The sequence below is a fragment of the Mirounga leonina genome, unplaced genomic scaffold (genome assembly GCF_011800145.1).
Source record: "Mirounga leonina isolate KUSES-001 unplaced genomic scaffold, KU_Mleo_1.0 Mir_418, whole genome shotgun sequence".
Taxonomy (NCBI): domain Eukaryota; kingdom Metazoa; phylum Chordata; class Mammalia; order Carnivora; family Phocidae; genus Mirounga; species Mirounga leonina.
The window spans coordinates 3,235,028-3,346,766 of NW_023270739.1; the positions used below are offsets into that span (position 1 = coordinate 3,235,028).

A 111,739-nucleotide genomic window follows, 5' to 3' on the forward strand; every position below is an offset into this window, starting at 1 on the left:
CAAGGGGAGGTGACCCAGACCCCCATCTCTCAATGAGTGGGATGTCAAAGAATGTTTTAAAACTGCCATAGGGCTGCTATGAGGATTAAGTCAAATCGGGTCATGAGTCTGAAAGGATCATCCCATAGATGACTTGTTTTTAAGATTTTTTATTTATTTGAGAGAGGCAGAGCGAGTGAGCACAAGCAGGGGGAGCGGCAGAGGGAGAGGGAGAAGCAGACTCTCCACTGAGCAGGGAGCCCAGTGCGGGGCTTGATCCCAGGCCCCCCGGGATCATGACCTGAGCTGAAGGTGACACTTAACCCACCGAGCCACCCAGGTGCCCCAGCCATAGAAGACTTATTCAATACAAAGACGGAAAGAAACTTTACAGGGAAAAGTCTGGCGGACATGACTGAGCCAAGTGATCGAAGCTAGCTAGCATCACAGAAATGAAATAAACCACCATTGTTGCTGCTTCTTAAAGAAGCCACACCTACTCCTGCCCCAGGGCCTTTGGACTGGCTGTTCTCACTGCCTGGAATACTCTTTCCCCAGTTATCCACAGGGCTTGCTTGCTGACTTCCTTCGGGTCTCTGCTTCAATGTCATCACCTCAGGAAGACCTCCTTGACCCCTACCTAAGATAGCTACACCCACTGCTACCTGTTTCCTGGCCCTGCTCTGCCTTTGCTTTTCCACCTGACATAATAGGTCTATTTTTTTTTTTCTCATTGTTTCTGGTTTATTCTGTTTTCCCCCATAGAATGTCAGCTCTTCAAAGCCATTTTTGTCTTGCTCACTGCTGGACCCCCAGCACCTAGAATGATGCCTGGAACACAGTAGGTGCTTGGTAAAGCTAGGAGGAATGAATAAGTGAATCCAGTGGTGGCAGGCCAGATGTCACCTCCTTCGTGAGGTCTTCCTTGATTTCACCCACAAGTGAAAGGCCTTGACCTGGGGTTCCTCCCCACTGTTTTCAGCTCGTTGCTTCTGTGTGTCTCTGGAGACTGAGTCACATTCATCTCTTAGTCCCCAGCCTGGCTTTTGGCATACCATAGACACGCAGGTAATCGTGCTCCTAGGTCTAATTTCCACCTGTGCACAGATCCAGCTTTGTAACGCAGGTTTATACTGCCATCTCGGTTAATCCCCAACATAGCCTTCTGAGAGATGTGTTGATCATCCCTGTGTACAGATGTGGCCCAGAGAGGAATGGTGGCTGGCTTAAGCTCGGACAGAGCCAAGCTTGGGGCAGAGCCAAGCCTAGACCCCTTGTCTCCTGGTTCCCAGGGAGCAAAGTGCGTGAGAATTATATCCTGTGTGGGCACTTTGGAAGAATCTTAGAATCAGCTTCACCAGAGGTTGCAAATCCAGGAACTGAAGGGCCCCCAGACCGGGAGCTGATCTAATGAGAGCCTTGGATTTGTCACAAGAAGCCAGAAATCCTAAGTTGGCAACTAATTCAAATGAAGCTAAACCCAGAACAGATTCTTCCGTGGGCTGGATGCCATCCTCGGCCAGCAGTTTTCAACTTTTGTTCCGTCAAGATTCTACCTAGCTTCTAGAGGATCCTGTATTTTATAGGCAAGGAAATAGGCCCAGAGAGGGGAGTGATTTGCCCAGGGTCACATGGCAAGAGCCAGGATTTGAAAATCTCTGGTCTAGAGAAGGCAGTATTTTAGGGGGAGTGACACAGAGTCCCCCACCCCAGACTCAGTCCCTGCCATTCACCATAAGGCAGCCCAGGCCACCAAGGAAGAGGAAAAAACAGATGCCTAATTCCAGGGCCAGGCGGTCATGGGGAGAGCTGAGTTTCAGAAGCAAATAGACCTGGGTTCAAACTCTAGCCCAAACCCCCTTCAGCTGCGTGACATGTGATTTCCGACAAGCTTCTTCCCTCTCTGAGCCACGCCTCTCCTCTATAAGGTGGGGATTGGTGCCCTGGGTAAGGGATGACTTGCTCTCAAGCTCAGCTGGCTCCTCGGACCACCCCATTCCACTGGCCACGTGGGTTTTGGGTCCCCCAGGCCAGGGCTGTCTTCGAATACTCCTCACGCGCTTACCACATAGAGGGCACGCCGCACCAGTTCCTGTGTCATCATCCTCCCTGTTGCCCACATGAAGATTGTGCCAGAGCGGGCTGCTTGGCTTCCAGAACAGGCCTGGTGACCCTGGAGCTGACCGCCTGTCCAGGTGCCCCCTCCCCATCGAAGCACCCGAGCGGGTGCCTAGATTCCACCAGTAACACTTCAGTCTCTGGCTGGGAAGCCACCCCAGTCCCAGTTGCTACTGCCACTGCTCCAACCCCCCCCCCCCCAAGTTCTCTCTTCAAATTGCAAATGCCTAAGGAGATTAATACATCAGCTCCCAACAAATCATTTCAGGGCCTCTCCAGATACTCAGCGAGGGGCGGGGGTAGACAGGTGGTCTGGCAGGCTTGGGCTCCGCCCCTGCCCTTTTGCAGGGCCCTGCAGTCCAGCTAGCTCCTCATAGGGCAGGAATGACCTGGGGGAAGTAATGTGGGTGAAGACGCCTCCCAGGACAGGGCTGCACAGCCCCCACCCCGCCCTAGCCCCGTGTCCCTCCTTCCCTGCCCAGGGCCACACTCTCCTTCTGGGGCCTGGCCCCTTCTGAACTACAGATGCTGGACCCCATTGCCTATCAGGCCTTCCCTGCCCGTCCCACAGCCCCCCAAACTCCCATGCCAGGCCAGAAGCCTCCTGCCCACCTTGAGCTGGTGGGCCTCAGGCCCCATAGGTCCTGCCTCCTGAATGTTCTTTTCATCCCCTGACCATTGGCCTGAACCTCCTGACATGTCACTGGCCCCTGCAGCTGTGCCCAGATTGCTCCTTGACCTTTAGCCTTGCTCACCTCTGCCCACACTCCCCGCCACCCCATAGCCAGAGGAGCTTTTTCTTTCTTTCTCTCTCTCTCTTTTTTTTTTATCTTTAAGTAAGCTCTACGCCCAATATAGGGCTTGAACTCATGACCCTGAGGTCAAGAATTGTGTGCTCTACCAACTGAGCCAGCCAGGTGCCCCAGAGGGAGATTTCTAGAACTGTCTGGCCATGGCTCTCTGAGCTTCAGTCCCTTCCTCCCAGGGCTGTCATCTACTCTCAGAAGGGCAACGCTCCTGGCATTCAAGGCCCCAACTTCACCTGCCTCACTTCTTGCATCTGACAACACCTGCCACATGTGTTTTCATTCCCTACATCGGAGTTTAAAAATTGTTTCCCTGAAATTGAAATTGACCTGGGTGTCCTGTATCTTAATTGGCAACCCTTGTGTCAGTTCAAACATCCCAGACATCATGAGGTTTTAGTGTAATTTTTAGTATAAGTGTGTTTTAAGTGCTTTATTTGGGACAGACTTCTACTAAAAAAGTATTCATTGTTTAGCTGAAATTCACATTTAACCAGGCATCCTAGATCTTTATTTGCTAAATCTGGCAACCTAGGTCCTACACAGGTCACAGGGACCAGGGGGACTGTCAGGGGTCAGAGAGCCCCAACCTGGACTCCTCATTCTGGGCCTCAGTTTCCTCTTCCATGAAATGAAACTAATGGTTTCTCCACCCAGTCTCTCAGCCTCTCCCCAGGAGCAAACACCTGAGTAGAGTAGGGGATTCTCAGCTGACAGCTCATGCCCAGAAGGCAAACAGGCCTGTGGGGAGTTTCTGTTCTTTGGCTTCCTCAAGGACGTTGAGAAATGATTAGGACAAAGGTCTTTTTTTTTTTTTTTCTTTCCCCAAAGCAACTAGTAAACCAGTTAAACCACCATAACGATAATTGATTCAGGCAAGGAGCGTCTGCAAATGCAAAAACCAATGTGGGGGATAAGGACCTTCAGATAGTATGAAGGTAACTTTTTGTAGGTGGACGTGGCAGCCAATCCCAGGCGAACGGTCCCTCACCTGCTCTTCTGATCCAAAGGAGACGAAAGAGATCTGTCAAGTAAATGCCACGCTTAACCTGGGATTAGAGCCTGAGCCAGAAAAAATAATAAAAAACATTATAGGGGCAGCTGGGGCAAGTGGAATGTGGACTGGGGACTAGGTCATGGTGTCCTGTCGATGTGAAAGTTCCTGAATTTGATCATCTAACTGTGGTATATAAAAGAATGGCCTTGTTCTTAGGAGAAATGCGAAGTGTTTAGAGGTGAGGGGTCACATATCTGCAACGAACTCTCCAAGGTGCAGCAAAAGAAAACAGGAAGGAAGGGGGAGAGAGAGAGAGGTCAAATGATAACAGTTGGTGAATCTGATAGTTCATCGTACTGTTCTTTTTTTGTAAAGATTTTATTTATTTGTGTGTTTGTTTGTTTAGAGAGCATGAGCAGGGGGAGGGGCAGGGAGAGGGAAAGAGAGAACCTCAAGCAGACTCCCTACAGAGCATAGAGCCTGACGGGGGGCTCCATCCCATGACCCCGAGATCATGACCTGAGCCGAAATGAAGAGTCAGACGCTTAACCGACTGAGCCACCCAGGTGTCCCTCGTGGTACTATTCTTGCGATTTCTCTGAACATTGGGTATTTTTCCAAGTCTGAGGGCACTCAGAAATAAAATATCAGAAGTGGAAGTGGTCTTGAAGACACTGTGCCCTCCCCAACACCCACAGCCATCCTTTCTCAGAGGGGGACCCTGAAAGGGGAAGGCCTGAGCCTGTCACACAATGAATGGCAGTGAAACCTACCCTCTTGGTTTGAGTCTCAAGAGCAGGAGAGGGCCACCTAATCAATGCCATCCCAGCTCTTTTCTCTGAGCCCCACATACTCCCCAACACTATGGCCACCCTATAGACCTGCAGGCGTAAGCAACTCCCATGGAGTCTGGGTAGGAATCTATCCCTCTCTCTCCAAAGAAACGGAGCCACAACTCCCTAAACCTGCATTCCCTACCACCCCTGAAGAGACATCCCACCTCCCAAGATGCACGCAGGATCAGACAGGAGGGAGAAGAGGGAAGCTCAGAGAAAAGGGGACAGGAATTGTAACGGTGTCCCCTGGAAAGCAACAGGCCTAGGGTCTCACTCGGCCATTGTAAGCAGATCCAAACCCCAGGAAGGACCTCTGTTGGGAGTTGAGGCCCAGATCAATAACTGGGCAAAATAAACACACCTGGACCAGTCCCTTTTCAGGGATGGGGGCAGCCAGAGGACAGGATTGCTGGGCCTGGGGTCCAAGCCAGCTGGATGGTGTGGCTGCAGGGGGTCTCTGGGGATGCTGGAGTTGGCACCATCCAGAGCTCATAGCAAATGTCCTGACCACATGCGAGCCTCAAGCAGACAAAATCTGCCCCCAGTTTTGGCTTCAGCTTCAATTTTTGTCCACTTGTGCGCCAGGTTTGGCCTCTCCAAGTTCATGTATAGCCATGGAATGTGGTCTCAGAAGCAAGCAGAAACCAACACCCGTGTGAGGCCAGGCTTGGCAGGTGGGTCACTTTCTAGGGAAGCTTCCAGAAGTAACGAGGAGTGAAATCTCCTTTTGTGCTTTACATACTGAGGTGTGTTAGTGGGTTGAGGTGTAAACACAGACAGGATTTATTACAGAGAGAGCAAAATGCTTCAACACTTTATGTTGATTATGAACAATGTTAATTTTATATACAGAAAAAATGAAGAGGTTCAAAGATAAAGTGGATAATTAACATAATCTTATGAGAGGCAGTAATAACGTGATAACTTTAGGAGGAAAGCCATTTCCTTTTTGAGTCTACAAATACATCTAATAATTTAAATAATAATACAATACAGAAAAATAGATTTCATCTTAATTCCGATTTTGTAGGATTGTTTGCTGGACTAGCATTTATAGCCTTAGTCTAAATGTTATTTAAGTTTTGTTTGTATATTTAATGCCATCTAAGGGATGAATGTTTCGAGGAAAAGCCCTATACGGGAATTCTTCATGGTTTGTGAGGAGGTATGATCAGAAGGAGAAAGCCAAGTTAGTCACCTCCAAATTTCACAAGGAGAACAAACGCCAACATCACATGTCCACATTTGTGATCATCATCATCATTAAAGAACATGAAGAAAACCAGACGTGACTGTGGAAAATGAGGAGGTCAGGGGTGAGCTTCTGCTCCCAGGCCTCAGTGGAAGGTGTTGTGGACAAGGGTGCTTGTCCAAAGAAGCACCTACTCATGGGAAGTTACTGGTTGCACACCCTGAACTCAAGCTTTCTGATTTCATTACTTCCTTTGTAATACTAAAATTGTGATCAATAGGGGCACGTGGGTGGCTCAGTCCATGGAGTATGCAACTCTTGAATTCGGGGTCCTGAGTTTGATTGAGCTCCATGTTGGGCATAGATTACTAAAAAAAAAAAAAAAGAGAGAGAGAGAAAAAGAAAAAGAAAAAAATTGTGATCAATAAAACTGAAATCATACCTAACTGATCTGCTGCCACATTTACCCTTATATTCTATGGTAGTAGATCCCTTTCTCTGTTCCTCCCTCTACGCTGTCCCCTGTTGCCTTTTAAAACCAGCCATTCACTCCCTCACATGCCTAAATCCTCCAGGGCTCCCCACATCCCAGTTCCCCCCACCCAGGTCCCCATACTGCCTCATCCTGACTTCACATCATCCCATTGTGCCTCCAGCTCCACCTGTATCAGCCTCTCCGGTTTTTGCAGCCCTGTGTCTGTCCACCTTGTTTCTACCTCCAGGTTCTGCCCAGCTCCTTCTGCCTGGAAGGCGCAGTTCCCTGCCTGGTCAGCATCACACTGCCGGGACACGACGCCTGGCAGCCTGAGCAGTCAGACTACCAGGAGCTCACATCTGGGTCTAAGACCATTCCTGAGGCCAAGGCCACAGAGCCTCCCTGGAGCCAGCATGGGCTTACACAGAGGCGCTACTATCTGTTAAACTCGCTCATTCAACAAGTATTTATTGAGCAACCACTATACCCTAGGCTCCAGGCATGCAGGGGACTTCAAAGCAAAGTTGGGGGGCTTGTGGGTGGCTCAGTGGGTTAAGCACGAGGCTCTGAATTTTGGCTCACGTCATGATCTCAGGGTCCTGGGATTGCACCCCATCAGGCTATACGCTCAGTATGTGTGTGGGGGGTCTGCTTGAGAATTCTCTCCCTCTGCCTCTCTCTCTCTAATAAATAATTCTTAAAAAAAAAAAGTCTTGCCCTCAGGGAGCCCACAGTCCGCTGGGATGCAGTGGGCCTGGAGGCAGACCACTCCCCCCGCCCCGCCCCGCCCCCAGGGGACGCAACGGGACGACTTCAGCTCCAGGCCAAGTGCTAGGAAGACCACAGGGGCGGGGCAGGCCTTGTCGAGGAGGGAACATTTGACCTGCAGCCAAACAGTAGGCCGGGGCTGGCTCTGAGGCAGTTGGGGACAGTGTCCCGGAGAGAGGGAACAGCGAGTTCAAAGGCCTGGAGGGGAACGCGCTAAGCAGTGTCAGGACCCGGGGCCCAGCACCGCGCTAGGTGCCTCCGTCGGAGTTCAGGCCAGGCGTGGCCTGGTGGTTTCCGGACTTTATGTTCCGGATCCCATCGGGGGGGGGGGCGCCATCTTCCCCCATTCTGCTGACAAACGGGACCCAGAGCCGGCCAACGTCCCACCCCAGGCGGCCCCGCGGGCCAGCCCGGCCGCGCGCTCGCACGGCGGGCCACGTGCCGTGCGCGGGGTCCCCCGGCGCCCCTTCCCCGCGGCGGCGTGCGGGGCGGGGCCGCCTGGGCCCGCTCGGCCCCGCCCCTCCCCGAGGGTGACGCGGCCCGGGGGCGGGGCCTGGGCGCGGCGGCCCGACTGTCTCGGGGACGGAGGAGCGAGCACCGTGCGGCGCCACCATGGGAGCCCAGCTGAGCACGGTAGGCGGGGAGGGGCGCGGGGGGCCGCGGGGACGGGGGCCGCGGAGACCCCACCCGGCCCGCCCGGCCCCGCGCGTGGGCCGCGGGAGCCGCGACTCACGTCCCGGCCCTCAGTCGCCGGGACCCAGCCCTCCTGCCCGGGGGACGTGCGGGCGGCGGGCCCCGGGGGGCGGGCCCTCGGCTGATGGGCACCGGGGCGCCCCGCCCGCCCGCCCGCCCGCATCCCCTCCCCGCCCGCACCTCACATCCCGCCCGGTCCCGCCCAGTGGAGGGAGGAGCGGGCTGCGCCCGTGAGCCGCGCGAGTGAGGGTGGGAGAGGGTGCGGCGGGGAAAGCTGGAGTGTGACTGAGTGTGCTGGTGAGCGAGTGGGAATGTGCAGGAGTCTGAGAGCGCCCGTGTGTGGCTGGGCGGGAATAAATGACACGACTAGGTGTAGTGCGAGGTGTGAGTGTGCACGAGAGTGCGTGTGAGTGTGAATGCGCACGAGTTTGTGATTGCAAGTACACGGCTGATCGAATATGTGAAGTGTGAGTGTGCACGAGAGTGTGCACGTGCGTGAGTTTGAGAGTGCAGATGTGCGGCTGAGTGTGAATCTACGAAGCAGGGGTGGTGGGCATCGTGAGTGTGGAGGTGTGAGGCTGAGACTGTGTGTGTGTGAGCGAGTGAGCAGGTGGGAGTGAATGTGTGTGAGAGCATCGGAGAGCCCGTGAATGTAGGCGTGGAGTCTATGTGTACTGTGGTCGGGTGGCAGGGTTTGTGGCTTCTCTGGGCCACAGTGACCGCGCTGCAGCCTTGTCTCCTGCCGGGAGGGGCCCTGGGGCGCAGCCAGGCCTGGCTCCGGCTCTCCCGTGAATGCTAGAAGCTGACAGACTTGTGAGCCCCATTGCACAGATGAAGAAATGCAGCTCACGCTTGGCCGCCTGCCTGTGCCTGGTGGGGCCCGAACTTGTGGGCTCCTAAGTCCGCCACCATGCTGTCACTTCTGGGTCGGCCCAGGGCCTCCCCACACACCTGCCTCTGCTCTTGGATTTCTCAAAAGCCCCAGTGGCCGGGCTGGGTGAAGGCTGTAGGCAGAGGGCAGCCTCCCATGCCCTTACACGTACTCTGGTCCCTGGTCACAGGCCTGGCACTGAGGACTAGGCCCAGAGCCACTTGCCTCCACCGCCACGGCCACCCCGGGTGCCTGGGCCTTGGAGGGTGCCTGCTTCCTCCCTCTGGCTCTGGGAGGCTCCTCCTCACCGTGAGGCAAAAGGCCTCTTGGCCTGGGTACTTGTCATGGAGTTGTGGCCCAGCCCAGGACTCTGGGGGACATTCAGACCAAGGAGCAGCCTTGCCCAGGGCGAACCTGTGGGTATTACTCAGCTTCGGAGTAACGTCCTGACCCTCCTCCTCCATTACTCAACCCCCTGACCCCCACCCCTGCTCTGTTTCCCAACGCTTCTCACCTTCTAGCTGGTGTTGGTAGGATTCGTCAGTGCGTCCCCAGCGTGTGGCCGCTCCATACATTTTTGCTGAAGAGCCAAGGCCTCTTGGCAACCCCCTTGTGAGGGGCAGAGCCCTGTTTGGGAGTCAGGAGACTCACCAACTCCCCGGCCTCCTCGGTCCAGGGGGCCCACTGAGGACTCACAGCTGTGCTGGGGGCAGGGGGGCCGCAGTCCCAGATGGCAGGCCAGTCGCCCAGTGTTCCCCCCAGGTGGCTGGGCAGGAATTGCCCCTTCCTTGTATGTGCCCTGCTGGGATCCCCGCTTAGCCCGAAATACCCACAGCAGACCCGAGCTAGGCCTCCTGGCACACGGTCTCCACAGGGTCTGCGGGAGGCTGGCTCGGGCCCCGGGCCCCAGACGTCTTATCGGAGATGTGCAGGCTCTGCAGGAGGCCTCCTCCCATACTCCAGGGGGCCCCCGCTGCAGGGGTGGCATTTGAGTCTGTCAGCCACCTGGGGGGGACACGGGGATTGGCCCGCCATCTAGGACAGTGGCTCCCCTGCCCCCAGCACGGCCGTGAGTGCTCAGTGGGCCCGGACAGGCTGCCATTACAGGTAGAGTCCCAGGCTTGCCCCTGCCCCCCGCCCTGGCTGCCCTGTGCCTCATCTGTGGCCCTCAGCCCTGGCCCCAGCAAAGCAGGGCTGTGTCTCCCCTGCTGAGAGCAGCATTGCTGTGCACCTGCCCCTCCGCCCCGGTTCCCCTCCCCCACAGTTCCGAGCCAGGAGCCCCCCTCTGCTGAACTTCCTCCCCTCCCTCCTACTTCCTTCCACTTCCTGAGAAGGGGACCAGGAGGGGGGTGGACACTCAGATCGCAGCAGAACAGCTGGTGGGCGACAGGCAGGTAAGGCTCAGCACGGGGAGCTGGCACCTGGGGGGGGCTCAGTCTGCCCACGCAGACCTAACCCGGGTAGAGTGGATGCCACGGTCCCAGTAGGGAATTCCGGGGGCTGAGCAGCAGGGCAGGGTGCCCCGTGGAGGGGAGCAGGCTTCCCAGCCCCTCAGCACTGGTGGGCGAGCTGGGGGCTCCCTGGAGACATCCTGGGACTCTGGCTGCCCCTTCTGTGTCAGCAGAGGTGAGGAAAGGCAGGTGCTGGGTTCCCTGGTGGGCAGAGCATGGCCTGGGGGGCATCGGGTCAAGGCTTGGGAGGCAGCTGTCTCCTAGACCCACCCCCCCAAAGGCTGTGGTGACGTGGGTCTGTGCGTGTGTGTGTACGTGTGTGTGTACATGTGTGTGTCTGTGTACGAGCAACTGCGCTGAGGAGGAGCTGGGGTGGGGCCTTGGCCTCAGCCGTCTGCCTCCTGTTTACTCTGCCCGTCGCGTGCAGGGCTGGCGGGGGCTGCAGAGTTGCCGGCACCCAAGTTGCGGGAACAGGGCATCCCTGCCCCTTGTGAATCTGGCAGAGCCTTCAGTTTTCGGGAGATGAAGCCACTGTACCCTTTCCCCTGACTGCGTCTGGCTTCCCCACTGGCTTGAGCTCCCCAGGGGCAGGGTGCCCTGGCTTGTGTCCCCCGAATCCAGCGTGAGCCCTGGTAGGTGTGCTCCCCGGGGGTTTCTGGCCTGAAGGACGAGCTGCCCACAGCGGCCTCCCCGGGTAGGAATGTTGCGCATGCCAAGTCCACCTCTGCTCTCTCGGGGGCCGCACGGTGCCCGCGGGCACACAGAGGCAGTGTTGTACGGTGACTCAGTGCATGGACTCGAGCCAGATGCCGGGGTTCAAATCCTGGCCCTTGGGCCAGGTCTGTCACCTGGGCCTCAGCTTTCTGGCCTGGAATGGGCTTCAGGATTATGGGAAATAATTACGCGCAAGGCGGCCGCCCAGTGCTCTGCAGAGCCCAGTCCCTGGCAGTGGGCGCTGGAAGGGAGGCAGCTGACCTGTACCACCTGCCCACGTGGGCGGCCCCTTCTGGCCTTGGCACTGATCCTACCATACCTCTGGAAGGTGGGTGCGCCTAACAGGATCGAAGCTAGGATCCTAGCCGCCTGGGCCTGTGCTCTGTGGAGGGCTGTGGGTTTTTTAAATCGACAGGGTAAGCTGGTAGGCCCGTGCCTTCCCGGGAGGGACCTGGCCTCTTGCCCTGGTTCCTGAAACTTCCAGACAAAATAAAAAGAGTCAGAGAAAGGCCTGGAGTGGGGGCGGGGGTGGGGCTTGTTGTTGTCCCTTCACGAATTTATCCACAAATATTTACGGAGTGTCTCTGCTCTGAGCTCTGGGGGTGCCGTGGTGATGAGACACCCAGATGCCCCCACCCTTCTGGGGCTTCTGCTCTGGGGTCTGCTGTTCCGTGTCAGCCGTGACCACATGTGGGCGCTGGCCCCGGCTGTTTGAGCCCAGGCTGGCATCCGGGGTCCCCGAGGCTGGGACCTGGCATCTGGAAGGTCTGTGCTAGGGCTGCAGCCCTTGTTCAGGACTTGCCTTCAGAGCTGTTGACTTAGGAATCGTTTTCACTGCCAGTGTTTGTGGGCTTGGGGCAGGTGAGAGATAAGGGACAGAAAATTGGGAACCCAAGCCCAGACTTCACCCTGGGCCTCCCTGAGCCTCAGTTTCCTCATTTGTCAAATGAATGCAATTGGCCTATCTCCCACTGCTGTGGGTCAGTGAGGAAATGCAAGGGAGCGAGCTGCAGGCCAAGGGGTCTTATGTTATTAAACTTGGCTGTGCACTCGGGAAAATAAAACTCCAGGGAGCACCAAACACAACTCCAGCTGGCTCTTACTGTCATTTCAATTCATCTCCAGGGCTCCCTACAATGGTGATTTCCTGCAAATGTAACTTCACTTCATTTCTCCCTCAGCAGTGTTCCCAACGGATATGGCTTCTCTGGGAGGGGCCTGCAGAATCTCTTCACTCCCACAGACTTTGCAGAGGGGAGCAGGGGCTGTGGAAGTCCTCTGAGGGCCTGATTAACTAAGGAGGGGCCAGTCAAGGAAGATTTGACATTTGAACTGGGCTCTGAAGAATGAATAGGAGTTTCCTGTTTGGATGAGGGAAGAAAAAGGGCATTTGGGGCAGAAAGAAGAGTATGCAAAGGCCTGAGGCAAGAAGGGCTTTTGGCCAGAGTTGTAGCCATACAGTAGGGGCCTTGAGTGTAGGCAATGGGGAGCCATCGTGGGTGTTTGAGGAGGGGGTGGGTGCCCTGTTGGCTTGGCAGCTGGGGCCTCATTGTGGGAGGCAGGATATCGGACTGTGGTGGAGCAGGTGGGATTCGGGCCTCGGGCTCTGTGGCCAGGGCACAGAGAGGGCATCCGTCCTGGGAGGTGGCCTAGGAAGAACTAGACAGGCCTGGCATTGAGTCCTGGCTCCACCCCTTGACTTGCTGCAGGACCACAGGCAAGTCACTTAACTGAGAAACAGGGACAGCAGTATCCCCTGTGAGTGTGGTCCCCTGAGGATTGACTTTGGTGCGATTGGGGCAAGATACTGGCCTTCCCGGTGTCTGTTTCCTTATCTGTAACCTGATGATAATCATGGCGCCTATGGCCTGAGGTCGAAAGGAGGATTCTCCCAGGTTTGCTCACATCCCATTTGCCGAGCATTGCCAGCTTGGAAACGTTTGCCGGCCTGGTCTGTGTGTGCCCTATTCCATCTCCGCCCCCCCCCCCCCTCCCCAGCCCTAGATGGGACCGTCCATTTGCACTTGGGGAGGGTGGGGCCTGGAGAGGCAGAGATTCTCTCCTGAGGTCCTGAGCTGGGGTTTCAGACCTGGGCCTTCTGACCCCCAGGTTCAGGGCTGCCAACCAGGCCCCTTAATGAGACCCAGGATGGGCGAAACGCCGTGTGGTGCCTGGGATACGGTGGGTGCTGGTTAAATGGGCAGTGGCCAGAGACCCCTGCCGCATGGCCCCAGCCCCTGCTGTGATGGGTGGGGTTGGAGAAGGGAGCCCTAGCTGGCTCCCATGGGCCTTTCCTTCAGACTCATTAGTCACAGACCAGGGGCTCTGTGGGGTGGGGCCTAGGCTGTACCCAGCCTGGAGGCCCTGCCCGGAAGAGAAGGCACATTGTTCTGAGCCCAAAAAAGGGCCTGAAACCACAGCTGCGACAAGGTAACTTGAAGCTGCTGGGCCAGTTTGGGGAGCAGGGGCCAGGCCTGCCATGGGATCTTGTGCTTCTGCCCTTCCTTCACCTGGGTGTTCCATCTCCCTGGTGGTAGAGGCCCATTGAGGACGGCAGGAAAAAGCTCCTGTGTGTGCACCCACATTCCTCTGTGACCTGGGCGCCCCCATCTCATCTCATATCTCGGCTCCCCCAGGAGGTGGGCAGAGCAGTAGCTCTTACCTACCTTCTACAGATGAGAACACTGAGGCTCAGAGAGGCCTCAGGTACTCAGCCAGAGCGCCTTCCCTGGGTTGATAGAAACTGGGGAATCCTGGCAAGGCTTCTAGGAAGCCAGGGAGCAGTGGGTTGGACCTTGAGAGGTGAGGGTCCTCTCACCCAGCCACTTCCAGGTCCATGCTCTGCAGAATATGCTATCTCCAGAAGCCCACAAAGGAAGCAAAGAGGCCTCCATGCAAGCAGAGAACTTGGCTCTGAGCTTCCTGGCCACCAAGGCAAAAAGGGGAACTTGTAGGATGATGATAAGGAGAACACATGGTCATTTGCTGAGAGAATTAAAGTCAGGGAGGTGTGCTAGTGATGCTTGGAGAACAAAACGTGAGCCAGCTTTCTGGAGAAGCAGTGTTCTGTGTGGACACACAGGAGCTTTTTCCTGCCGTCCTCAATGGGCCTCTACCACCGCACTGTTCAAACCACCAGTGTGGGCTCCTCCCCACCCCACCCCCACTTTTTATTTTGAAATAATTTCAGACTTACAGTAAAGTTGCAGTAATGTGCAAAGAACCATTGTATACTTTTTGCCCAGATGGACCCAGTGTTAACATTTACTATATTTGCTTTATTGTGGGTGTGTGTATATTTTATTTATTTTTTTAACTATTTAAGAATAAGTTACAGGTACGATGCCCCTTTACCCCCTAAGGACAAGGCCATTCTGTTGCCTAATTACAGGACAGTGATCAAATCAGGAAAGTAACGTTGATGCAATGCTCTTACCCTTTTTTTTTTTTTAAGATTTGTATTTATTTGACAGAAGAGAGAGAGAGTGAGAGAGCGCATGAGCGAGTGGCAGGCAAAGGGAGAAGCAGGCTCCCTGCTGGGCAGAGAGCCCGATGTGGGGCCAATCCCAGGACCCTGGGATCATGACCTGAGCCAAAGCCGACGCTTAACCGACTGAGCCACCCAGGCGCCCCTGCAATGCTCTTATCTAATCCATGGGTCTTAATTCAGATTTCACCCATTGTCTCAATATTGCCCTTTATAGGGGTGCCTGGGTGGCTCAGTCGGTTGAGCATCCGACTCTTGATTTCAGCTCTGGTCCTGGTTGTGAGATCAAGCCTGTTTCCGGCTCTGCGCTCAGCAGGGAGTCTGCTTGAGATTCTCCCCCTCCCTCTCTGCCCCTCCCCTGCTTGTGCTCACTCTCTCTGTCTCTTTTCTCTCAAATAATAAATAAATCTTTAAAAAAATATTGCCCTTTATAGCTGTTTTATTTCTGACGCAGGATTTAGTCCAAAGCCACTCATCGCATTCTGGTGCTCTGTCTGTTTGGCCTCTATATTGGTTTCCTAGGACTCTTTAACAGTCACCACAAACTACATAAAACAGCAGATGTTATTCTCTCACTCTTCTGGAGGCCAGAAGTCTGAAATCAGTGTGTTGGCAGGGCCACCCTCTCTGGAAGTGTAGGGAAGGGTCCTTCTTGTCTCTTCCTGCTTCCAGTGGCTGTCAACAATGTTTAGCTTCCTTGGCTTATGGCCACCTTGCTCGTCTTTGTCTCTGTCGTCATGTGGCCTCTGAGTCTTCTTTCTCTTATAAGGACACTTGTCATGGGGTTTAGGGCCCACCAGAATAATCCCAGATGATCTCATCTCAAGATCCTTAGCATGGTTGCATCGGCAAAGACCCTTTATCCAAGTCAGGTCACATTCCCAGGATCTGGGTGGATATATCTTTGGGCCACCATTCAACCCACCAGAGCTTCCTTTAATTGGGACCAGTTCTCTGACCTTTCTTTGTTTTTTTGTGCCGTTGACATTTTTGAGGAGTCTTGGCCAGTTGTCCTGGAGAATGGCCCTCACTGTTTTCCTCATGGTTAGAGGCAGATGAAACGATCCCATTTCACAGATGGAGAAACAGCTCAGAGGCGGCTGAGTGATTTGCCCCCGGGACAAAAACAGCTAGAAAGAACGGGTGACCACTTGTCTTCCTCCACAAGGTTGTTCTCCCCAAGTAAACCGAAGCAGTGAGCTATCTGGCCATGGGATTTGGGTTTTCTGTTTTTTAAAAATCTAAACACCGGTGCCTGGCTGGCGCAGTCAGTTGAGCATCTGACTCTTGGTTTCGGCTCGGATCGTGATCTCGGAGTTGTGGGATCAAGCCCCGCATCTGGCTCTATGCTCCGCACAGAGTCGGCTTGGGACTTTCCCTCTCCCTCTGCTGCTCCACCCCGTGCTCGTGTGCTCCGCCCCCTCCCATAAATAAATAAATCCTTAAAAAGAAGTCTACTTTAAAAAATAAATAAAAATCTAAACTAGCTCTTAGGGTCTTTGTGAGGTTGAGATATGGGGGGGCAGGGGGCTGGCAAGGAGGAGCCTCTCGGGGTCACGCAGGAGAGTGAGCATGGGCCCGCTGTTTGAGTGGGGTTGGGGAAGTGAGTGGACTCAGGTTCACATTGCAGCTCCCCACCCACCAGCTGCCGTGTGACTGTGGGCACGTTGCTTCACCTCTCTGAGCTGCTTGCTCATCTGTAAAGTGGTGATGACAACCCACTGAGGGTTGTCCTGAGATGAACGCCCGTGTGGGGCTCATCATGGTGCTGAGCAGTAGACTCTCTGAGTTTCAGGGGACCTTGCAGATCATCTGGTCCATTCATTTCAGAGAGGGGAAGGGACTTAGCCAGGATCCCACAGCCAGCAGGAGCAGAGCTCCCCAGTGCCCAGTTCAGTGCCTCAGCTGTCTCTCCCACCTTAAGGCAGAACTCTGGGCTCAGGGGTGTGTCTATGTAAATAGAGCTGGCGCTCAACATCACTTAATAGGACCAGGGAAATTGACTAAAGGAAGGGAAGGAGGGAGGGAGCACAGATACACAGTGCTCAAGATGAAGCACAATTACGTGTGAACTTTACTCTGAGCTTCCTGGCAGCCAAAGTGAAAAGGGACACATGCTCTGTTACATAGCTTTCTTTGTCCTGGTTCCTCTGGGAAATGGAGCTTTGCCAGTGACTTAGGAATACGGTGATAGGTTTCATGTGCCTGGGTTTTATAACTTTGCCCAGCCGGCACCAGAATGGATGCTGGGATTCCCTGGATGAGGATGGTGGGGAGAGGGTGCTCCTGGCAGAGGGGACAGCATGAGCAGAGGCCTGGAGGTGTGAACCAGCTGGTGTGTCTGCGGGAAGGGCAGGGGGCAGGCCCCTCCCCGTACCCACACTGACCTCGTGGGTCTGTCCCTGTCATTTCAGTTGGGCCACGTGGTCCTCTCCCCAGTCTGGTTCCTCTACAGCCTGCTCATGAAGCTGTTCCAGCGCTCCACCCCGGCCATCACCCTTGAGAGCCCGGACATCAAGTACCCATTGCGGCTCATCGACAAGGAGGTGAGTGCCTGACACCGTGGGGGTCTGGACCCATGGAGGCTCCTCGCCCTCTTTGCCAGCATCACAGTGTTTCTCAGCACCTGCTGTGTGTGCTCAGGGCCCCGGCCCCCGCTCCAAAGTAGGTCCTGTTGTTTGACCTTCTTATAGATGGGAAATTGAAGTGATGTTGCCTTCTAAAGTTACCTGTAAGCATGCAGAAGGATTCAAACCCAGGTCTCTGACCACAGAGCCTGCTCTCCGAACTACGCTCTCTATCCCACAGAAAGCCAGAACAAGAGGGATCCCTCAGGACTTTGGGGTCGAAGCGCCCATTTAACAGATGGGAAAACAGAGGGCAAGAGGGGAGCAGGGGGGCGTTGGAGGTCACATTGTGAGTTAGGGGTAGAACCAGAATTCAGGCCTACCCCCGCCTTGGTCCCAGGAGCTTCCCAGCCCAGTGCCCCTTTCCTTAAAGTGAATGACTGCTCCCTGCCCCCACGGTCATCTACTCCAGGCCTGGTACTTGTTGGACCCCGGTATCTCTTCCTCTGTGCAGATTCGTGATCCCGTTATCTCGCTATGGGGCTCCATCCACCCCTCTGGAAGGCTTACTCTTGCCCTCCTGTTTGACCCTTTTCCTTTTCAAACGTCTGATCATGATTTAAAACCATCCTCTCCCTCCTTTGACTTGCCTCCCTATAACAGCTGCTTTTCTCCCTACTCTCCCTCAGCAGAGCCCCTCCCTGCTGCTATTTCTGGCCCCCGGCAGCTGCCTTGGAAGGGTGTGACAGGGAGAACTGAGTCATGGAGCAGAGAAAGTCACCTGCCAGGCCCTGAGCCCTGGGCCCTGGCTCCACCCTGAGCTCCATGCGAGTCTGAGGTCCCCTGAGGCACAGGACCGGGAGGTCACAGACAACGTCAAAAACCAAAGATGGGGGAAAAAAAAATCGCTTCCCAGAGGCTTTTACCAGGCTTTATCTTTTCATTATGTTTTATATATATTTTAAAAAATTTTAATTCCAGAAGGAATGTGTGGCTTGTATGTGCTCACTATAAAAATTCTTTGTGAAGTATTAACGTCCCGTCCATCCCATCCCCTGCCACGCCTTCCCCGTGTGGAGGGTCCCAGTTCACGGGCCCGTGTGAGCCTTTTCTGGGCATCACATTCATATACGTGGATTTGCAGAGTTTTAGGCGTGTATATACTTACTCTCACTTTTTTAATAACCTGATTTTTTTAGCCAGCCATACAACATGGACACCTTATCACATCTCACCTAAAGCTGGTTCATTATTTTTGACGACTGTCTGGTATTTCCCTGTAGGGATGTTGCACAGTGGACCCACCAGTCCCTTTTGATTGAGCCGGAGGCTAATGTCTTAGCAGTTAAATCTGCCGCCTCCCCGTTGTAGCCTAGTGGTGGCTTTCCGGGGTCAGCAGGTGGGTCCGCTTTTTGATACTTTTGCTAAGCTCCCCCAGGGGCACAGGGAAGCCCCCACTGCTTGCCCTCCCCGTACCTGTTGACCCTCAAGGTCCCCCTGAAGCTCTGGGGGTCGACTGCTCGGCTCATCACGGCCAGCAGCCTCCTGAACGCCAGCACCGTGCTGAGCCCCACACAGATGTGCCCTGCCACTGTCATCCAGCCCAAGAATTATCAGTCTTTCCCTCGTTTCTCTTCTTCTTCCAAAAATTGTCTGGCATGTGGGTTTCTGACCTTGAGCCCCAGGACCAATGGATAATCCTGGAATCTGTTCCCAGGAGGCCTGGGGGCTCCGTTTGCGTGGAGTGCAAGGTTCCCGGGGGAGGCAGCCTCAGGCCTGGGCTGCTGGGGTGGAGAGACTGCTGCTTGCGTCCTGAGTGGTGGGTGGGCTCTGGCTTTCTGAGACTCGGGCCTCCTGGCTCTGCTCGGACGCTTCAGGGACACTCAGAATGATGCTCTGCTCCTCTGGAGGAGTCTGCTGTCCTCCCTCCAAGTGATGACACTGTGTCCATCCGTGACTTTGCCACGTCGCCTGGTCTCGTGTGGGCGCAGACCAGTGCTGGACAGCGGCCTGCCTTCTGTGCGGCCCCTCCACACCCCCCGTCCTGGCTGCCCCGGGTGCAGGAGAGACCCCACAGGGGCCTCAGGGGGCTGGGGTGCTGGGCTTGTTCCCGGCTCTGACTACAGCTTACTGTGGGAGGCTTGCCTCCCCTGGCCTTGGTTTAAGACTGCTTAATGGGGATTCAGGGGCTTGGGTTCCGGCTCCTTTTTCGGCCCAGCCTGGCCCTTAACCAGCCTCTGCCCTGCTCTGGAGGGGAAGTGGCTGTCACCTGCCCATCCTGCACAGGGTGGAGGCCTGGCTTAGGGCTCTTAGCCATGGCCATGACCTCGTGAGCAGTGGGGCAGGCACGCTTCCTGCCCTGTGCAGCCCTGCTGCAGTCACAGCCGTCCCACTTCTCAGGGGGCTTTTAGTGTAGTCTGGAGCCCCTCTCTTGTGTCCTCGGCCCGGGTACACGGGCCTTGTCTCAGCTCTGCCCCTAGCTTGCCAGCCCAGGGCCCGAGGTCTTCCTGCCACCCCAGGACACTGCCCAAGCTGATGGCAGGGTTGGATCCTCCCCCTTGCCGCCAGAATTCTCTGGGCCATCTGGCAGCCTCCCTCTGGGATCCTGCGTTTGTTCCCTACCCTGATCACCTCGCTGGGTGGCCCCGGGCGGGCCCCTGCCCTTCCCTGGGCCAGTGGGAGCAGACGCGGTATGCTTGCCTCCGGCGCCCGTGCACACGCGTGTGCAGGATGTGTGTCCGCAGTGGCAACAGCATCCCTTCCGGGTGGCACGGGGCACGAGCAGCTCTGAGGGCTGGGGGCGGGGTGCCGCCCAACGGCTCGGGTCTCTTTGCAGCTGATCAACCACGACACCCGGCGCTTCCGCTTCGCCCTGCCATCGCCCGAGCACATCCTGGGCCTCCCCGTCGGTGAGTGACGCCGGGGGCTGGGTCAGAGAGTGGGAGCTTTACACTTGAACTAGGGAGAGTGGGGAAGGCTTCAAGGTGACAGCCACACTGGGCCTCCAAAGATGAGTGTCTGAAAGAGAGGGGACATCCCCGCTGTCCCCGGCAGTGTCCCCGGCAGGAGCAGAGGTGTGGCAGCAGGAGGCTGGGGCGTGATGGGACTCCCCGGGGGGTGGGGGCGGGAAGGGGGCCCTGGAGCCCAGGCCAGGCTGGCCTCTGAGGACAGGGCGGAGCACGGGGCGATGGCTGACTCGACCCAGCACAGCCTGCAGAAGGTAGTCCGTGGCCCCTTCGGGACCGGCATCACCCCTCCTCATCCTGCAGGCCAGCACATCTACCTCTCAGCTCGGATCGATGGAAACCTGGTCATTCGGCCCTACACGCCCGTCTCCAGCGATGACGACAAGGGCTTTGTGGACCTGGTCATCAAGGTGAGGTCTTGGGGCCGCGGCCGTGTGGGGGCAGGAGGGACCACATCCCTTGTACTCTGGTCTCTGAAGGCCCAGTGCTCCCTCGTGCCTGGCTTCTGAATGAATAGCCAACTGGAGTTTCCCAGCACAAGCCAAATGTGGGGGCTTGGCAGAGGGCAGGATCTAAGGACAGATCGTCTGCAGGAGAGAAACCAGGAAGGTTGACCAGCTCGTGCAGAGCTCACTTGCCTGCTCTTGGACGGGCAGAGCCTAGGGCACTGGGTGTCCGGTTGTGGCCCCAGGGGGCCTGCCCCACCACACTCAGTCACACGGGCTCGGTGACCAGCCGGTCCTTTCCTGAGCACGTTTCCCTAAGAAACAGTCTAAAGCCCCCTCAAGAGTGGTGTGAGGAGCTCAGGTCGTTGTCTGGGGAGCTGAGATCCATCATGGGTGAGGGGTGGGTACACGCTGTGGAAGAGATGAAGCCATTAGATCAGAGACGCCCAGACAGCCGGCAAGGATCTTAAGAATCATCACGTTGAGGGGCACCCAGGTGGCTCAGTTGGTTAAGTGTCCGACTCTTGATTTTGGCTCAGGTCACGATTTCAGGGTTGTGAGATCGAGCCCCGTGGAGTCTGCTTGAAATTCTCTCTCCCTCTGCCCCTCCCCCCTACTTGCGCACTGTGCTCTCTCGCATGTGTGCTCTCTCTCTCTCTCTCTAAAAAAAAAGTCATCACATCAAGTGGAAAGAGAAATGACAACCATAGCACAGTATACTTTTGTGAAAATTAGAAGCACAAGCTTTACAGAACGATCCATGTACTCAGATTACACGTCCAACAAATGCAAACCAGCCCAGGCCAGTGGAGGTGGGGTGTGGAGACCCTCCCAGGAAAGGCCCAAACCCCCATGGCCACCCTGGCTCAGCACTCCTGGGGGCCAGGCTTACTGTCCTAACTCCACTGTGTGGGCCCCCTCACTGGGCCCCTCGTGGGCGGAAGGACAGAGGCAGAGGCCCCTGTGGGCCGCAGCTGAGGCCCTGGGTCTCACAGTGTCCTGGGGTGGCGCCAGGTCTGTGAGGACAGGAAAGGAGCTCGGCCTGGGTCCCTCCTTAGCTTAGTGTCATTTAGATTGTACTGGGTGCCCAGGCCCAGGCTCGGGAGCCTGTCTTTGCCTGGAGAGTGGATACCCTTGCTCCAGGGGAGAAGCACATGAGACTGAGCACCAGGAATGGCACAGAGTGGGGCAGGTGGGGTGATGGGAGCTGCTCCCCTGGGCAGGTAACAGAGGGCCAAGACGTGGAGGCCGAGGAGGCGTTGACCAGACGGAGAGGAAGGAGAAGGACCTTCCCGGTGCAAAGGTCCTGAAGTCAGAAGTAGGCTTAAAGACTGATGCAGCCTGGGGCACCTGGGTAGCTCAGTCGTTAAGCATCTGCCTTCGGCTCAGGTCATGATCCCAGGGTCCTGGCGTCAAACCCCGCATCGGGCTCCCTGCTCAGCGGGAAGCCTGCTTCTCCCTCTCCCACTCCCCCTGCTTGTGCTCTCTCTCTCGCTGTCTCTCTCTCTGTCAAATAAATAAATAAAATCTTTAAAAAAAAAAAAAAAAGACTGATGCAGCCAAAGGGCAGGGGCTTCAGAGGACTAGGGGGGATAGGGAGGCAGTAAGGTTTAGGGCTTTGTCCAGAAGGAAAGGGAATGTGTCGAGGGTTGGAGCATCTGTTCTTGTTGGAATCACTCTAGCCGGATGTGGAGAAGGTGTTGGGGGTGGGGCTGGGATCCAAGTAGAGGATGGGAAACTCAGGAAGACCAGGCCCCTTCTGGCTCAGAGACCTTGCTCCCTGCTCCCCACTGGCCCCGGACAAAGGTCAGAGTCCTGGCCTGCACATGGCTCTGGCTGCCTCTCCCTGTCCTTGCGCTTCCCCCATGCTGACACCCCCCTGTGCTGTGTTCTCCCCGAGGCCCAGGCCTTTTGGGCTGCCTGTCTCCCTCCCCAGCCGCCCCTCCCTGCCCATCACTGCTGCTGGCCCTCCCCCCGCCAGCCCAGCACCCTCAGCCCTGGGCAGGGTGAGCTGCATGCCCTCAGGCTCCCCGTCTCTGTCTTGTAGCACTTTTCTCTCAAAAGGGAAGTCTCACAGGGCACAGGGAGGGAAGTTGTTCCAGAAACGCTGTTTTTATGACAGCACAGAATGGAAAAAACCAAACATGCACAAGAGGGAGCTAAGCCCACTTCCCGGAGCCTTTTCTGTGCTGACAGCGTGGGAATCTCCCACCGGGAGGGGACACAGAGACCGTTCTTGGCCGAACGTTAATACATTAAGCCCTCGAGTTGGGAGCCTTGTTCACCAGGCTGACGCTTTGTTCAGAGGGAATGTTAGGGAAAAGCAGACTCCTGGGGGGCTGGCATGCAGATGGGTGAGTTTAGATGGGTGGACAGGGCCTTACGTGAGAGAGCCACGCACAGGCCGCAGAGAACCCTGGAAGAGGCGCTCCCTTCCCTCTGCGGCCCAGAGCTCAGCCCGGTGACCCTGGGAACGGGGCCTGAGGACTGGGTGTGTCTTGCAGGTTTACTTCAAAGACACCCATCCCAAGTTCCCTGCTGGAGGGAAGATGTCCCAGTACCTGGAAAGCCTGAAGATTGGAGACACCATTGAGTTCCGGGGCCCGAACGGGCTGCTGGTCTACCAGGGCAAAGGTGATTTTGGGTTGGAGTGCCCGGAGGCCCCGGTGGGCACAGTGCATGCTGGGTCTGCTGCTGCCTGGGTGGGTGGCCCTTGTTGGGCAGCCGGTCTCCTCTCTGGGGCCTCCGTTTCCCCGGCTGTATAGGAGGGAAGTTGGCCAGCACAGGGGTTGCAGACTGGCTGCCCACAGACCGGCTTTGTTTGACTGAAACCAGACAAGTGAAAGCATCGAGCCAGAGCATCTCTGGCTCCCCAGCCTCACCACTGCCCCCCACACTGTCTGTGGTGGGAATGAAGGGCCCATCTTCCTGCTCCTCTCTGCTGGCTTTGTCACTCTCTCATCCTGTCTTACCCCCAATGGTGGCTGCCCACACCTCAGACCCCCGAAGCGGGGGCCGGTGCTCCAGCCCATCTAGCCCCAAGCTTGGCATGTTTGAGAGCTGGGGTCTCCCCATCTCCTCCCTGCTCCTCTCCGCAGGAAAGTTTGCCATCCGTCCAGACAAGAAGTCCAACCCCGTCATCAAGATGGTGAAGTCTGTCGGCATGATTGCAGGAGGGACCGGTACGTGGACTCTGAGCCCCTTGCTGAGCCTCGGCAGGCAGATGTCATGGGTGGGGGTCAAGGTCAGGGTCAGACCATGGGACGAGGCACAGATTAGAAGCAGTTGTGAGCTCCCCGAGGTCAGGAGCCCAGGCCCAGTTGTCCTGACACGCCACCCCCTGCCTGGGCCTGGGCCTGTGTGCACGAATACAGCAGGGGCTCACTCAGCGTGTGGGGGGCTGCTGTTTTGCAGGCATCACCCCGATGCTGCAGGTGATCCGCGCCATCATGAAAGACCCACATGACCCTACCGTGTGCCACCTCCTGTTTGCCAACCAGGTCAGTGGGTGATCCCGAGACGTGCAAACCGGGCTCCTGCAGAGAGGGGGTGCAGGGCCCTGCGAGGCACCGCTCAGGGGGTCTGTGCGGCTCCGTGGCTGAAATATGAGGGTGCTCTGAGTGTCCTGGGCACGGGCAGCCTTCCTGCGGCTGGTGGGGGTCAGGCTTTTCAGTCTGGAGCCCAGTGTCTGACCCAAGTGGGGCTGCTTTGGGGGCCGAGGGGGTGAGGCACCTGGAGCACCCCCCACCCTGGGATTTGCTCCCTGGCTGCTTCCTCTGAACCTCAGCACTCGCCCCACAAACAGAGGTAGGAACCCGGCAGTGAAGTGGAAGAATGCTGGCCTGGGCTGGGGCTAGGGCTGGCCTGGAGCCGGAGGAGCCAATCCTTACAGAGGGGCCGAGAGCACAGCTGCAGGCCTGCCCTGAGCTGGGGGTCTCGGGGCCGGGTCTGGACCTGGTCTCTCTGACTCCCGAGTGCATGTCCTCCTCCCCACGCCTACCCTACCGCCTGTCTGCCCTGGCCTGTTGTGTGACCTTGGACAGACCACTTTCCCTCTCTGGGCTCTGCTCCCTCACTGTGGAATTAGCTGATGAAACAAGGTCACCCCAAGGGTCTTTCTAGGTTTAGTGTTTTATGACTGAGTATGTGGATTTTGCAAAGTGACACCCCTTTGGGGGAAGGCCGAGGTGAGATACCCCTCCCCCAACAGCGCGGGGCCCGCGCTCAGGCCTGCCGCGCCTCTAGATACGGTTCAGGTCAGCTTGTCCCAGGGCCTCTCTGGCCCAGGCTCTGTCCCGTCCATCTGTAAGGTCCTTGGACTCCCACAACTACAGGATACTGCCCTGGAGCCAACGGAGGTGGCTTTGATGAGGCCCCGGAGTGGGTGGGAAGAGCCAGTAATTCCAAGCTGGTGGGGGTGGGGTGGGGTGGGGGATGGCGGTTCCACTCGGTGCTGCTGGGCTAGTCTCTGGAAGCTGTCACTCTTTTTTTTTTTTTTTAAGATTTTATTTATTTATTTATTTGAGAGAGAGAGAGAGAAAGAGAAACAGCATGAGAGGGGATAGGGTCAGAGGGAGAAGCAGGCTCCCCGCCGAGCCGGGAGCCCGATGCGGGACTCGATCCCGGGACTCCAGGATCATGACCTGAGCCAAAGGCAGTCGCCCAACCAACTGAGCCACCCAGGCGCCCCGGAGGCTGTCACTCTTGTGTTGCCTGTACAGGGCATCCTCAGGCCTGTTGGCTCACTAGCCAGGGTGGTGGAATTGCTCACTTTATAGCTCTGAGCTCAGATACCCAGAGAGGTGCTTGACCGACCAGGCTCACAGGAAGTAGTGGGACCAGGACTTGAGCCAGAGCGTATTTTATGAAAAATAACTATTTTAGAAAATGTCGTCCCGTTTTATATGTTTGCAAACCTTTTTTTTTTTTTTTAAAGATTTTATTTATTTATTTGAGATAGAGAGAATGAGAGACAGAGAGCAGGAGAGGGAGGAGGGTCAGAGGGAGAAGCAGACTCCCTGCCAAGCAGGGAGCCCGATGCGGGACTCGATCCCGGGACTCCAGGATCATGACCTGAGCCTAAGGCAGTCGCTTAACCAACTGAGCCACCCAGGCGCCCCCTGTTTGCAAACCTTTCTAATGTCTGGCTTATTAGAAGCAGCTGGATTCCATACCTGTTTTTGCATTCGGTTGGGGCAGTGTGGCAAGTTACATAGCCTTTGGAAGTTGCAGTGTGCCCCCGTGGTGGCAGGAGAGTGGAAAAAAAGCAGAGAAGGTGTTAGTATTATGTGAGGACAAAGTGTCCGTGCACAACCAAGAAAGTTTTGAGAAGAAAGAATAAGAAGGAGGAATCCAGCCCGCTGGAGGGTGCTACTAAAGCATCAGTGTTGGGAACAGTGGTTCCTGAACCACATGTGACAGCCGGGCTTACTGGACTTAAAGCATTTCTGGTAACATAATGGAAAGTCTAGACTGTGCTGGAACATGCTAGAACATGTGCTGTTTATATTTAAGTTAATGAGGATTAACTAAAATTTACAACTCACTTTCCTGGTTTTACTAGCCGCGTTTTATGGGTTCTGTAGCCACCTGTGGCTTGTGGTTACTGTCTGGGATAAGAGATCTAGAACATTCCCATCCCCATCATTGCAGAAAGTTCCGCTGAGCAGCACTGGCCTAGAAACAGGCCCAAGTATATCCAAGGCTTTGCAGGTGGCATTTCAACCCGAGGAGAGGGACGAAAAGAGTGTCGGCTTAGTTGCTATGAATTTGGAAAATGTGGAGTAGATCCCTACTTTAACCTTCCAGTAAAATGAGGTTTAGGTTAAAAATATACATGTAGAGGGGCACCTGGGTGGCTCAGTTGGTTGGGCCTTCAGCTCAGGTCATGATCCCAGGGTCCTGGGATCGAGCCCCACATTGGGCTCCTGGCTCGGCGGGAGCCTGCTTCCCCCTCTCCCACTCCCCCTGCTTGTGTTTCCTCTCTCACTGTGTCTCTCTCTGTCAAATAAATAAAAATCTTTAAAAAAAAAAAATGTATACGTAGAAAAGTGAAGCTTTAGAGGGGCTAGGTGAGCATTTTTATGAGTACTGAATGAATGAATGAGGATGGGCAGTGTAAGCAAGACACGAAAGAAGAGCCCATTGGCTTACAAATGAGAAAACCTTATAAATAAGATTGATAAATAACTCCGGGAAAAATCCGTACCTCATCACCAATATAGAAAGAGTCTTTTCAAACTAGTAAGATACAACTAGAGCCAGTGACAAACTTACCTTTTTTTTTAAGTAATAAAAAATACAGGCACCTGGCTGGCTCGTTGGGAAGAGCACGCAACTCTTGATCTCGGGGTCATGGGTTCGAGCTCCACATTGGGCATAGAGATTACTTAAAAAAAAAAAAGAATGAATGAATAAACTTTAAAGTAAATACATAAGTAAATAAAACATGAGCTTTACTTTCCATCCATCTGATTGGCCAAGACTAAATGGTTATTACCCAGGGCCGGCAAAGGCGTAGGAAGAGGGACGGTGTTGGGCGCCCTGCTGGTGTGTGAATGACTGAAACCCACGTGTATCGAATGCCTTACCCGTGTGGAGTTTTCTGCCCCGAACTCCACTTTCTGAGATTTATCTAAGGAATTGGTAGGGCAGTGAGGATGGGCAGAGAGACATTGTTTATGAAGGAGGGTGTTCAAAACGATTTAAATGCCCTTCAGTGGAGAACAGGTGGTCCCTCTGTCTGGCGCAATCTGGGCAGCTGGTAAGGGAAGCGCAGGCACTCAGAGGCTGATGACACATGGAGGGTCTGTGACATGTTCTTACCTTGGAAGAGCAGGTGACAAGGTGGCATGCGTCCTCTGATCCCATTTTTGTTAAAAAGAAAGTATACGTACTTATTAGAAAGCGAAGCCTAAAAGACATACAAAAAATCCTAACACTTGTTATCTCTGAAGACTATCGGGATTTTTCTTTACTTCCATATTTTAGCATTTTTTACACAGAGCTTGTCCAGCCTGAGCCCTGGCCCTGTCCTCACTCGATCAGGGCAGGAGGGGCCCACTGCCCCCCTGAGAAATGGGAGAAACGAGGGGCACCTGGGCAGCTCAGTCGATGAAGTGTCTGACTCTTGATTTCAGCTCTGGTCTTGATCTCGGGGTTGCGAGTTCAAGCCCTGCATTGGGCTTCACGCTGGGCATGGAGCCTACTTCAAAAAAGAAAAGAAAAGAAAAGAAATGGAAGAAACAATCAACATCCTCCTCCCTGGGACCTGCAGAGACTCATGCCTCCTGCCTGCAGCCCATTTCCTGGAGGGGAATACTGAGAAACCAGACCTTCAGGGTCCTTGTGAGAATAAGTGCACCTGGAGCTGGGTCAGTCCCTCCTGTCAGCAAGACCCCCTCCACGCAGTGGTTACTCAGGAAATATTAATTGCTGTGGCTTCGAATCATCCGTCCTTTCCTGCTCAGTCCCTGCTGTGAATAGACCCCCAGTAGCCCCTTTCGCTGAGCATGTAGAGGTGCCATTGGTCCTGTGGGAGCAGAGAAAATGCATCCCCACCTCTCCCAGGTCTGCCTCCCTGGGGAGGGCCATGCTGCCCCAGCTCAGGGGCTCAGTAGTGGTTTGTGAGTAGGTGATCCCCTCTGGTTGACAGAGCCCTTTGGCCCCCAGTTTATAACAGTCCCATGAAGTCAGTCACGCCGCCCACTGGCTCGAGGAGCCCCTTCTATCTGGGAGTGACCTGGAGACTCGTGAGGCAGAGAGGCCTGTGGTCAGAGGGGTCATGTGAGGAACAGGTCACTGATGCCCCTGGGGAGTCTAGGAAGGCTTCCTGGAGGACGTGACACCAAGCTGAAGGACTGGCCACATGGTGCCAACTGGATGAAGCCGGTGGGAGCAGAGAGTGGGGAGCTGTAGGCCACAGCGTAGGTGAGACTGTGGAAGGAGCAGGTGTGATTTGGGGACTAGTTGTCTGCATTTCCCGATTTAAGGATGTGCAACCCAAGATACCAGAACGTAAGGAGGCTTATCTGAGGGATGGGGCACCTGTCACCAGAACCAACTACTATTTTATTTTATTTTATTTTATTTTTTTAAAGATTTTATTTATTTATTTGAGACAGAGAGAATGAGCTACAGAGAGCATGAGAGGGAGGAGGATCAGAGGGAGAAGCAGACTCCCTGCCGAGCAGGGAGCCCGATGCGGGACTCGATCCCGGGACTCCAGGATCATGACCTGAGCCGAAGGCAGTTGCCTAACCAACTGAGCCACCCAGGCACCCCCACCAACTGCTATTTTAAGTGGGACAGACACTGCGCAGGTTTTGGCCTGTTTGCTTCGGTCTTTCCTTGTTCTGTAGTTGACTGCACCTGTGTTCAGCTCTTCGCTTCCTCCACCCCATTATGTGGGGGCACGTGTCCCCACAGCGGTAGAAACCATCTGCAAACGCCATTTGTAATGAACGTCATCCGCAGCTTCGAGCCGCGCCTCGGGCGAGATGGGCAGAACGGGGCGCACGTTTCTGGGAGTCTGGGTCAGCTCCGCCGGGCTGCTGTCCTGCAAGCTTTGCCAAGTGTGTGGCCCACGGTGGGCGGGATGATGAGCCATTTGGGCGACGAGTGTCTCCAAGGGCAGTCCCTCCTGACCTCCGGGCCCTGCGTCCCCCCCTTCCCCCCCCACCCCCCAGACTGAGAAGGACATCCTGCTGCGGCCCGAGCTGGAGGAACTGAGGAACGAACATTCTGCTCGCTTCAAGCTCTGGTACACTGTGGACAAGGCCCCTGAAGGTGAGACAGAAGCGCTGGGTGGGCTGGGCTGGGTGAGGGTGCTGGGCCTTCGACTCGCTTGGTCTCCGATGGTGCTCAGGGTGGTTCTGGGAGAGGGAGGTGGTGTGACCCCACCTCACAGATGAAGGAGGGGTCAGAGAGGGGAACCCCCAGCTAGAAAACAGCGGAGCCGAGGCTTGAACTCCCATCCTCCTCCAGAGCCCAAGGCCTTCCGCCCTTGCTGGACAAAGCAAGCTGGCCTTCTGCCCTTGGGGGGGGGGGCTCACTCTGGGGCAGGTCAGCAGGGTCACTGCGGGGGTTGGGGGCAACTGCGCCCCCTGTGCGGTTTGTACCCTGTAAGGCATGTTACACCGCTTTCTCCCTGGGCCTTGGGGGCTGGGCTGACCTACAGTGACCCTCCTTCTGCCCATGCCAAGGTCACGTAGGAGCGGCAAGTGAGGGCTGCCTGCGAAGCCTGAAACAAGGCTGCCCTCGGGAGTTGAATTCTGCTTCACTCTCCTGCTGTAGGTAGAGATGTGGGTACAAGAAATATCTCCGTTTCTTCTTTGCTGTGAGAAAAGCAGTAGCTCAGGCTTCTTGGTCTGCGACACTGACGATGTTTGGCCGAGTGGGGCAGTCCTTCTCTGTGGTGGCAGCCCTGTCGGTCAGGCCCTTCTACTTTTCAGGAGAAGCAGGGATCTGCATCTCCACAGGAAACTTCTAAATGTTGGAAGCGACATTTTCGAAGCACCCTTACGGGCCCCAGTGTGTGATCGGCCACCGTGCCCTGGCTTTGCCTCCCCCCTCCTCCTGGGGCCCACAGTTCCTCAGGGCTCAACCATGGTGTGGGGACACCCCCCCTCTGCTTCCCCTGGAACTGAGCAGATGGGCGCTGGGGATGGGCGCCCGTCTCATGAGCTGGGTCATCGGGACCCATCCCCGAGAGGAGCCGTCCTTCTACGGTAATCCAGCCGGGTCCTGAGCCTCCTGGCCAAGAGCTATGTGTGGGCCTGGTTGGAGTGTGGACCTGACAGCAGTACCCCGAGATATGTTGCTGGCCGGCCAGCCTGGACCAGCCCATCGGAACCAGGCTCCTTGTCCACTCTGTTCCTGAAGCTGGCTTGGCCCCGTGAGCTGATGTTCTAGTGGGGGAAGATGAACAGGAAACAGGCTTATTAGCAAGTTAAGAGAGTCAAGTAGCAGGTGGTTAGTGAGACCAGGGAGAAACAAAGCACAGTTGACCTTGGGCAACAGCAGGATTCGGGGCACTGACCCCCATGTGCAGTTGAAAATTCGCATAGAACTTTTGACTCCACAAAAACGTAAGCACTCATAGCCTACTGTTGACCAGAAGCCTTACCAAGAACACAAATCACCCATTAACACCTATTTTGTATGTCACACATGTGGTATTCTTACAATGAACTGGGCTAGAGAGAAGAAAGTGTTAACAAGAAAATCATAAGGAAAATATATTGACAGTAATGTACTGATGGCCAAAAATGCACATATGAGTGGACCCGTGCTGGTCGTCCCCCCCCCCCCCCCCCCCCCCCGCTGTTCACAGGCCAACTGTAGGGCCAGGCAGGGAGGTCTGGCAGGGCCACCGAGAAGGGGAGTTGCTCCTTTTCCTACAGTAAAGAAAGTATTTCTTTTGTATCCCTGTCTCAATCAGGGGTGGGAAACCGGTGTTTCCTCCCTGCTGGTCTCATGGGAGGGTAGGCTGGTCCCTGTGGCCCGCGGAGGAGGGCCCGGCGCTGACCCCTGGTGGTGACACATGGCTCACCACTGGAGTGCTGCCTCCTGGGGACCTGTTCAAACAGCAGCCAGTTACCCGCCAAGGAGGACTTTGGGCTGGGTGGTCTAGCATCTCACACGTACGTTTATTATTACCCTGACCCACAGTTCAAGAGGAGTTGGGGTGTTGCTACAACGTTGGGTATAAACTGCAATCCTACGTGCTGAGAAAGGTCATGGTAGCAGGCGGGCTAGGCTAGTGTGGAAGTGAAGGATCGGGGAGTGGGGTGAGCTCACGTGGCAAGGACAGCTGCCCTGCGTTTCCCCACGAAGCCACCTTCAGTACCTGTATAAAGAAAAATACACTATCTAAACAAAATCCTGGTAAAATTGAGCTGTGTTCTGTACCTGCACATTTTACACACTAGCAAATATAGCTTAGTCCCGTGCAATTTCTTAAAAATAGACTTAAACCTCCTCCACCTATTTCTCCCTCTCCCCACCCCTGCCTCTGGCAACCAGCAATCTGTTCTCTATATCTATGAGCTTGGGGTTTTTTGGTTTTGTTGGGTTTTCTTTGTTTTTTTTTTTTAAAGAGTCCACATATAAGTGAGCTCATACAGTATTTTGACTTTCTGTCTGACTCATTTCACTTAGCATAATGCCCCCGAGGCCCGTCCATGTTGTCACAAATGGCAAGATTTCATTCTTTTCTGTGGCTGAGTAATATTCCATTGTATTGAAGGGGTTCAGGACACTCCCCCCCCCACCCCCCACCAAATGTGCCACTTTGGCCTGTGGATTATCTTGAGCTAGAGGCACTTGAGACCCTGCTGAGCTCAAGACAAACTTTGATCCCTTCCTTAACTATACAGAAGAATCTAAATTGGGGGTCTTTCCCAGAATAAGGGCTATTAACAGAGGTAAATTTTATCTGAGTGATCCATCTATCAGGTAGGGCAAACATCTAATTACCAAACATCTGCTCTTCTTATCACCCTGTGAAATGCATTCCTTCCCTCCGAAATCCCAGAGCCCTGCCCCCTTCTCCTTAGTTCAGAATGACACACAGACCTCATTTTGCCTGTCTTTGGAATGTCTGTGTCTGTGTGGATTCCCTGTATGTACACTCTTAAATTTGATTTTCTCCTATTAATCTCTCTCATGTCAATTTGGTTCTTAGCCCAGCTAGAAGGACCTTGAAGGGACAGGAATTCTTGCTCCCTGACAGTATTTATAACACACTTTCTTTACCCATGTATCCATTAATGGACATTTCCGCTGCTTCCCTATCTTGGCTGTTGTAAACAATGCAGCAGTGAACATGGGGTGCAGAACTCTTTTTGAGTTAGTGTTTTCATTTTCTTCAGATAAATACCCAAAAGTGGGATTGCTGGATCGTAGTGTAATTCTATCTTTAATTTTTTGAGGCACCTCCATACTGTTTTCTTCAGTGGCTGCACCAGCTTGCATTCCCACCCACAGTGCATGAGGGTCCCTTTTTCTCCACATCCTCGCCAACACTTGTTGTTTCCTGTCTTCTGATGATGGCATTCTGACAGCTGTGAGGTGTGCACTTGAGCAGAATGTGTGTGTGCTTTTGGATGGAATGTTCTATAAATGTTTGTTAGGTCCATCTGGTCTAACGTGTTCCTTAAGGCCAATGTTTCCTTATTGCTTTTCTGTCTGGGTGACCTATCCATTGATAAAAGTGGGGTATTAAAATCCCTCCCTATTGGGGCACCTGGGTGGCTCAGTCAGTTAAGCATCCAACTCTTGGTTTCAGCTCAGGTCATGATCTCGAGGTCATGAGATCGAGCCCCATTTCGGGCACTATGCTCAGGGCAGAGTCTGCTTCAGATTCTCTCTCCCTCTCCCTCCTGCTCCCTTTCTCTCAAATAAATAATCTTTTTTAAAAATCCCTTACTATTATTGTGTTGCTATTTCTCCCTTTAGATCTGTTAGTATTGGCTTTATATAATTGGGTACTTCTATGTCGGGTGCATAAATATTGACCAGTGTTACATCCTTGTTGGATTGACCTCTTTACCTTTATGTAATGCCCATCTTTGTCTCTTATTTACTCTAGCTTTCTTTTCATTTCCATTTGCATAGAATATCTTTTTCCGTCCCTTCACTCTCAGTCTGCATGTGTCCTTACAAACATCTGAAGTGAGTGTCTTGTAGGCAACATGTAGAAAGGTCTTATTTGTTTTCTTCTAATTCCAGTGTAGTTAACATACAGTGTTACACATTTTGGGTGTACAATAAGGTGATTCAACAATTCTATACATTACTTAGTGCTCATCATGATAGGTGTCCTCTTCATCCCCTCACCTATTTCACCCATCCCCCCATCCACCTCCCCTCTGATAACCATCTCTCTGTTCTTCACAGTTAAAGAGTCTGTTTTCTGGTTTGTCTGGGTTTTTTTTTTTTTTTCCTTTGTTTTGTTTCTTAAGTTCCATATGTGAGTGACATCATCTGGTATTTGTCTTTCTCTGACTGACTGACTTCACTTAGCCTTATATTCTCTAGATCCATCCATGTTGTTGCAAATGGCAAGATTTCATTATGGCTAATATTCCACTATATATACACACCACATCTTCTTTATCCGTTCATCAGTTGATGGACACTTGGGCTGCTTCCATAATTTGGCTATTGTAAATAACGTGGCTATAAACATAGGGGTGCATGTATCCCTTTGAATTAGTGTTTTTGTATTCTGTGGGTAAATAGGGTAAATACCCAGTTGCGTGATTATTGGATCATAGTGTAATTCTATTTTTAATTTTTTGAGGCACCTCCATACTGTTTTCCACAGTGGCTGCACCAGTTTGCCTTCCCACCAACAGTGCACAAGGGTTCCATTTTCTCCACATCCTTGCCAACACCTCTTGTTTTTGTGGGGGTTTTTTTGTATTTTTTTATTTTTGTTTTTGTGTTTTTTATTTTAGCCACTGTGACAGGTGTGAGGTGATATCTCATTGTAGTTTTGATTTGTATTTCCTGCTGATGAGTGATGTGGAGCATCTTTTCATGTGTCTGTTGGCCATCTGGATGTCTCTGGAGAAATGTCTGTTCATGTCTCCTGCCCATTTTTTAATTGGACTGTTTGTTTTTTGGATGTTGAGTTGTATCAGTTCTTTATATATTTTGGATACTAATCCTTTATCTGATATGACATTTGTAAATATCTGCTCCCATTCCGTAGGTTGTCTTTTAGTTTTGTTGGTTGTTTCCTCTGCTGTGCAGAAGCTTTTTATTTTGATGTAGTCCCAATAGTTCATTTTTGCTTTGATTTCTCTTGCCTCTGGGGACCTATCTAGAAAAATGTCACTATGGCTGATGTTAGAGACATTACCGCCTGTGCTCTCTTCTAGTGTTTTTATAGTTTCAGGCCTCACATTTAGGTCCTTAACCCATTTTGAGGGTTTTGTGTGTGTGTGTATGGTGTACAAAAATGGTCTAGTTTCATCCTTTTGCATGTAGCAGTCTGGTTTCCCCAACACCATTTGTTGAAGAGACTGCCTTTTTCCCCATTGGATATTCTTGCCTCCTTTGTTGAAGATTAATTGACCATATAATCATGTGTTTATTTCTGGGCTTTCTATTCTGTTCCATGGATTTATGTGTCTGTTTTTGTGTCCATATAGACAGGTCTTGTTTTTTATCCACTCAGCCACTTTTGATTGGAGAATTTAGCCCATTTACACTTAAAGTAAATACTGATAGCTATGCACTATTGCCATTTTGTTAATTGCTTACCGGCTGTTTTGTTCTGGGCGAGCCAGGCTGGGGCAGGGGACCAGAGCAAGTGTTTGCTCTGGATCAGCCTTTTCATTCTTCAGTGTTTGTTGAAAGAAGGGAAAAACTCAAGGTACAGGAGTATAACGGTCAAGGGGAGGGGGCTTTGGGCAGGTGGGCAGTCGTTGGGCAGTCACACGGCCACACTTGGACTCACCTGGTCTTCCGCCCGCAGCCTGGGACTACAGCCAGGGCTTCGTAAATGAAGAGATGATCCGGGATCACCTCCCGCCTCCAGAGGAGGAGCCACTGATACTGATGTGTGGACCCCCGCCCATGATCCAGTACGCCTGCCTGCCTAACCTGGACCGCGTGGGCCACCCCAAGGAGCGCTGCTTCGCCTTCTGAGGGCCAGGCACTGGCTGCTCGCGCGCCCGCCCCACATACTCACCGTGCCCTGTCCACACCTCCCGCCACTGTTCTTTAACATCATTTCCTTCCCCCACATCTCCCACTGTGGCCCCGGGTTTAGCCTGGCCTGCCTGTGCTTGGCTGGCTATCCCGCTGGGCTGGCCCCCGAGGGACCCCTTTGGGAGCAGGGTTCTGTTACAGGTGGGCTGCCACCAGCCACCTTCTGGGCGGGTTCCTGTCTGGCCCTCATCGGTTCTTACCAGTGATGCTCGGCCCTGGCCCTGGCCCTCCCCTCCCTCCACGCCACCCACCCACACACTACTAGGCCAAGGCTGCAAGCGCCACGCTCCACCCACCCCTTCCAGGGCAGACGACGTCTGGAAATAAACACGAATGTACAGGTAGCCCAGAGCTGCAGGTGCCAGGGACCCCCCCCCGCCCCCCCCAGGCACTGCCTCGGGACCCTCGCCTGCCACCCCTCACTACCTGCTCAGGGCCACAGCCTGGCCTCAGCACCTGACACTACATGACAGTAACACCAAAAAGTCCTCTTGGCAGGCGCCGTGGGGTAGAGAGTCTGTCCCCCACCCCAGGACCCAGGCAAGCCCAGCCAGCAGGGAGCTGGGCTCTCCCCTCTCCGGGCTGGAGTAGGAGGAGGAGGGGGCTGGCCGAGGGCTCCTCTGGTGGGCACACGGGCCCTCTGGAAGCCTCAGCATCTTCCCCAACACACCTGAGCATTCAGGCCAGTAGTCTGTCAGGCCGGCAGTCTGGTTGATCGCCTCGGGAGCCTGGGCCAGCAGCACTGATGGCCGAGCTGAGACATGTGTATTTCTTCCTCTGTCCCAGACCCGCCCCTCATGCTGCCTGCACCCCAGCAGAGGGGAGGTTTCGTCTGAGCAGCATTCTCCGTGATCTTGATGTTGCCTTTAGACAAGGGTGGGTTCGCCTCTTGCATATGGGCTTTTTCAGAATCATTTATGAGCAGAAAAAACATTGAAATAAAACTTTGCTATTACTAACCCTTCTGCAGTTCCCTGAGGCTCTGCGACTTGTGTCATTGGTGGGGGGCGGTGGGAGAGGAGACAGGAAGGGGCCCGGCACTTATTTCTAATGTGTGTTCGTGTTCGTCCTGTAAGGTTTGGACTGTACAGAAAGCCATGCACAGGAAAAAAATACTGGACATCCCGAGGAAACACCAATCGCTCTGATGAAACCACATGGCCCATCGGGGGGCTGCTGCTTTTCCCCTCATCAGATGGGCTTTCCCCTGGGGTCACACATTCTCCATAAGCCCACATGGATCATGATTTATTATGTAGCAAATCCCCTATCCTTGGACAGTTGGGCTGTTTCCCATTTGTGGACTTTGTAAATAACGGTGGCCTGCCTCACCCTCCTTTCAGATGATTTTTTTTTTTTTTTAAGTTGGCTCCACACCCAGTGTTGGGCTTGAACTCACAACTTGACATCGAGAGTCGCGTGCTCTACTGACTGAGCCAGCCAGGTGCCCCTCAGATGGTTTTTTTGAGGCTAGATTCCTGGAGACAGAAAGCCGGGCCAGGGCGTGTGGATGCTGGGAGTGCAGCCTTGAGACCCTCCTCTCGTGTCCAGCCCCCTCGTGCCCAGCCTTATTCACGCCATCTCGGCGGTGTGAAAAGCTCTGTCCAGTCCTGTTGTGCAACTCTGTATGTCCCATTGTTTTCCTTTTTGCTTTCCCCTCCGGCCAGCCCTGAAAAGCAGGGAGACATCATTAGCCTCAGTTTCTGCTGGAGGGACTGAGGCTCAGCAGTGAATGGCCTTCGGGTTGGAGGTGGGTCCTGAAGTAAGGCAGGCATCAGTCTTCCTGTGGAAGGCTGCAAGTGGGATCGCTAGCTCCCTCGTTCCTTCATGCACTGTTCCAAGTGCCAGGGACTCGGCTGCAGCTGCCCCAACACGCCCTCTCCTACTCCTGGGGTGCCGGTGAGAAAGATGTAAGCCAGACGGTGTCGTGAGTGAGATGGTAAATGCCAAGACAGAAATCAGGACACAAGGCAACGTGGGAGTGAGGACTGCTCTCTGAAGAGAACGAAGCTGGCCCTGCTGAGGTAGGTGTTCAAGGTGGTGGGAACTCAGCAAGTGCAGACGCCTTGCATTGGGAACAAGCCTGTGGAATTAACTTCCAGAAACAGATGGAAGGAAGCAGGTCGCTGAGGGGACGGTGGAAATGAGGCTGAAATGGAAGCACACTAGATGTGCTCTAGAGGGAGTGACTAGCAAGTGCAAAGGCCCTGGGGCAGAGACCTGCTGGATGTCTCCAGGAACATCGTGAAGGCCAGTGTGACTGGAGTGGAGGGGGGAAGAGGACAGGATGGGGGAGTGCGCAGGAAGGAATGCCAGAAGCCGAGCCTCAGGCCAGGGAGCCCCTTTCTCCTCTCTTTTCTTACCTTCTATTCTGGCCCAGGCCCACATCCTAGAGCAGGGCTGGGACTCCTCAGTGGGCAGGAAAGGGCTTGGCCTGGGAATTCCTCCTCCACACCTACTATGTGCAGGGGATTCTGCAGAGCACTGGGCTCACATTAGGTCTCATCCGGGTCCCCTTCTGGAGGATGAGAAAACAGGCCTGAGTGTCAGGCTTTGAATGTACACCTGCCTGAGCTCACAAGGGGCCGTCCCCAGGAGCTGAGAAGGGCATGGATTGGACCTGGTCCCTACCCTCTCTCCTAGTCTCATGACTTTCCACCCTCTCAGACCTGACACCCTTTTAAAATAACATTTATAACCGCCTCTTTAGTCTCCTGAAGTGGATTCACAGGTAATATCACCAGCCTACACATAGAATTTTTTTAAAAAATCGGGTCGCCGGGGGCCATGGTCACAGGGCCAAATGCAGCCGGACTCCCGGTCTCTACTGCGAGGGACGCGGTTTTCCCAAGCAGGGCACGATTCTTGGTCTCTTTCCAAACAGAGCAGGACCGGATACCTTCAGCTACGGCGCAGCTGCGTTCCTGGCAATTCCACGTTTGTTCACACTGGGCAAAAAGTCCGACGTGTCCATACAAGACACGCAGTGAAGCCCTGCCTGGGAGAACTGTAATGGGCCTCTTCCCTCCCGGAACGTCGGAATGCCGCAGGCGCAGGCGTCGGGAAGGCCCACGTCTCAGGATTGCCACACCCCAGTCCCCAACCTCCACATGACCGGATTCCGGATCCCTGTCCTTCAGATAACCAGACACCACCCTGCAAAACTCTACACCTTCCGAAATGCCCCCAGGGGAGGGCCACTCCGCCGACAGTTGATCTCAGTTAATGACCTTATTGAACTGGCTTTATAAAAATAACCTTTAAGTCACTTGATTACATTTCACTTAAGTCGTGCCGGGGCCTTAAATCCTGCGGGCCTCCGGCCCCTCCCTTGTTCCTCGGCACCTGCCCTCCGCAGTCCGGCAGGGGAGGGCGCTGAGCCCGACCTGGGCCCTCGCTTCCTCGGACCTGCTCCGCGCGGTCCTCCCCGCACTTCCTGGAAGGAAGAAAGGAAGGACGGAGGGAGGGGTTAGCGCCCCGTTTTACAGCTGAGAAGAGGAGGGCCAGCCAGCTCCCCATCGCGGCTGCGCAGGTGGGACCTGGCTTCCCGCCCTCTGTCTGTCCCGACCCCGGACCCGCTGGCTTGACCAGCTCTCGCCCACAGAGCTCCTGATGCCAGAGTTTTAATTAGGTGTTCTGTCAACAGGACATGAACTCCACTGGCATCACTGCACTTAGAAATTAATAATAATAATAACTCACAGAGTACAGTAATGCTCTTTGCTGTTCTAAAGACGTTGCGTAATATATATATGTATATACATATATACATATATATATGTAAATCGATCGATGCAACAAACATGTATTGAACATCTACCTCGTGCCAAGGTTAGTGCTGGGTCCCCGGGCTGCATCATAGAAAAGGCAACTCTACGTATGGAAGATTTTTACAATCAGCCTATTTAACCCTCGCGACGACCTGTCATTTGCCCCATTCTACAGATCGGGACGACCGAAGCGCAACGACGTGAGGCGACTTGCTCCTGAAAGTCATGCCGCCGAGAAGGGCGGCTCGTGGGACGTGACGCAGGCGGTCGTGCATGCAGCTCTCGCCCGCGGAGCCGCAAAGTGAGCGCCTATTGCGTGCAGCCGGTCACAGGTATCCTTCTGCAATTCTTACCCACAAATAAGCGGCTGGCCTGACACTGTATAGAGTGAAGTTTCGTACAATTGGGTAACGTGGTCGACCGAATGTTCACGAACCATACGGGGAAAAGGACTTTCATCCCCCGTAACTGGGGATGCGGCGAAAGCAGGTGCGAGCCCGATACAGAAGCGACGGACGCCATCCCTCCCCTAAAACCACAGGAATAACAAGCTCATTCAGAAAAAAAAAAAAAAAAAAAAAAAATCCCCTAAAATTACTTGCCAACTTCCGCCAGCCCGTCTACTCTTTCAGTGTTAAAGGGGGGAAGGACGGGCAGATCGCACTCCCAGGCATCCCGCAAAGTAGGCGGGTCACCTTAGGGGCAACCTTTACCCGCTCAAAAATTCGTCTCACATTAGCAGTGAGGATTCGGGCGTCACCCCGAATCGTTATTTTCCTTACTCATAAGTTTAAGGCATAAAGATATACACGTGTTACTTGCTGGATAGTGAATCCCATTCTCATTATCCCTACGGTGAGTATCAGAGTGGACCGTTGAACTAAGAATCCAGTTCCTTTGCAGTTTGTCTTACTCATTTAGTTAGTTGTTTCTGTCGCTTTCCATTTTATTTGGTGTCTAGAGAGAAGCCGCAACGGTAGTTGCGCCGACCGCCGTATGCAGATAAGGAGCTGGCGTCGCAAAGGCTCACGGGATCTCCCCGCCCCTTCCGGTTTTTGCCTGGTTTGAGCTGTCGCGAGAGTTCGTGCGCCGCACGCCGGAAGCAGCTAGTTGCTCCGTAGCGGCCGAAGGGGCGGGCTCGAGGGCCGAGGGAGCCTAAGCTTCTTGCGGCTCGCTCGGCAGTGCAAGATGGCGGACATCTCGCTGGACGAGCTCATCCGGAAGCGCGGGGCTGCGACGAAGGGGCGGTGAGCGGCCTTTTCTCCCTGCGGTGCTCAGGGCCGGCAGCCTAGCGGGGCTCGGGGCCGGGGAGGGAGCGGCCCGGGAGCGACGCGGAGCGCCGTCTGCGCCCGCCCCCTGCCGCAGCCGCGCTCCTCATTGGCCCGGCCCCGCCGCCGCCGCGGGCCCAGCCGCTCGGCCGTCGGCACTGGTTGGAAGCGCCGTCGCTCCGGGGAGGCCGGCGGGGCCGCTGGCGGCGGCGGCGAGGCCGGGGCGCCCCGTTCGTGGGAGCGGCCCTGGGGGTGGGGGTGGGCGTCCCGTGGGGGGAGGGGTCCGGAAGGTCTTCCCGGCGCAGCCCCCTCTCTTGGGAAGACTGGCCCTCGGGTCCCGGTGCTCCCCGATCTCCGCGCGGCCTTAGAGTTAGGACGAGTGAAGTTTACGGGGAAGTGACTTGCTCAGACTCTGCGTGTTACCGCCGAAGCTGAGACCCGACCTTAACTCCCAAATCCTAGGTGCGCTTCCCCGCTCTGCCGCCTCTATTAACGCTTGTCTCCGTTGCGCGGCGTTTCAAGTTCTCTAAGCGCTTTCATGTAACTACTGTCCCATTTGCTCTTTTCGCCGCCGTATCGGCCAGGTATTGATATTTTCCCCATTTTGCAGACGGAGAGCTTGAGGCCGGGAGAAGTAGAGTGAGTGACTTGTCCGAGGCCACGGAGAGCTGGGAGTCGGGGCTGAGTACCCTCTAGTTGGCCTCAGGCTTGGGCAAAAAAAACCCAGGTGGGACTGGAGGTTAGAGCTTCGTGATGGTTGTAGCTCCGAGTTGTCGGAGAAGACTGTTCTGGATCTGAGAAGATGATTTGCGGTGATGTGCCCCAAATTTCCTCTGGACCCTTAAATATTGTTAGCCATTTCCAGCCTTTATGAGGCCCGGTTCACCTGTATGAAGAAGTGGGAAGCCGGCCAGTAGTTCTCCAGCACACGTTGCATTAGTTCAAGTGTCTTTGTAAACAGGCTGTAAAGATGTTAGATGCTGTTTCTCAGACGTCGCTCACTTAGCAGATGTTTACTAATACCTCCCGTGTGCGGGTGGCTAGAAAATAGATCCTTTCTGTTGCTAACTGAAATGTATTCCCCCACCCCCAGCCCCCTGCACGCATATCCACTGCACCTGCCGCCACCACGTAATTCACCAGCCAGCGCTTCACCTGGGTTCGTTCATAACAGGCACACAGGAAGCATTAATTTACTCAGTCTGTGCTATGTGAGTAGTTCTGCTCTGTGAGTAGTTCTCTCCTAGGTCTTCCCTCTAATAACTGGTGTGGAGTTGGTGCTGAGTCCTCTGGCCACTTCTCCCTCCGGTGCTCGGGGCCGGCAGCCTAGCGGGGCTCGGGGCAGGGGAGGGAGCGCCGTCTGTCTGGGTTTCATAGGTTTGCTGGACAGTGGCTGAATGAACCAGTTTCCCGGGACATGCTCTTTCTGCAATCACTGCCCTCGGTTCCCGACTGCAGTCGGGCTGTTACTGTCTGTTGGGTCTGTACTTTCTTGGCGCCGATGTGTGCAGAGTCTCGTGTTGGGCATTGGGTGGGATCCATGGGATGAACGGGAACTGTGCAACGAGGCAGACGTGGTGCCCTGGTGGGCCTCTTGTTGGGTTCTGTGCCTCCCTGGCAAGATGACTTTTGAGCTGGGCCGTTTCCTCATTTGTAGTAATGGTTCCTGGCAGGTGGTTGTGAGGAGATTAAGTATGAGAATATAAAAATGTGTAAAGTTTGTACCAGGTAGTTAAGTGTTCAGCAAATGAGGGCAGTTACCATGGATCTTTCTTTTGAAGGAGTAGAAGCCCAAACCCCTCCCCGATGGGGGGCAATAGGTAAGCGTTGGAGCCTTAGAGTCAACCTGTGAAGTTTCGAGTCCCTTCTCTCACTTTCCACGTGATCTTTTTTCCTTTTTTAAAAGATTTTATTTATTTGAGAGAGAGAGCATGAGAGAGGGGCGGGTCAGAGGGAGAGGCAGATTCTCTGCTAAACAGGGAGCCTGACTTGGGGCTTGATCCCAGGACCCTGAGATCATGACCTGAGCTGAAGGCAGACACTTAACGGACTGAGCCACCCAGGTGCCCCTCCACATGATCTTATGCAAGTTACTTAACCATTCCATACCTCTCTCATTTATAAAATGTAGATAATACTTATTTTGTTAGGTGATTGTTAGGACTAAGTGAATTCATATATCTAAAGTACTTTAAAAGTATCTGATGGTTCTAAGTGTCCAGTAGATGTTAGCTCTCAGCATCATTATTGAAGGCTTTTAAATATAGAAGTAACATTCCGATTTTGTGTGAGAATATGTGAGAGAATATTGCCTTGCTGTTACATGAAGATTGGATTGGGGGAATGTGCAACAGACTCTACATACTAGTTTGGTCTGCATGCTGTGTTTGGGTTAAACCTGGTGGAAACGTCATTTTTATTTTTACTTGCAAGGACAATGAAGACTATATCCAGGGCATCCCTGTCAAGAACTGAAAGGTCTAAGCTAATTTCCTACAGTAAGCATATTCTGTCTTACATGCTTCCTGGAAGAACTCTGCCCTTCCTGGGAATGAGGGAATGGCATTGCATGGAGGTCCCAGGAGGAACTTTGTGCTTGGTCATTTAAGTAGAACCAGTGATGATCTCCAAAAACTTTCTTCCTCTTTGTCAAAATAGCAGAAGAAACTGTGGAAGTGTAAATAACCTGTTTGCCCACAGGTCATGGAATGTGCTTGTTCTTCAGAGCAGCCATTCGGTTTTGTGTTCATCACACCATGTAAGTCAAGAAAGGGGTCGTTGTCATTATTATTACCTGGGCCCCAGTTAATCATCAAAAGATTTCGATGATTAATGTGAAAATACAGAAAGGGAGAGTTTTGAGTGATACTTCACTCAGCTAGGGTGAGGCGCTCTCCTCCATGCCCAGGACCCATGGATGAGTCTCCCCAGGACAGCACGGGGCACCACCTGCAGTGCGGGCCTGTTCTTGTCGGTTTTTTCCTGAAGCTGTGAGCATACTGCTGGTCAGGTTTGCAAAGTCACCCACTGTGGTTTGATTTGTTGAGCTCTCAGAAGATCGCTGTCTGTCCACTGCCACCTCCTAGTTAGAGAAGGTTCATCTAAGGTGGCAGGCAGCCTTCGTAGGAAGGTCGGACCATGGGTGTGGTGGGTTTGAGCAGCTCTGGCCCAGCTGCCCTGTCTGGGGAGTCCTTGGAGCCGTGGGGAAGGGGGTTGGTCACCTTTTCAGTTCAGGGCAGGGCTCTGGTCCTGGTACTCACTGCTTGTTTCCTTGTTGAAGTAAGATAAAGGAAATGTAGACCTAAAACACAGGGGAGGAAAATTAGTTGTTACGTAACGGAGGGGAAGAAATGGGATTTAAAACATCTGCACAAGACTCTTGGAGGGTAAGGGGACGTGTCTGTGAAGCACCTAATTCAGGGTTGGCTCTCTGTAACAGAACTAATCTGTGTTTTCTCCTTGTAAAGGTGACCTCAGTACACGTAACTCTAACCCAAAGACCCCATGGATTAAAACCACTTTATAATAGTAATCCGGGGCCCCCCTCAAAGGCCTGATCCTTCAGACTAGACATCTATCTGTCCAGAGCCAGCTGTGGTCGGGGCCTGGCAGAGAGTGTGAGGTTCCAGTGGGGACCCTGGCTCTCTCACCCACAGTGCTCTTCCCAGGACCCCTTGGAGCACCCAGCGGGGCCCTGGAAGCAGGGCGGGGGTGCATTGTGTCCGTGTGGCCGGGTGGGGCAGTGCAGAGCCTTGTTCCACGCCTCCCCCGCCCCTCTCCCCAACGTTGAGGCCCAATGTGCAGAATGTGTTTCGGGAACATCAGAGAGTGTGCAGTGGGAGCTGAGGCTGCGGGCAGAAGCTGGGGCCAGACCAGAGGCTCTGCCGAGGGCTTGGGCTTTGTTAGGGAGCCCTCATCAGTTCTTGGAACAGGAGGGTAACACCACGAACTCTCTGTTTTGGAGACCCACTCCTAGCAGGAGTGTTTATTTGAAAAATTCCTGATGACTAATGCCTGCCTTGTCCCCGGCGCTGCTGCCTGCTGGGATGAACAGCCGTCTCTTCATGCGGGAGGAGGAGCAGTGATGATGAAAAGCCTGAGCACTGAGGCTGCTAGAGCTGTTCATGAAAGGGGTTGAAGGAACTGGTGTAACCTGGGAAGTAGCTTCCTCGTGCTCCTGCCTCCCCGGCCACGTCCCCTCCCGCCCCCAGATGGACCTGTTCTCACCCTCCGTGTGGCTGTGAGCGCGAGCTGTTCCTCAGCCTGGGGACAGCACACCCCCTCTTTAACTCTTCAAGTTCTGGTCATTATTTTTGACCCATGCGCTCTAACTGGATACGGGCAAGCCCAGGGCGGCCTTCAGCAGGGCCTCCTCACCTGTCACATGTGCTTGACAGCCTCATTCTCAGGGGTGGGAGGGTGAAAGGAGGAGTTCCGGGGGAGGGGGGCCCTGTAGGGTCCCTGGCACTTAGCGGGTGCTCAGGAGCGGAAAGCTCTTCGAGCCTTTTTTCCATCCACCTGATGCAGGGCTGCGCCGCAGGGTTGCCCCAGGCGGGGAGATGCAGGGTGTGCCCCTGAGAGGCTCCTCGTCCTGCACGAGGTACAGGTTTGGAAACAGAGCCTCGGGATTCAGCACAGTGAGCGCCTCTGCGGTACTTGCGTCCAAGGTTCCACTGCCCCAGGGAGGGCGCCTCGGACTGTGGAAGTGCTAAGGGAGATGAGGGAACACTCTTGAGGGCAGGAGGCGCCCACCAGAGCTTCGAGAGCCAGGAGGCTGCAAGCTGTGGGCCGTGGGGTGTTGTTCCCAGGGCCTGGGGCACACTCGGCTCTCCCCAGCCCTCTCAGCCCTACGGGCGTCTGGTTGTATGCAAGGTCCCCAGAGGCTTTGGGCCTCCCCCTCCTGGAACAGGAGTGCTCCTACCATGCTCTTTGTGGTGACTTGATTTCCCAGCCCAAGGCCTCTGGCTTCAGAGAGGCCCCGTGCGTGGTAAGTGAATAGTTTTATCTGGAGTGCTTTCCACTGACTCTGGTTTTGTCCGGATCTGGACGGTAAATGTTGATCAAAATCCTTTTCCCGGGGCGGCTGGTGGCTCAGTCATTAAGCGTCTGCCTTCAGCTCAGGTCATGATCCCAGCGGGATCCTGCTTGTGTTTCCTCTCTCGCTGTGTGTCTCTGTCAAATAACGGGTGAAATCTAAAAAAAAAAAAAATCCTTTCCGCATTTTACGAGTAGGCCTTCAGTAGTAGCTCCTGGGCTGAACTGCTAGCCTGTTACATTTCTTTTTTTTTTTCTTAAAGATTTTATTTATTTATTTGACACAGAGAGAGACAGCGAGAGAGGGAACACAAGCAGGGGGAGTGGGAGAGGGAGAAGCAGACTCCCCGCTGAGCAGGGAGCCCGATGCGGGGCTCAATCCCAGGACCCTGAGATCACGACCTGAGTTGAAGGGAGACGCTTAACGACTGAGCCACCCAGGCGCCCCTGTTGCATTTCTTTGATGGGCATCATCAACAGATGTAGGGAGCTGAAAGCACTTAAACCAATCAGTGGGGTTACCTCGCCTGCTGCTTGGCCCTGGGGGTTGGGCTTTATTAAGAAGTTTGTGTGCCCTTCATCAATTCCAGGGGCCCCTCAAATAGCGGTGGGTTTCAGCGCCACTACAGAGCATAGCCCCACGATTGTCAAGACCTTGCAGACCATGAACCCGAGGTGGGCCGCTCCAGGGGCGGGTGGGCGCTGTCTGCCACATGCACTTGTTGCGTCTCCCTAATTGTGCTTCCTGAACTCCCTAAACACCCCATTCCTTTTGGCCTTGCCTTTTGTTTTGTTTTTAAACCCATTCCTTTACAGGAGAAAATAGGACAGGGACCAACAAGTAGGGCACCCCACCCCCACCTTAAACTTAACTGACCAATTCTGCAAATGACCCTTTCCCTCTCTCTTCCACCCAGTTCTTGTGTAGACCCATTGGAAAGTAATGAAATCCTAAAGTAATTTGCCATTTTTCAAAGAAAATTGGTACGTGCATCACTGCCTTAGGCAGTCCTCTAGCATACTGGGGACAGCAGGTGTTTCCACTGGTCAAAGGATAACAGGATGAAGGTCCAGATTTGCCTTTACTGGTACCTTGGCTGTGCTCCTGCTGTTCGCACAGGAGCTGGTGGATAGTCTCCCTCCAATCAGTTGGGGAAGGGTGAGGCAGTAGGAGCACCCGCTGACTTGCCCAGTGTGCAGGAGGCCTCTAGGGAGGCCTGGACACAGATGTGGGAAACCGTATAGGAACTCGTTCGGTAGAGTTTTGCCTTCTAACACCAGGGCAGAGATTCTGAACACGGCCGTCATCCAGGATCGCTTGTGGAGTCAAAAATGCAGAAGCCCAGGCCTTCACCCAGATTTTAGATTTAGTAGCTGTGGGGTGGGGTCTGGACAGCTGTGTTTTTAAGCAGTTCCACAGGAGTTTCTAATGCTCAGTCAGGGTTCAGCACCACTTACAAAGCACTGGGCCCGTTCTGCCTCTTCCCGGTCCAGTGGGGAAGAGAAAACAAGCAGATGTAGACAGGCACAAAGGAGGGTTGTCCTGGAAGAATCAGTGAGGGAGGGTTTCCCCAGGAGGAGATGTTGCCTTGGGAGCCGGAGTCCCCAGGCAGGGCGCCTGCTGCGAGAGGCCGGGGTAGGCGGCCTCGTGGGATGGTGGGCAGGTGGAGCGAGGGGGCAGCCTGTGGACACCAGGAAGGACTTCCAGGAAGGACTTGGGATGGTCTTCGCTTTCCTCACAAGCCGCGAAAGGGCCAACAGAGGAACCCCACAAGCAAATGGGGCCTGTTTAATGAGTGTAGTTCATTTCCAATCTTAACAGTTTCTGAATTTGACATTCTTGGTGGTGGTGAGTGTGATAAATACATACTTGGTTTTATCCCTGGTTCCTGGCACACTGTTCCTAAAACTCGTGGGAGTTTCCTGAGTTACGTAGGAACATCTTATGTTCTAATGAGGTGATGCCTGAGGGGCCCCTGGATAGTTTCAGGATGGGGGTGGTTGCCAGAAAGAACTTGGCATGATTAGTTGGAACTTGGACACCTACCCCACTCCCTAACCCCCAACCTCCAGGGAGGGGAGAGGGGCTGGAGATTGAGTCAGTCATCAATGGCCAGTGATTCAGTCAACCTTGCTTACATAATGGGACCTCCATAAAACCCCCTATACAATGGAATTTGGGGGAACTTCTGGGTTGGTGAACACAGCTACGTGCTGGGAGGGTGGTGCACCCAGAGAGGATATGGAAACTCCACACCCCTTCCCCTGTACCTTATGCCTCTCTTCCATTTGACTGTTCTGAATTGTATCCTTTATAATAAACTGATACTAGTAAGTAAACTATTTTTGCTGTGTTCTGTGAGCCATTCTAGCAGATTCATTCTCGAACTTGAGGGGGTGTGGGTCCCCTCAATTTTAGCTAGTCTGTCAGAAGTGTGGGAAGCCCAGGACTTGGGACTGGCATCTGAAGTGAGGGGAGTCTCTTGTGCTGACTCTGGGTAGGTAGTGTCCGATTGAATTGTAGGACACCCAGGTGGTGTCCAGAGAGTTCAAGAACAGTTGATGTGAGGGAAATACCCACACGTTTGGTGTTTGGAAACAACTCAGTGACTTTTTCTTTCCTACCAAGTCCTTGTGTCTTCGGTCTGTTAGCGGGCTAGCTTCCGCTCCCAGCCCAGGGGGCATCTCCCGGCACCGGAGGCCTGGGCTGCCAGGGGCATGCTGGGCACTTTCATTAATCATTTCTTCTCCAGGCCTGTTTGGCCCACCTCACAGAGTGCTGGGGGATGACTGAGAGCACGGCTGTGGAAGAACTTTGGAAACTGAAGTTGCTCTTCAGGTGTGTGGGATTAGGATATTTGGGGATATGCTTTTTTTTTGACTAGCATCATCTGTAGGTTATTGTCCCTAATGGTGTCTCAGAACACCTGGTCTAGGGAGCAAAACAGTCTTACCTAAGTGACAGAAAGCACCAGGCCCTTCTTCCTAATTTTCTTTGCAAGGCAAAGTTAAATGCCATAAACTAGGAAAGAAGTTTCAATATAGGTTTAATTGTTTCTTCAGACAGCGAGCAGATTTCTGGTTTCTCCAGGAACTCCCTCCTGTTCCCAGTATTACGACGGCTCTACTTCCATGGGGTACTATTGATAACCCAGATCCGCTTAATATTGCCGTTTTTACTTGCAGTCTCAACGCCAGACCAGGAGTCGGAGGTGTTCGATCTCGTGTCGGGATCCAGCAGAGCCTCCTCAGCCAGCCAGCCCGCACTGCCACTTTCCAGCAGAGATTTGATGCCCGGCAGAAGATTGGCCTCTCGGACGCCCGGCTCAAGCTGGGAGTTAAGGATGCCCGGGAAAAGCTTTTGCAAAAAGATGCTCGGTTCCGGATCAAAGGGAAAGTGCAGGATGCCAGAGAGATGCTGAACTCGCGCAAGCAGCAGAGCACGGCACCCCCGAAGCCCCGCCAGGTGGCCGATGCCCGCGAGAAGATCAGTTTGAAGCGGAATTCCCCAGCCACCTTCCTGAGCCCACCCATCGGGACAGTGACCCCTGCCCTGAAGCTCACCAAAACCATCCAGGTAGGTGTGACTCTTGCCATATGTTCCTGGGGAGCCAGGAACAAGTGTGGATTCAGGCAGGGAGTGGGGGCCCAGAGTGTTGGGGCAAAATGACAGTTCTCCCAAGTGTTTGTACAGTAACTGTTATGAGGGAGGCAAGGTTTTAATCTAGTTTTATGGAGAAGAAAGGGGGCTCCAGAAAAAGTGACTTTCTCCAGTGAGCTAGCAATGCAGGGAAGAGAGGGGAAAAGACAAGATACTCGTGGGGCGTGTGCTGTGTGGCAGGCACTTAACACATAGGACCTAATGTATCTCTCACCGCAACTCTGGGACCATTACCCCAGTTTTATAAAAGACTCTGGGTCTCAGGGCTGTGAATTACTGTGCCCAGAGTTAACACACTCGTCCGTGGGAGGCCCGGGGCAGGAGCCTAGTCAGACCCGGCCCCTCATCAGGGCACTGGGTGCTTGCACAGCCACCAAAGGGGATGCAGACAGCATTCAGTGGTCACGGCAAGTTCGGGAACAGGAACAGCAGTGGTGGCGAACATTTACTGAGCCAGGTTCACTGAGCAGGATGCCGAGGCTTCCTGTCACTCCTGCTTTGGGCACGAGGCACTCTGGAGGCTACTACAGGCCACAGCTGAGGGCCACCATATTTCAGGTTCAGTGATTCCTTTCTCGTGGAGAACATGTGTGGACCCCTGGAGATGAATCACGATCTCTGTGTGTTTCTAGGTCCCCCAGCAGAAGGTCATGGCACCGCTGCACACCCATCCTGCTGGAATGAGGATCAACGTTGTCAATAACCACCCGGCCAAACAGGTGAGAGAGCGAGAATGTGAGTATGTGGGCGTGAGTGTGCATACGGTGTGTATGTGTACACGGGCGTGTGCTTTGAGGGGCTCCGCCAGGTGGATTAATGAGGCCTGGCCAAGGTTCCCAGTGTGAGGAATTGGAGGGATTACATTTGGGGTTTTGCAGTTTGTGAGTTTTATTTACTTTTAGTTTTACTTATTTTTTTTTATTTAAAAATTTTTATTATCTGTCAGAGAGAAAGCATGAGCAGGGGCTGTGGCAGAGGGAGAAGCAGGCTCCTCACTGAGCAAGGAGCCCGATGTGGGACTCGATCCCAGGACCCTGGGATCATGACCTGAGCCCAAGGCAGACGCTTAACTGACTGCACCACCCAGGCGTCTATTTACTTTTATTTTTATTTTTTCAAAGATTTATTTTAGAGAGTGCGTGCGAACGGGGGAAGGGGCAGAGGGAGAGTGAGAACCCAAGCAGATTCCCTGCCAGAGCCCACAACCTTGAGATCATGACCTGAGCCGAAACCAAGAGTTGGACGCTCAACTAGCTGAGCCACCCAGGAGCCCCTGCAGTTTATGAGTTTAAAAAAAAAATAAATAAATAAACTTACAGTGGGGGGTTGGGTATGCAAGGGGCAGAGAGGCAAATTGAAAGTCTTCTGTTTTTTGTTATTAAAGTAGTGTGTGCTTGGGGCGCCTGGGTGGCTCAGATGGTTAAGCGTCTGCCTTCAGCTCAGGTCATGATCCTAGGATCCTGGGATCAAGCCCCACATCGGGTTCCTGGCTAAGCGGGGAGCCTGCTTCTCAACTCTGCCTCTCCCCCTGCTCATGCTCTCTCTCTATCTCTGTGTCTCAAATTAATAAATAAAATCTTTAAAAATAAATAAAAATAAAGTAGTGTGTGCTTAATATAGAACACTTACAAAACAGAAAAAGAATAAGAAGGAAAAAAGAGTTCTTGTGCTCCTGCTCTCCAAAGCCAGCTGCTGTTGAAATTCTGCCCTGGCTCCTTCCTGGTTTTTTGTGTTTTTAAGTGTCATTATTATTGAGTTAATGCCTAGTCGTAGTTGTGTGCGTATTATTATATTATTATTATTTTTTAAAGATTTCATTTATTTATTTATTTGAGAGAGAGAGTGTGTGAGAGAGAGAGAGAGCGCAAGAGGAGGTAGGGTTAGAGGGAGAAGCAGACTGCCCGCCGAGCAGGGAGCCCGATGTGGGACTCGATCCCGGGACTCCGGGATCATGACCTGAGCCAAAGGCAGTGGCTTAACCAACTGAGCCACCCAGGCACCCTATTATATTATTATCCAATTTTGTGTCCTTTTGTTTTCACTTTATAACTTAAGCACTTCTGTGATTCACATTTACTCTAAATATTTTTAATAACTGTATAATCCATTGAGTTAATGTTCCAGTTTATTTAAGCCATTTTCCTCTAATTTTCACTGTTAGAAATCCTTCTGTGAACATCTTTGTGGCTAAAGCTCTTTCTGGGGTTTGGATTTATTTCTGTAGACCAGACTGCCAAGGATGAACTTTCTAAACCAAGATTATAAACACATGTTTTAAGGTGTTTCTAGGTGTTGCCTGCTTGTGGAAAGGTAGTTCTCGTGTACGTGGAGGTTGCAGCACTTTTGTTGGGCCCTTGTGGGTGGAGAGCCGGCCTGTGAGGATTTGACTCCCAGGCCGGTCTCCCCCGGTCCTCCCCTGCCCCCCACCCGCGTCTCCCTCCAGCTACTGGCTCCGTGTGTCTTGCTGTTCTTGCTCCAAATGTTCTCTGAGGGCCTGCAGGCCACGTTAGCTTTTTTTTTTTCTTTTCAGAATTTATATGATTTGGAAGATGATGATGACTCTGTAGCTCCCATTCCTAGTAAACAGATGAAATTTGCAGCCTCGGGTGGCTTTCTCCACCACGTGGTAAGACATTTTATGTTTTCCTTCCACTCACCATGTGCATCTGGTCCAGTGGATGGGCGAGGTGGTGGAGAGTACGGCCTTTCAATTCAGAAATCTTTCTTCATGTGGGTCATAAGAATTTCAGAACTGCTAATGCAACCCCTGGCTTATACATGCTGAGACCAGGGGGTCCAGTGCTGTGCTCGAGGCCCCATAGCTAGTAAGGTGCAGGGCTGCAGCTTCCGCTTGCTGTTTGAGACCCTGCAGGGGAAATGTGAGGTCCCAGAGGAGGGAATCGCCTTTTCTTTCCTTTGTGGCAGGACGTTCTGCATGTCCCCTTCCCTCCGTGGTCAGCAGCTCTGGCCCGTTCTTGACACCGGATCCCCTCAGTTGGTGTGTTAGCAGGAGTAAGCTGCACCTTTCGTGTGCACTCCACCGGGTGCAGCCTGCATGCCGGGCAAGCTTGCTAGACTAGACTAGGCTGCTGGGCAGATCCCACTCAGAGAAGGAACGAGAGCAGTATCTGGGACCGTCAGGGTGGCCAGCAGCAGCGGGTATAGCCCGTGACAGGGAGGGCAGCCAGGGGGCACTGAGCCAAGTGCCTTTGTTTGGCCTTCAGAGGCCCAAAGACTCTGTTTTTGTCACCGCATTGAGTGAATGGCCCAGTTTCCTGGTTACCGCTGAAGTTCTTGAAGCTGAATGGTTTGGAAGGGGCTGGGCCTTTGCATGGTTGAACTGCTAAGGTCTGCTGCCAGGGGAGCGGTCAGCTGGCTCAGTTCCTGGCTCACTCTACTTGAAAGAATGCGGTATTTGTGTTACCTAATTTAAGACTGCCCTACTCTCCTACCCAGTAAGGTGGGTGCTGTTATTAGTCCTATTTTACAGGTGAGGGATCAGCCCAGAGAGGTTAAAATATGTTCAGTATCACCCAGCTTATAAGTAGCGGATCTAAGAGTCACGTTTACACAGTCTGGCTCCCAGGCCGCGTGTACCATACTGTACTGGCCGTCAGTAATCAAAAAGCAGTTTAAGAAATGTGGGGCCCAGGAAGACATTTCATTTGCTTTGGAGAAGCTGGTGCACCAACCCTGCCCCATACTCTGCCCCTCTGGCGGCTGCAGCCCTCCCTTCTTCCTGAGTCAGTACCTTGGGGGCACGGTCTTCAGTCACCAAGGTCACCCGCCGTTTCTGCCTCATACGTGTTTTTCTTCAGATACATTCATACCAAGGAGTTTCCTTGTTTATATTTCCAAAGGACCCCATCCCCGGTTAGGGAGGGCAGGGGAGGGAGGGAACGGTTTCTGCTGGCTTGCACGGCGACTCTGCCAACATGTCCCTCGCGGTCTGGGAGCCAGGCAGGCCAGGGCTACGCATGGTGCCTCCGTGTGGCAGAAACGGGAACCAAGAAGCTGGGAGTCTAGACCTTCTGAAGGGTGGGTTCCTCTGCTAGGCCAGCTCAGAGCTGATGATTAGCCCATTGTGATAGAAACCTATCTGGGAATGAACTTGACTCTAAGCTTTTGGCCTTCTGCTTAGCCCCAAATCGTAGGTTTTCAAAAAATTTCAGTGGTCTGGGTAGGCCTGTGGCTCCAGGTCAGGCCTGCATGGAAGTTTCTCCCCAGGGGTTTCCTGCACTAGAGCGTGGCTTCTGTGAGCACGTGGGCAGACTGCGTTTCTCCCCTCCAGCCCCTTCCTTGGGGGAAGTCACAGGCAGCCTTTTTGGCTCTAGATCTCTAATGGAGTTGGGGAGCTGGGAGGCCTTGGGGGTGGGGGTTGTCGGCCCCATAGGGCTTCTCTCTTGCCTTCTTCTCTAGCTTCTCAGATTCCTATCTGCCTCTTTGTTTAGGCCGGACTGAGCAGTTCCAAGTTCTCCATGTCTAAGGCCCTCCCTCTCACCAAAGTGGTTCAGAATGATGCATACACGGCTCCTGCCCTCCCCTCCTCTGTTCGAACAAAAGCCTTGACCAGCATGTCTCGGACACTAGTGAACAAGGAGGAGCCCCCGAAAGAGCTCCCACCTGCTGAGGTGAGGCTAAGGTGAAGGAGGGGAAGCGACTGCACCCCTCCTTGTTGAGAGTCAGCCTGTGCTGGGTGGGCTGTGTGTTGTGTGTACGCTGTTGAGTCCTCACAGCACCTCCGTGAGGTGGGCATTGCCACCTCCATTTTACAAATGAGCAAACCAAGCCTCAGCGACAAGCTTGCGGGCGAGTAGAAGAAACGGAGCTGCAGACTGAGCAACTCTGGTGAATAGAACAGAGGTCTGCCCCGAGGAGAGCTGCTGGGACCACTGAGGAAAGAGCATTTGATTTACTGGGCAAGTCGGGAAGGCTTTAAGGAGAAGGTGTCATCTGAGCTGGGTGGGTCTTGGCACGTGATTGGCATTCCATGCAGAGGCTCAGAGGCCTGCAAGTGTCGGGCGTATCTCGGAGGTGGTGAGAGAGTTTCGGGCCCTGAGCGTTGTGGTGGGGCATGACTGTGACAGGCTCCCTAGGGGGCTTTCCTCTGGGCCTTCCTGGTCACTCGCATGCTGCTGCTGAGCGCACAGCTGTTGTCTGATTCTGGGAACTGTCTTGTCTGGCAGCCTGTCCTCAGCCCTTTGGAAGGCACCAAGATGACCGTGAACAATCTGCACCCTCGAGTCACTGAGGAAGACATTGTGGTGAGTACTGTGTCCTGCCAGGATTCTAGCTCTCAAACCACGTCTGTGTCAAGGGACCCCAAGACCACCCCAGGTACACTGATTCCCTGAGGCTCACGGGACTCCTCAGAGAGTCCTGTCGGGGCTGAGATTTATTACAGGATATAGAGCAAAATCCGCAAAGAGAAGGGCTCATGGGGCAGAGGCCAGGGGAATACAGGTGCAAATTTCTGGATTCCTCCCCAAGTGGAATCACACAGAATGCACTTTATTCCCCCAGCAACGAGCTGTGATACGTGAAAGCAGGGAACTCGGTACAGACTCAGTGCCCAGGGCCTTTACTAGGAACTAGTCGTGTAGGCTCCCTCTGCCCCTGCATACCAGCGTTCCAGACTCCTAGGGGGAAAGCAGGTATTCAGCATAAACCACGTTATTTGCATAGATTAGGCTCAGTGAGCCACTTTTATCAACTAGGGTGGTGGGAGCCCTCCCCAATTCCAGGTTGCCCGACACCAGCCAAGATCCGGCCTTGGAAGCAGGTCTTTCAAAAGATAGCAGTTGGGCTGGCTGTGCTAACTCTGTTCTTCACAGCGACTAAACCAGGGCCAGGGCATCGTGCTGGATGGGTCTGAATGGGATCCTCTAGTCCCATGGTTCACAACTCAGTGGTTCCTATTTTCCTGTGAGTCTTTGGAACTTCTGCCTCCTCTAGGGGTTTTCATGATGATTCCAGAGTAAAAGGAATGAGATAGATCAGTGTTATCTGGTGGTTGGCGCCCCTGGATTGCCCTGTTCTGTCCTGTCCCGCCCTTAGTCATGGGCAAAACCTAAACCTGGTAAGGACAGAGCCAGATGCAGCCAGGACTTCTCTTCCACCTTATTTTCATTTAGGCACCAAAAAAACCACTATTAATTTAAAAATCCAGGTGCCCTTTTAACTCTGAACTGTCAGATCAGAGAAGGAATGCACCTGGACTCCAGCGTCTCTTTGCAGCTGAGTTTCAAGTTCGGTAACAGCCCATAAAGGCCACCACGTTTGACAGTGGTTTTGAGTGTGAAACACGAGTGCTGTGTGATAGCCCTGAGAAGTGAGCAGGCTCCCCAGCGCATGGTACACATAATGGGCGTTGCAGCCTGCTTTGTCTGATACCTGACAAGTTAATAGAGGATTAAAATAGATTTCTTTGCCTGATTATAAAAGTAGTAATAGCTACAGTTTATTGGGCACTTAGTATGTGGCAGGTGCTTTGTAGGCAGGATCTTTGAAAATACAGAGTAGTGGGAACGGCCCCCCTGTGGTGATCACCATGAGCTTGAACGCCGGCAGTAGCCACCCTCCCTTTCCCCACATGGGTAATGTTGAGAGAACAGCAGTACAATTGGGATCACACTTAGTATTCAGGTCCGTATCTTGGTTTTGGTATTTAACAGTTTCCACTTTATCATGAAAAACATTTCAGTGACCTCTGCAGAAACCTCTTCTGTCCTCATGAGAGCCTTGTGGAGGGAGTCGCAGGTGAGGACATGGCGTGGGTGCTGGCCGGCCTCCGTGGTCTATCTCCACATTGTCTTCCTTCTCTGGCCTCCCATCCTGCCCTGTAAAAGGAGGTGGGGGCGCCAGGGGACATAATGATGGTGGTAACACACGCCTACAGAGCATTGCCCTAAAAAATGCCCCCAGTTGAGCTTTCAGCGACCCTAGGAGGAAGGCGAGACCATTCCTTTTCTTTTTTTCAGAAGAGAAGACTCATTGTCAGAAAAGTTAAATAACTTGCCAGATTCCCTGGTGACATATTTACCACTGCCTTTGATGAGCCTACACGTTCCTTTTCATGACCGGGCCCTCAGAGAAATTCTGTAACTGTTATCCTTGTTGAGAAAGTGGGTGCAGAAGCAGGAAGTCTTTGGGGGTGCCTTGCTGAAGGACACACGGACTCCAGGGCTTAGAAGCCCAGACCCATTTCTTGCTGCCAGCTTGGCTCGACCCCTCATCTGGTCCCACATCGAGAGGCCTGTGGATGTCCCAGGGACACCACCTAAAACAGCACCTCCCAAAATCCTGGGCGCTGGGCATATTCAACTGGAGTGCAGCTGCCAGTCTACTCAGAGCCCTCTGGAGTGTGTGAATGGCAGGCAGGCAGGATAACAGCCCCAAATTCTTCTACAACCCCAACCCCTCCTGTTGTTTGCAGGAGCTTTTCTGTGTGTGTGGAGCCCTCAAAAGGGCTCGGCTGGTCCATCCTGGGGTAGCAGAGGTGGTCTTTGTGAAGAAGGACGATGCCATTACTGCATATAAGAAGTATAACAACAGGTGTTTGGACGGTAAGTCAGGGAGAAAGCCACCTCCCCTTCCTGCTGTTCACTCTCGGGCAGCAGGCCTTCAGAGCGAGCCTTCCTCTGAGACGGGTGGGAGGACTCCTGGCACATTCAGCCCTCTGGATGGAAGGTTTCCCGTGCGCCAAGGACAGACAGGCATGTGCGATCCCCTGAGCTGCCTGTTGTGCAGGGCCCTGGGTTTTCACCCAGCCGTGGGACTTCAGTCGAGTGAGCAGAGAAACATCGTTTCTCCATGGATGGTTCTCTTAAGAGGTCTTGCCGGGGAAACCAAAAGTACTAGCCGCCTCCTTCCAGATGTTGGTCTGATTACTGAGAGAGAGAATGAGAGACAGAGAGCATGAGAGGGAGGAGGGTCAGAGGGAGAAGCAGACTCCCTGCCAAGCAGGGAGCCCGATGCAGGACTCGATCCCGGGACTCCGGGATCATGACCTGAGCCGAAGGCAGTCGCTTAACCAACTGAGCCACCCAGGCGCCCCGAGTTTAAAAGAGTTCTTTAAAAAAAAGAATTCTTTATATATTAATTCGTCTCTTACCAGATAACTGATGTGCCAACTTTTTCTCCCATTTTGTAGGTTGTCTTTCCCTCTTCTTTTTGATCTATGTATTTTTCTCTAAGCAGTGCTTTAGCTGCATCCCATAAATTTTGGTATGTTGTGTCTTTATTTTCATTCATCTCAAAGTATTTTCTGAATTCCCTTGTGATTTCTTCTTTGACCCATTGGTTATTTAAGATTGTTTTTAATTTCCATGTATTTTTGAATTTGCCAAGTTTCCTTCTGTTGCATGAGTGTTTAAGGAGAATATGTATTTTGCTGCCGGTAGATGTCTGTTAGGTCTAGTGAGTTCATAACGTTGTTTGAATCTTCTGTTCCCTTGTCAGTCTTCTGCCTCGTTCTATCCATTACTGAAAGCAAAGTATTGAAATCCTCAACTATGATTGTTTCTTTCAGTTCTGTTAGTCTTGCTTTGTGTATTTGAGGGTTTGATGTTAGTTGTATATATGTTTGTAGATGTTAGTTGTATATATGTTTATAATTGCTCTCTCCTGGTGGAGTGACCCTTTGATCCTTGCAAAATGACCTCCTTTGTCTTGGGGCGCCTGGGTAGCTCAGTTTAGCATCCGACTCTTGGTTTCGGCTCAGGTCATGATCTCGGGTCATGGGATCGAGCTCGTTGAGTTCAAGCTCTGAATGGAGTCTGCTTATGATTCTTTCTCCCTCTCCCTCCCGCCCCTCTCTACTCACTTGCGTGAATATTTTCTAATGTGACATTTTAGGTCCTTTAAAGATTTTTTTCACTATATATGTAATTTTTTTTTAAGATTTTATTTATTTGAGAGAATGTGAGAGAGAGAGAGAGAGAGCACAAGACGGGGGAGGGTCAGAGGGAGAAGCAGACTCCCTGCTGAGCAGGGAGCCTGACACAGGACTCGATCCCAGGACCCTGGGATCATGACCTGAACCGAAGGCAGTCACTTAACTGACTGAGCCACCCGGCGCCCCATTTTTCACTCTATTTTTTGAGTTGCTACCTTAATGGCTGCTCAAGGGTTTACAGTACCAGAATCTATTTCAGATAAGTATTAAATTAATTCCAGTGAGGTATTAGAAATGTGACCCCTATATGGCTCTGTTCCCTCTTCCCCCTCTCGTGTGCTGGGATTGCTGTACTCCTCTCATAGTGTGGAGAGCGGCGTCGCAGTCAGTACCTGGAGCAGCTAATCCTTCATAGACCAAGTGGAAGCCTGTGTGTGCACTTGTGAATTCTTCTTTCACTTAATTGTGTTGCATAAACATTTTCCTTTACCTCACAAACGAGTTTAGACAGAGTCGCACTGAGTTCAGGTTCTCCCTTCCTTCTGCTCTCCTCTCCTGCTTAAAGTGAGAAGTGAGGTCTGTTTCCACTTTGGTGCCGTCCTTGCTGAGGTTTCGTGGACCTCATGCCCTGGGATTCCCAGAGCCTGGCAGCCCCTTCCCCCGTCGTGAGCCAGAGCTGCCAGCAGTGGGGGCTTCGACCTCCTGGTGATAGAGGGAGCCCCTGTCCTTTTGTCCTGAGCCAAAGTCTCATCGCAGAACCTTTTTTTCCTTGGTTTTTCAGGGCAACCCATGAAGTGCAACCTTCACATGAACGGGAACATCATCACCTCAGACCAGCCCATCCTGCTGTAAGTTCCAGAGGCAGCGGTGCTGGGGGCCGGGTGGAGCTTTTCTCCTCGTTTGCTCTGTGGGGTTCTTGTCATTCTGCAGAGTAACGTGCCTGCGTCAGCACTTCCTCTGGCATTTCCTCCGGGCTGACGCTGAGTGGGCCGCCCCAGGTGGGCCACCGCGTTGCTGAGTGGTGTACAGTGACCTGTCATTTCCGCAGGGCATTGACCCCACGGGGGCTCATGTTTAGACCTCGTTCTCAGCTTTATAATTCAGAAATGCCTGAGAAGAGAGTGGCGAGCAGACCAGTTGTGTCTTTGTTCCACTGTGGGCTCCATCCAAGTGAATGGAAAATGCTACCTCCTTGTCCCAGACCCTGGTGGAGACAGGCCCCGCTGCCGGCCCTTGTTTTATGACATGCACCTGCACATACATGCCTGGCCCAGACTGAGGCTTTTTTTGGAGCCTGAGATGCATGAAATGTAGATTGGCAGGACGTCCTTTTATAGAAGAGGAGGCAAAACCTCAGGAAGGTATTAGACTTGCCAAGGTGGGTGGGGCAGGCAGACTTTGAAATTTAGAAAGACCGGAATTTGAACCTCAGATAATGAATTGTGTGATTTGGACTAGTGTTTTAAGCTGCACTCCAGGAATAAGTTGTATTCTGGAAAATGTGGGTTTTACGACCTAGTAAGTTTGGGCTAAAGAGAGTGAAGCCGATTTCTTGACTTCAAGCCTTCTCTAACTACGTAATAAGTTGATGTGTATGTGATTGTCTCTAAAGGGCATGCAGCATTTCCTAAAGTTAAAACCCCAGATCACAACAGGCTGCATTTCAATTTTGTCAACTGCAAATTAAAAAATGATGGATTTGCTATAAAATGTCATGAGATCAGGAGGTACAAAAAGCATTATGTTCAGCACCTAGCTCTCATAACAGACTTAGTAAATGATGGGCTCCCTTCCCATCTGAGGGAAAACTGACAAGGATTTTGACTCTTCTCTGCTCCCCACAGACGGCTGAGTGACAGCCCCTCAGTGAAGAAGGAGACTGAGCTGCCTCGCAGGGTGAATTCTACCGCCTCATCTAACCCTCCTGCCGAAGTGGACCCTGACACCATCCTGAAAGCGCTCTTCAAGTCTTCAGGGGCGTCTGTGACTACACAGCCCACAGAATTCAAAATCAAACTTTGAGCTGGAGGGGCGGGAGGGTGAGGCAGCCAGAAGCAGGGGCAGAGGAGGGTGGCTCTGTTTCCTAAAGCAAAGCTTGTGACCAATGGGCCGTTGGACTGGAGGCCCCTGAGCGTGGGAAGGGTTGCCGGGGGTAGAGCGCTTCCTCACTGGACGGGACCCACCTTTCTGTGTTGTGTTCTACCCTGTGCTCTTCTGTACGTTAACATTTCCTGTAGTCTATTTCTTCTCCCTCCACCTCATCACCAAGGTAGGCTTGTGTTGCTCAGTGTCTCTCCCCCTCATCTCAGCCCCAAACTGATTTCTTGTTTGAAAATGGTACCCTAAGTTCTCTGGATGGCTTTCTTGTGGCCCCGTGGAATGCAGGGCAGGGGCCTCTGTGAAGGACACCTTTTTCTCCAGGAGGCGAGGAGTTGCCTCCCCTTTCTCTTTTTTAAACTTTCAAAGGAAGTGGGAAGTGGGAGCCCCTGCCCTCCTAGTTCCGGGAAGCCAGGTCAGCTCGAGAGCTGTGCCAGTCACCTGCCTGGTCATTGCAGGTGGCCCGGGCGGGGATCAGGCCACAGCCCTCTTGTCCTTGCGTCACGATTGGCTCTAGACAGTGTGGTCTGGAGAGGGCCATGTGGCAAGGGCAGGTGAGGCTGCCACTCTGCTGGGAAGAGCATCCCCGGTCCTTGCTGCGCTATCTTCTGGCGGCTCACGGTCCGTTCTTGAGTTCACGTCTCCCTGTCCTTGCATCCTGCCGTGTGCCCCACCCCAGCTCTCAGCCTTCTGGGTCTCATTGCCAGGAGAAGTGTGCATCATCAGCCCTCCCAGTTCTCACCTGGCACAGCGCTTGTCACACCTGGTTTGGGTGCAAATGCCAGCTCTCTGCTAGTTGGATTTTTTTTTTTTTTTTTTTTAAAGGTCTGCCTCTTGTTTTGTGACACTGAGGGTCTGGGGATTATTTGAATGGGAGATACTGGCTTGCTCCTGGCTCTTCCTTTCTGGCCTCAGATGCCTACAGGACAGTAGGGATGCTGAGAGAGGCACAGATCCACCTGCCACCAAGGGGCACTGTTCCCAGTGTTGTGACTGACCCATCCTTCCATGACCAGAGGGGTCTTTCCCTGCCTTGGCAGTGAAGGGCGCAGGGAGTGCTGGGTGGTAGGCAGGGTGTGGAGAGAGCAGAGCAGCCCTTCCAGGTGAGTTGGGGCAGAACTGTAGCCCCCAGGGGCAGCCCCTAACTGAATACCAGGACAGCATGGCGTCACTGGCCTCCTCAGTCTCCTGCTGCTTTGTTGGGACTGCAGAGGGAATCCAGGTGGCAGACCTGGAGCGAGTTGGGCAGCAGGGCTCGGGGAGCTCTTCAGAATCAGTAGCAAGTGAGCACTGTGAAAGGCACGAGTCTAGGAAGTAGAGGGGACCTGAGACACTTAAGAGCCTTTTGTGGCCTGCTTGCGACCAGCCCAGTGAAGAAAAATCTGGAAACTCATGTTTCCAGAGTTCGGTCTGTAAGCAGGAAGGACCCAGGCTTTGAGCACCGTTCAGTCCTCCAGCTCTAAGACTGCTCAGGCCTTGGAAGTCAGTGGGGGGTACCTGATGGCGCTCCACCTTCTGGTTCTTCAAAGAATGCTGCTTTTGTTCCTTTGTTCCCTTTTCCCCCTTGGAATGGGTGCAAACGCAGCTGGAAGACATTCCTCCTACACTTGCCCCTTCCTGATCCATGAGAACACCTACAAGGCAGTAGGACCTGGTTTCTCAGGTACTGGGGACAGTTGGATCACTGCTTGGACTCTGCTTCAAGTAGGGATGGTAAATATCCTGCCTGCATGGCTTTACCCTCCTCTGACCCCTCCCCCCCCCCCCCCCCCCCACCCCCCCCCTCACTCCCCCCCCCTCCCCCCCTCTCCCTCTCCCCCCTCCTCCCCCTCTCCCCCCCCCACCCCAAGTCCTGTGCCAGGCTGCTCTGGCTATCACAGCGTTCATGAGCCTAGCTGCAGCCTCCTGGACCTTGTCCTCTGGATAGCCATATGGTACATTACAGGGTGGAGCCTATTTGCCTCCCCTGCTCTACAGGGTGTCATCATGGGAAATGGAAAAGAAGGTGGTGGGCCAGTCCTTGTGTCCCTCTCCAACTCCCACCCCTCCGCATTCCTCATGTGTATCTCTTGTTCAAAAGGAGAGGAAGAGACATTAAGGGACGGAGGAGACTATATGTTACTTACCCATTTCTGAATAAATTTGTTATTCCTACCTCTGAGCTGTTCTTTCTTAAAGGATTCTAAATGACCTTGTGGGACCTGGCACCAGAAAACCGGAATTTGCTTTCCTACTCACCAGCTACGATCTTGGGGCACTTCCTCACAGGACTTGCTGAACCCCCCATCTCCATAGCAGAGGATGTGAGCATCAATGTCTGTGAAGTACCTGGCACAGTAACTCCGTATGTCCTGGGCCTAAAGTGCCTCCTCACTAGGTATTAGCATGATCAGCTCCAGCATAGAGTTAGGTCTGTTCATAGGGAATAGGAAAGCCTGAATTTTGCCTTGGTTTGAAGACATCAAATTTCATAGGTGAAATTTCTCTCTCAGATCAATTATGCATTAGAAAAAAATTAATTTGCTGATGGTTTTTGTGTGGTTTACCATCTTTGCACATAGTCATATTGTGCAACTCACTACCATCCATCCCCATAACCCTTCATTTTGTAGAACTGAAATGCTATTTCCATTCAACAGTGACTTTCCATCTTCCCCTCCTCCAGACCCTGGCAACCATTTTTACACTTTCTAAGATTTTGATTACTCATACAAGTAGATTGGTACAGTATTTATCTGTCATGGACTGGCTTATTTCATTCACCATCATGTCCTCAGGCTTCTTCCATGTAGCCTATATCAGAATTTTCTTCTTTAAAGTTGAATACTACTTTGTATGTGTGTGTATACCACATTTTGCTTATTCATCTGTGGACAATTGGATTGTTTCCATGTTTTAGCTATTGTGAATAATGCTGATGTGAACACAGGTGTACAGATCTCTCTTTAAGACCCTGCTTTCAGGGGCACCTGGGTGGCTCAGTCGGTTAAGTGTCCAACTCTTGATTTTAGCTGAGGTCGTGCTCTCAGGGTTTTGAGATCAAGCCCCAGGTCAAGCTCCGCGCAGGGCATGGAGCCTGTTTAAGACTCTCTCCGCCCTCCCCCCACCTCTACCTCTACCTATCTCTCTCAAAAAGAAAAAAGACCATGCTTTCAATTTTTGGGGGTCCATACCCAGAAGTGGAATTGCTAAATCCTATGGTAATTCTGTTAGTAATTTGAGGAATTGCTTTTCCAGTTTCCACAGCGGCTATACCATTTTTATATTTTCATATTGGTTTATTAAGGTATAACTGGAACAGCTCCTCTTCTGGGAAGGTAGAATGGAAGTACTTAATCCCTATCCTTTCCACTAAATCGAATTCTGGGGATTTTATATAAAACAAACATAAGCCTGGAAGGTGGAGAGAAGGCAGACTGGCTGGGGACCTTGGGACCCTGGGACCCAAGGAATTACTGGCACTGAGCTCCCTGAGTTTTCTTTTTGCTTCACATCTCAAACTGGATGCTGAAAAGGCAGACAAAACCCCAAATAAGGGCCAGAAAAAGAAGAGCTTAGCAAGACTACAGCCAAACCACAGAGGAAACTACCCTGACTTCAACATAAGCCAAGTTGGGAGATTAGGTTTCCATCCTCACTAGGCTGTATTGGGGGCACCCCAAAATTCCTGTTGGGGTGGTGTCCGAGAAGGCCAAGCAGGGAGCTGGAACTTTAAATTGGTGTCTGTGGAGACTATAGGAGGAGAAATGAGGCACCTTAGCCCCTTCCAAGCAGGGTGTTCTAAGTAGAAGTGTAATGGGATGATGGAACTCACCCCCACAAGGCAGTAACTAGGAGGCACTCCCACCCTGGGTGTCAGCAGACATCAAGCAAGGACCCTGAACTCCAACCACACCTGGCAGTAATTAAGTGGTGCCTTTCCAGCCCCATCAGAGGAGGTGTGCTGTAACAGAAAATCTAAATAAGATGCAGTCTTTTTTTTTTTTTTTTTTAAGATTTTATTTATTCACCTGACAGTGAGAGAGGGAACACAAGCAGGGGGAGTGGGAGAGGGAGAGGCAGGCTTCCTGCAGAGCAGGGAGCCCGACATGGGGCTCGATCCCAGGACCCTGGGATCATGACCCAAGCCAAAGGCAGGCGCCTAACGACTGAGCCACCCAGGCGCCCCAAGATGCAGTCTTTATAACAACCCCAAATGTCCATGTTTCGGTCAAAAATGGACTGAAAAGACAAGGAAAATAGAAAACGGGGTGAGGAGACAACACTGAGATGAGAGATGTTAGAATTATCAGGCAAGGATTTAAAAGCAGTCATCATAAAAGTGTCAACAAACAATGAACACACTTGAAACAAGTGAAAAAAAATACGAAGTCTCAGCAAATAAAATAGAAGGATCATTTAGAGCTGAAAAATACAATTACCAAAGAAGTAGTAGAGAAAGAATCCTTGAACTTGGAAGGTAAAACAATAGAAATTAACAAATCAAGAAATACTTAAAGACTTCAGGGACCTATGACAAAAAAATCTAAAATCTAAAAAATCAAGAGTACCAGAAGGAGGGAAGAAAAATTGGGGCTGAAGTAGTTGAAGTAATAGCGATCTAAACCTGTAGATTCAAGAAGCTCTAAGAATCCCAAACAAATCCAAAGAAATTAACACCAAGACACTTCACAGCCAAACTTCTGAAAACTAGACAAAAATTTTAAAAGCAAAAGAAAATTATACCTATAAGGGAAAAACAATGTGACAGGTCCCTCAACAGAAACCATGAGGCCAGAAGAAAGTGGCACACTTAACAAAGTTGGGTCAACCGAGAATTCTACATCCAGCAAAAAAATATCTTTCAAGGTTCAGGGGTAATTCAGACGTTCTAAGATAAAGGAAAACTAGGGGAATTTGTTGCCTGCAGACCTACCCTAAAATAATGGCTAAAAAAGCTCTCTCAACTTGAAAAAATAAAAGAAGGAAACTTTGTGTATCAGAAAGGAAGGTAGAGCAAAAGAAATAGTAAAACTATAGGTAAATAAAATACTTTTCTTCTCTTGAGTTTTCTAAATTGTTAAGTTGAAACCAAAATCATAACATTGATGCGGTTCTCGATGTACATAGAGGAAATATTTAAAGCGATTACTTTATAAATAGGGGAGGGCAAAGGGAAATAGAGGGAAGTTTTCTACATTTCGCCCAAACTGGTAAAATGTCAACAATAATATGTGGTAGTAACTTAAGTATATATGATGAGATCCCTAGGGTAATCACTAAAAAAGATAATACAACCAGAAACACTACAGATAGATAAAAATGAATTTCTAAAAAAAAATGTTCAAGTTAACCACAGGAAGGCAAGAAAAAAAAGACAAAATGTGAGATTATATCACTAAGATCACTATATCAAATGTAAATGGTATATATCTCCATTGAAAGACAGAGATTGGCAAAGTGAGTGAAAGAACATGCCCTAATTTATATGCTATCTGCAAGAGACACATCAAATATGACAATATAAGGTTGAAAGCAAAAGGATTGAAAAATATATATCATGCCAACAATCCCCAAAAAGTAGCTGTGTTAGTATCAGATCTATTAGACTTCAGAGCAAAGAAAGTTACCAGAGATAGAGGAACATTATATAATGAAAAAAAGGGTTGATCTACCAAGAAGTATAATCCTAAATACATATTTACCAGGTAACTGAGCTGCAAATCATGTGATGCAAAACCTGATAGAATTGGAATAGCAAATCCACACTTACACTTAAAGACTTCAACACCCCTTGCAACAACAATAGGTAGAACTAGACAAAGTCAGGGATGTAGAAGAACTTAACACCACCAACCAACAGGATCCAATCAACAAAGAATATTCCACCCAACAACAGAAAACATTCTTTTCAAATACCATGGGACATAGACCAAGATAGACCATGTCCTGGCCCATAAAACAAATCTCAACAAGTGTAAAAGAATTAAGTTCATACAGTGTGTTCTTTGGTCACAGTGAAATCAGTAATCCCGGGGTTAAATATTGAAAGCTTTCCCTCTATGATTGGAGACAAGACAAGGATGTCTGCTTTTACCACTTCTGTTTAATATTGGAGGCTCTAGCCAGGGGGATTGGGGTAGGGGAGGAGTCAGGGAGTTGCAGAGAAAAGCATGCAGATTGGAAAGAAAAAAGTAAAATTATCTCTATTTGTAGATGACAGGGTCTTTATACAGAAAATGCTAAGGAAGCCACTGAGACTACTAGAATTAATAAACAGCAAGGTTGCAGAATGCAAGGTCAATTGATAAAGTGAGTAATCTAAAACTCATATTAGAAAACAATTCCACTCAGCAGAGAATCAATAAAATAGGATAAATGTAATACTTAAATAAGTGTACTTAAAATAAGTATAAAACTTACATCCTGAAAACTACAAAACATTGTTGAAAGAATTTAAAGGGATCCTGAGTAGCCAAAACCGTCTTGAAAAAGAAGAGTTGAAGAACTCACACTTCCAGATTTCAAAACTTAAGTAAAATGCTACAGTAATCAAGACAGTGTGGTACTAGCATAAGGATAGACATACAGACCAATGGAATAGAATGGAGAGTCCAAAATTAAAGCCTCATGTATCTGGTCCATTAATTTTCAGCAAAGGTGCCAAGACAATTAATTCAGCGGGGGGAAAGAATAGTCTTTAACAAATGGTGCAGACAACTGGATACCCTCAAAAAATAAATTTAACTTCATCAAAAATTTAAAAACTTTTGTACCTTTAAGAAAGGGAAAGGACGGGCGCCTGGGTGGCTCAGTTGGTTAAGCGACGGCCGGCCTTCGGCTCAGGTCATGATCCTGGAGTCCCGGGATGGAGTCCTGCATTGGGCTCCCTGCTCGGCAGGGAGTCTGCTTCTCCCTCTGACCCTCCTCCCTCTCATGCTCTCTGTCTCTCATTCTCTCTGTCTCAAATAAATAAATAAAATCTTAAAAAAAAAAAAAAAAAGTGAAAGGACAACCCACAGGAGAAAATATTTGCAAGTCACGTATTTGATGAGGGAATTGCACCCAGGAAAGATGAACTCTTACAATGCAACAATAAAAGTACAAATAACCCAGTAAAAAATGTGCAGACTCTGAGTAGACATTTCTCAACAAAAACCCCACACAAATGGCCAATGAACACATGAAAAGATGCTCAACATCACTCATGATCAGGGAAATGTAAATCAAAACCTAATGAGATACCACTCTACAATCATTAGGATGGCTATACCCAAAATAAAGACATAAATAATGGTGAGGATGTGGAGAATTTGAAAACCTCATACTTTGCTGGTGGGACTTTAAAATGATGCAGCCACTTTGGAAAACAGTCTGGCAGGTCCTCAAAAAAGAAAACATAGAGTTACTGTAATGATCAAGAAATTCTCCTAGATACGTATCCAAGAAAGATTAAAACATGTCTGCACAAAAGCATAGAATATTCATAGCAACATTATTCACAATAGCCAAAAGTAGAAACAACCCAAATGTCCACAGGCATATATGGATGAGCAAAATGTGATCTATACCTACAATGAAATATTATTCAGCCTTGAAAAGGAAGGAAATTCCGAGACCTGCTATTACGTGGATTAACCATGAAAACATGCTAAATGGAATAAGCCAGACACAAAGGGACACATATCGTATGATTCCATTTATATGAAGTATCTAGAGTAGTCAAATTCATAGAAACAAAGTAAAATGGTGGTTACCAGGGGCTGGGGGAAGGAGGGAACAGGTACAGAGTTTCAATTTGGGAGGATGAAACATTCCGGAGGGCGGTTGCACAATAATGAGAATATACTTAATGCCCCTGAATTGTACACTTTAAAGTGGTTAAGGGGCGCCTGGGTGGCTCAGTCGTTGGGCATCTGCCTTCGGCTCAGGTCATGATCCCAGAGTCCCGGGATCGAGCCCCGCATCGGGCTCCCTGCTCGGCGGGAAGCCTGCTTCTCTCTCCCACTCCCCCTGCTTGTGTTCCCTCTCTCGCTGTGTCTCTCTTTGTCAAATAAATAAAATCTTAAAAAAAAAAAAAAGTGGTTAAAACGGCCAACTTCAGTGAGGTCTTCACTGCTATTTGTGGAATGGAAGAATGGAAGGTTGCGTTCCCGCCACGCCAACATTTACTCACACATTTACGTGCTCGTCGTTCCGAGCAGACAAAGGTGGCGCCTGGAAGCGACCGGAGCCAGAAGGTGGGCCCCGCGCGCCGCCGTAGTCATGGAAACGCGCACGCTCCCAGCGCCGAACTGCAACTCCCAGCGGCCTCCGCAGCTTCCGGTTGGCAAGATGGTGGCGCGCAGGAGGAAGCGTGGGGCGCGGGACTCAGAGCAGGGGGTTCCGAGCCCTCCCGGTTACTCCGGTGAGTCGCGGCGGCCCGGCTTCCCCGGGAGGTGGCTCCGGACCCCCGCGCGGCTGGGTGGGGGGCCCGGTAGCCCCGAGGTCCCGGACGCTGCGCCCTGCTCGCGTCTGGCGGCACTCTCCCGGGGCGAGCCCATTTTGGCCACCGCTTCCCTTGGGTAAACCCCTGTCGATCCACACTCTCCCCCCGGACGAGTGAGCCCACCGCTTCTTATCACCTCTGCCACTCCTAGTCTGGCCCCTATCAGCCGTCACCCGGCTGTGCCCTCCTACCTGGTTCTCCTGATTTTGTGCTTGCCCTTGCCTTCTGTTCGCCCACGTGCCGGAATGTGCGTTCTAAAGTCAGATTTAGATCAGATTTTGCCTCACGCGCCTGCCTATATACCCCCATACCCACTGAACTCCCTCCAGTGGTTTTGCAGGTTAGCACCTAAAACAAAACCCGAACTTACTGACTTGTGTGGCCCTGCATGTTCTGGCTCAGCCGACCTAGAGCTCTTTCTGTTCCTCTGGAGCAACAATCCCTTTACACCCTCAGGGTTTTTGCGCTTGAGGTGCCCTTTTCACACAGCTGTGCCCTGTGACTTTAATGTTAGTTTCTCAAAGAGGCCGTTCCGACGCCTAGCCAAAGGCTTCTGCCGCGCAACCACTCTGCACTGTTTTCCCCTTGCTTTCCTGTTTGATAGGATCTTGTTACGTGCTTCTTTGTTCATTGCCTTCTCCTACTCTCATGTGAGCGTCCCGAGCACAGATGCTGCAGCTGTATATCCCCAGTGGGCTCTGAAGAAGGCCGTAGAAAAACAGAAAACAGCCCCTAGCATTATGGGAATGTGAGCCATTATCAAATGATCACACAGATAGAGACTTAGAGACCGGGAGAGGTTGTCAAGGCACCGAGCAGGTGGATCTAACTCAGCACGTAAGGCTCTCTGAGGAAGTAAAGTTAAACGTGAAGAATGGGTGGAGGGTAGAAGGTTGACGTTTCAGGTAAGGAAACGTGTGAGCTTGGGTGAGGCCTGGGCTTACTGGAGGGATAGAGAGAAGGCAGAGTGGCAGGCCCCGCACAGTGGTGGGGGGAGGGCTTGGCAAAAAGATGTGAAAGGTGGTCAGGGTCTGGCAAGGCCTCCAGCTGACGTCAGGATTTTGGTGTTGACCCCAGGAGCATCAGGGTTTGGACTCCCCTCTCATTTTGCTCCCCACCTGTAATAATTGCCTGTTCTCTCCCCCACCTGCTTGGGTGCCCCTCCTGGGCAGGTTCTCTGTTCATTCACTCTCACAGCCTGCACAGTACCCTGCACAGGCCTGGCCTAGGGGAAGGGCTCAGTGATGGAATGGACAGACAGATGGGACTAGAAAGGGACAGCCTGAGCTTGATTTTCATGCCATCCTTCCCTGCCCCCATTTCCCGTCCAGCCATCCCGATCAAGTTCTCAGAAAAGCAGCAGGCTTTTCACTACCTCTATGTGAGAGAGCACAGAGTTCGAGAAGGCACCAAGTCTTCCTGGCCTCAGAAGCGGACCCTCTTTGTTCTCAATGTGCCCCCATACTGCACAGAGGTGAGCTGGTGTCTGGGAGGGAACCTCTAAGGCTGGCCAGGAGCTCCAGGCAGGGTTGGGTTCCCACTGGCCTCCACCAGGTCCTTATTGGGAGATGGAAGCATCTAACTGAAGCCCCAAGGGAGGGCAGCTAGAGGGCTGCTGCTTCTGTCTCTTGTGACAGGAAATGGCTTTTTATTTATTTTTTTTAAAAGATTTTATTTATCAGATAGAGAGAGACACAGCGAGAGAGGGAACACAAGCAGGGGGAGTGGGGGAGGGAGAAGCAGGCTTCCCGCTGAGCAGGGAGCCCGATGCGGGGCTCGATCCCAGGACCCTGGGATCATGACCTGAGCCAAAGGCAGACGCTTAATGACTGAGCCACCCAGGCGCCCCAGGAAATGGCTTTTTAATTTTTTTTTTTTTAAGTAATCTCTACACCCAACATGGGGCTCCACCTCAGGACCCCAAGATCAAGAGTCACATGCTTTATCGACTGAACCAGCCAGGGTGCCCGGAAATGTCTTTTTAAAGATTTATTTTAGAGAGAAAGAGCATGAGCACGTGCAAGGTGGGGGGCAGAGGGAGAGGGAGAATCTCAAGCAGCCTCCATGCCCAGTGTAGAGCCTGGTGCAGGGTTTGATCCCAGACTCTGAGATCACGACCTGAGCTGAAACCAAGCATCAGACACTTAACCGATTAAGCCACCCAGGCACCTGGAAATGTCTTTTTAAAGCTGTGGTTTAAAAAGTACAGTCTGGGGCCCCTGGGTGCCCCAAAAGCATCTGCCTTTGGCTTCAGGTCATGATCTCAGGATCCTGGGATCGGGCCCCGCGTCGAGTTCCCTGCTCAGTGGGGAGCCTGCTTCTCCCTCTGCCTGCCGCTCCCCCTGCTTGTGCTCACACGCTCTCTTTCTGTCAAATAAATAAAATCTTTAAAAAATAAAAAAATAAAAAGTATAGTTCTAAGAAGCTCAAAGCTTTTTATTATTTCCCAGGATTCTTTGAATTACATGTTGTTTTTCGCTGATTGTAACAGTGATACATCTCCATACGAAAAAATAGAAGATAAGATTATCCTCTAAATCTATCCAGACATTAACTTATTTTCACGAAAACGATTAAGTTTTGCATTACATAAGTTCACAGAAGAGAAACTAAGGGTGTTGCTGGATTTTAGATTGTTTTTCAAGAAAGAAATATTAACTTCTAAAGATTTATTTATTGTACGGAGAGCAAGTGGCGGGGGGCGAGGCAGAGGGAGAGAGAGAATCCTCGAGAGAAATACTAATTTCTAAAAGATTCTTGTACAGGGGCGCCTGGGTGGCTCAGTAGTTAAGCGTCTGCCTTCGGCTCAGGTCATGATCCCAGGGTCCTGGGATCAAGCCCCGCATCGGGCTCCCTGCTCGGGAAGCGTGCTTCTCCCTCTGCCACTCCCCCTGCTTGCGTTTCCTCTCTCGCTATGTCTTTCTCTGTCAAATAAATAAATAAATAATCTTAAAAAATAAAGATTCTTGTACAGTCAGAGAACGAAGCAGAGGAGAGGCTGTGTCATGTCTTAACGTTTCCTGAAGCGTAGCGTGTGTACAGAGAAGGGCCCGGGCCCTAGGCTACAACTTGCCGCCTTTCACAAACTGAACACACCCACGTACTCAGCGCCCAGAAACAGAACATGACTTGCGCCCAAGAAATCCCCTCAAGGGGCTCACCGCCAGCCTGAGTCCCAACAACACAGAGTTAACTCCAGTTTTCAGTGGCTGCTCAGGGAGGAAAACTTAGTTGGTTGTCTCATAAAATCAGAATACTCCGAATAACCCCAGAAACGTTCCCGCCTATTCTCGTAATAGAACCTAATCCTCCTTTGGGGATCGTTCAGCCAGAGAAAGGGGCAGGGAAAGACGGCTGGCCTTTCAAAGTGAGAAATCCCTTTCAGGGACAAACCAAACATCCCGGGCACATGCTCCCTGCAGGTCCTGTCATAAAGCCAAAAAGTTTATACCTGAATTCTGTCTCACGCTGCGTCTGCTCCCTCCCACGTCTCATGGCCAGTGGCGGTGTGGTTTTTTTTACTCAGTTTTGAACGTGAAAATGCACAGGGTTGTCGGCTCGGGCCGTGGGAGGGCAGGACGATGACCGTGCGGAGGAGGGTGTGGCTGGCTCAGGGCCTGTGTACGTGCCCCCCGTTGGGCGGACATGGGCTCCGAGACCTTCAGGGGCCCTGGTCCCCTGGCTGTGCCACCCTGGGCTGAGGGAGGCTCCCTGAGGCCCCCGCAGCCCCTCATGCTGTGCTTCCCCCGCCGGGTCCGCGGCAGGAGTGCCTGTCCCGCCTCTTCTCCCCCTGCGGCCCCGTCCAGTCTGTGGGGTTACAGGAGAAGCCAGAACTCGCTGACAGCCCAAAGGAGCCAAAGTCAAAGTTTTTTCACCCCACGCCCATTCCGGTAAGTGTCCAAGTGCTGTGGTCTGCTCACCTGGGGGCGCCGCGGGGTGTGGCCAGGGCAGTATCCCCAGCACCTCTGCGCCTTTCCCTGGATTTGCCACATCCTTTAGCTTCTTGTCCAGCTCTTCCATCGTCCTGCTGAGAGCCCAGAGACCATCTTGCTCGCCGCCCTGAAGGGCCTCCCTGAGCTCCCCTCCTGCTCCCCCCCCGAAGTCCCTTCTTCCTGAGGCCCCATGGCCTGGTCTTGTCTCCCCGTCCCGAGCCCACATGCCCTCCTGGCGTAGCGCAGTCTGAGCTAGCGTGCGCTCTGTCCGCTCCCGGTGTGTGGGAGCTCGCTTGTCGCTGCGTCCCGCCTGTACCTGGAAGGGAGGTCCCGAGTGTCTCACCTCACCTGGGTCGCCTCTGGCAGAAGTTGGAAAGCTAGCAGCATGGCTGTGTGTCCCCCGACCCCAGGATTATAGAGAACTTCTTGGTCATCTTCACCAAGGGGGTTCAGAACAGTCCAGCACATGTCCCCTGGCCCAGCGACGAGTCGGGCTGAGGGCAGCTGGGAGCCCTGGTGCCAGGAGCCGGGTGGCCGGGAGGATGGGGGGTGCTGGCATTCTGACATCTCTCCTCCCCCCCCCTCCAGGGCTTCCAGGTAGCCTATGTGGTGTTCCAGAAGCCAGGTGGGGTGTCTGCTGCCTTAGTCCTGAAGGGCCCTTTGCTGGTCTCAACGGAGAGTCACCCTGTGAAGAGCGGCATTCACAGTCAGTACCACGGCATCGTCACGCCCTCCTTCCTGGGCCCAGGGTGGGCGGAGGGGAGGGCCCAGCCTGCTGCCACTAGAACCTGCCTTGGGCCACAGGTCTCCGTCCTCGTGGCCTGTATGAGAAGATCCTGACTGGGGGCGCCTGGGTGGCTCAGGCAGTTAAGCGTCTGCCTTCGGCTCAGGTCATGATCCCGGGGTCCTGGGATTGAGTCCCGCATCGGGTTCCCTGCTCAGTGGGGAGCCTGCTTCTCCCGCTCCCACTCCCCCTGCTTGTGTTCCCTCTCTCAAATAATCTTAAAAATAAAAAAGAAGAAGATCCTGACGGGCTGGGCAGGTGGGGCCTCGAGTATCGGGCCTGAGGAAGCCCCGTTTTCCTCCCTCCTTTCTCCCTCAGAGTGGATCAGCGACTACACAGACTCAGTGCCAGATCCTGAGGCCTTGAGGGTCGAAGTGGACACGTTCATGGAGGCATATGACAAGAGGATAGCCGAGGTGGGGCTTCCACAGGGAACGTGGGCCACGGGTGTTGTGGTGTCGCTGCGGAGGGGGATGGGCGGTGGCACCCTGTGCTGGTCACTGTGTAGAGTTCAGGCTCCCTCTTTCCCCACTGAGTCCTGTGTCACCTAGCTGGGTGACGTCTAGTCTCTGGTCTGTAGGAAACAGGCTGAGGGACGAGGAGGCAGTGTTGGCACCTCTGTGCCCCCCGCCCCCCATACTGAGCTACTGGGAGGGAGAGGGCGCAGCAGGTGGCGGTGGGTGCCCGGGGAGGTTCTGGGTGCTGCAGAGAGAGCCTCCAAGGGAGGGTGGGGGAGGGGCACCCGAGGCTGCAGGGGCTCCCGGGGTCTGCCCATCACAGCGTCTGCTCCTTGCAGGAGGAGGCTAAGGCCAAGGAGGAGGAAGGGGTTCCGGACGAGGAGGGCTGGGTGAAGGTGACCCGTCGGGGCCGGCGGCCCGTGCTGCCGCGGACAGAGGCTGCTAGCCTGCGGGTGCTGGAGAGGGAGAGACGGAAGCGCGCCCGCAAGGAGCTGCTCAACTTTTACGCCTGGCAGCACCGAGAGACCAAGATGGAGCGTAAGGGAGCGCCCCAAACCCGTGTGCTTCAGCCCCACTCCCCTTGGGGCCCAGGCCCTATGGACGAGGCCCGTGGCCACTGCTGCCGGCCCCGGCCAGAGCGGAGGGCTCCCGCGGGCGGCACTGGGGCCTGGGTGTGGAGGGGGCTGTCCCTGGGCACAGACTTCCCACAGGCTCTGGACTTAAGGTCCCAGCCTGCAGCATCCCCTGTGGTGGTCCCCCTGGTGCTCCCCAGTGGCAGCAGTGGGGGCCCCTGGGTGTTTAGAGGCTTCAGACACACCTGGGATGTAGGACCACCTCCAGACCCCTGAGCACTTGGTGCTGGAACCTGTCATCCTCCCACGGGGGCCAGATTGCAGAGGGTGGATCTCAGGTGCTCACTGTGGGGACAGCGAGAGGGCCGCTGCTGGGTGTGTGTGTGTGTCGGGGGGAGTGAGTGTGGGGGGAGTGGGGCAGGCCCCTCGCATGGACAGTGTCGGGGCGAGCACCGTGTGTGTGTGAGAGAGAGAGAGTTGGGGGGGGGAAGTGGGGCGGCGCCCTCGCATGGACAGTGTTCAGGCGAGCACCCCATCGCCCGTGACCCACTCAAGGTCATGATGATGCTGACGGCCCATATTCCCTGTTTGTCGGGTGGCTTCCCCATGGGCCTGGGAGTAGAGGGTGCTGGCCTTGTCCTCGGCAGGGGGACAGCCTCTGCAGCAGGTGGTGACCTAACACCCAGGCATGTCACCCCCTGCCTGTCTCACTGCTGCTCCCCACCCGGGCACCTTCGCTCCTGCTCTTTCTAGAATCACCGACAGCAGGCTGCATGAGCTCTCCGGCCGGGCTCCCACCCCTCCGTATTCCTCTGACCTGGTCACCTGGTGACCAGGGCTGCCATCCAAATTCTGTGGCACTGAGGGCGGAGTCCCTCTCCTTCCTGACGTTCTCCCCAGTCTGGCTGCTGCAGTGGGGAGGGGCCGGGAGAGGTGCCCCGGGGGGGCTCCCCACACCCCCCGAGCCGCCTGCCTTCACCTGGGGTATGTGGGGTAGGGGTGGTAAGGGAACAGGCGTCTTGCTTTCTCTGTGCTCACTCTTCTGCGGAGTTTTCTCTCCGAGCTCAGGCGTGCCGCCCTGGCCTGAGCGCCCACCCTCTGGGCCTGCAGGCGCATCTGTCTCCGCGCAGCGTCCGGACCATATCAGCGGAGGCCAGTGGGGCGGGGGGGCCACAGTCCCCACAGGGTACACAGACTAACGTGGCCGTTTCCTCTTTCCCGTTGCCCCCCAGATCTAGCCCAGCTGCGCAAGAAGTTTGAGGAAGACAAGCAGCGGATTGAACTGATGCGGGCGCAGCGCAAGTTCCGACCCTACTGAGCCGAGCTGGTCCTGGGGATCCCTGGAAGGGGGCGGTGAACGGTGGCGGTCCACTGCCGGGAGGACCTGAAGACCTGGAACACTCGTCCTGGGCGGCCCAGGCCCGGGGGCTGCCAGATCTGAGGCCACGCGGGTGCAGGTGGAAGGACAGGGCCCTCCGTGGGTCCGGGGTGCAGCAGGGTTGGGCACCGTGCTGGCGAGGCCTGCCCAATGTGAGGGCGTGGGCCGCCAGGAGCCACCAGCCCAGGCCGTGCTTGTTTCCTCCTCCTGGTCTCTCTGTTCCCAGCCTGCCCCTGGCCTTCCCTTTCCAGCTGAGTGTCTCTCCCCTCCCGTCAGTGGAAGAGCCCCTCAGAAGCAGTGAGAATACAAGAACCATTTTATTTTTCATCCAGCTGGGCAGTCACCTGGCCTCTCCTCCCTCCATCTGCTACCCACTCTCTGCAGATTATCAGCCACGAAACAGACAATGCCCCCAAATCCAAACACGGTCTCCCCCTTGAAGTCACAAATGTTAAAAAGAGTCTTGCCCTGCGTCCCCCCCCCAATTCTGCCCAGGATTCTCTGTCTCAGCACCTGCTGGGCTTCAGACCAATGAGGCCTGTCCCCACCACACCCGGCCTGGCTGGGGGGCCTGGCACTAGGGATCCGGGTGCCGAGTGGTGGGTACCAGGTCTCCGAAGGCCCAGGCCCAGGCTACAGCTCATGTGGTGCTGTCTCCTTGCTCAGCAGGAAGGCGCTGATGAAACCGGCCACGTTCTGGGGTTGGTTCAGGTGGACGTAATGGTTGTCCGGGACTTCTACGTACTGGAACCGCTGGAGAGGGGAGGGGATGCGTGGTGAGGCGTGGCCCTTCTGGCGTGCTGGGGCCTTCCCAGGGCTTGCTGCCTCCGGTGGTCCCAAAGGGTGCCCCACAGTGAACCACCGGGCAGACTGACCCCCAGCTCCCCGGTCACACACTGGCTAAGAGCCTGGCTCAGAGTCCGTGAGAAGGGCCTGATTCAGGGGGAGAAATGTGCAAACCCTGGCCTTCTGGGCCATTCTGAGTTGAGGTTGTAAAGCTAGGCATGGGAGGTGCCGGTAGTCCAGGGTGTAAGGTTAGCTTGAAAGAACCAGCAGCCTTTCAAACCTGATCCTCCCTGGGAGACAGGAAGGCACCGCAGACTGGTCACGTACAGGCTCGCCTTTGGTGGTGACGCCGAGGTCTGCAGAGGCCCAGGGTCAGGTGTTTACAGCAGATGACGGTCAAAGTGCCAGGTGCTCCCAGGGACAAAGCCCAGCCCCACTGATGAGACTGGTCATCTGCTCACCCTAGAAATGATGGGATGGCCTCCGGCCAAGTTGGACCTGGGCTGCGGGATGTATGTGGACAATAACACTGGGGCACTCTGCCAAGAAAACGTGTTTCCTGTGCTGAGTTAAATGTGAGTGCCAGGGGCTGACCACCATAGGGAGTGAGGCCGGGTTGCTCCTGCCAGTCACCCATCAGGCCTGGGGCTGGACCAGAGGCCCTAGTGCAAGGAGTGGGTGAGGACCCTCCTGGACTTCACCCTGGCTGAGCCTAGTGCACCTACCTCCTTTAGCACTGATTTCAGCGTGTCCATCACAAAAAGTATGACGTTCCTGTCACTGTCGTTCTCTCTCCTCACATTATAATATCCTTGGATTGCTCTGGAAAATAAAAGAAAAATCAGGGTTCACCTTGCGGTGCCTCCCCCCTGCCCCGGTTTCCAGGCTGAGAGGAGACCGGCCTGGGCTTGCCTCCGGTTTTCCCACAGTTCGGGGCTCACTGTGGCCAAGGTGCTGCAGGTTCACCTCGGCGGGGTCGTGGGACCTGCCCGCCGCCACCGCCTCTGACGGGGTTGAGTCCATGCCTTCTGTGCCCGCATCTTTCCCGAGATGATTGCACCCATTTCACACGTGTACGTAGAGTTCTGCAGCGTGACTACGGTCAATTTGAGGACGTCATCGTCTCCGAAATCCCCCAAACCCGAACCACTAGCTGCAGAGCGCTCGGGCTTCCGCAAACAGTAGCTCCAGAGACTGCGCTCTGCACCTGCGTGTGAGTGGAGCCACAGAACACGTGGACTTCCATGACTGGTTTCTTCCACTCTGTCCTGTCCTCAAGGTTCGTCCCCGCAGCAGGTGCCAGGTCGTTCCTCTCCCGGCTCAAACAGCCCGCCTGTGTGTCTGCTGACCGACGTCGGGTGGTCTCCGCCCCTGGGCTGTTGGGACTGACGCTGCTCTGGACCGTCCCGTCCAGGCTGCTGTGGGGACCTAGGTCGGGCCTCTAGAGACCTGGGAGGGCGGCTGCTGGGTCCTGGGGTAGGTCAAGGGCTTCAGAAACTGCCGGGCTGTTCCAAGTGGCTGCGCCATTTTACAGTCGCACGGCGGGAGCGTTTCTCCTCACGCTCACCAACGCCTGTTATCTGCCATTTCGGGTCCAGCCATCCGGGGGCATGGGGGGGGGGTGTGTGTGCAGCGTCTCTGTGGTTTGGATTTGCACCTCGAGTCCGTGCTTCCCAAGCCTCTGTGCTCAGCATCAGAGCCACACGTGTCCCCAGAAGTCACGGTTCCGGCCTGGGGCAGGCCACGGCGGCGCGGAGAGTGGCAGCTTGGGAGGTGGCACTGGGACGGCTGCTGGCTGGGCGCTGGCAGGCGGGGGAGGGAGCGGCGAAGCTCTGGGGGGGCAGGGGTCTGGAGTGGCTGGAGGACTTGGCAGGGCAAGCGCCCGGCTGCAAGGTCGGCCAGTCCCTGCCTCGCCCGGGGGTGCCCTCCGCAGACCCCCGCTGAGAGGGGCGGCTCCGTCTGCTCCGGGCCCTGCCTTCCACACCCCAGGGGCCGGGGCAGCCCGGCCTCACGCGAGGGACACCTGGGGGTCCCCGGCAGTCGAGTCTCTTCTGGGGCGCGAGGCTCACACTTACTTGAGGAGCAGGACGTGGGCCTGCAGCTTTTTGGCGGAGAGCACAAAGAGCTCCCTGCTGATGAAATCCATGCTGTACTCCGGCTGCAGAGACAAGACCACAGTGCATTCTGTCCACAGGGCAGCGGGCCTCTCTCTCGGGGCCACCGTGGCCACCTACCCCGGGACCAAGTCCAGGACCCAACCACATCGCCTCCACAGAGGCCTCTCACCCCCGCGGGCCAGAGGCTTTTTCCCCCTAAATCTGTTCTCCCTCTTGCTGGGCTCATGGCTGCCCAGCCAGACATTTCCCAGATCCCTTTACACCCTGGTGTGGTTGTGCGGCTAAATGCAGGGAAGTGACCTGGGCGGCTTCTGGACCTGGATTCTAGGACTAGGCGTGGCCCCTCATCCCAAACTCCCTTCCCCGATCCGCAGGCCGCCCTGCAGCGCTGCCCAGCCAGCCTGGGTTCCGGACTCTGCCAAACAGACCATTTCCGTGAGAAAGTAACCTGCTTAAGCCACTCTGCAGAATGAGGACGCCTTGATGTCCCCACAGCCCCACTGGCCTCCATCAGAGCCCGGGCCACCCTGTCTTATGACCACGTAAGGGGTCCAGGTCCGCGCCGTCCCACACGGTAGCCATCAGCCCATGTGGCTACCGAGTGCTTGAAACGGGGCCAGTCCGAGATGTGCTGTAGGTATAAACTGCACAGTGGATCTCAAAGACTTAGTATAAATAATGCCAGACACCTCACATTTTTACACGGATTACATCTTGGGTACATTGAGATAAAAATATTAAATGTGATTTCCTCCATTTCTTTTTACTCTCTTAACATGGCTACTACAAGATGTGGAATTGCATGAGGCTCGCTTTCTACCGGACGGTGCTGCTCAAGCCCCAGAACTCCAGGTGTGACAGACGAGGAGCTCGAGAAATGTGTGCAGAGTGGATCAATTCCACAAAGCTCCCATGAGGACTGTTAAGTCATGCCCAACACTCCTCCACCACTGCGATAAATATACAATTCTTACGAAAACACGTGTACACACACACACGTACACATTCGGTCACAGGGTCACAGCCACGAGAGCATATTGCCCTTGATCTACCCTGACCTCCTCCAGGCCATTTCCTGCTCCTTGAGCGAAAACGACCTTGGGTGCTTTTCCAGAAACAGACGTTTCCAGATCATCCACAAGGCCCAATGAACGAAGATCTACCGAGGACCCACACAGGCTGCACGTGAGCTCCTGCTGGCAGAGCGCCCGGCTGCAGGAAAAGCAGGGAGGTGGTTCGTGCCCGCGGAGGGGCTCCCCGACCAGTGCTCATCGGCGGCACATTGAAACAGGGCTTTACTGAGGATCACAGAGGCTCAAGTCACACAACGGGGAACAGGAGATGGCACCAGGACTCGGCTCAGGCGTCTGCCCCCACCCCCAGCCTGAGCTGCTCGGGCCAGGACTGGGGCTCTCCGGCTTGGGGGCCCGGTCAGGCCCTCACCTCAATTATATGTTGATCCCCAAGGCAGAGACTGAGGGATGTTACCTCCGCTCATGTCTCTGGATGTGAAAACCACAAGTCTGGGGTTTTGCAGTGGTTTCCTCTAGGGCCACACAATCCGAGGACATTTCTCCAAGAACGCCTTTAAGACCAAAGGCTGCTGGGTATGCCCTGTCTCTTTCTTCTTCTTCTTCTTTTTCTTAAGACTTTACTTATTTGTCAGAGAGAGAGAGAGAGAGAGTGGCAGGCAGAGGGAGAAGCAGACTCCCTGCTGAGCAAGGAGCCTGATGCAGGACTCGATCCCAGGACGCTGGGATCATGACCTGAGCTGAAGGCAGACGCTTAACGACTGAGCCACCCAGGCGCCCCTCTTCTCTCTTTTTTCTTTGCTTCTATCCCCCTCTCCTCTAACCTTCTTTCCCTAGTCCACTTGTATTCCCTGATCTATATTTTTCTTTTATACTTCCAGTGTGACTTATGGCAAAGTCCCCAGATCCATGTGTCAGCTGACAATGGCCTTTCACATATAAATGCTCCGTGCGACCCAGCTCGAAGCCTCGACCACCACCAGCACCTGCAGGCTCCCTCCTGGGGTATTCTCTGAGGACACCACTATTCAGACCACTAGCCCCGTAGATCAATTTCCCTCTTTTTGAACTTCAGGTACATGGAATCAAACAGAGTGCTCTCTGTTTCTGGTTTCTTTTGGTCTGTAAGTTATGTTTGTTTTTTCATCCCTGTGTGGTGCTCCAGTGTATGAATATAGAACAATGTGTGCATTCTATTGTTGAAAAACATGTGGGTGAGTTCCAGTTTGGGACTATTATGAACCAAGCTGCTAGGAACGTCCTTGCACACGTCTTTTGTGCACACGGCACACATTTTTGCTAGGTATACACCTAGGAGTGGAATTATGGGCTCACAGGATTTGACTATGTTTTGCTTTAGCAGTTCCTGCCAAGCAATTTCCCAAAATGGTTGTATCAATTTATACTTCCTCCTACAGTGTAGAAGAGTTCTGGTCTTCATCCCCATTTAGACTTGGTGTTGTCAGGCTTTTCCATTTTGACAGCAACTTCTCCACCTCTGGTGGAGGTGTAGAGGTATATTTCATTGATTGCCCTAATTACTAATGATCATGAGCAACTTTCAGGTGTTGATTGGCCATTTGGATAGCCTCTTTCATGAAGGGCCTGTTAAAATCTTTTGCCTGCTTTTAAAAATGAGGTTGTTAGATTTTATCTTACTGATTTGTAGGAGCTCTTTATATATCCTGGATATGAGTCCTTTAGCAGGCCTATGCATTTAAATATGTTCTTTTAGTCTGTGGCTTGACTCTTCACTCTCTTAATTTGTCTTTTGATGAACAGAAATTCTAAATTTTAATAAAGCCCTATTTATCAATATTTTCATTGATTCACATGTGTGTTCTATTTAAAATATATTGTCTACTTCAACGTCATAAAGCTATTTAGAACCTTTCCTGTTTTACCTTTCATATTTTGATCTATGACCCATCTTGAATTAATTTTTGTGTATCGTGTGAGGCAAGGGTCTAGGATCATACTTTTCCATATGGATAACCCATTGCCTGGCACACCTCTATTGTAAATCAGGTGGTACCCATTCATAATGTTAACAGTCACTAAATTCCCAAAGTATTCTATAAATTCAATGTCATCTCAATAGAATTCTTTTTTTAAGTAAGCTCTATGTCCCACATGGGGTTTAAACTCAACGACCCCAAGATCAGGAGTCACATGCTCTACCAACTGAGCCAGCCGAGGCACCCCATCCCAATGTAATTTTTAACCTAAGTTGATCATTCCAAACTTCATTTGTAAGTGAAAATATGCAAGAAAAGCCAAGGAACATGTGTAAAAGAAGAACAAGGAGAGAACGCTGATTCTACTAACCATCAGAACTAATCAGAAGGCAGTAGGAATTGAAACAGAGTAGTAGGGCTCGGATGGTGACAAGATCACTGGAACAAAAGGAGAGTGCAGAGACAGACCCATTTTAGAATTTGTATCTTTCGTAATTCAGTTTATGTCCCAAACATAAGCTCCAAATCAGTGGGCAGCCTGCTGCAGAACAGCCGTGTGCTGCACAGGGCATGGACCTTGGAAAGGGAAGGGGTATTTCCAAATGCCCCCAAAAGTAACCAACCCAACCTGCACTCGGGGGCAGTGGAGGGTTGGGGCCCTGCACTGCTGCCTGGAGGGTGACCTGGCTGAGGCCAGGGTTCCAGCTGGGATCGATCACTCTGGAGAGAAGCTTTCCAACAAGGGCCTCCATTGGTTAGGATCTGGCTGGTAAGCTACCAGCCTGAGGACCAGCACACAGAAGACAGACCACGGTGAGTGAGCCTTGGTGGTTAGGAGGATCCCCCCCACCCCAATAACTGGCAGTGGACCAAACTGGCTATTCATCTGGGAAGAAAGTGAAAATGGATCCCTACCTCACACCGTACTTGAGAACAGATCCCAGTTGGATCAAAATCAAAACTCAAACACTCCTGTTCCTTTGGCTGATGCCCTGGTCCAGGCCTCATGTCCCCACCTGGGCCTGGGCAACAGCTCTCAAGGGTCTCCCTGAGGCCAGAGCTTCCCACCTCTAATGACAGCATCTCACATGGGCAAAGCATTTTACCCTCTTGAACAATCTCATTAAGAGCACCATCTGAGAGCCCCGTACTGGGGCACTTGACACAGGGACCTTGCTAGTCGTCACGGCAACCCCACAAAGATGGGCATAGGGGCTGGTATCTCCTAGCTGTTCATTAACCAACTCCTCTGACCACACCCGCCCCCAGCCGCCAGCAGGCCTTCCTTGCACTCCCATGCAGCACCCCCATGCAGTTAATCCATTAAGTTAAGCACTTGCAGGGCACCTGGGTGGCTCAGATGGTTAAGCGTCTGCCTTCGGCTCAGGTCATGATCCCAGGGTCCTGGGATCGAGTCCCGCGTCGGGCTCCCTGCTCCTTGGGAGCCTGCTTCTCCCTCTGCCTCTCTCTCTCTCTCTCTCTGTCTCTCATGAATAGATAAATAAAATCTTTAAAAAAAAAAAAAGTTAAGCACTTGCAGCCATTTCTGTGAAAACCTAAACAAACGACAAAACCGAAAAGCCCTAAAATGAGTCGGTGTCTTCTTACATGGTTGTGAAAACACACAGATGGAGCTGCAAGTCTGCCCTCGACAGTGGGCCTTGGTGTTCCCCTTTTGCTCTGTGGGCACCTGTGTGTCAGTAATGGTTGGTTTTTTCAGTTGTTCGTGGGTGGGAAGCCTCCACCGATGGTGCTGCTTGACTCTGGGCAAGTCGTGCGGCTGACTTAGTTTCCCCGCCTGTGAAATGTGGGTGACAACAGTTCCCTCCTCCAGGCCTGCAGTGAGGATTACCCGAGCACACACGTGTGCGGCACATGGGAGAACGAGGAGCGGCCGTCGTGCTGTGAGCACCCCCTGCTGGCGGTCCCCCCCAGGCGCAGGGCAGCCCCCAGCGCAGCCCCCACTCCTGCCAGGCCTGCTGGGGAGACATCTGGACCTCATGAATCTGTGGGGCGGGGGGTCCTCTCTCTTGCCCTCAGCCCTTGCCCTAAGGAGACCCATGATTCAAAAGAGGCTGTACACCACCCCACGCCCACGAGGATGGCTAAAATTTAATAGAAAAGCACAAGTGTGGGTGAGGAGGTGCAGAAATTGGAACCCTCGTGCGTTGCTGGGAGGGACGATGCTGCCGCCGGGCCAACAGCCTGGCGGTTTCCCAAAAGGTTCAACACAGGACTGTTGTGCGACCCAGCAATTCTGCTCCTAGGTGTATGTCCAGAAGAACCGAGAGCAAGGACTCAAACTGATAGTCATCACCCGTGTTCACAGCAGCAGGATTCATAATAACCAAAGGCGGAAACAACCCAAGTGTCTCTCAATGGATGAATGGACAGATCCACATAAACGGAATGTTGTTCGGTCAGAAAAGGAGGGGACGTTCAGGCACCCTGCTGGGACCTGGATGAGCCTTGAATACGGCCTGATTCCACTGACATGAGGTCCCGGGAGCAGCCAAGTTCATAGACAGAAGATAGAATGGCGGCCACCAGGGGCTGTGAGTGGGTGGGGACCTGGTGTTCAGTGGGTACCGGGTTGTTATGGGGGATGATGAAAAATGTGGACGAAATGATGGTTGTACAACATTGCGAATGGACTGTCACTGAACTGGACACTCAGGAGTGATTTTAAAATACACAGCACAGCATAACTATTATGCTACATATAATGTACCATAATAACAAAAGAAAAAGAGAGCAGCACTCACCAAAGCCATCCTCCGGTCTCTATTCATTATTAGACCTGGAATGGAAGCACAAAGACGGGGCCTCAGTGCTGCCTGTCAGGGTGAGGGACCCCACAGGGCTTCCCTGGGGACCCAGGGCCCTTCCGGCCAGGGCGCCCTTCTTCAGCCTGGACTGGTGTCCTCAGAGCTTGGCTGCTGCCACCCGGCCATGGACCGGCATGGCCCCCATGGGTGCCTCCTCAGCCACCCCACAGAACAGCGCAGAAAGACGGTGGCGGACGGTTACCCTATCTGGCACAGTGGCCGTCATCCCTGAGAACCTTAGGGTGGTCACGTGATCTTCAGACCCCAGGAAGCACCCGACAGCTAAGAAGAATCCATGCCATCATGTGTTGGAAAGAAAAGAAGGTTGGCGGGGTCGGGAGGCCCGTGGACCCACCCGTGGGCTGGACCGTGGTTCTCTGCCACGGTCCTGATGGTGGACAAGCTGGACCTCACCTGGCGAGGACAGATTCCCAGCAATTCCATGCTTGGGCGATGCCCCCTTCAGAGACAGAATCACAGATCCGGGAGGCCACCTGAGAAGTGAGCTCTCGGGGTGCGGGGGTTGTCAGGGGACCCCCTCTACTTGGGAAACCGTGGATTGGAGCTACTGGGTAAATCCCACAAACGTGACACCAAAGAGAAGCAGGGCGGCCTCCTCCTTCCCACGAGTCTCTGCGCCACATTGCCTTCCCAGCCAGGCTCTCAGCCTCCCATTTCAAGTCACAACCAAATTCATAAGTAAGCAGACTCACAGCCTTCTCACGGGGACCTCTCCCGCCCCCCCGGAGGGCTCCCCTCATCACTCAGCACTTCCTAAAGCATTCCACCCACATGCACCTCTCCTCCGCTAGAATGCAGCTTCCCAGAGGACAACAGCTTGGTGTCTCAGCCCTGGCTGGGTTCCCCTGGCCCGAGAACGGGGCTGCCACACAGTAGGTGCTCAAAAAGTTGCTTGAGGGATAAGTAGATGTTTGCCTCCGGGTCGCAGAGAAGGGGACACACAGGGTTCAAAGGAATGGGTGCTGTTCTAGTGTTGGCCGGTGCGGGGAGGGGTACAGGAGTAGGTCTGGTATCACTAGTATTACTAGTACTAGTTAAATGTACATATGTGATATGCCAACAACATTTTTAGCAAGAATAGCAGGAAAGCTCTGAAAAAGAGCCATAAAAGGAGACTGTCCTACAGATATGAAAACACAATAAGCCGAGCCGTGTCGTGCTGGTCAGGGACAGACAGCCAGACCCATGGAAAGATCGAAGGTCCAAAGACAGACCCCGATGCTAACGGGCAGTCAGGGCATGGTGTGGCCGCCTCTTAGGTCACCGAGGGCAAAGACACTTTTACAAAATGTCAAGCAATGGAGGAACCGTCTGGAAAAAGATCAAATCAGATCCAAACCTCCACCTGCACACAAGCTAAATAGCAAATACTTAAGTGAAAATTCTCAACCCCAAACAGTATTCGAATCAAACATAAGCTTTTAGCTACAACTCAGAACGCAGAGGCTGGAAAAGAGACCTCTATTAATTACATGAAGAAAGGTCTGCATTTCAAGAAAAAAAAACCCTCTAAGCAAAGTCAAAAAAGACAATCTGGGAAGACGTCTTTGCAACTCAACCTCCCCAACATATGAAGAGTTCCGAGAAATTGAGGAAAGACCACCAGAACGATGCGCCGGAGGGTAGGCAGAGGTACGGTTTCCAGAAAACTAAATATGAGAGATACTCATCGTTACCATAAAAAGAAAATGCAAATGAAAGCCACACTGAGGGGCGCCTGGGTGGCTCAGTCGGTTAAGCGACTGCCTTCGGCTCAGGTCGTGATCCTGGAGTCCCGGGATCGAGTCCCGCATTGGGCTCCCTGCTCCGTGGGAAGCCTGCTTCTCCCTCTCCCACTCCCCCTGCTTGTGTTCCCTCTCTCGCTGTGTCTCTGTCAAATGAATAAATAAAATCTTAAAAAACAAAACAAAACAGTAGAGGGCGCCTGGGTGGCTCAGTTGGTTAAGCGACTGCCTTCGGCTCGGGTCATGATCCTGGAGTCCCGGAATCGAGTCCCGCATCGGGCTCCCTGCTCAGTGGGGAGTCTGCTTCTCCCTCTGACCCTCCCCCCTCTCATGCTCTATCTCATTCTCTTTCTCAAATAAATAAAATCTTTAAAAATAAAAATAAATAAATAAAAACAGTAGTATTAAATTCAAAAATAAAACCCAAATGGCAACTAAGTCAGCATCTCTACCCAGCCCCTTGTAAACGCCATCAGCTCCAGGGGAGAGGGGGAGATGGATGGGGTATTTGGGCCGGGCTGGGGTGGGGGGTGCCCACCGGGGGAGGGGTGTTAGGTCTCCCTGATGGAAAACTGATGTTTGAATACAAAATGGCTTTCAGAGAAACAGTTATGGGAACATTAAGGAGAGCTATTTGCCACAGGGCGCCTGGGTGGCTCAGTCGTTAAATGTCTGCCTTTGGCTTGGGTCATGATCCCGGGGTCCTGAGATCGAGCCCCGCATCGGGCTGCCTGCTCTGCGGGGAGCCTGCTTCTCCCTCTCCCACTCCCCCTGCTTGTGTTCCCTCTCTCGCTGTCTCTCCCTCTGTCAAATAAACAAATAAAATCTTAAAAAAAAAAAAAAAAAGAGCTATTTGCCAGAATTACTAGGTTTTCCCTTTAATTAGAGATTGTGGAACTTTTAGATAATAAATATAGATGATTAATTGTTGATAGAGGTTCTCAGTCGGGTATTTGTGATTGTAAATTCTTAGGAACACCATGTAATCGGAAGATTTTCTGGTCGCTGCACTAGTAGGTCATCTCGGCCTAAGGAAACTATGACGGTTGAGGCCTCTGGGTCATCTTCAGCTCGGGCCATGACCTCCCTGCACAGATGACTGGCCTCCGCCCTGGGTTCTCTGCCCTCCTCCTTCCTCCAGCCCTGGGCTCCAGCTACTCAGAGGATGTGAAAAAACTTTAAAAGGGGGTTATTGTAGGGGTGGGGTGACCCCCAGGTACCTGGGGATCCCTATCAAGCTGTTCTGTTTTCTCTGCCCTGGGCTCTGGCTTCTGTCCCCTTTGGCCACATCCTCCTCTCTTCCAAGGCTCACTTCCACCGTTCACATCCTGACCGGCCCGGCAGGCCCACAGCCCGGCTGCTTTTCGGTCAGCCTCCCCGTGACAGTGAGCTTTGTGAGGGCAGGAAATGTGCTTCTCAGACCAGCAGGCCAGCACAGATATCCCTTCAAGGAATCCCTTGATCAGATCTGAGAGCAAGTGGCCCTCGCATTTCTGGAAGGGGTTTAGATGCAGATCCCACACCAAGGGCCAGTAGTTGCTCCGAGGGACTGTGCACTGACTTCTCTCAATTCCATCAACAACCTGTTTCACCCAGAAGGAACTGAGAGGGATGAGGCCAGGGTCAGCCCTGGAAGGAGGAGAGACTGCACCAGCACGGCTGGGACCCCTCGGGCTGGCCTGGCCTGCGACTTGTGAGCGCCACCTTCTCCAAGACTTTCAGAATCCCTGAAAAGCTGCATGAAACTTATGATTCTTAAGAAAAATACCTTTGGGGCGCCTGGGTGGCTCAGTCGTTAAGCGTCTGCCTTCGGCTCAGGTCGTGATCTCAGGGTCCTGGGATCGAGTCCCGCATCGGGCTCTCTGCTCCTTGGGAGCCTACTTCTCCCTCTCCCCCTCCCCCTGCTTGTGTTCCCTCTCCCGCTGTGTCTCTCTCTGTCAAATAAATAAATAAAATCTTTAAAAAAAAAAAAGAAAAATACCTTTGAAGGCAGGAGATGGTATCAGAACCCTAGACATCCCCCATCTCCTGCCACAGCCAACAACTAGAGACTGATATTGTGATATAAGAAATACATATTTTATTTCACACTGGCCAGAGCTCCTAAAGCCTGTGTAATCTCCTAAGTAATAAAGCTGTTAGGAGCATCTTTTGTTCTAACAGTTGGTCTTTGAGCCCAGGTGCTGACACAGAGCTCCTCAATCCCTTGGAATTTCCTAGGTGATAGGAGCGTCTTTTGTCCCAATGAGGTGACTCTTGGTGGGCCACCAGATAACTGCAGGATGGGGGGGTCCCCAAAAGAATGAGCTGTGGTTAGGAGCCTGGAACTTTCAGCTTTACCTCCCCATCCTCTGGGAAGGGGAGAGGGGTTGGAGATTGAGTTATGATCAATCGTGTCCGCATGGTGAAGCCACCCTGAAAAATCCCTGAACTAGGAGGTTTGGGGAGCTTCCCGGCTGACGAACACAGTGGTGCTGGGAGGGTGGGGCATCCAGGGAGGGCACGGAAGCTCCGACCCCTCCCTCCCATACGTTGCCTTATGCATCTCTTCCATCTGACTGTCCCTCAGTTGTATCCTTTCTAACAAACTGGTAATCTAGGAAGGAAACTGTTTTCCTGAGTTCTAAAAGGCGTTCTAGCAAGTTATTGAGCCTGCGGAGTGGTCTGAAGGAACCCTGGATTTATAGCCACTGGGTCGAAAACACAGATGACAATTTCATCTTCGGTGGGGCACCTGAAGTGGGGACAGCTTCGTGGGACTGGGCCCTAAGCCTGTGGGTAGATGGTGTCAGAACGGAGTCAGGCGAACTGTGGGATGCCCAGCTGCTGGGGGAGGACTGGCCATTGTGGGAAACGGCCCACTCAGTGTCTGCTCGGCTGGAGAGCAGAGCAACACCTTCCCCCTTACAGACACCAAGGCGTTTTCCATGCCCAGGGGCCCTGCTTTCGTTCCGGTCTCACCTCCAAACCCAACTCCTGACTCCAGCCCCACCTGGCCTCCCGTCCCCCGTCCAGGTGGTTCCAGGACTGCACTCTGCCGGGCCTCACTCGGGGGCCAGCCACCTTCACGACCTTCGCCTTCACCACCTGTTGCACACTCGATGTCTGAGTGATTGGTTCTGCTGTGCGTCGGGCAGATGAACTTGGGTTCGGTTCTAGGATCAGGTTGGACTGATGGTGCTGTCCCTGCTCTCTGCTCCAGAGTGGAATGGGGACTGTCAGGGGCTCTGGGGCCTGAGGACAAGGACCCACGAGCAGCCTGGAACACCGGCTCTCCCAGTGTCACACCACCCGGTGGGGGCTGGGAACCTGCTTGGTCTTATTTTAGGTTAAGCTCCGGCCCCAAAGGGCCATGACCGCTGCATGGGGGCTGGGCCTGACATGGTGACCCAGCTGCCTGTCCACTCCCCTCCCTTCTCTCCTCACCCTCCTTGACAACTGGTTCAGTGTCCGTGCTCACCCCTTCACGTGACCCAGGCCTGGCCTAATCGGCTTCCCCCGCCTGGCTGGGAACGTGTCTTATTCCGGATTAGCCTACTTCTGCGCCGGGATCCCTCTGGGCGGGCCATCTGTGTAGGCACATTGGGAAGCCTAGGCCCATGGCCCTCTGCCTCGACCTCCCCTCTCCGTGGTGGATTTGCCAAGGTTCAGAGATGATAACAGACAGTCCCTCACAACAAGTCACAGATTGGCAGCCTGAGGCCAAAACATCCCTTAAGCATATTCCATCTGACCTCGTGGTGTGTTGGCAACTTCTGGAAAAAACAATACCACACAGTAGATCTCTGGCTTCTTATGAGCAACTGGAAATTCGGGCCATACGAGGCCCAGAGTTCCCAGCGATAACCACTGGCTGGGCTGTCCTATCTCGGGTACCGCAGTCCCGTCGGCTCCCTGCTGCCTGACTCCCAGCAGCCCAATTAATTCCACCACTTGCTCAAATCTGGCAAGCCCTTGGGGTTTTGACCACTGCCTCCTTTGGTACTTTATAAACTGAAGCCGCATTCACCTCCTTGCTTGATCCTCTAGACCATGAGCACAAAGATCCTAAGACGTTATTTATGACCTGAGAAAAATAGGGGGGAGGTGTCTAAATGGGGAGGAGGGACTTCAGATCTCTGAGCTAGCACAGTCAGGAATCAGCCCAGGTCTTTGGGCCCAGTGTAGTGCCTGGTCCATCTTACCACACTTGTCTCCCTTGGGCTTCTACTCCACCTCCGGAGCCCCTCTCTGGGGTTTCTTCCAGAATACCCTGTACATTTCTTTTATCGCACTTACAATAACATGTCTCTTGTTTGTCTGGTCATAGGTCTATCATCTGTTGCTCCTCCTAGAATGGACATGCCTGAATTGGCTTCGCCTGGCTCAACCCCTGGGGCAGTCAGTTCCAGGGAGGGCATTTGTGAAGGGTGCCCTCTGGAGTGGTGCCAGTCCGAGGTACGGGCCCGCCAGGAGAGGGGCTGGCACTGAGCGGGACCTTGGTAAAGTTTCCCTGAATGGGTACTTTGGGAAACAAAGTGCAGAAAACACAGGCCCGAGGCTGCCCTGAAACCAAGGGGCCACCTACTCTACTTCTCCATTTTGGTTTTTTTTTTTAAAGATTTTATTTATTTATTTGACAGAGAGAGAGAGAGCATAAGCAGGGGGAGCAGCAGAGAGAGAGGGGGGAGCAGACTCCCTGCCGAGTGGGGGGAGCCCGATGTGGGACTCGATCCCAGGACCCCGGGATCATGACCTGAGCCGAAGGCAGACGCCCAACCGACTGAGCCACCGGGGTGCCCCTCTACTTCTCCATTTTGAAAAACCCCTTTCAAGTCACCCTGCCCCGCAGCACGTCCTCAGACCCTAGCTGGGGACGCCGGCGCCCACACACAGGGTCAGCAGAGCACGGCTGTGACATTCCCCAACATTCAGCCCCGAGACACCTGAGTGCTCCCCACAGGCCTGTCTGGGATGCGCAGCAGCTGTGTGACCTGGCACGCAGGTCTCTATCACTTGGCCTATCGGAGCCTCAGTTTCTCCTGCTCTGCACGGGGTGAGTATAGGGCAGCCGGGGGAGGGGGGTGGCGGGGATGACATGAGACACTGTTTGCTGAGCACTCGGTGCCCTGCCTGGTCCAGAGCAAGCAGCCGTGAGACTTAGCGGTTACCGCTCCTCAGCAAGAACAGTGCCGATCAGCAACAGCCTGAGACGGCGAGTCCCTACCTGTGGCCACCTCAGTGGTTCCCCTCTGAAGGAGGAGTCGCGCGCACTCCTCACTCACGTGACTGTTGTTCTTCAGGAACCTGGGGAGGACAGACGGACGCTGGATGTTGTGGGGCAGGGAAGGCCACATGGAAAGAACAGAGGGCCGCCCCCACAAAGGACACAAGCACGTGTCAATGGGATGTTCACATCAGCAGTGCACGTGTGTGTGTGTATTTTCACTCCTTTAGATAACAAATACGTATCCGTCCCTGACTACCGGGGGCACTTCCAGGTGCTGGAGATATAAAGGCAACCAGCGTCCGGTCACCACCCACAGACCTTTGATTTCCTACAGGGCTGGGAGGAACGGCTCACAGGGCGGGGGGCGCAGGGCAGGCTCCTAGGGGGAGTGAGTCAGCTGAAGGAGGAAGGAGGAGTGGGCAAGTTAGCAAGGTGCCTGCAGAGAGGTCTAGATGGAAGGAGCCACAGAGAGGTGTGGAAGGAAAGACTGTGTGTGTGTGCACGCACATGCATGTGTGCACAATTACAGGCGGAGGAAGAGGGGTAGAGAGCGGGTGGAAAGCGCTCTTGGGAAATGAAGGGCATGGCTATAGAGGGGGGAGGACCCGAGGCAGGCAAGTCCCAGCTGGGGTGTCTGGAGAGCCAGGAAGCCTGATACCTAGGGTGAGCACGGAGAGAAGCAGGCTCGGTGTGACTTGTGCGCAGGAGACCAACGCTTCCTCTGCGCCCAGGAGATGTCCTCCCTTGGATCCCATTCCTCCTCTGGGCCTCCCACCCCTGACCCCCTCCCACCATTCCCCTCCCCACCAGCCCCATCTCAGCCGACAGAGGCACTCACCTCTGCAGCATCTCCTCTGGGCTGACCACCTGCCGGGGTTTCTGGGAGGCCTCCACCTGCAGCAGGTGCTCTATGGCTCCCCGCCTGTAGGTCAGCACGTCCTCTACTCCCTGGGGATGTGTGGGTTCTGCTGGGTGGGCGGGACTCTGGGCTGCAGACAGAGGGGCTCAGCTCCCCCCGACCCGGGCCTCAGCAGCCCCTCAGCTGGGATTCATTCTGACCCAGTGAAGGGTGGCACAGGATCAGCCCCTTCTAGTTAGCTGTGATCAGAGCACACGCTGTCTGCCTCAGTGACAGCCCAGGCCGCCCCGCCTGTGGTCTGGCCAGCTGGAGGGGTCAGGATGGATGATGGAGGGGAAAGGAAATCTGCCAATGGCCAGCGTGTTGCAAAGGTTCAGTATTAGGTCCGTAAGTCACAGACCGTCCAGGGTTGGCAATTTCAGCTGGTTTAATGAATGCTCTCACTCCAGATGGTGGAGAGGAGACTGCAGAGGGGGTGCAGCTCGGGGGCTTCTGGCCCCCTTCGAGTGTACCTATTTCCGGCCCAGCTCACTCTGACAACAGCCGAGCCCTGTCCACAGGCCCCCACCTGGAAAGGGACACTCCCATCCAACAACGGGGGACAGGGAGGACCAAATACCCAGCTGCTTGGGAGGGAGATCTTGGGGCACCACGTCGGGTAACTCAGTGGGTGAAACAGATAAAGAAGGGAGAGAAGCCCAGAGTCTCACCAGATCCTCACAGTCACCCACGAGCTCTCCATTCATGAAGCCAACACTTACTGAGCACCTACTATGTGCTGGGATTGGGCATGTGGTGAGAAAAAGACAGCATGGTTCGTGCCCTTTTGGCATTTGTGGCCATTTTACAGATAAGAAACTCAGCTGTGTCACAACTGAGAGGCTGAGCTCCTGGGGACAGAGTGACAGAGTGTGACAGCCGGCAAGCAACTCCAAGGTCACCTAGTCCAACCTCATTTTACAGGTGAGGAAACTGAGGCCCAGATAGGCCAAGTGTCTTGCCCAGGGTCTTGCCCAGGGTCACCCAGCAGATCCGTGGCAGAAGCCAGGACTCAGATGCAGGGACAGCACTGTTTGCTGTCACTGGTGGTGGTGGCGGAAGGGATCGGCACGTTCCCACTGGTCCGCACTCAGGGCTGCTGTGTGCAGTTGCGCAATGAGGGCACAGCACAAAGGCATACACGTGAACATGACTGTGGGGGGGGCCTCATCACGCTGTGTGCTCCCAGAGCTTCCTCAATCCACTGTTCCTACCCTCTCCCACCCCCTGCCACTTCACCAAAGACTTGGCATTCTGTAGATCCCAGACCACATACAGGGTTTCCAAGGATGACAAAGGCTTCTGCACCTGTTTTCTCTGCCCACTCCTAGGGGTACAAGTTGCATAACCCTGTCCTCTTTGGGAGTCCCCTGATCCCCCCTTGTCTACCCTCTGCCACCTCCTCCCACCTCCCTGCCAAAAGAGGCAGGGCTGAGGACACTACCCAGGGCCTGGGTCTCCCCCATGATAGCATGCATGAAAGCCCTCACTCTTACTTTAGCGTCCAGGGCAAATGGCAATGTGTCCAGCAAGATAAGTTTATCCACCATCTCGGGAAAGATACTGGAAAACTACGATGTGACCCAAAAGAGGGAAGAATGAGTAGGAGAGGAAGAAGGCAAAGGGACTCAAGCTTTTCCCTGGGGACACTGGTGTTTCCAAGGGGCCAGAACAAGGATCTTCATTCCCTCCCAGGGTAGCCTCCTCTCCCCCGCCCCAGCCCCTGGAGGTTCACACCCAGACCAAGGTTTACACCCTGGTGGCTGGCTGGATTCCAGGGTTCTCTGGGGATGGGGAATGTGGAAACTCTGAACTCCATCAGGAATCTCCAGTTTCACCAACCTCCCCGCAATAATGATTATTACTGCCATCTAGGCCAACAAATACTGGGTTCTAATTTGTGATATGAGGAGGCACTCCCTTTCCTGGAAACTTCTTCTCTCCCTGCTCCCCACCCCCCCCCACCTCCTGCCCCACCTACAGGAACACCCAACATGGCCAGAGGTGGTCACTGCAAAGCATCTACTCACCATTCCGCCCACCATGCCACCTGGGGGACAAAAGAGTCGTGGGCTGGTATTCCCCAGCTCTCAAAATCCTACTAAAACTTCCTCCCAGGGGCTGCCCCACCCCAGGCTAAGGGGCCTGGCTCTCTCCCACCAGGAGGCAGGGTTCTTTATGCCCTGGCAAACTTGGGGTTCCCTCCCTGGGGGCCATATGACCACTTCATCAGACCTAGCCACTTGAAAGGTCACATTTCTCTTGTCAAATTGGAAGACAGCCACCTCTGGGGCCCTATGTCCCATGGGGGAGGTGCCTCAGGCCAAAGGGCCCAGTGCCCACAGACCCCCTCATCTCTCCTAGCATTGCCCAGAAGTGCAGGGGACCTGTGTGCCACTTCCTCTCCCTCCCTCACAGCCCCTCAGCCCAGTCAGCCCCCTGCCTGCCGAAGTGTAAACTGTACTCACCAAAACTATGGCCCATGATGGAGAAACGCTTCCACTTCAAGGCTGAAAACACACGGAGCCAGGTCTGGATGGGCCCAGGCTCCCCTCACCCTCTGTCCTGCAGTCCCCGTGCTCAGGACATCCTTCCCCAGCCTCTGGGGTGCCCCCCTCAGGAAACTAGCTTAGAGGGGTTCCAGCTTCCTTACAAGGGGTGGAACCCCCAGAAGGATGAGCTCTTCTTGCCAACTTTCCCAAAGTCACCCATGAATTCCTGGGTGACCCAGGTCATTCCCGGGCCAGTATTGTTTGCTGGCTACCACACCCCACTCCAACGATGAGAGGGGATGTCCCGCTGCACCCCTCCACACACACACACTGCCTCTTACCTGCTACAACTCTCCGGATGTCACTCACAAAGTTTTCCTGGTAATACGGGAGACCGGGGCTGTAATGGGACGAGAGCCCATGTCCCCCGAAATCCATGGCAACATAATGAAAGTCTGAGACAAGAGACAGGGGGAGAAGGCGTCTAGGTCAGCTGTCTCCCCCACCCCTCATTCTCCTGCAGTCTATGTCACGTTGCCCCTTGGCTTCCCTTCAGCCCCACCTTTCGGAAGAAGAGGGATGAGTCTGTCAAAGGAGTTGGCATTGTCCAGCCAGCCGTGCAGGCAAAGAACCGGGGTGGCGTGCTGGGAGCCCCAGGCTTTGGCAGCGATGTGGCCCCAGGGCACAGCCAGCTTCAGCTCTGAGAACAGACCTGGAAGACAGCCACCCGTTCAATCATGAAGCAGGCACTTTCTGAGCCCCTCATCTGTGCCCAATGTGTTCAGGGCAACAGCGAAGCCCAGGGGGCTCAGATTCCCGCACTGCCCCCAGGTGATTACAGGGAGAGAGCCTGACGTGGGTTTGGGGATACCCAGAGGAAGGAAAGATAAACTGGGTCCACTGAGTGAAGAAAACCAGGGGAGGGTTTCATGGCAGGACTCTGTGGAACTGGCTAGACCTGGGCTCTGCCACATGCCAGCTGTGTGACCTTGGAACGCTTACTAAAACCTCCTGAGCCCGTTTCCTTTTCTGTAAAACGGGAAGAACACAGAGTAATAGCAATAACCAACATATTCTAAACTCTCCGAGGGGCAGATGGGGTGGTCCCTCTCTGGGGCCTGGCTCTCTCCTCTCATCATCACTCTCCCTTCGCAGACCAGTAAACCGAGGCATGGGGAGGCGCAGCCTGTGCCCGAAGGTGCCCAGGGAGAATGAAGTGGAGCGAGGACTTGACGCAGACCGCACAATCCCAGGACCCCGGTCCTGACCGCCCAGCACCACGCCGTCCGTCTCCGGCCTACTCTGGTCAGGGCTGCCTTCTCCCTGGCCCAGCACCACCTGTTCGCCCTTCCGGCCCACCCGGCCCGGCTGGAGACCTGTGCGCCCCAGACCCCCGCGCCTGCTCCTCTAACTTGGAGCTGCCGGAACCCTGAGAAGCCACGTGCAGCCCTCTCCTGGGGCCCCCACCCTTCCGCGGGTCCCCGTGACCCGCCCCCACTTCCGCTCCGGGTCGCGGGCCAGGAGGTGGGTGGGCAGCCGGAAGGGCGCGCGTGGCGTCCCCCATCCCACTCCGGTCTAAGGGTCCTACGGCGCAGCGTCTTCACCCATTGCGGCCGGCCTGCTGTCGCGCGGCGGTCGTCACCGCCGTAAGGTCGCGGCCCGTGAAATAAATGCCGGAGCTTCGGGCTCCGCCCCCGCCGGCAGGCCACTGCGGCCCGGCCCCGCCCCGCCCCTCGGCCTCGGCCCCGCCCCTCGGCCCCGGCCCCGCCCCGGCCCCGGCCCCGCCCGTCCGCCTGTCCCCACGCCCGCTCGCCTGAGACTTCCTGACCAAGGGCGTGTGACCTGGCTCTCAGCCCTGTCCGGGAGGGGCCCCGAGCTCCCGGAGACACCCCCCCGACGGCTGGGGAGCACTGGATGGTGGCCAAACCACCTCCAAAATTTTGGACCACACCTGGGACGGTATCCAGGGGAGTGAAGTCTCTGCTTGACACGTGGGGGACGGGACCCAGGCCCTGGGCAGTCTCCATGGCAGACCTCGTTCCCACGTTGGACCAGGAGCTGGCCAAGGCCCAGGGAGCCCCCACAGCCAGCGCGCCACCACTTGGGTCCTCACGGGCTCGCACCATTGGCCTAAAGGTGGGGTGACTCTTTGGAAGTTAAATGTTTGCCTGGAGGGCGCCCGAGTGGTTCAGTTGGTTGAGCGACTGCCTTCAGCTCAGGTCATGATCCTGGAGTCCCTGGATCGAGTCCCGCATCGGGCTCCCTGCTCGGCAAGGAGCTTGCTTCTCCCTCTCACCCTCCCCCGTCTCATGTGCTCTCTCTCTCTCTCATTCTCTCTCTCAAATAAATAAAAATCTTTAAAAAATAAAAAATAATGTTTGCCTGGAAGGCCCGGCTGTGTCCGCCACGTTCTGGCTGTGTCCCGGATCATCAGTAGTGCTTGCCACGAACCAGCCTTAATATTTGTTGCACAAGTGAATGAATGTGTAAAGTGGGGACATGGGGAACCCCCAGGTGAGGAAGGCTTATGGACAATAACATTGAGCCTAGAAAGGATCAAGAACCCGGAGTCACGAAGGGAATGTTTGGGGTACTAAATCCTATAATAAAGGCACTAAAGCGCATCCTCCGAGTAAGTGGCAGGTCTAGGACAAATAAGGCAAAGTGCTTCCTCTTCATTCACCACCATTTGCTAATTAGAAGACCTAGGAGTGACCCCTCAGAGGTCACAGTCCAGCAAAGCCCCTAAATGGGGAAGCAGAATCCAGCAGGTGGGGGGCTGGAGAGAGAGCTGCGCCGTGAATTCTCCCTCAGGGGTGACAGGAGACCCAGGCCCTGAAGGGGGGGCAGCAGGGGTGTGCCACAATGCAGGGAAAGTTGTTGGTGGCTGGAAACTGTGGGGAAGGGGGAGCATGGGGGCTGAGTGTGGGAGTAAGGACTGGGGAACTTATCTGAGTTGTGGGGGCCTGGGGGGGCTTTGAGCTAGAGGTGAGGAGACCATTTCTATGATGGTACATGCACAGTGGTGTCCTTTAGTTGCAGAAATGCTTTGGCTTCCTTGACAAGTTAGGCAGGGGGTGACCGATTGTGGGGTGACAGAAGCAAGGGCACGTGACCCCTTCCAAGGGGCTCTTTCCTCCTCTGCTTTGGGGACCCACTTCCACCTCTTCTTCATGGACGATGCAGCATTTAGACCTGGCACCAGGCTCCAGTCCGACCTCTAGGTGGGGGCCTGTAGCGCATCAGACCTCAGCTTCCCCCAGCCCAATCGGCCGGCGTCTACACCCTCCTCCCTGTCCCTCAGGCTCACCTTGGTCACCCCCACCTCCTTTCTCATTCCACCGAGGCCTTTCCCTGCCGTTCCAGGGACTTCCGTTCCATTCCAGTGACCCCCTGGGCTGGACATTCATCACCCCAGGAAGACAAGAGAAATCCCTTGCCCTGCCCCACATCCTCTCCTACCGCCACCCACTCCCCCTACAGCCCAGTTGCAGCTCTGATCTTCCCTGCGGCAATCACACAGAGAGGTCACTACTCTACACACAGGCACACCTGGTCACAGGGGCCCTGACAAAGGGTGACCTGCATTGGCCCCGCCTCAGGACAGTCCCCCTCGCACCCCCAGACCAGACTGGGCTCTGAGCAAACACCCTGCACAGTGGGCAAGTGAGCGGGAGTGCACTCCTGAGACTTCAAGACTGAGCAGACCGTCTTTGGTTTGGGCACAGATCTGGGGAATGCTGCAGGTGAGTTAGGGGACAGGGTGCAGCCAGAGCTAACTGAAGCAGTGACCAGGGATGGCCCAGCCTGCGATGATGGAGGGGCTGGTGAGCTGGGCCACAGTGGCCTAACTACTCTTTGCCAGATCACCGTGTCCCCTCCTCCCCTCTCCTTCGTGCCTGGGGACAGGGCTTGATCTGTTCCCTTAGATCCTGAAGGTGACTGATAACGGAGAGGGAGATGACTATTTCTTTTAAACAAAAAAAGCCAGACCAACAACTAAAAGTAAATAGCAAGCCCTTCCTGCGAATACTCACAGCTTCTCCTTTCATTCTTTTGTCCAGAGACAGTGGGTTTTCATTTGATTTCACTTAGACCTTAAAAGTCACAGAATAGAGGGGCGCCTGGGTGGCTCAGTTGTTAAGTGTCTGCCTTCGGCTCGGGTCATATTCCCAAAGTCCTGGGATCGAGCCCCGCAACAGGCTCCCTGCTCAGCGGGAAGCCTGCTTCTTCCTCTCCCACTCCCCCTGCTTGTGTTCCCTCGCTCACTGTCTCTCTCTCTCTATCAAATAAATAAAATATTTATAAAAAAAAAAGTCACAAAATAGAGTTCACCCCAACCAACAGATCTTGACCCAGTGGAGCTTACTCTTCTCCCAAGCGTACCCTTCTGGAGTGATATTCAAAGTGGTGCAACCACTGGGGCCCCTGGGTGACTCAGTCAGTTAAGCATCTGCCTTTGGCTCAGGTCATGTTCCCAGGGTCCTGGGATGGAGTCCTGCTTCATGCTCCCTGCTTAGCAGGAGTCTGCTTCTCCTTCTCTCTCTCTCGCTTCTTTCTCTCTCAAATAAATAAATAAAACCTTTAAAAAAAAAACAAAACAGGGCACCTGGGTGGCTCAGATGGTTAAGCGTCTGCCTTCAGCTCAGGTCATGATCCCAGAGTCCTGGGATCGAGTCCCGCATCAGGCTCCCTGCTCACTGAGAGCCTGCTTCTCCCTCTGCCTCTCTCTCTCTCTGTCTCTCATGAATAAATAAATAAAATCTTTAAAAAAACCTACAAACCCCCCCCCAAAACAAAAAAACAAAATGTGCAACCACCTGCTAGGCTTGGATGCACCGTAGCCCCTGGTTGCCAGGAAGGTCCGCAGGGAGGCCGGGGGAGGAGCAAATGCAGAGTGCCGGTTCTCCAGCAAGAAGCAGGCCTACTCCTGCTTCCCCGGGGTGGGGGGGGGACGGCACCAGGGGTGCCCCGGGCTGCATCTCTTGGCCTTTGCAGGAGCTGGTGCAGGTGCAAGAGCCACGGGTTGGAGCACGAGCAGTTGGGGTCCATTTCGAGCTTAGATGGGGATGGAGGTCCAAAACGGGTGACACGGGGAGAGCCTGGTGCTGCTGGAGTTGTGATCACTAAAGCTACTTTATTTTATTTATTTATTTATTTTTTTTAAGCTACTTTAGATATCTTCACTCATTACAACATTTGGGTTCTTTGGGGATCTGTTTCCATTGATTTTTTTTTTCCTCTCAGGCCTATTTTCTTGTTTCCTTTCTATGCGGAGTAATTTAGATTGTGTTCTGGTTATTGTAAATGATCCATTATATGGAGTTTGGATTCTGTTTATGTTCCAGGGAGTATTGATTTGTCTGTTTTGGCACACAGTTAACTTGGCTGAACTCTTGCGAAGTTTGTCTTCTTTGCAGTGAGAAGCAGCTCAAATTTCAGTTCGGTTACTTTGAGCCTTAGCTGGGCTGCTTGGAGTCTGCCCCATGCCTATGTAGTTCAATGGTCAGAGATTTGGACAAAATATGTACACATATTTGGGGGCTCCTCCTGTCTGGATCTCTCTTTTGGAATTCTCCTCCAGCTGCTATACTTGCCACAGTCTCTTTTTCTTTTCTTTTTTTTAGAGAGAGCGCATGAGGTGTATGTGTGTGGGGGGGTGAGGGGCAGAGGGAGAGGAAGAGAGAATCTTTTTTTTTTTAAGAATTTATTTATTTAGGGGTGCCTGGGTGGCTCAGTCAGTTAAGCGTCTGCCTTCGGCTCAGGTCATGATCCTGGAGTCCCAGGGATCAAGCCCCGCATCAAGCTCCCTGCTGAGTGGGGAGTCTGCTTCTCCCTCTGCCACTCACCATGCTCTCGTGCTCTCTCTCAAATAAATAAATAAATAGGGGCGCCTGGGTGGCTCAGTTGGTTAAGCAACTGCCTTCGGCTCGGGTCATGATCCTGGAGTCCCGGAATCGAGTCCCGCGTCGGGCTCCTTGCTCGGCAGGGAGTCTGCTTCTCCCTCTGATCCTCCCCCTCTCATGCTCTCTGTCTCCCATTCTCTCTCTCAGATAAATAAATAAAAAATCTTTAAAAATAATTAATTAATTAATTAATTAATCTTTAAAAAAGAAAATAAAACATCGTAGATATTTTCTATACTCTTCTATATATGACATATAATAAAAAGACAATGTTTAGTGCTCTTAGGCTCAGTGGGGAGCCTGTTTCTCTCTCTCCCTCTGCTGCTCGCCCTGCTTGTGCTCTCTCGAGAGCTCGCTCTCTGTCAAATAAATAAATAATATTTTTTAAAAAGTAGGAGAGGAAAGATAAGGGTCAGGAAAAAATTTAAGTGAAGCCACATCCTTCTCAAACTCAAACTCTGTTGATTTGATCCCAATTTAAACTGATTAGGGCTTATTTCAAGATTGGAATGGAGGAGTAAGAGGGAGGCACCTTTGTTTAATTTGTGTGCTCATGCTGTAATTGTGTGTAATCATGGATCTGGCCACTGTCTGGAGTGAGTGTGAAGGCTCAGGGGAAGTTATAAGGCTCAGCCTGGCCCCTGATGTGGAGAGGACCACATTCCATGAAGGAAAGTCTTGTCCAAACCTGACTCCCCATCATTAAGACAACTGAACACTTCCAGTTCTTCTGCATGATCCTCCCAGGGGATCCTGGGACCCACTGTGGTACCCATCCTCATCCCAGCAGACGCCCTGGCCTGGGATGGCCTCCTATTTGGAATGTCTCCTCCTTATTTTGCTTTTAAAATCATCTGAGAAGTGGGTATGGGTGGAGATGAAATTTGGCAATGGGTTGTATTAGTTTGTATGGAACAAAGTACCACAAATGGGGACCAAAACAACAGAAATTTCTTGCAGGTCAGTTCTAGATGGTGGAGGTCCAAGATCAGGATGTGGGCAGGGTTGGTTCTTTCTGAAGTCTGTCGGGGAGAATCTGTCCATGCCTCTATCCCAGCTTCTGATGGCTTGCTAGCGATCTTTGGCATTCATTGAGTTGTAGATGTATCACTCCAGTCTCTACCTTCACCTTCACATGGTGTTTCCTGGGTGTTCACATTGTTTGTTCTTGGTGTGTGTCTGTCCAAATTTCCCCCTTTTATAAGGACACCTGTCTTATTGGATTAATGACCTCATTTTAATTTCATTACCTTTACAAAGACCCTCTTTCCAAATAAGGTCATGTCCACAGGTACTTAGGGCTAGGATTCCACCATATCTTTTTTTGGGGGGATACATTTCAACCCATAACATGGGTATATGGGGACTTGCTATTTTTTTTTAAGATTTTTAATTTAGGGGTGCCTGGGTGGCTTAGTTGTTAAGCATCTGCCTTTGGCTCAGGTCATGATCCCAAGGTCCTGGGATTGAGCCCCACATTGGGCTCCCTGCTCAGTGGGGAGCCTGCTTCTCCCTCTCCCTCTCCCTCTGCTGCGCCCCCTACTTGTGCTTGCTCTCTGTCTGTCTCTCTCTCTATGTCAAATAAATAAATAAAATCTTTTTTAAAAATATTTTTAATTTATTCACTTGAGAGAGACTGAGTGAGTGAGCAAGAGCATGAGCGGGTTGGAGGGGAGGGACAGAGGGACAGGGAGAAGCAGACTTCCCACTGAGCAGGGAGCGCAGTTTGGGATTTGATCCCAGGACTCTGGGATCATGACCAGAGCCAAAGGCAGACGCTTAACCAACTGAGCTATGTAGGTGTCCCCTGGTGAGTTTTTTATACATACTGCACTTAAGACATCTCAATTCAGACTTGCCACATTTGAAAGCTTGATAGCCACACGTGGCTAGAGGCTACCGGACTGCACTCCAATCCGTGGCACACAGATCAAGAGTATCTGTCTCACCGGGAAGCTTGCTGGAAATGCAGAATCTCAGACCCACACAATCAGAATCTGCCTTTTAACAGCAAGATGTTGAAGTGATTTGCATGCATGTTGAAGTTTGAGAAGCACTGGGGACCATTGTTGGCTTTGTTCCTGAAAGTATACTTGCATTTTTTAGACCATGAGTCTTAGTTTTGGCTCTGAAAGCCTGACCCCTTCCCCTGTAACGGCATCCATGTCCGCCCTTAGAAAAAGGGGCATTCTTTATCTCTCCAGTGTTGACCCGTCCTTTCAGTTCTTGACATGCCTTGATTTCTTGCCTCTTCTGAGACTCTGGCCATCATTTCTTCCTTCTTTCCATCTTCGGAGTACCTAGATCTTCAACAAACAAACCCAACTCCTCTGGCCCACCTTCCTCTCAAGCCATTATTTGTTCTTTCTCTTTTCTTTGATCTGCATATATTTTTTACAGTTATGCAAACTTGATTGATATTTCTGCTTTCTCATCGTCCATTCATTGCTCAGGCCATTGAGCTGCTTCCACCTCTTCCACTGAAATGACTCACGCTGGGGGCACCTGGGTGGCTCAGTCGGTGAAGCATCTGCCTTTGGCTCAGGTGATGATCCCAGGGTCCTGGGATTGAGTCCCACATCGGGCATCCTGCTCAGTGAGGAACCTGCTTCTCCCTCTGCCCCTCCCCGCCTCGTGCTCCCACTCCCTCTCTCTCTCTCAAATAAATAAGGAAAATCTTAAAAAAATAAAATAAAATGACTCACGTTAAAGTGACCAAGGACCTCATGCAAGGCTTCGTTCATCGCCTCTTCCTTAACGAACTTGAAGTCATAGTGGCCCTGGGCATCATGATCACCTGTTGACCCTCCTCAGTGGTCCCATGATACCTCTCCTGGCTCCCGTCCCCTTCTTCCTACCCTTGCCTCCCCAACTGTTCCTTTTAAATCTGTTGCTAGCTCCTCTCCTCCTCTTCCTTCTTCCTGCTCCTCTGCAGTCCTTACAAGTAAATATTTGCTGGAGTTTCCGTCTTTGGTCTTGCTTTCTTGCTGCATGATCTGCCTGGGTGAACTTAGACTCTAGTTCCAGGGGAGCAGTGCTCAACTTCACATTACCATCTCCAGCATTGATTTCTCTCCGAGTTCCAGCCTCTTTTTTTGCCTGCTTTGTGTGTGTGTGTTAAAATATACATAGCACATTTGTCATTTTAACCATTTGTAAATGTGCAATTGAGTAGCATTAAACACATTCAGAATGCTGTACGACCATCATCACTATCTACATAGAAAACTTTTTCATCATCCCCAACAGAAACTCTACCCATTAATTAATAACTCCCCAATCCTTTTCCCCCTCAGACCCTGGTAACCTCAAATCTACTTTCTGTGTCTATGAATTTGTCTATTCTAGGGACCTCTTATAAGTGGAATAATATAATGGTTGACCTTCTGTGGCTGGCTTATTTCACTAAGCATGTTTTCAAGGTCCATTCATGTTGTAGCATATATGAAAATGTCATTCCTTTTTATGTCTGAATGATATTCCATTGCATATATATATACGTATACACATTTTGTTGATCCATTCATTTGTTCATGGACACCTGGGTTGTTTTCACCCTGTGGCTATTGTGAATAATGTTTCTGTGAACATGGGTATACAGGTTCATCTGTTCAAGTTCTCACTTTCTTTTTTTTTTTTTTTAAAGATTTTATTTATTTGACAGAGAGAGACACAGTGAGAGAGGGAACACAAGCAGGGGGAGTGGGAGAGGGAGAAGCAGGCTTCCTGCTGAGCAGGGAGCCCGATGCGGGGCTCGATCCCAGGACCCCAGGATCATGACCTGAGCCGAAGGCAGACGCTTAACGACTGAGTCACCCAGGCGCCCCTTTTTTTTCTTTTTAAAGATTGTATTTATTTATTTGAGAGAGAGAGGGAGAGTGAGCATGAGAGAGAGAGAGAACCAGTGGGAGCAGAGGGAGAGGGAGAAGCAGGCTTCCCGCGGAGCAGGGAGCCGGATGCAGGACTCGATCCCAGGACCCTGGGATGATGACCTGAGCCGAAGGCAGACGCTTAACGACTGAGCCACCCAGGCGCCCCAAGTTCTCACTTTCCATTCTTTTGGATATACACCTAGGAGTGGAATTGCTGGGGCACAAGGTAGTTACATGTTTAACATTTTGAGAAAGGGCCAAACTCTTTCCCACAGTGGCTACACCATTTCACATTTCACCAGCAAGGCACAAGAGTTCCAATTTCTCTACATCCTTGACAATACTTGTTATTTTCTGTATTTTTGGTTGTAGCCATCCTAGTACCTGTGAAATGGCATCTCATTGTGGTTTTGATTTGTATTTCCCTAATGACTGACGTCTTTGAGCACCTGTTCATGGGCTTATTGGCCATTTGTAGATATTCTTTGGAGAAATGTCCGAGTCCTTTGTCCATATTTGAATTGGGTTGTTTAGTGTTTTGTTGTTGAGTTTTAGGAGTTCTTTATGTTCTGGATACTAACCGCAGGTTAATGCAGTAGATAGTCAGTAGGTTGTCTTTAACAAGCTCGCTTTCTTGATAAATATCGTCTGATGCCCAAAAGTTCTCAATTGTAAGGAAGTTTGATTTTATTTTTTCTCTTGTTGCCTATGCATCTGGTGTCATGTCCATGCGATCGTCAAATCCAATGTCATAAAGATTTTTTCCCCAGGGGCGCCTGGGTGGCTCAGTTGGTTGAGCGGCTGCCTTTGGCTCAGGTCATGATCCTGGAGTCCCGGGATCGAGTCCTGCATCGGGCTCCCTGCTCAGCAGGGAGTCTGCTTCTCCCTCTGACCCTCCTCCCTCTCACCCTCCTCCCTCTCGTGCTCTCTGTCTCTCATTCTCTCTCGCAAATAAATAAATAAAATCTTTTAAAAAAATAACAAACTGTCAATTGTAGGTCTAGGTGCAAGGGTTTGTCTTGTTTTGTTTTGTTTTCAGTAGGCTCCATGCCCAGTGTGGAGACCAACGTGGGGCTTGAACTCATGACCCCGAGATCAAGACGTGAACTGAGATCAAGAGTCAGATGCTTTTTTCTTTTTTTAAGCTTGATTTATTTAGGGGCGCCTGGGTGGCTCAGTCGTTAAGTGTCTGCCTTCGGCTCGGGTCATGATCCCAGGGTCCTGGGATCGAGCCCTGCATCGGGCTCCCTGCTCAGCGGGAAGCCTGCTTCTCCCTCTCCCACTCCCCCTGCTTGTGATCCCTCTCTCACTGTGTCTCTCTCTGTCAAATTAAAAAAAAAAAAAAGATTTATTTATTTTAGAGAGGGTGGGGCGGGACACAGGGAGGGGGAGAGAGAGTCCCAAGTCAACTCTGTGCTGAACATGGAGTCGATGCAGTTGTCGATCTCATGACCCTGAGATCATGATCTGAGCTGAAACCAAGAGTCAGGTGCTCAACCAACTGTGCCACCCAGGAGCCCCTGCAAAGGTATTTTTAAGTTAATTGTTTTGAAGTAGAACATAATACAGAAAAGTGCACGTACTCTTCAATATACAGCTTGATGGATAGTCACAAACTCAACACATCCTTACACAATACATGGATCAGGAACTGGAAAAGTCCCAGCCTCTGGTGTTTTTAGCCATCTCCCTTCCCTTCAGAGTTATCGCTAATCCAAATCTAACAGCAGAGATTGGGTTATAAATGGAGTCATAGAGCAAGGACTCTGTCGTGTCTGACTTCTTTTGTTCTTCATTATGTTGGTGAGGTTCTGTGATCTCCTTGCTTATTGTTGTGTGACATGTCACAATACAAATGTTGTAGAATGTACTTATTCATTCTGCTATTGATGAACATAAGTGGTTTCCAGTCTGGAGCTTCCATATTTTACTGCTAAGAGCATTCTCATCATGTCTTTTGGTGAATATATATATGGATTTCTGTAGGGTAAATACCAAGGGATGGAATTGATAAGCCATAGGATGTATGCATGTTTAGCATTTAAAGAGTTTTTTGTGTTCTCGTTGTTGCTATTTTATTGGTCTCTGCAATCCTAAGTCTGGGGACCATTACTTTACATCAGAGGGATTTCTGTAAAACAATTATCTTGCCACATCATTCCCCAGCCCACAGAAAGTCTCGACTGCCCAGGTTGGCATGGGAGAAACTTCACAGGCGGGACCTGATATGGTTTTTTTCAATGTAGGTGAGGTCCGGAGTGGAAGGTCAAGAAAGAATTCTTGAGACATCTCTGGTGCAAAAAGGCTATTTTATTAAAGCTCAGGGGTGGGACCCGTGGGCAGAAAGAGCTGCTGCCCTGGGGTTTTGAACAGTGGCTGCTTTTGTACTTGGGAGTTGGGGGAGGTATGGGAAAAGGGACATTAAGATAGTTGGGAGTTTCCTTCTGGAAGTTAGGTTATTGATAAGAATGCTTTTTTTCTTGTCATTCACTAAGACATTTGTAAACAGAGGGAGACTCAAGTCTTGCTGGATTGTGATCTCTGTTAGTGAACCATTTGGTGTTTGGGGTTTTTTTCCTTCCCTTAGTTTTAGGGCAGCCTGGAGTGCCTGAGGAATGTCACACAGATCCCACCTGGGAGTGGGGCGGAGGGTTTGTGGGTGTCACCTTCTGCTCTGTCCTCAGCTTGCCTTCTGCTCCCTCACCAGGGTCCAGCATATTTCTCCAGGCTCTTCTGCAACAACTCCTGGTATGGCCTGATGTAGGAAAGATGTTGGGGTTTGGAGCCGATGGCCAAGAAAGAATTCTTGAGCCATCTTCGGTGCAGAGAGGTGGTTTTATTAAAGCGTGCAGATAGGACCTGTGGGCAGAAAGAGCTGCACTGGGGTCATGAGGAGTGGCCTAAGTCCCTAAGGAATTTGGAAGCAAGGTTTCCAAGACCTTGAGGGGCTAACTGTTGTTAGGAAAATGTCATTTACTACTGTCTAGTAAAACCCTAGTCAGGAGACCCTTCAGTTGTGTATCGGTGGGTCATATGCTTGGGGGATGATTGCCAACAGGTATCTTGCGGGGGGGGGGGGGCGGTTGGCGCTAGAGATAAGAGAAGTTTCCAAAGGAAATTTTACATGTTTACAGTAGACTTACAGGATCCCAGAGGTTGGAGGTTGAGTTAAGGTCAAGTTGCCTTTTGCCCTTAGCAAAGTATTAACATCGAGGTAGCTGAGCTCCCAGAGGAAGGTCACTCTGCCTGTCTCAAGGACTTGTCAGTGGGCTGCAGGCAGTAAGGAAATTTAATTTTTTTCTTTTGCCTTTGTTTCCCACTTCACAGCCTACCCTCTAATCCCACAGAAAGCCCAAGTCCTCCCCACAGCTCTCAAGGTCATGTGGGATCTGGCCCTGCCCCTTGGTGACATCATTCCTCCTCTCCAGCCCCACCCCCAGTCTGGCGAGCCTCTCTGGGACACCAGGTGGATTCTCTTCCCTTCCCTCAGGTCTTTGCTCAAAAGTTACAGCTTCCCTGACCCCTGTTTGAAGAGCACCCCCACCCTCACCTGCCATGACCAGTGATCTCTTCCTGGCTTTGCGTGTCTCTGTGGGACTTACTGCTTCATGAACCTGCATGCTTGTTCAGTATCTGTCTTCTTCCCTTAGAATGTCAGCCCCACCAGGGCAGGGGCTGTGTTTTCTTCACAGTTGTATCTAGCAGGTGCTCAGTCAATATTTGTTGAATAAATAAATGTGCAAATTCTCCGAGAACGTCACACTTCAGCCCTCCCAAGCCCTGGCCTATTTATTACGTCAGCGTAGAAGCTCCTACTCATCGCAGGAGATGCCACTTTTAGGCATAGGGGCCTAACACAGTAATTCTCCTTTGGGGGGGATCTGTCCCCTCTCCCAACCACGCAGTAACAGGGCTAGGCCCTGGGCAGCCATATTTATATTTTGGACTCCGTCCCTAGGCCAGAATCAATTACCGGGGTGGGCAACCTGACCCAAGTGGGGCCGAGGTCTCTATCCAGAAATTTGGAATTGCATTTGACATTTCAACCTTACTCTGGGCTCATCGTTAGAATGGAACATTATTTTTTTAAAAAAACTAGGAGCTGGGGTATGACCATCATGCACCCCTGAGGCCTAAGTAGCAGGGGGAAGAAAAGGTGTTTAGAGAGCAGAGGAGAGTCCATCAGGCTGCCCTCAAGTGCAGTGGGTGCTATGGTGTGCCACCCAGAATCCCCTGTGGCAGAGGCACCATCCTCCAGCTGCCAGGGTCCCCTGTTGGCTGTGACAGCTCAGTTAGCTGAGTTCTTCCCTGGGACTTGCCCTTCACCGAAGGGAGCCACCATGCCCTGGAGTATGCCCTCCCCAGGGCAGTTCATGGCCAGTGAGTGGTCCATGCAGGGTTACAAAGGGCCAGCACCCTTATCTCCATTCAGGACCAACTCTAAAGGACCATCTCAGCTCCTGAGCTCCCGACGGAATTGGGTAAGGCCCCCAACTGCACAGTAGCTCCATTTCTGCCCAGTCCAGCTTCTCTGAGTTGCCACTGCCCTGCCTCCTGGGAGTACTGCCCCCTGGGCTTGCTGGATGCACATCTCAGACACGCGGATTCCGCTTACCAGGGAGCCCAACCAAAGACAAGAGGCATACAGTGGAAAGGGGCTGGTGGCATGACAACTCATGGTCGCTGTGGATGTGGTTTGAAGGGGTGGGGTTTGGAGCAAATGGTCAAGAAAGAAGTCTTGAGAGGTGTTTGGTGCAAAAAGGTGGTTTTATTAAAGCACCAGGACAGGACTCGTGGGCAGGAAAAGCTGCACTGGGGTCATGAGGAGTGACCCATTATATACTTCCAAGTTGGGAGGGGGTTAGGGATAGCGTAAGTCTCTAAGGAATTTTGGAAACAAGGTTTCCAGGACCTTGAGGGGGCTAGCTATTTTTAGGAAAAGGTCATTATTGTCTAAAAAAGCCTTAGTCAGGAGACTCTTCAGATGTATATCAGTGGGCCATGTGCTTGGGGGATGATTGCCAACATATATCTTGGGTTTTGTTTTTTTTTAAGATTTTATTTATTTATTTGACAGAGAGAGAGGGAGACAGCGAGAGAGGGAACACAAGCAGGGGGAGTGGGAGAGGGAGAAGCAGGCTTCCCGCTGAGCAGAGAGCCTGATGCGGGGCTCGACCCCAGGACCCTAGGATCATGAACTGAGCCCAAGGCAGATGCTTCTTAACGACTGAGCCCCACTCAGGCGCCCCTATCTTGGGGAGTTTAGAGATAAAGTTTCCAAAGGAATTATTATATTTTTATTATTTTTTAAATATTTTATTTATTTATTTGACAGAGAGCGCTAGAGAGCACAAGCAGGGGGAGCTGCAGAGGGAGAGGGGGAAGCAGGCTCCCCGCTGAGCAGGGCGCCTGATGCAGGGGGCTCCATCCCAGGACGCTGGGATCATGACCTGAGCTGAAGGCAGACGCTTAACCGACTGAGCCACCCAGGCGCCCTCCAAAGGAATTTTTATATGTTAAAGTAGACTCACGGGATCCTGGGGGCCGGGTTAAGATTGCCTTTTGCCCTTAGCCAGGTTTTTATTATTATTATTATTATGTTCAGTTAGCCAGCATCTAGTAATCATAAGTTTTTGTCATAGTGTTCAATGATTCATTAGTTGCATATAACGGCCAGTGCTCATCCCAATACGTGCCCTCCTTAATACCCATCACCTGGTTACCCCATCCCCCAACCTCCTCCCTTCTGTAACCCTCAGTTTGTTTTCCGGACTCCAGAGTCTCTCATGGTTTGTCTCCCTCTCTGATTTCTTCCCATTCAGTTTTCCCTCCCTTCCCCTGTGGTCCTCCGAGCTATTCCTTAATGTTCCACATATGAGTGAAACCGTATGATAATTGTCTTTCTCTGATTGACTTACTTTACTTAGCATAATCCCCTCCAGTTCCATCCATGTCGACGCAAATGGTGGGTATTCATCCTTTCTGGTGGCTGAGTAATGTTCCATTGTATATATGTACCACATCTTTATCCACTCGTCTGTTGTAGGGCATCTCGACTACTTCACAGTTTGGCTATTGTGGACATTGCTGCTATGAATATTGGGTTGCATGTGCCCCTTCTTTTCACTACATCTATATTTTTGGGGTAAATACCTAGTAGTACAATCGCTGGGTCATAGAGTAGCTCTATTTTTAATGTCCTGAGGAACCACCATACTGTTTTCCAGAGTGGCTGCACCAGCTTGCATTCCCACCAACAGTGTAGGAGGGTTCCCCTTTCTCCACAACCTCACCAACACTTGTTGTTTCCTGTCTTCTTTATTTTGGCCATTCCAACTGGTGTAGGGTGGTATCTCATTGTGGTTTTGATTTGTATTTCCCCGATGGCTAGTTAGCCACATTTTTTTTTTAAAGATTTTTTATTTATTTGACAGAGGGAGAGAGAGAGCGCACACACCCAAGCAGGGGGAGCAGCAGAGGGAAAGAGAGAAGCAGGCTCTCCACTGAGCAGAGACAGTCGGATGCAGGGCTCCATCCTAGGACCCTGGGATCATGATCTGAATTGAAGGCAGATGTTCAACCGACTGAGCCACCCAGGAGCCCCTAGTTAGCCAAATACTAACATCGAGGCAGCTGAGTTCCTAGAGAAATGTCACTCTGCCTATTTCAAGGATTTGTCAGTGGGCTGTAGGGAGTAAAGTAATTTAATTTTTCTTCTGCCTTTGTTTCCCACCTCACTATAAGGATGACAGCAATTATCCCCAGCTCCCTGGATGGCCCTAGCGATGGGCCTCACTAAACTTAACATTTACTAAGGGAAACAGTTTGGCTGAGGTCAGGGTGGTGATCACATGCGCCTCCCACAGCAGGTGAGGTGGCAGGGAACCTGGTGAGGGAGGTAAAGTTTGGCCCTGCCACGCTGTCCTTTTTTGGACTCTCCCAAACACAGCGGTCAGGTCTGCCCTCACTGTCCTAGAACCCAGAGGTGAGGTGCCCCCACCGTGCTTCATTCATTCAACAAGCCCATTCATTCAACTCCCAGTGCAGGCTTGGTTTTCTCGTGGGCCTGCGGCCACAACGCCCTGAAACCGGTCCAAAAGGTCCGCGCCACACACGAGCATTAACTACCACCAGCTGCTTTTTAACCAGGCCCTCCCACTTCCCTCCTGTTCCTCGGCTCCGGATCTCCTCTGCTGAAACGGCCGCTCAGTCCGCACGTAGCCTGCAGGAGTCTCCGGGCTCAAGGCGGCATAGACGCTCAGAGACCCTCAGATGGGCCCCAGAAAAAAATGTCCATCAAGGCCCTCGGGTTGCAACTGAGGAAGCGGAGGTGAGTATTTTAACCCATCCCGCAGCCCCGGGGGGTGGGCGGGTGGGGAAACGATTCAGATGTCCGATTCAATTCGATTCAATTCGATTTGATTTTCCCCGCCACCCACCACCACCCGCCACCACCCGCCACCACCCGCCACCACCCGCCACCACCCGCC

At 52.8% G+C, this 111,739-nt stretch overlaps 4 protein-coding genes and 1 non-coding gene across 7 annotated transcripts; 3 read left to right on the forward strand and 2 right to left on the reverse strand.

Annotated features, from left to right (window-relative positions):
• The first annotated feature begins 7,697 nt into the window (after positions 1-7,697).
• Positions 7,698-36,049, forward strand: LOC117998603 (NADH-cytochrome b5 reductase 3). The gene is made up of 9 exons (XM_034987364.1): positions 7,698-7,804; positions 16,802-16,933; positions 19,791-19,863; positions 20,224-20,330; positions 22,871-23,000; positions 23,465-23,548; positions 23,781-23,866; positions 29,054-29,153; positions 34,855-36,049. Exons 1-9 carry the CDS (start codon positions 7,784-7,786, stop codon positions 35,025-35,027), a joined length of 906 nt encoding a protein of 301 aa, XP_034843255.1. The 5' UTR covers positions 7,698-7,783; the 3' UTR covers positions 35,028-36,049.
• Positions 36,050-39,510: 3,461 nt separating this feature from the next.
• Positions 39,511-39,659, reverse strand: LOC117998937. The gene has a single exon (XR_004676145.1). It is a non-coding gene; the product is annotated as a U12 minor spliceosomal RNA (small nuclear RNA).
• Positions 39,660-39,935: 276 nt separating this feature from the next.
• On the forward strand, positions 39,936-61,383 carry POLDIP3 (DNA polymerase delta interacting protein 3). 2 transcript variants are annotated; one of them, XM_034987366.1, is made up of 10 exons: positions 40,353-40,590; positions 47,916-48,001; positions 48,349-48,739; positions 49,456-49,542; positions 51,354-51,449; positions 53,275-53,454; positions 54,010-54,087; positions 56,259-56,388; positions 58,501-58,567; positions 59,564-61,383. In XM_034987366.1, the coding sequence occupies exons 2-10, from the start codon at positions 47,949-47,951 to the stop codon at positions 59,739-59,741; spliced, it is 1,260 nt and encodes a 419-aa protein (XP_034843257.1). In that variant the 5' UTR covers positions 40,353-40,590; positions 47,916-47,948; the 3' UTR covers positions 59,742-61,383. The 2 variants fall into 2 exon arrangements, with proteins under 2 accessions (XP_034843256.1, XP_034843257.1); XM_034987365.1 differs by lacking the exons at positions 40,353-40,590; positions 47,916-48,001 and adding an exon at positions 39,936-40,107.
• Positions 61,384-61,627: 244 nt separating this feature from the next.
• Positions 61,628-75,738, forward strand: RRP7A (ribosomal RNA processing 7 homolog A). Its single transcript, XM_034987367.1, has 8 exons — positions 61,628-62,193; positions 68,000-68,202; positions 69,615-69,757; positions 72,048-72,173; positions 72,804-72,921; positions 73,318-73,415; positions 73,796-73,994; positions 75,262-75,738. The coding sequence occupies exons 1-8, from the start codon at positions 62,003-62,005 to the stop codon at positions 75,345-75,347; spliced, it is 1,164 nt and encodes a 387-aa protein (XP_034843258.1). The 5' UTR covers positions 61,628-62,002; the 3' UTR covers positions 75,348-75,738.
• SERHL2 (serine hydrolase like 2) lies at positions 75,613-96,159 on the reverse strand. 2 transcript variants are annotated; one of them, XM_034987370.1, is made up of 12 exons: positions 96,076-96,159; positions 95,034-95,183; positions 94,813-94,926; positions 94,448-94,489; positions 94,010-94,029; positions 93,476-93,550; positions 91,920-92,029; positions 91,079-91,158; positions 84,065-84,099; positions 78,269-78,351; positions 76,919-77,015; positions 75,613-76,160 (listed from the first exon to the last, which is right to left on the reverse strand). In XM_034987370.1, exons 1-12 carry the CDS (start codon positions 96,077-96,079, stop codon positions 76,041-76,043), a joined length of 930 nt encoding a protein of 309 aa, XP_034843261.1. In that variant the 5' UTR covers positions 96,080-96,159; the 3' UTR covers positions 75,613-76,040. The 2 variants fall into 2 exon arrangements, with proteins under 2 accessions (XP_034843261.1, XP_034843260.1); XM_034987369.1 differs by lacking the exon at positions 96,076-96,159 and adding an exon at positions 95,939-96,063.
• Positions 96,160-111,739: the final 15,580 nt, after the last annotated feature.

Coding starts and splice junctions, on each gene's coding strand:
- LOC117998603 (XM_034987364.1), top strand. CDS start 7,784: ATGGGAGCCCAGCTGAGCACG. Junction 23,867..29,053: donor ACCTCCTGTTTGCCAACCAG/GTCAGTGGGTGA, acceptor CCCACCCCCCAG/ACTGAGAAGGACATCCTGCT. Junction 29,154..34,854: donor TGTGGACAAGGCCCCTGAAG/GTGAGACAGAAG, acceptor TTCCGCCCGCAG/CCTGGGACTACAGCCAGGGC.
- POLDIP3 (XM_034987365.1), top strand. CDS start 40,049: ATGGCGGACATCTCGCTGGACGAGCTCATCCGGAAGCGCGGGGCTGCG. Junction 54,088..56,258: donor TCACTGAGGAAGACATTGTG/GTGAGTACTGTG, acceptor TGTTGTTTGCAG/GAGCTTTTCTGTGTGTGTGG. Junction 58,568..59,563: donor TCAGACCAGCCCATCCTGCT/GTAAGTTCCAGA, acceptor TGCTCCCCACAG/ACGGCTGAGTGACAGCCCCT.
- RRP7A (XM_034987367.1), top strand. CDS start 62,003: ATGACCTTGTGGGACCTGGCACCAGAAAACCGGAATTTGCTTTCCTAC. Junction 62,194..67,999: donor CTAAAGTGCCTCCTCACTAG/GTATTAGCATGA, acceptor CGTTCCGAGCAG/ACAAAGGTGGCGCCTGGAAG. Junction 69,758..72,047: donor TGCCCCCATACTGCACAGAG/GTGAGCTGGTGT, acceptor GGTCCGCGGCAG/GAGTGCCTGTCCCGCCTCTT.
- SERHL2 (XM_034987369.1), bottom strand. CDS start 96,035: ATGGGGGACGCCACGCGCGCCCTTCCGGCTGCCCACCCACCTCCTGGC. Junction 94,030..94,447: donor CATCATGGGCCATAGTTTTG/GTGAGTACAGTT, acceptor TTTGTCCCCCAG/GTGGCATGGTGGGCGGAATG. Junction 92,030..93,475: donor CATTTGCCCTGGACGCTAAA/GTAAGAGTGAGG, acceptor ACACATCCCCAG/GGAGTAGAGGACGTGCTGAC.